Source organism: Malus domestica, chromosome 17 (genome assembly GCF_042453785.1).
Source record: "Malus domestica chromosome 17, GDT2T_hap1".
Classification (NCBI taxonomy): domain Eukaryota; kingdom Viridiplantae; phylum Streptophyta; class Magnoliopsida; order Rosales; family Rosaceae; genus Malus; species Malus domestica.
In genome coordinates, this window is record NC_091677.1 from 23,960,238 (window position 1) to 24,104,416 (window position 144,179).

Genomic DNA, 144,179 nt, shown 5'->3' on the forward strand with positions numbered 1-144,179 from the left:
ATTCGTCACGCTCTCTTGCCATATCAGGCAACATAATCCACTCGTCTTTTGCCACGTCATACGCCATTGATGATCTCAACGCATTCTTGTCGTCATCATGTCCGCCGGCAACATACACCATCCGCTCCGAATCCGCCGCGCACCCAAAGAATATCCTGCCACCACCCGGCATATCAGTCCCGCGCCGCCACGCTCCGGACACAAAGTTGTAGATAAACACAGATTTGGAGATCGTCCACGTAAGCGGGTCCCAGCCACCCATCACCACCAAATCGGACCCAACTGCTGCCAATTGGCAAAACATGGGTAGCCCATTGGCAAAACAGGCAAGGAGAGGCAACTCGGACCAATTACCCAAATCCGGTTCACAAATAGTGAGCCGGTAAACCAGACTATCCGGATACTTGAAGACACCATGGTTTGAGAACACATGTGCTTGAACCATCACAATGATTCTTTGGCTGCGGCCAGCAACCTTCCTAAGCTGAAGAAACTCCGGCAGCTCAACCTCCGCCTTCCACCCTTTACACACTGATGCCACTGTCGGAAACTGGTCGTATTCAACACGACTTAGACAGTCATATGCTATATCATCCGGCAGGCCAGAAATCAGCGCCATGGTACAAGATTTGGTACCAACAAAAAGCAGAAACTTGGTATGCAAAAACAACAGAGAATTTGACGTACAAATTCTGAGAGACGGGTTTTTTGAACCTGAAATATTGGGACTGCTTGGAAGGGAATTTTTATAGTGTGTGATTGTTGTGAAGAAGGGATGGTCCTGGTTTAGTGTTCAATGTTTCCTCCTACTGGTTTTATTGTATTTATATATATAAACATAAAGTTCTAGAGAGAAGGGTTTGGTCGATTTGGACAATTTAATAAGGCCTTTGATATTGTCAATTTTCACATTCCCATTAACGGACTCTATGTGCCAGCATTAATTTTCTCCTTTATTTTAATTCAATTAATGTATCATCATCTAACTATTGTCACCACGCAACATTTAATTAGATTATAAAAATGGAAAAACACTGGATTAGGAAATTGGGGTGCCGCAGTCGGTATCTTCTTCAACGTAACTTGCAGGGTTTTCTTGTATTCATTGACAAATTTTGGAAGTACATGCATGTGATACCTTGTGGAAGGGAAAATTTCCAACCAATATCAAAATTGAGAAAATTCAAGTCCATTTTGCATGTTATTGAAAAATATATTAAGACATTTTTTTTTCTTTACAAAGGGGATCAGCTAGTGACTTTGTTACGGCAGTCCATTCTTTCGGGGACCAGGAAGACTTATAGAAGTATTTCAGCCACGTGTCATGTGGAATACGAGTCTAAAGTTCATCCCCGACTATTGGGCCACCCTATGATGATTATATGGAATACATGAATGTGTGTGAAGGTGACAAACAACTTGGTGTCATTTGATAGTTTTTTCGTTTTTATTTTGGGAATTGTTATTGGCACTCCAAAATTCTCATTCTACACTCTAAACTTTCTATATTTAGGAAGATAAATACACTTGTGAGGAGTGTAGAATGAAATTTTTAGAGTGTCAATAACACTTCCCTGTATTTTAAGTTTTATTTTCTAAAAAATTAAATACCATTTTTAGTTATTTTATTTTCATTCCTTTATTTCCGCTCCTTCTACCACCCTTCTCTAACCCTCATTTCTTTTATATGTTTTTAGTATTCCAAACATTAAAAGTAAAATAAAAATAAAAAATGAAAACGAAATTACTAAACAACAGCTTAACACATTTTTGAGCATTGACATTTCACAAGGTACATTTGTAAGATCCCACATCGCTTGGGGCAGATGGGGTGATGTGTCTTATATGTACATGCCCACCTCCCTATAGTGAGACGCATTTTGGGTGGAAGCCCAAGAGCAAATACGTGAGGGCATGGCCCAAAGCGGACAATATTTTACTATGCGAACTGGGATGTGACAATTTGGTATCAGAGTCATTCCCAGGCCGGAAGTGTGCCGACGAGGACATCGGGCCCCTAAAGGGGGTGGATTGTAAGATCCCACATCGCCCGGGTGAGAGGGGGTGATGTGCCTTATATGTACATGCTCACCTCCCTATAGTGAGACGCGTTTGGGTGGAAACCCAAGAACAAATCTGTGAGGGCTTGGCCCAAAGCGAACAATATCTTACTATGCAGATTGGAATATGACAATTGATTGTAAGATCCCACATCGCTCGGGGGAGATGGGGTGATGTACCTTATATGTACATGTCCACCTCCTTATAGTAAGACGCATTTTGGGTGGAAGCCCAAGAACAAAACCATGAGGGCGTGGCCCAAAGCGGACAATATCTTACTATGTGGACTGGGATGTGACAGTTTGGTATCAGAGTCATTCCCCAGCCAAAAGTGTGCCGACGAGGATGTCGGGCCCCTAAGGGGGGTAAGATCCCACATCGCCCGGGGAAGAGGGGGTATGTACATGCCCACCTCCCTATAGTGAGACGTGTTTTGGGTGGAAGCCCAAAAACAAATCTGTGAGGGCATGGCCCAAAGCAAACAATATCTTACTATGCAGATTGGGATGTGACAACATTCCAACTTAAGAATAAATACACATGGTGAGGATCTGACTAGGAAAATATTATCGGTTATAGTTTATTTAGAACCAATATAACTTACTCAAAACGACGGCCATTATTGGCAAAATAGATGCTAGATTGTTTTGATTGGCCAGCAAAAGTATGCTTGTGCATGCAATCATATTAATTCTTGTAATAAGTTCACAAAAGTGTCAATGAAATCAAACAAAAGCATTGCAACAAGTTGCGCCTTCAAAATTTATTTAAGGTCAACTTGTTTGTTCATCTATCAATCTCGCTTATGTGCAACAAAATCATCAGAATATTCAAGCCACCATTAGATTAGGATTAACCAGGGTAATTTTTCAAGCAATTTTCGTACGTTGAGGCCCATGTTTATATATTAGTGTTGTTAGCATCGAAGTGTTGTTTCACATTAGAAAGTTGAGAGACTTTGTGTGCGTTTATAACCTCAACATTTAGTGACGTGGCGAGAAAATAAGATAAAAGGATTGACAAGCGGCAAATCCAATAGTATAAATTGAAATTCATCAGTATTCCTGATTCCAACGGAAAATAGAGAAAAAAAAACTCTAAAGTTGAATTTGTAATAATATGAACGTGTGAATACAACCCAAACGGAATTCGGAGTTACAACAAAGATTCTACAAAATTTTAAAGTTCAAGAGCGCAAACTTTGTGGTCATCGAAAGGTGTATGAAATCCTTGGGGATGTCTAGCGGGACTACCCCTCAAACCGAAGTTTTCATCTTCAGTTATGGGAACTTAACTACATAACCCCAAAAAGACAACTAATCGTATTGACCACCGTTGTAACCCTAGCAAAGATTGTTGATCTGAACACGAGTGCATAACAATGCGATGGACCTCTACATGGGAGATCAGAGTTCGAAATAACTTTGATCCCTTAGGTACTGCACGAGCCCCTTGCATGGAGGCTCGACATCTCACCTTTGATTTCCCAAAGTCATTTAAAGAGCAAGAGCGGCGCAGACTGCTAAGCAGCGACAACCGTGGACGCTTCGAGAAACATTCGAAATTGACTCCCCAACAAGGTTGTCGCTAAGATCAAACACCCTCTTTCTTCAATAATTGAATCTACACCTTCTCTAGAGAAGTTCTCTCTAGGTTCAAATACTTTCGTGCATATTCTGACTAGGACTACCACACCATGCACTACATGAATGTTATGGCTCTATATGGCAATACGTGGATGTGCAAGTGTTGAAGTTGGTATAGAATCCGAGAGGGGTTCCTAGCTGAGATAGGAGTTCTAATTGTAATAGGTATGGGAAACTTGGACGCAAGTTTCAGATAGGTTTAGGATTCCAACTCAGTTTAGGATTAGGTTTGTAACTAGTATAAAAGAACCTTAACGTTAGGGTGTGTGTAGATGAGAGTATAGTGTGAGAGATTTATGTGGCAAGGAAACTATTGTGTGAGTGTGAGTTTTCTTGTAATACTTTATTAAATCAATAAAGTGAGCTTCCATTGTTCATGTTTGGGTGATTGTTTTGGTTTGATCGAAAAGTAAGTTACAACAAGTGGTATCAAGAGTCATAGGTTGCGTGGTCAGATCAAAACAATGTCAAAAACTGAAAGTGGAGATGATAGGGGTACTGAGGTAACCAAAACTTCGATGCAAAGTGCTAGATTTGAGATCAAGAAATTTATTGGGACCAATAACTTCGCTATGTGGCAGTGCGAAGTTAAGGACGTACTGATTCAACAAGGTTTACTGGCTGTGCTTGGAGATATGCCTATGATGATGATGAAGGAGGAATGGCAGCGGCTGAATGCACATGCATGTTCCACGATTAGGCTATGTCTTGGTAAAGCACAAAAATATGGTGTGATGAACATCTCATCAGCCAAAAAACTATGGGATACATTGGAGTCGAAGTACTTGAAGAAGAGTGCAGAAAATAGACTTTATCTTAAGAGTAAACTGTATCGCTTCCAGTACAAGGAAGGAACCAAGATGATTGATCATCTTGAAGAGTTTAACAAGATGGTTGCTGAACTACTGAACCTGGAGGAGAAGATCAATGATGAAGATAAAACGTTGATTCTGATGAATTCCTTACCTGAATCCTACGAGTCGTTTGTTACGACATGGATTTATGGTAGAGAAACTATTAAGTTTGATGAGATCTCAAGCGCAGTGATAAATCATGAAGTTCGAAATCTAGATAGACAAGAGAGGAACAATTCCGAAGCACTAATGGTAAGGGGAAGATCAAATGATAGAAAATCTGCAACGAAGAAGAAAGGCAAGTCACACTCGAGAGGTGCCTCAAGCAACAGGAGGTTTTTGGATAAAGATGAGTGCGCCTTCTGCCATGAGAAAGGGCACTGGAAAAAGGATTGTCCAAAAATCAAAGCCAAAAACAAGGAGAAAAAATATAAAGATTCAAAAGCAAATGTTGTTGAAGCTAACGATGAAGATTTCGTATGTGCCCTAACAGCATCATAAGGTATCGACTATATGAATCAATGGGTGCTTGATACTGGATGCACGCATCATATGACCTCTCAACGTCATTCGCTTTCTTCTTTCAAAACCCTCACTGGAACGGTGTATATGGGGGATGATAACCCATGTGCAACGAAAGGAATTGGCAATGTTAGGATCAAACACCATGATGGTGTAGTCCGAGAGCTACAAGGGGTAAGATATGTCCCAGATCTTAAGAAGAATTTAATCTCGTTAGGCACTCTTGAATCTCAAGGTTGCAAATTCTATTCGGAAAAACAGACATTGAAAGTAGCCAGATGAGCATTAGTGATAATGAAAGCACCTAGAAAGGGTTTGCTCTATTTGTTAGAAGGCATCACTATTGAATCTCAGATAGCTATGGTGGCTGCGAGTGATCAATCAAATACATCTTCTCTATGGCATATGAGGCTAGGGCATGTGGGAAACAAGGCATTGCAAGGATTGATTAAACAAGGGGTCCTAGATGGAGCCAAAAGTGGGAAGATCGATTTTTGTGAACACTGCATTCTTGGCAAACAAACAAAGGTAAGATTTGGCACTGCAATACATCAAACTGAGGGTATCCTGGATTATGTACACTCGGATGTCTGGGGACCTGCGAATAATGAATCTCTAGGAGGAAAGAGATGGTTTGTGTCATTCATTGATGATTATTCACGTAGAGCATGGATTTATATGATGAAGCACAAACATGAGGTGCTGGATATTTTCTTAGAATGGAAAAACACAGTCGAAAGGAAGACCGGCAAAAATTTGAAAGTCTTAAGAAGTGATAATGGGGGAGAATATACGTCTGATCCCTTCTTTGAAATCTGCAAGCAGGAAGGTATAACACGACATTTCAGTGTTAGGGAAACTCCCCAACAGAACGGAGTTGCAGAACGGTTAAATCGAACACTATTAGAAAAGGTCAGATGTATGCTGTCACAAGCAAAACTGCAAAAACGTTTTTGGGCAGAAGCATTGAGTTATGCATGTCACATTTTAAATCGTCTTCCTTCTTCAGCCTTAAACGGAAAGACTCCAATGGAAGTATGGTCAGGCAAAATAGCTCAAGACTATGAAAGACTAAGGGTATTCGGATGTGATGCTTATTACCAAGTGAAAGAGAATAAACTGGACCCGAGAGCAAGGAAAGCTATCTTTCTAAGGTTTAATAGTGGCGTCAAGGGATTCAGATTGTGGAGTACAGAACTCAAGAAGGTTGTAATAAGCAGAAATGTGACGTTTAATGAAACCCATATGAAACTGAGAGAAGATAGAAAGGTTGTTCATGAGGTGGAGTTATCAAATGAACAAACTGAACAATCAAGTATCGAAGATAAAATCGATAATGAAGAACAAAACTGTGTCGATCAAGAAGAAGACAGTATGGTTGATGATGTCCAAGATCAAGAAGAATGTATTGCCAAGAGAAAAGGAAAAAGAGAGGTTGTGCTTCCTGCTAAATTCAAAGATTGTGTTTCATGTATGGCATACGCATTACCAGTAATCGAAACAGATATTCCTACAAATTTTACAGAAGCAGCAAGTAGTGAAGAAGCAAAGAATTGGCATGAAGCTATGGACGATGAAATGTTGTCACTGAAGAAGAACAAAACTTGGGATCTGGTGGAGCTACCTAAGGGAAGGAAGGCCATTGGATGCAAATGGGTATATGCAAAGAAAGATGGAATAAATAATGCAAGTCCAGTAAGATTTAAAGCCAGATTAGTAGCTAAAGGCTACGCTCAGAAGGAAGGAATAGATTATAATGAAATCTTCTCTCCTGTGGTAAAACATTCATCCATTCAAATTCTACTTGCACTAGTGGCGCAGTTTGATCTCGAGTTAGTACAAATGGACGTAAAAACTGCTTTTCTGCATGGAAATCTGTCTGAAGAAATTTACATAAGTCAACCTGAAGGATACGAAGAGAAAGGAAAGGAGAATCTAGTCTGCAAGCTCAACAAATCCCTATATGGTTTAAAGCAATCACCGAGGCAATGGTACTTGAGATTCGATAAGGTTATGAAGGATTTTGGCTACACGAGGAGCCAATACGATCACTGCGTGTATCACAAGAAAGCAATGGGAGGTACATATGTCTATTTACTGATTTATGTGGATGATATGCTTATTGCCTCCAGTGATAGGACAGAGATCTCAAAGCTCAAAACTCAGATGCAAAATGAGTTTGAGATGAAAGATCTCGGTGAAGCAAAGAAGATTTTGGGGATGGAAATCACACAGGACAGAAAGAAAGGGCTGGTATGTTTAGTGCAGAAACAATATTTGGAAAAGTTGCTACACAAGTTTGGCATTCTTGATGAAACCAAACCTGTAAGTACACCTCTAGCCCCTCATTTTAAGTTGAGCACCCAGCTATGCCCTAAGTGTGATAAAGAAAGAACTAAGATGAAGGATGTTCCTTATTCCAGTTTGGTTGGAGGGTTGATGTATGCCATGGTGTGTACTCGGCCTGATATTGCTCATGCAGTTGGATTAGTGAGTAGGTTTATGCATAATCCTGGTAAAATGCATTGGGAAGCTGCTAAATGGATACTAAGATATTTGCATGGAACAAGGAACACCAGAATTTGTTTTGAGCGAAATGATAGAGGAATCGGGAAGTTCTGTACTGGATATGTGGATTCTGATTTTGCTAGTGACTTAGACAAACGAAGATCTACCACAGGGTATGTGTTTACCATGGTGAATGGTCCTATATGTTGGAGGTCAATACTACAACCAACCGTTGCTCTATCAACCACAGAAGCTGAATATATGGCAATGGCTAAAGCTATTAAGGAGGCTATTTGGACACTTGGTTTAATAACATATTTGGGAGTAGAGCAGCGCAAGATGGACGTGCATTGTGATAGTCAAAGTTCCATTTACTTGGCGAAATATCAAGTGCATCATGCAAGGACCAAGCATATAAATGTGAGATATCATTTCGTTTAGGAGATTATAGCTAAAGGTGAAATTCTTGTAAAGAAGATTGCTTCGGCTGATAATCCTGCAGATATGTTAACAAAGGTAGTTGGTGCATCAAAATTCAACCATTGTCTGGATTTGGTGCATGTGAGAAAAGTTTAATACTTGGAAGTGGTGGAGCAGTGGAAGCAGATGAAGTCTTTAGATGGATTTCTTACCAAGGTGGAGTTTGTTGAAGTTGGTATAGAATCCGAGAGGGGTTCCTAGCTGAGATAGGAGTTCTAATTGTAATAAGTATGGGAAACTTGGATGCAAGTTTCAGATAGGTTTAGGATTCCAACTCAGTTTAGGATTAGGTTTGTAACTAGTATAAAAGAACCTTAACGTTAGGGTGTGTGTAGATGAGAGTATAGTGTGAGAGATTTATGTGGCAAGGAAACTATTGTGTGAGTGTGAGTTTTCTTGTAATACTTTATTAAATCAATAAAGTGAGCTTCCATTATTCATGTTTGGGTGATTGTTTTGGTTTGATCGAAGAGTAAGTTACAACAGCAAGATGTTCCCGTCTACCTTAGAGGGACTTTCCATGCTATGGTTTTCAGAATTGCATGCTCGCTCCATTCAAAGTTTCGAAAGCCTAGCCGACATCTTCACTAACACCTACTATGTGTATCGTAATGTACGCAAGTGCCATGAGGCCATTTCAGCATGACCGCCCAAGCTAAGAATGAGAGTATCAAAGCCTACTTCCATGTAGAATTGGTAAAGATCAAGAAGCCGGACGACAAGCTCGCTACAATGGTCTTCAAATAGGGACTATATCCACTCGCCTCTATCCCAAAGGCTGAAAAAGAATAAATATGACTACACCATCATGGCAAAGTGCTTTGATATCGCTGATGACCTCATCGATTGAGAGATGAACCCGGAAAGAGAGCTCGACCCGGATCACGATAAGAGGTCCAATTGAAGAAGAAATGATCAAGCTACCCCTCCCTCTCCTCGTCGGAATGATAGGAGAGGATGTAAGGATAAGCAAGCTCTACCCAAGCAAAAGCAGTACATGACCTTCCTCTCGTCAAAAGGCCCAAACCTCTTCTTGACCATTTGGCCAAGAAAAAGCCAAATGAATACTACTCCTTCCACCAGTGCACTGGTCACACCACCTAAGTTGTCGCAAGCTCAAGATCAAATCGATGAGCTACTCGATTAGGGTCATTGCTAGAAGTTTGTCAAAAGTCAAGCCATGAAAAAGGAGTCTGCTAAGAAGAAGAATCAAGACAAGTCCGATCGGTATGACCTTACTGCCGGTTGGTGATTGTTTGCTTTTATTTTAAGTTTTTTTTCAATTCGAAGATAAGTAGAATGAAATGTAAGAAAATTATAAAAACTAAAAACCAAAATTTATTTTAATTATTTTCATTTATTTATTTCCGCTTATTCTACCACCCTTCTTTAGCCCTCCTTATATATATATATATATATATATATTTCAGGCACAAAAGGTAAAATTAAAAACAAAAAACGAAATGATTACTGAACAACCGCTTAACACATCTTTACCATTAGTATTTCACAATGTCCATTCCAACCATAATAACAATAAGGTATGCAAGTAGCGGATTGCCTTGGTGATTAAAGCTTTTCTACTCAACCCACTGCATCCCGGATTCAAACTCTCCTCCCTCCTCTTGGTGTAGATTGATGCAAAAACGTAGTAATAATAATAATAATAATAATAATAATAATAATAATAATAATAATAATAATAAGCCACGAAAATGTTATTAGATGATTAAAGAACATGTGAATTTCATAGTCGTTCTCATGATTCCCATGTGTACTAACTTAAGAACATAAATACATGGTGAGGATATGACCAGGAAAGCAATGTCGGTTATATTTTAATTAGAACCAGTATAACTTACTCAAAAGACGGTCATTACTGGCAGAGTAGATGCTAGATTGTTTATGATCGGCCAGCAAAGTATGCTTGTGCATGCAATCATATTAATACTTGTAATTTCACCAAAATGAAGTCAAACGAAAGCATTGCAACATGTTACGGCTTAAAAAAAAAAAAAAAAAAAAAAGGAAATGTTTGTTAAGAGTCAACTTGTTAGTTCATCATTCAGTCTCGCTTCTGTGCATAAATGTCATCAGAATATTAAGGACACCTTTGGTTTAGGTTCAAACCAGGGGAATTTTACAAGCCATTTCCGTACGTCGGGGCCGGCGTTTACAAATTAGTGTTGTTATAGCATCGGAGTGTTGTTTTACGCTGGAAAGTTAAGAGACTCTGTGTGTTTATGACCTCAAATTTTAGTGACGCGTCAATAAAATGAGATGGAAGGATTGAGACGATGGACAAGCGCCAAATCGGATAGAATACACTGAAATGCATTAGTATTCCGGAATTAAACAAATAGAGAAAATCTTTAAAGTTGAATTGATAATAATGTGAATAATTAACAACTCCAAAGCAACTCTGACACCACTTAATAGTATGGTCTAGTGGTATTCCTCTTCACGTATAAGTGAGAAGTCTTAGGTTCGATTCTCGCCAAAAGCGAATTTGAACCACATTATTGTCAGCCTATTGTCAGGCTAAGCCTAGCCCCTTCCCCTTAATGTAGATAAATATCGTTTGTTGTTTGTTAAAAAAAATAAATAAATAAAAATAAAAATAAAAAACAACAACTCCAAGATAAGGCCTTGTATAGATATCAAACCCTAATTCTAGTAGTAGTTGGAAATCAAATGAATAAAGAAAACATAAAAGAAAATCCTATTCTGGATATATGGTTTTGTAAATTTAATTTAAGTCCCTATTATTAAAACTTATCATGTTTAAGTATTTATAGCACATTTATTATTAACTTACTATCTGAAATTGTCTATTCATTCATAATTAACATATTTTCTTGTGCTTCAATCATCTAATAAATCACATATGAATGAAACTCTCTTTGTCAACCAAAAGAGGGAGAAAAGACATTACTGTCTTCTGTAACAACAAAAATGTTAAGGATAGTAATGTAATTTCATAAAACAAAATTTTATTGTTTTTTGTTTAAGACTCATCTACAAGTGATTTTATCATCTCTAATATAAAATATAAAATAAACAATAAAAATAAGAAATATGACTACACCACCCTGACAAAGTGCTTTGATATCGTTGATGACCTCATTGATTGGGAGATAAACGCAGAAAAAGAGCTTGACCCGGATCACGATAGCAAGTTCGATCGAAGAAGAAATGATCAAGATACCCCGCCCTTTCCTCGTCAGAATGACAGGAGAGGATGCAAGGATAAGCAAACTCCACCCAAGCAAAAGCAGTACATGACCTTCCTCTCGTCAAAAGGCCCAACCCTCTTCCTAACCATTTGGCCAAGAAAAAACCATATGAATACTACTCCTTCCACCAGTGCACTGGTCACACCACCTAAAGTTGTTGCACGCTCAGGATCAAATCAATGAGCTACTAGATTAGGGGCATTGCTGGGAGTTTGTCAAGAGCAAAGTCATGAAAGAGGAGTTTGGTGAGAAGAAGAATCAAGGCAAGTCTGATCGGTATGAGCTTAGTGACGGTTGGTAATTATTTCTTTTTTATTTTAAGTTTTTTCAATTCGAAGATAAGTAGAATGAAATGTAAGACAATTATGAAAACTAAAAACCAAATATTATTTTAATTATTTTATTTCATTCATTCTTCTTTCGTGTATTTCCGCTTATTCTACCACCCTTCTTTAGCCCTCCTTTTTTCTTTATATTTCCACTATTTCAAGCACCAAAGGGTAAAATTAAAAACAAAAAACGAAATGATTACTAACAACCGCTTAACACATTTTTACCATTAGTATTTCACAAGGTACATTCCAACCATTATAACAATAAGTTATGCAAGTGGTGGATTATCTTGGTGGTTAAAGCTTTTCTACTCAACTCACATCCTGAATACAAACTCTCCTACCTCCCCTAGGTATAGATTGATGCAAAAATGTATTAAAATAATAATAATAATAATCAGCCACGAAAATGTAATTAGATGATTAAAGAACATGTGAATTTCATAGTCGTTCTCATGATTCCCATATGTGTACTAACTTAAGAATATAAACACATGGTGAGGATATGACTAGGAAAGTAATATCGGTTATATTTTAATTAGAACCACTGTAACTTACTCAAAAGACGGTCATTATGTCACTCAGTACTATGGTCTGGTGGTATTCTTCTTTACTTGAAAGTGAGAGGTCTTAGGTTCGAATCTTATGGATGGCGAATTCAATACCAAATTAGGTTGCCCATTGTGTAGCTTAGCCGAACTCCCTCTCCTCTTAATGTAAAATATATCGTTGTACTATAAAAAACTAAAATAAAAGACGGTCATTAGTGGCAGAGTAGACGGTAGATCGTTCATGATCGGCCAGCAAGGTATGCTTGTGCATGCAACATATTAATACTTGTAATTTCACCAAATTGAAGTCAAACGAAAGCATTGCAACATGTTGCGGCTTAAAATAAAATTAAAAAAAAAAAAAAAAGGAAAGTTTGTTAAGAGTCAACTTGTTAGTTCATCATTCAGTCTCGCTTCTGCGTAAAAATAGCATCAGAATATTCAGGACACCTTTGGATCAGGTTCAAACCTGGACAATTTTTCAAGCCATTCCCATACGTCAGGGCGGCGTTTACAAATTAGTGCTGTTAGCATCGAAGTGTTGTTTTACGCTAGAATGTTAAGAGATTTTGTGTGTTTATAACATCAAATTTTAGTGACGCGTCAACAAAATAAGATGGAAGGATTGAGTCAATAGACAAGTATCTCGGAATTAAAAAAAATAGAGAAAACCTTTAAAGTTGAATTGATAATAATGTGAAGATTCTGAATAACAACTCCAAGGTAAGCCTTATATAGGTATCAAAACCTAATCTAGCAGTAATTGGAAATCAAGTGAATAAAGGAATTAAAAAAATTAAAAAAAAATGGAGAAATGGAAGCCTAATCTGTATGGGAGAAGGAAAAATAAAATTACCCAAAACTCAAACTTCGCAAAACTATTCAAGCAACTTGAATTTTCCAACAATAAGCCTTTCCATATTTTATCACAAAATACTTTATGCTTGAACGTGAATTTCCTTTCTTGCGTCATCACTTGCGAATGCTCGACCATTTCATTTTCTTTAACTTTATCCACTTTAATCGACCCCCATCTTGTCCTACATCATTTAGGTAGGATGCCATTATTTGATTACAAGACCGTGTGTACAAGGAATCATATATATGGAAGTTTTGGAAACAATGAGCTTCCGTTCCATACAGATGCCGTTATTTGGTCGCAAAACAATGTGCATTTTTGGTTTATAAAGTTTTTTTTATAGGAGAAATGGTAGTGCCATGGATTTATAAAGCATTTTGTTTTGCAATTGGATATGTGGTTTTCATATAGCATTTTGTTTTGAAATTAAATACGTGTAGATTTTCTCTTAGTGTAGATAATATCGTTTGTTCGAAAGAAAAAAAGTGTGAAGGCTAACAATATGTCAATATAACTAGATGTGAGACTGTCTTGAAAATAAAATACTATCATTTCGGTCTTGCTTATACATACAAGAGAGACTATCATGTTACAAGTTTAGTGAAGGAGTGACGTCTTTTGCAGTTATCAGAAAATGCTGCAAGGTTTTGTCCTAGTGAGCATTATCTTTCCGATTGGTTGGATGTGGTTATGTGGGTAGATTTTGTATTGTCTTTCTGTTGCATTTTTTTTGTTTGTTTAAGAAAATTGTAGTAATATTCAAACAACAACAACAACAACAAAGCCTTTTCCCACTAAGTGGGGTCGGCTATATGAATCCTAGAACGCCATTGCGCTCGGTTTTGTGTCATGTCCTCCGTTAGATCCAAGTACTCTAAGTCTTTTCTTAGAGTCTCTTCCAAAGTTTTCCTAGGTCTTCCTCTACCCCTTCAGCTCTGAACCTCAGTCCCGTAGTCACATCTTCGAACCGGAGCGTCAGTCGGCCTTCTTTGCACATGTCCAAATCACCGGAGCCGATTTTCTCTCATCTTTCCTACAATTTCGGCTACTCCTACTTTACCTCGGATATCCTCATTCCCAATCTTATCATTTCTCGTGTGCCCACACATCCCACGAAGCATCCTCATCTCCGCTACACCCATTTTGTGTACGTGTTGATGCTTCACCGCCCAACATTCTGTGCCATACAACATCGCTGGCCTTATTGCCGTCCTATAAAATTTTCCCTTGAGCTTCAGTGGCCTACGACGGTCACACAACACGCCGGATGCACTCTTACACTTCATCCATCCAGCTCGTATTCTATGGTTGAGATCTCCATCTAATTCTCCGTTCTCTTGCAAGATAGATCCTAGGTAGCGAAAACGGTCGCTTTTTGAGATCTTCGCTAGATTGCTCCGGTCATTAGTGTGGATAAGTATATAAATGGATAGAGATAGGAAAGCAAACACAAGATGTACGTGGTTCACCCAGATTGGCTACGTCCACGGAATAGAAGAGTTCTCATTAATTGTGAAGGGTTTACACAAGTACATAGGTTCAAGCTCTCCTTTAGTGAGTACAAGTGAATGATTTATTACAAATGACATTAGGAAATATTATGGGAGAATGATCTCGTAATCACGAAACTTCTAAGTATCGGAGTGTGGTGTCGTCTTGACTTGCCTTATCTGTCTCATAGGTAGATGTGGCATCTTCTCTGGAAGTACTCTTCCTCCATCCAGGGGTGGTATCTTTAACTGGTGGAGATGCACAAGGTAATGTATCAATTTCACTTGAAGCTTACTTGTAGTTTCAGGCTTGGTCAAGCGCGATACAAACCATGTAGTAGGAGTCCCCCAAGTCGCCGAGCTAGGGGGTCTGCTGAAAGAGGTGACAGACAAGGTAAGCAATCAGAGCTCCGACTGATTGTTCACCTTCTCCCCATCTTGCAGCAGCATGAAGGATAAAGAGAAGAAAAATGAGAAGAGATGATATGAGATACTTTTGCTTTTGAAGAAGTAACTTTCCACAGGCTTATTCTTGAACTGAGCTGAAGGGTTTTCTGGTTTCCTCCAGAGTATAAGGCCGACTGGAGAATTTGAGGGTCAAAACAAGTCCATCAAATCTAGAGTACGTTCCACCCTGCTGATATGGGATACTTTTGCTTTTGACAGAGTAATGGATGTATCGGCACGTGTGCTGTTACGCTTGTCTCCACATGCTTCCTTGTATCCTTCGCACTTGCCCTATCTGTTCCTCAAGCAGATGCGGAATCTTCCCTGGAAACATAAGATGTTGAAGATGAGTACTCGAGAGCAATGCCAGGTAAGTAATCAGGTAAGGGGTTCCAGGCAGTCAGTTCCTGGCTGGAAGCTTGATTCCAAGTGCTGACTGATTGCTCTCTTTCTCCTTGTCTTGCAGGTAAAAACAAGGCCAAAGGAAAAGACAGGGAAAAAGCATGATATGGGATACTCTTGCTTTTAACCCTGATGATATGAGATATTCTTGCTCTAGTATAGCTTGTTTGCAAAGGTATTATCGGGGGGAAAGAAAGCTGAATATTTCGAAAGGCTTCGTTGGGAGTGCCCTCTCAGATATGATGAAGGGTTGAGCATTTTTGCAGGTCTGCCTGTCCGTTGGGGATGGAGGTCGACATATATAGGAGTCTCCCTAACAACAAGTAGTAATGCTATTCCTTTACCCTGCTTGGTCATAGCACAGTAGTGGGAGCTGCCAGTTTCACATGTTTTAACTCTGTCAGAGCACTTTGAAAAAAGTGGTCTGTGGTATCTGGCTCTCGAGATTCGGAGAACGATGCCTCTTCGATTTTTGAGAAAGCAATCATGCTGGGGGTCTGGCTCTCGAGATTCGGAGAGCAGTGTCTCTTCGATTTTTGAGGAAGTAATCATGTTGGGAGTCTGGCTCTCGAGATTCGGAGGGCGGTGCCTCTTCGATTTTGGAGCAAGCAATCTTGTTGGGAGTGTTGTCTCGAATGTGAGTAAAGGTTGGGCATGTTTGCTAGTCTACCTTGCCACGAAGCACAAAGGTTGACACACAGGGACTTTCCAATTATCCAGCAATGGTACTGTTCCTTTACCCTCTCTTCGATTTTGAGAAAGTAGTCATGTTGGGAGTCTGGCTCTCGAGATTCGGAGGACGGTGCCTCTTCGATTTTGGAGCAAGCAATCTTGTTGGGAGTGTTTTCTCGAATGTGAGTAAAGGTTGGGCATGTTTGCTAGTCTACCTTGCCACGAAGCACAGAGGTTGACACACAGGGACTTTCCAATTATCCAGCAGTGGTACTGTTCCTTTACCCTTGTGGGTAATAATATGGTAGCTAGACCTTCAAAATTTATGTGTCTAAACTTTGTTAGTGCTGTTTCTTTGCTATTCTTTTACCTTTCTTGGTCAGAGCGATGTAGTGGGAGCTGTAAGCTTCACGTGCTCAACTTTGGCAGAGAACTTTGGCAAAGTTATCTGTGGTACCCATGAGCTATTGTTGCGTGTGGGAAGTGGGTGATTGAACAGTAAGATTCATGTGCTTTCTACTTCACCAGAAGTCTTCGACAGAATGCCCATAATTTCTGCAAAGCTGAGTGTGCGTGTGACAGGTGCTGACAAGGCTAGAAAAGTAGGTGCCTCTTCGATTTCTGAGATCGGCCCTCGTGGTCTCTGAGCAGCCCAGCTTTTGAGAAAGCGAGCGCCTCTTCGATTGATTCGGAGAACGATGCCTCATCGATTTTTGAGAAAGTAATCATGCTGGGGGTCTGGCTCTCGAAGATTCGGGGAGCAGTCTCTTCGATTTTTGAGAAAGTAATCATGTTGGGAGTCTGGCTCTCGAGATTCGGAGGGCGGTGCCTCTTCGATTTTGGAGCAAGCAATCTTGTTGGGAGTGTTTTCTCGAATGTGAGTAAAGGTTGGGCATGTTTGCTAGTCTACCTTGCCACGAAGCACAGAGGTTGACACACAGGGACTTTCCAATTATCCAGCAATGGTACTGTTCCTTTACCCTCTCTTCGATTTTTAAGAAAGTAGTCATGTTGGGAGTCTGGCTCTCGAGATTCGGAGGACGGTGCCTCTTCGATTTTGGAGCAAGCAATCCTATTGGGAGTGTTTTCTCGAATGTGAGTAAAGGTTGGGCATGTTTGCTAGTCTACCTTGCCACGAAGCACAGAGGTTGACACACAGGGACTTTCCAATTATCCAGCAGTGGTACTGTTCCTTTACCCTTGTGGGTAATAATATGGTAGCTAGACCTTCAAAATTTATGGGTCTAAACTTTGTTAGTGCTGTTTCTTTGCTATTCTTTTACCCTTCTTGGTCAGAACGATGTAGTGGGAGCTGCAAGCTTCACGTGCTCAACTTTGGCAAAGTTATCTGTGGTACCCATGAGCTATTGTTGCGTGTGGGAAGTGGGTGATTGAACAGTAAGATTCATGTGTTTTCTACTTCCCCAGAAGTCTTCGACAGAATGCCCATAATTTCCGCAAAGCTGAGTGTGCGTGTGACAGGTGCTGACAAGGCTGGAAAAGTAGGTGCCTCTTCGATTTCTGAGATCGGCCCTCGTGGTCTCTGGGTAGCCCAGCTTTTGAGAAAGCGAGCGCCTCTTCGATTTCTGAGATCGGCCTTCGTGGTCTTTGAGCAGCCCAACTTTTGAGAAAGCAAACACCTCTTCGATTTCTGAGATCAACCCTCGTGATCTCTAAGCAGCCCAGCTTTTGAGAAAGCAAACGCCTCTTCGATTTCTGAGCAGGTGCCTCTTCGATTTCTGAAGCTCCGTCGAGTGCAGATTTTTATAGGGGCTGGCATTAAGTTCCAAAGCACACTTGAATCTCCACCAGTAGAAGCTTCATTCTTGCACTTCTAAGATCTTGATTTGTCCGACCTCTTCTCTCTTCAACAACTTTGAAAATGTCTGGCCCCTCCGACCGTCGTTTTGACTTGAACCTTGTTGAAGAGGCAGCCCCGCCTTCTCCAGACAACATATGGCGCCCATCCTTCGTCTCCCCTACTGGTCCTCTTACCGTTGGGGATTCCGTGATGAAGAATGATATGACCGCTGCGGTGGTGTCCAGGAACCTTCTCACTCCCAAAGATAACAGACTACTTTCCAAACGGTCTGATGAGTTAGCTGTTAAGGATTCGTTGGCTCTCAGTGTTCAGTGTGCAGGTTCTGTGTCTAATATGGCCCAACGCCTATTTGCTCGAACCCGCCAAGTTGAATCATTGGCGGCTGAAGTGATGAGTCTCAAACAGGAGATTAGAGGGCTCAAGCATGAGAATAAACAGTTGCACCGGCTCGCACATGACTATGCTACAAACATGAAGAGGAAGCTTGACCAGATGAAGGAAACTGATGGTCAGGTTTTACTTGATCATCAGAGATTTGTGGGTTTGTTCCAAAGGCATTTATTGCCTTCGTCTTCTGGGGCTGTACCGCGTAATGAAGCTCCAAATGATCAACCTCAGATGCCTCCTCCTTCTAGGGTTCTGTCCAGTACTGAGGCTCCAAATGATCCCCCTCCGGTGCCTTCTCTTTCTGGGGCTCTACCGACTGCTGAGACTTCTCCTAAGCAACCTTTATGAAGGCTCCCTCTTGTGTGTTTATTTTGACTCATGTATATGTACATATTTGTAGCTTATTGGGGATATCAATAAATAAGCTTTCCTTCATTTCAACGTACTGTGTTAAAAACACCAAAGCCTTCTTCGCTAAGTTCTTTGAATTTTCTTTTGTTGAAGCTTGTATGTTGAAGCTTTCTGAGTGGAGCATGTAGGTTGGGGTAGTGTTCCCTTAATTTTCCGAGTGAGGAAAACTTCTCGGTTGGAGACTTGGAAAATCCAAGTCACTGAGTGGGATCGGCTATATGAATCTTAGAACGCCATTGTGCTCGATCCTGTGTCATGTCCTTCGTTAGATCCAAGTACTCTAAGTCTTTTCTTAGAGTCTCTTCCAAAGTTTTCCTAGGTCTTCCTCTACCCCTTCGGCCCTGAACCTCTGTCCCATAGTCGCATCTTCTAATCGGAGCGTCAGTAGGCCTTCTTTGCACATGTCCAAACCACCGTAACCGATTTTCTCTCATCTTTCCTTCAATTTCGGCTACTCCTACTTTACCCCGGATATCCTCATTCCTAATCTTATCCTTTCTCGTGTGCCCACACATCCAACGAAGCATCCTCATCTCCGCTACACCCATTTTGTGTACGTGTTGATGTTTCACCGCCCAACATTCTGTGCCATACAGCATCGCCGGTCTTATTGCCGTCCTATAAAATTTTCCCTTGAGCTTCAGTGGCATACGGCGGTCACATAACACGCCGGATGCACTCTTCCACTTCATCCATCCAGCTTGTATTCTATGGTTGAGATCTCCATCTAATTCTCCGTTCTTTTGCAAGATAGATCCTAGGTAACGAAAACGGTCGCTCTTTGGTATTTCTTGATCTCCGATCCTCACCCCTAACTCGTTTTGGCCTCCATTTGCACTGAACTTGCACTCCATATATTCTGTCTTTGATCGGCTTAGGCGAAGACCTTTAGATTCCAACACTTCTCTCCAAAGGTTAAGCTTTGCATTTACCCCTTCCTGAGTTTCATCTATCAACACTATATCGTCTGCGAAAAGCATACACCAAGGAATATCATCTTGAATATGTCCTGTTAACTCATCCATTACCAACGCAAAAAGGTAAGGACTTAAGGATGAGCCTTGATGTAATCCTACAGTTATGGGAAAGCTTTCGGTTTGTCCTTCATGAGTTCTTACGGCAGTCTTTGCTCCTTCATACATATCCTTTATAGCTTGGATATATGCTACTCGTACTCCTTTCTTCTCTAAAATCCTCCAAAGAATGTCTCTTGGGACCCTATCATACGCTTTTTCCAAATCTATAAAGACCATGTGTAAATCCTTTTTCCCATCTCTATATCTTTCCATCAATCTTCGTAAGAGATAGATTGCCTCCATGGTTGAGCGCCCTGGCATGAACCCGAATTGGTTGTCCGAAACCCGTGTCTCTTGCCTCAATCTATGCTCAATGACTCTCTCCCAGAGCTTCATTGTATGACTCATTAGCTTAATACCCCTATAGTTCATGCAATTTTGTACGTCGCCCTTATTCTTGTAGATAGGCACCAAAGTGCTCGTTCGCCACTCATTTGGCATCTTCTTCGTTTTCAAAATCCTATTGAAAAGGTCAGTGAGCCATGTTATACCTGTCTCTCCCAAAAGTTTCCACACTTCGATTGGTATATCGTCTGGGCCTATTGTTTTTTTATGCTTCATCTTCTTCAAAGCTACAACCACTTCTTCCTTCCGGATTCGACGATAAAAAGAGTAGTTTCTACACTCTTCTGAGTTACTCAACTCCCCTAAAGAAGCACTCATTTCATGTCCTTCATTGAAAAGATTATGAAAATAACCTCTCCATCTGTCTTTAACCGCGTTCTCTGTAGCAAGAACCTTTCCATCCTCATCCTTGATGCACCTCACTTGGTTTAGGTCCCTTGTCTTCTTTTCCCTTGCTCTAGATAGTTTATAGATATCCAACTCTCCTTCTTTGGTATCTAGTCGTTTATACATATCGTCGTAAGCCGCTAACTTAGCTTCTCTGACAGCTTTCTTCGCCTCTTGCTTCGCTTTTCTATACCTTTCACCATTTTCATCGGTCCTCTCCTTGTATAAGGCTTTACAACATTCCTTCTTAGCCTTCACCTTTGTTTGTACCTCCTCATTCCACCACCAAGATTCCTTTTGGTGTGGGGCAAAGCCCTTGGACTCTCCTAATACCTCTTTTGCTACTTTTCGGATACAACTAGCCATGGAATCCCACATTTGGCTAGCTTCCCCCTCTCTATCCCACACACATTGGGTGATTACCTTCTCTTTGAAAATGGCTTGTTTTTCTTCTTTTAGATTCCACCATCTAGTCCTTGGGCACTTCCAATTCTTGTTCTTTTGTCTTACTCTTTTGATATGTACATCCATCACCAATAAGCGATGTTGATTAGCCACGCTCTCTCCTGGTATAACTTTGCAATCCTTACAAGTTATACGATCCCCTTTCCTCATTAGAAGAAAATCTATTTGTGTTTTTGACGACCCACTCTTGTAGGTGATCACATGTTCTTCTCTCTTCTTAAAGAAGGTGTTGGCTAAGAAGAGATCATATGCCATTGCAAAATCCAAGATGGCTTCCCCATCCTCGTTTCTCTCCCCAAAACCATGGCCACCATGAAAACCTCCATAGTTGCCTGTCTCCCTGCCCACGTGTCCATTTAAATCTCCTCCTATAAATAACTTCTCCGTCTGAGCAATTCCTTGCACCAAGTCTCCAAGGTCTTCCCAAAATTTCTCCTTCGAACTCGTATCCAACCCTACTTGAGGTGCGTACGCACTAATCACATTGATAAGTTCTTGTCCTATTACAATCTTGGTTGCCATGATTCTATCTCCTACTCTCTTGACATCTACAACATCTTGTACCAAGGTCTTGTCCACGATGATGCCAACACCGTTTCTCGTTCTATTTGTGCCCGAATACCAAAGTTTAAACCCTGAGTTTTCTAGATCCTTTGCCTTACTACCAACCCACTTAGTTTCTTGTAGGCACATAATATTTATCCTTCTCCTCACCATAACTTCCACTACTTCCATAGATTTTCCCGTTAAGGTTCCTATATTCCATGTTCCTAAACGCATTTTGCTCTCTTGAACTCTACCCTTCTGTCCTAGCTTCTTCACCCTCCCCCGTCTAATAGGATCAAAGTACTTCTTTTGTGTGTCCCGGGTAAAGTTGATAGGAGCATATGCTCCCAAACAACTTTGAGTGGAGTCGTTCGAAAAGAAGTTTCTATGGCCCCCTTGCTCATTTAACACTGCATCCGGGTGCCGATGGAGATACAGCGACCCTTGCTCACTTATCACTGTGCTCGGGCCACACAGCGCGCCACTTACGGGTGACGCCCTAGCTTTAGCGCGATTTTGTTCTGGATTCATTTTCATAAGGATTCGACGTGATCATGGAGTGCCGGCTGTCGACTACCTGACGCCCTCCCCCTCCTCCTTTATCCGGGCTTGGGACCGGCCATGTAAGACATAGGCGGAGTTTTGTAGTAATATTCATTTCAAAAAAAAAAGGATGTCTTTTTGTTGCATTTGAAAGTACTAGAACAGTTTACATGTTCGTTTATATCAGAGCATAGGATTGAAACAGACTTGCAATCCTATTAGCAGCAACAGAATATAAAATCAACTGGCAACACATAGTACACACCCTTGTAGGATACGAGGCAAAACCCACCACTGTGAAAATCTTCCAGCACTTTGCTAGGCAGAAAACAATCCACTATAAGTCAAACAAATACAAAATGGACATGACATAAACTAGATCTTACTAGACACGTACTAGAAGGCAGTTTCATCCTCCGCAGCCTTGCTACTTGAGTACAAAACTTGCTTTCCGCGTATGAAAGTCGCACGATAGTGGTCACACTTGTTGATCACTCCAACACAAACTTTGCACAATACTTCTCCAACGCATGAGAGATCCGCGATCACGCAACATGAATGATATAAATGATTTAACCCAATAAATCAATTACGAGAATCACTAGAAGCATTCTCATATTGATATTAAAATTAAAGCACAACGTAGACCATGAATGATTTCTCAATTTTTCTCTAAAAAAACCTCTTTGCAATGTTATGCTCTCAGTCTCCACGCAAATTTGCGGCGGCCTTAATGCGCGCGCGAACACTCGTATATTTATGTTGCCTCTTATTTTAACCTAGCATGCGGCTACAATACCAATGGGTTGAACTAACCTAATCAATAAAGCTTTATCAAATAAACACATTACAATTCACCAATTTAAAAGCTACAGCCCATTGTATTTAGCAACATTAGTTAATCAACATTTAACCTTCAACTAATAATCGACCTAGTCTATATGCATGCACATGACAAACTTACCTGAAGCAATGTCTCTGGTTTTGCTTGACGCTTTTGAGATCAAAATCCGGAGATATTTAGACTCAACAATTACATATAAAAATCAATACTAGTCTAAGAAAAATACAAACACGTGCATTTTGTTAAAAATTACCAATTTTTCACACTAGCTAACATTGTAATCATGAAATTATATTCCTCGTGAATGATGTTCTTCGTTTTATTTGATTAATGAAATATTATTGCCTTAAAAAAAAAGTTTACAAGTTTACTATCGTCTATCCAGGATCATTAATATAAGGGCTATAAATTCCCTTCACATGGCTATGTATTTGTGGCCTAAACGCCGTAGTGCGACAAACTCGTTTCGATAAAGTCCTCAGATTACACAATGTGTGTCTCCACATCTTTGTGTGTCTGTATAAATATTAGATAATCTGCTTTATGTGTAGTGTTCATCTCAGTAGGTAACACGTAATGTTTGTCTCTACATCGTTCACCTCATTGATTGCATGGTCCATTCATCATGATCCATATAGTATATATTAGTATCCAAGTATTAACTGATTAATAATTAAGTTAATATTACACTAGCTATCGGTTTGGACTTAATTCATAATTTTATGTTTTATATTTTCATCCAAATAAAATCCTTACTAGCTCACCCAAACTGAAATTGTTTAGTCATTTAATATGATGGCCATCAACATGTCCTTGTTTATGGACAACGTTGTATTTGTCCATTTGTTTGGTTACAGGCTGATTATTTGACGGGAATTTTTATAAGATTAATATTTTAATGATGACCTAAAATGTCATTGATTTAGATCATTAAATATTGTGAAATCGGCCAGTTTAATGTCGTATTAACTTATTAACTTATTAGCGCCATATTACCTTATTATTTGATCAGCAATGAGCACTACAACAATTCATGTGCCACTTAGTACTACAGTCTAATGGTATTCTTTGCATTTGTAAATGAGAAGTCTTAGGTTCGATTCTCATCAAAGGTTAATTCGAACTACATTATTGCTAGCCCATTATAAGGCTTAGTCTACACCCCCACCTACACTCAAATTTAATTCACTTAGTTGTCTAATGGTTACCTCTCACGATTCAATCATGCATGTTGGTTTTACGATCACATCAAACAATTGAAGGCTTGATGCCGACAATTACATATATTTATACAATATGTTAATCACTGATGCAATTTCAACACTATATTTCGAACAATAATTACATAACGACAACAAAATCAATAGCAAGAGTTCATTAGTTTTGATTGATCCACCAAATTATACAAGTAATATTGGCATGGAGAAATTAAACTGGACTGGCACTTGAGATGAATACTGTCTAGACATTTTGTCAATAGTGATAATACACAAAGTAATCTTCCATAAACATGTACTTATTAGGAGAAAAAAAATATATGGAATTAGGATCACACAAAAAATGGATGAGTACGTTTGTGAGACCATTATAATCTCTCCGGACTTATGTATTCACACTATTTAGTTGTTAATTTATGTTGTTTAACTAAACTTTTAGCGTGAATAATTGTTAATTGTTAATTAATTGTTGTATTTTTTGTGCGGATTGACAAATATTTAAAGTGTATATGAGAGGAGAGGAGATCAATTTCATGTCCAGGTTTAACTGTCCCTTGTTTATTAACTTTTGGTGGGCAAAGCTGCTGCAATTCAAAGAACACATTGTTTTTACTCAATATAATAATAACAATTTTTTTTTTTGAAATAAGTACGATATTCATTGCAAATCAAATTGAACACGTACAAACTGAGGATAGTGTGCATAATGGGTCTCAATAAAAACTTTGTCGGGGCTTTCAACCTGGTCTAAGGAAAAGAGTGTCCAACATTACAGAAGAAACCTATCCTCATAAGACAATGCATTAAATCATAAACTTTCTTCAAACAAAATATCCCTAATCAAATCAGGAGGTTCCTCAAACCATAAGAAAGATTGGCTATTACCCACCCCCATACGAGCAAGGTGGTGTGCAGCAAAATTGCCCTCCCTCGGCACATGGGTGACCATTCACTAAGGAAACAACTGAAGAAGAAATCAAAGTTCATTTATTAAAGGTCCCATCAGCGAGCAATCATCATCATGGCAGCCAGAGCCAAACTAGAATCACCCTCGAAAATGATATTGGACCCACTTGGACAACACTCTTGGACCAACAGCACCGCTTGACGAGCAACAAACAGCTCAGCCTCGAACGCAGAATTTATTCGCCCACTAAATCCGGCTGCAACTGTTGTGAGACCTCCCTCATGATCTCGCAGAACAACCCCAAAGCCACCTTGCATTTCGTTTTGAGCCCAAGCGCCGTCAAAATTGCATTTGACCCAGCCAACACCGAGGCTTACTCCACTGTATAACAAGGCAAGTGGATTTCTTCGAAACCAGCTTGTGCCATTTTTGAAACTCCTACAACCAACATTCTGACCAAACTACCACTACCTGCGGCAACAACCCAGTTCTGATCCACACCACATCATTCCTGTTTTTCCACAGCATCCAAATGATCATTAAACATAGCTCGAAGACTGAGGAGGAAGAACGGCTAACAGTGGTCAACAACCACTACAGAAACTCTTGCCTCTCTCCATTGACAGCTCACAACCCCAGACCACCAAACGACGTAGCCTTTGCCAAGCTACAATCCCTCAACACGTGTTCTGTCGACTCATCAGATGATCCACAAAACACACAGTGATTCTCCACATTCACTTTTCTTTTAACAAATTGGACTTTGTAGGGAGAGCATCTAAGCATGCCCTCCGGGCACAAATTTTAACTTTCCCTGGTACACAAGCATTCCATATCTTCCTCCATAGCCTATCACGTTTGTCATCCGGTGAAAAGGCAGAAGCACTCACACCATCCCCGCCCGCAAAGACAATTTCCCTAACAACAAGATAAGCACTCCGCACCGAGAACTTTCCATGACGCTCATAGTGCCAAACTCGTCGATCTTCAACTGTCCGGAAGCTTAACGGAATATTTAAAATTCGGTTCACCTCCTCCTGAGAGAATAACTGTTGTAGCAACTCAACATCCCAAACCCATGACTGTGACACTATAAGCTTGTCCACCGTAGCCTCTGTATCCCAATTCACCAGCGGAGGACTTAATACTTTAAAATAAGACTCTCTCGGCAACCAGTTGTTATGCCAAATCTTGATATTCACCCCATCCCCCACTTGCCAACGATGCCCATTGAGTATCACCTGCCTTGCAGCCACAATACTTCTCCATACATATGACCCATTGACATTAATCGGAGTAGTAAGAAACTCAGAAGTAAGGAAATATCGTGCCTTAAACACATGGTATGCGAGGGACTCAGGCTTATGAGTAAATCTCCAAGCTTGTTTTTCCAACAATGCTTGGTTGAATGCATAAAAATCCCTAAATGCCAACCCCCCCTTCGAACTTAGGCTTACACAAGTGCCTCCAATTGAGCCAGTGGATTTTCCTCTTTCTTGGATCACCACTCCACCAAAACCGTGCAATCATAACATTCAATTCTTCACATAACGATTTGGGAAGGAGAAAACATTGCATGGAATACATAAGGAGCGCCTGGGCCACTATCTTTACAAGCATCTCCCTACCCGCACAACTCAACAGGCCCCCCATGCCAACTTTGAAGTTTCTTCCAAAGCCTATCCTTGACATAGGCAAAAGTTTCCTTCTTCGACTTTCGAACAATTATAATAATGATGATGACATTAATTATAATAATAATAAATATACCAACGGTATGTCTAGACTCACATAATAAAATAAATATATGGCTTTTTAGCTAAAATAGTTCTTGAGATTGGCATAACTCATCACTTTGGTTCCGAAGCTTTTCCTTTTTTTTTCAGGAAACGATAGCGTAGTATTTCATTAATCAACACAAACCATTCCAAGGGTGTCATTGGGTACATAACTCCAGTGACCAATAAGTAGATCTGGAGTGATTTAAGCAAATAGACAAATAAGAATAAACCCCAAGTAGACAACCACAAGAGCAAACATACAATCACCAAGAGCACAAATGCTACCAGTACAGATATGTCACAATAAACAATAGCCACAACAGAAAAATACAAACAGCCACAATGGACAATGTTGACATACAAGGCCACACAAAAGTCTACGCGGAAGAGTGAGACCACGTTAAGTCATCGTTGGCAGGCGAGACTCACAAAACACATCACACAATAACGAAGACCAATTTAACCAAAACAAACAGCGCCACCATGGTGCACAAAGGATAGTGAGCAACAAGACCATCCTGGAAAAGGGTTTGTTGTTCAAACTCATTACTAAACAAACTACTCTGAGAAAGAAGCCACAAGGAAGCACTTTCCGATGAAGGTATGAGCCAATCCTAATAGGGTCACTGCACAAAATTGGATAGACCCATCAATAGGTAGCCGAGCTGCAGTGCAATTCCGGGGATAGCACAACTCAGCAAACGACCCACCAAACGAAGTGGAAGTGGCAACGACGCACCAAACTACTCCAAAGATCCGAAATTGACCCAAATCAAGATAAATCCTTGAGAAGGGCATCACCCGGATCTAGGAGGGAGAATCGAAATCACGGGACAGCCGTGCACAAAAAGGTGGGGGAGAAAAAAAATGGGATGGAGGAAGCTAATAGCGGCTGGGGGGTTGGCATAGGGAAGGGGGAGGTGAAGCGGAAAGAAAACCCTCATGTAGACTTCTTCTTTTCATTCTCCACGGTTTTTAACATCTAACTGGGGCAGCACGGAGAGGGGGGAAGGAGTGAAAACACGAGGGGAAGGGGGCGATATAGGGAAGGGCAGCGTGAGGTGGTGGGAAGGGATATTGAGGCACAGGATCGAAATGGCAAGGGGTGGAGGATGGCTGGGATGGGGAAAAGGGGGAAGGGAAAAGGAGGAAGAGCTAGGAAAAGGAAAAAAAAGGCTGCCACCGGCCCCCAGCCATAGCCAGAGGCCGGCAGCGATGGGGGTACACGGCTAGGGTTTGGCTGAAGGAGAGAGAGAGAGCTAGAGATGGCTAGGGTTTCAAAAGGTCTTAAAAAGCCATTAGTTCCTAAGCTTTAAAAAACGATAAAAGTGGTCATTGAGTTTATGGTCAATCATTTTGGTTATTTCGTGAAAATATCTCTATTAAATTTAGAGTATTTTGTGAAATTAACCCATGCACTTGTTTTTCGTCATTTTTTTATTTTATTTCTTTTAGAGTGATGATTTACTTGAATTTGGTGCCAAATTGTTTTAATGGCTGAAGATTTGATTCTAGCACCAAAATCAACAGCATAGCAGTTTTTGTTGGAGGGAAATGAGAGAGAAGGGTGAAAAAGTAAGTTGTGGGGTTAATTTGACAAAAATACATTCAATTTAACATAAATTTTTCACGGAATGATAAAAATAATTGACATTGAACAAACTCAATGATCACTTCTATTAATTTTAAATCTCAGAAATCAAAATAAAGAATTATAACATAATCACAAAACATTTTGACTAAAAAGCCCAAAAAATAGCAAAGTTTTCCAGATTGTGTGAATCTGCTACATAAGATTGGTTTTTGTGTAAGCAAGACAAGTCACCTCTTATTTATATCTTATTTTAGCAATTCAAGACCCCAAATTTAATTTCAAATGTCAAAGGAGATAAGATCATTTGGTCAAAATGCACGAGGGAAGGCCTTTTTTTTTTCTTTTTCTTTTTATATTTTTGATCAAAGGTGGGGGAGGAATTTCAACTGATTAGGACCTCTTCATAATACAAGCGATGTTATGCTTCAAATAAATTCAAAATACAAAAAAGGTGATACGAACTAAGATAAACTAGGGAATAAATCTGCTCCAAACAATGTTGCTGCATCCACATCTTCAAATTTTACTCAACTTTGAGATGAAAAATTGATAAGAATTACAGCCACTTCAAACATGTATGTAAGTTTGCCCTTCAATCAAAAGAACAAATATTAGTTCATAGAACATATCAATAAGAGCATCTTTATTGGAGATATACAAATTTGATATGTAAAAACCATATTTATATTTCGTTTTACATTTTCGAGAGACGAAATGTGAATTCTACTACAATAGAGATAATATAGATTTGCGATCATATTTACTTAACCTTGAAATTTGTCAATTAATGAACTTTCCGTCCAATAAAAAGTATAAAATGTGTATTTCAAAACAAGGTAATGCTAGGGAGATCAGATTTTGTAAATTAAATTTGCAAACCAAATGATGTGATTGTAAATGATTTGATTATTAATTAAATGTCAGTAATCTGCTTGTTTCTTATTGGTGATAGAACATTTGGTTTGCCATCTAGTTAAAAATTTAATCTCCCTAACATTACCCTTCAAAACATATTACTAATGTCAACAACAGTAATCGCTTGTTGGAGTTTGATTAATATAATATGAAGAGTGGCGTAAGCACATATAGCTAATGCAGCATTAAACCCCAACAGAGAAAAGTTGCAAAAAGCTGACTTTTGACTTCTGAAATGGAAGCTTAATCTTCCAATATGACCTTTTGTTTCCGAAATTGAGAGCTCTAGAGCCAAATTCAACCCCAACAAAGCGGAAAACTGACTCTTGACTTCTGAAATGGAAGCTTGATCTTCCATATGACATTCTTTTTCCGGAATTCAGACCTTTCTAGAACAAAATTCGCAACATTAGAACAAATTTAGGTAAATAGTTCTTCTAGAGAACCGTATTTTTGGGCCTTTAGATGAACAATACAAAATGTCTTCGAGTTAGAATGGCTAAAAGTGCTATTACATCACAAAAACGCATTTGGTAGTGCTTGATAGAAGTAGTTAAAAGCGTTTTTTAAAATTTATGGATTGAGCTACAATACTTACAAGTACTTAGTATTAGAGGTTTTTATTTAAACTCTATAGCCTCTTTCTACACCAACCTTAAATTTTAAATATAAATTATCTTTTTTACCCTCATTGCAATGATTACCATCAAATACAAGATGAAATTAATAATAAAACTAAAATTTATCAATAAACCCACACCCAATAATTAAACCATAATATCATGCAGTATTTAATTTTATCCTGCTTCATTTCGGCTAAAACTCTAATAGCTCTCATAGAGAAAACAAACTTTTCTTTTTACCGATAGATGGTGATTTAGAAGTTTTGAATCCTCCAATGAAGGTATCAATTGATTTATGCAAAAATAAAAAATAAAAAAATTCAGTTGATTTCAATTTTTTTAGAGTTGAAAAGATGAATTTTTGGGTTTCGTAGTGTATATGGTGGCAAAGCCTCCCCTCCCAAACATTATGAAGGAAATCTTATTATTTCTTCTTCCTATTTTTTTTTTTTTAATTAGATGTGGAGAAGTATACAGAGGAGTAGCAATGGCATTGAGTAAATGAGGATGGAGCTGGAGAATTTTCCCTTTTCAACCTAATATTCTTTTATTTCCAACCAAAAAAAAACCCTAATATTTTTTCTGGATATATTTTTAATTGATTTGAAGTTTGTTTTAACCTTTTTGCCATTACTACACATCTAGTCTTCTCAACAATAGAAGTGTTCGTCAAGTTCAAGCTATAAAATCCGAAGGGGGAAACCAAAAAGAAAAACTATTATTAGTATATGGAAGATTCATAAATAAGTAGAAATTTCACCAAATTATTCAACTTGTCCACAGAACTCGAACTCCATAAAGCTTTCATTCCCATAAACAAGCAGAAACTTCACCAAATTATTCAATTTGGGTTTTTATTTTCTAAATGGGTGTAAAGATAAATTTACATTTTGAATTGGCTTTGTGAGTGTAATTTAAATAAAAAAATTGGGTTGAAAGAGATTAATTCTTGAATTAAAAATAATATGGGTGTAGAGAGTAAATTGGATATACAAAAAGGTTATATAAATTCAAATAAAATTTGTCTTAATATTATCATCATTTGACAGTCATAGAGGCATCTAATGACATATTTAATTGTCAAATGGTACTAAGTGCTAGGTAGTCATTCTACTAATTTAGAGTGTTTTGTAGGAAGTACTTATGATTTAGTAACGGTATATTTTAGAAAATCATATTGTACTTATAAATAGTCATTATCCTATTTTAGAGTGCTTTTAGGAACTACTTATGATTTAGCAATGTTATTACTTCCTATAAAAGCACTCTAACATAGGAGAATGACTGCACGGCCGGGACTTAGTGATTCTAGTGATTGAACTCAACTATACAACTCATATAATTTAGCAAGTGCGTGAAGATAATAGTGATTCTAGTGAATGATTTTTCCTTTTGATGGGGATTAAATCGGAGTAGGCATAAAAGAAACTTATCCCGTCCAGTCATACGATTTTGTGATGAAAAAATATTTTTCCATCTTGATAGTGTATAAATTCTCTTTATTTACTCTTTTAGCGTCTCCTAAATATGACAAGTTATCCAATTTAAGACCAAACGAGACTTCTTTTTTGTGACGCCATTAAAATTAAGCATTGGAACCACAGTCCACAGACTGAATGTCCAATGTTCATTAAACATGCATTAAGCTCTACAAGTTAGATCACCTTTCCTTACTTTCCTAAACTGCGTGGTTGATCATATCATGTCCCATCACAAAATATCAAAACCTTTGCTGCCATTTTTGTTAGCAGCTCCAAGTTAGAGGGGCAAGACGAAATGTAAACAACTTCGTGGGCACCGACAAAATTACCAAATTACCCTTCCATACGCGTTACGAAAACCCCATAAAAGTATGAAACAAATGGCATTTGAAGATAAAAAGGGTAACGAGTATGACTCTTCATATGTTGATCGTCATGGAGTAAGGTTGTACCAAAAGGCAGCCATGGTTACTCCTACAATAATAATCTTTCCAGTTTACTCATAAGACAGGGCATCCGCTTCGACAAATACTTCTTTAAACGAAAAAAAGTTTGCAGGGATGGAGCGAACAAGAATCGCCATTACATATCTCAAATCTTGTATTCTTAAGTGATCGGCCATGTCAATGCAAAGCTGCCAGCTCAACAAGCTCTTTGTATTCGTCAGAGACGAATGACTTCACCTTCAGAGGACCTCTTCCATTATCCTTTTCTGGAGAGGCGTACTTAATCCCAATTACTGTAACCAAACCTGCAACATCCAGTATGAGTATGATTAACTTGTTTTGCTCGTGGATTTCTTATGTGTAATAGAAAGTGAAACGGCAATCAGATACACGTGAGAGGGCTAGTAATTATAAAAATGAAAGCAAAGAGCATTTTGACTGTCAAAACAAAATACTCACTGTCGTGTATACGTCCATATAACAGCCGCTCCCCTTTCCAATACTCCAAGGGTCTAGTCTTGATCCTCGTGCTTCGCCTTACACCAGATTGCCACGTTGTACCAGCCCCTAAGAAGTTGATATTCAAACGGAAAATGAATATTAACAATAGCAGTAAAGAAGCAGCAGCAGAAGTGGATATTTGTATGTTGGCACATATGCACGAGTACACACCTGCTAGACTTTTCCTTCTAGAAACTTCTCTGCTCTTCCATTTTATCCGTGGGCGTGAGTTTTCTTTGATCTGTATATTTTCATTCAGAGCGCTGCTTGTATTCTCCAAAGTTGAGTCTGCCACGTTAAGTTCAGGCTCCTCACTAGCCACTGCTTCCTCATGTTTGTCTTCCACCTGGGTCTTGTCATAATACATCGGAAAATCAGCAAATGTTTACAACTCCAAAAATAAATATAAACAAGCCAAAAGGGCAAACAGACCTCGTCCCCATCATTAGCCACATTGTCCCTATTATCAGTATCAGCATCAGGGTGCATATTGTCATTCAGAGTGTTGCCTGCCTTTCCTAAAGTTGAATCTGCCACATTCAGTACAGGCTCCGCACTAGCCACTGCTTCCTCATGTTCATTTTCGACCTGTATCTTGTCACAAAACATCACAAAATCAGAAAAAATGTACAATTCCATAAACAAAAAATGTAAAAAAAAAAGAAGCCAAAAGGTAAACAGACCTCATCCCCGTCATTGTCTCCCTTGTCCCCATTGTCCCAAGCATCCGTATTGGCACCAGGGCTATGTGATGTATCATTTATAACCCTTTTATGCATGTTACTCCCTCCAATGTTATCCTCAAGCCCAACATGAGATCCACTTGAGCCAAAATCAATTCTCGCATCATGTTTACTTGAATCTTCACTCACAGATCTTTTCGATGCATAACTGAATTCTTTAATATCCACATCAGATGAACCACCTATCACTGCAACTTCAATACTGTCTGGTTCAATGAAAGGGGACTTCAACGCATTAGAAACGGTAATCTGCTCTCTCATGTCAACCAGCTCAGATTGTTTGTTTCGGTTCTCAACTGATGAAGGATTTGGCACTGGCAACTGATCGATACCATGAGCTGAAAATGGATCGCTTGATGGACTTGAATGTAAAATTCTCTTATGCAAATCCAGAATTGAAGTAAAAGGGCTTTTTGGTGGTTTTGGAGATGCAAAATGAATAGACCCTTCTGCCCGCTTTCTATGCTTCACACCTGTTGAACTGATTAACCCTTTTAACAAATTATCTATGTCTGTCAAACAGTCACCCTTAGGGATACCTTGCAATTCTGGGACGTCAGATTTCTCTGGTTCAATTGGTTTCATCCTCAAACACTTCTGTACATGAGTGACCGCCCCATCACCTTCTAGACATTCAGTACTTAGAGACAGCAGTTCATCAAAATCTCCAACATTCACTTCCTCAGCTAATGAACCTGTAACGGTCACAGTTATCATGCCCCTAGGAATGAATAATAAGGGGATGGGAAGTGAAAAATGTATGTATATGCATACTACGCAAAGATCTGTCTTGATCTACGGTAGATACTAAAAGACCTGTTTAACAGGATTTTCTTACCGGCTAAATCCATCTCCTCCCATGCAACATTTTCGTTAGGTTTTATTCGTGTGCTATGATTCAGTGGACTACCATTCTCACCACTTTCAAAATCCATCAGCGGATAGGAATGCTTGTGCTTAGCCCGCTTTCTGCATCATAAAAAACAATGCTATCTTAATCCCAAAACAAAAAAAGAAAAAAGCATGCTATATACTAATGCAGGCATAATGAACAAATAGATGAAAAAATTTACCTTATGGCCATTAAATAAAATTTATTATTACCTCAGAATCGATGGCCGACGGGTCCGTTTAATTGGGGATGGATTGTGCTTGTATGCATCCAATATAGCACCACCCTTCAATTTCTCTAATTCTTTTTTAGCATCTGTGTAAGAATCAGAAAGCAATAAATTTTACAGTTCGACTAGGATTTGCAAAGATTACGAAATACAACCGGGGTGCAACTTACTCTCATATTTTTCAAGTTCCTTGAACAATTCTTCTGGGTCTGTATATTTTTGGGCATCAAAAGGTGGTAGCAAGCTCGTTTCATGTTGACTGCACGTAACAAACATCAACCTCTATCCGTAAAAGAGGTAAAAGTACTTCTTAATAAAATGAAGCATCAACCATATGCTTTACCTGGAATCAGGCATCATAGAAAACCGAGCACGTTTAAGACCCAAGGCTGGTCTTCTCTGTCGGGGACTTTCCGCAGCCTTTCCGGGAACAACTTTATTTTTCTGTTTCAATGCCTGTCGATTACCAGGCTCCAGAATTTCTGAAGTACCACTTACAATGTTTTCCACTTGATCTTTAGGTTTACTTGGACTATGTTGTGAGGCCTGAAAAAAGCACCGTAAGAATTAACTTTTATTGCTTCTGTGATTGAAATGCAGTGTACAAGTGATTGCATTACATGTATAACAGCAATTACATATAAATAGGTTTTATTGAAGACAAAAATTAACCCTATAATGAGAACATGCTTATAGAGTCTGTTCCCCACTGTATGCGAGATGTTAAGGTATAAATTCACCTTTTTAAATTTAGCAAACCTAATCATAAATAAAAAGAATAATAAAAAAAAATAGTATGCTGTGGGCTTTCCCAAGATTAAAATTGCCAAAGCTATGAAACAATTTTCAGACTACCCAATTACAAGGTTCAAACAAATTGTCAAAAAACCCACATTAATATGCTTTTATCTACTTGTCATTCGTTTTCCCAGTTATAAATTTAAGGAATAAATATACTGGAAAAGGTAGCATGTTAAGAAGAACAATATTAACCTAAGATAAACTGAGGCTAAGCAGAAATAAAAGTAAACCAAAAATTTTTATTTGATATAGTAGAATAAGTAAGTGGGTCAAAAATGAGAAGGAGATTGTGTGAGTAAGTACCATCGGCTTGAGTCGGATATGGATAGCTTGCTGATCTGCAACCAATGCAGCATCACCCCTGAAATTCTCTTTTCCATTTCTAGCATCTGTGCACCAATCAGAAAGCATTAAAATTTACAGTTGCACAAGGGTTTGTATTAAAAATTCAGGAACACAGAGGGAGTGCAACTTACACTCAAGCCCATTGATGTCAAAAGGCAGTAGCAAACTCATATTAGGTTGACTGCAAAATGAATATAATAAAATATCAACCTATATCTGTAAAAAGTACTTAAGGAAATGAAAGCACCAGCCATACACTTTACCTAGCCTTTTCAGGAACACCTTCACTTTTCTGTTTTGTTGCTTGTGGATTACCAGACTTCAGAGTTTTTGAAGTATCACTTAAAATGTTTTTTACCTGATCTACAAGTTTAACTTGTGAGGCCTGAAAAAGCACCAGAAAGAATTAACTATGAATGCTTTCCACCCACTGATAGAATTCCATTGTGCAAGAGATCAGATACAGAAAGACTTCATTTGAGACGAAACTTGAACCCAAAAAATTACATTGAGAACATACTTATAGAACCAGTTTTGCATTATACAAAGCTATAAGTTCAGTAATAAAAAATTAATTGGTTCTCAGTATGCTTCTTGAATTTTAACAAAACAACAACAACAACAACAACAACAAAGCCTTTTCCCACTAAGTGGGGTCGGCTATATGAATCCTAGAACGCCATTACGCTCGGTTTTGTGTCATGTCCTCCGTTAGATCCAAGTACTCTAAGTCTTTTCTTAGAGTCTCTTCCAAAGTTTTCCTAGGTCTTCCTCTACCCCTTCGGCCCTGAACCTCTGTCCCGTAGTCACATCTTCGAACCGGAGCGTCATTCGGCCTTCTTTGCACATGTCCAAATCACCGGAGCCGATTTTCTCTCATCTTTCCTACAATTTCGGCTACTCCTACTTTACCTCGGATATCCTCATTCCCAATCTTATCCTTTCTCGTGTGCCCACACATCCCACGAAGCATCCTCATCTCCGCTACACCCATTTTGTGTACGTGTTGATGCTTCACCGCCCAACATTCTCTGCCATACAACATCGCTGGCCTTATTGCCGTCCTATAAAATTTTCCCTTGAGCTTCAGTGGCCTACGACGGTCACACAACATGCCGAATGCATTCTTACACTTCATCCATCCAGCTCGTATTCTATGGTTGAGATCTCCATCTAATTCTCCGTTCTCTTGCAAGATAGATTCTAGGTAGCGAAAACGGTCGCTTTTTGTGATCTTCGCTAGATTGCTCCGGTCATTAATGTGGATAAGTATATAAATGGATAGAGATAGGAAAGCAAACACAAGATGTACGTGGTTCACCCATATTGGCTACGTCCACGGAATAGAAGAGTTCTCATTAATTGTGAAGGGTTTACACAAGTACATAGGTTCAAGCTCTCCTTTAGTGAGTACAAGTGAATGATTTAGTACAAATGACATTAGGAAATATTGTGGGAGAATGATCTCGTAATCACGAAACTTCTAAGTATCGGAGTGTGGAGTCGTCTTGACTTGCCTTATCTGTCTCATAGGTAGATGTGGCATCTTCTCTGGAAGTACTCTTCCTCCATCCAGGGGTGGTATCTTTAACTGGTGGAGATGCACAAGGTAATGTATCAATTTCACTTGAAGCTTACTTGTAGTTTCAGGCTTGGTCAAGCGCGATACAAACCATGTAGTAGGAGTCCCCCAAGTCGCCGAGCTAGGGGGTCTGCTGAAAAAGGTGACAGACAAGGCAAGCAATCAGAGCTCCGACTGATTGTTCACCTTCTCCCCATCTTGCAGCAGCATGAAGGATAAAGAGAAGAAAAATGAGAAGAGATGATATGAGATACTTTTGCTTTTGAAGAAGTAACTTTCCACAGGCTTATTCTTGAACTGAGCTGGAGGGTTTTCTGGTTTCCTCCAGAGTATAAGGCCGACTGAAGAATTTGAGGGTCAAAACAAGTCCATCAAATCTAGAGTACGTTCCACCCTGCTGATATGGGATACTTTTGCTTTTGACAGAGTAATGGATGTATCGGCACGTGTGCTGTTACGCTTGTCTCCACATGCTTCCTTGTATCCTTCGCACTTGCCCTATCTGTTCCTCAAGCAAATGCGGAATCTTCCCTGGAAACATAAGATGTTAAAGATGAGTACTCGAGAGCAATGCCAGGTAAGTAATCAGGTAAGGGGTTCCAGGCAGTCAGTTCCTGGCTGGAAGCTTGATTCCAAGTGCTGACTGATTGCTCTCTTTCTCCTTGTCTTGCAGGTAAAAACAAGGCCAAAGGAAAAGACAGGGAAAAAGCATGATATGGGATACTCTTGCTTTTAACCCTGATGATATGAGATATTCTTGCTCTAGTATAGCTTGTTTGCAGAGGTATTATCGGGGGGAAAGAAAGCTGAATATTTCGAAAGGCTTCGTTGGGAGTGCCCTCTCAGATATGATGAAGGGTTGAGCATTTTTGCAGGTCTGCCTGTCCGTTGGGGATGGAGGTCGACAGATATAGGAGTCTCCCTAACAAGTAGTAATGTTATTCCTTTACCCTGCTTGGCCATAGCACGGTAGTGGGAGCTGCCAGTTTCACATGTTTTAACTCTGTCAGAGCACTTTGAAAAAGTGGTATGTGGTATCTGGCTCTCGAGATTCGGAGAACGATGCCTCTTCGATTTTTGAGAAAGCAATCATGCTGGGGGTCTGGCTCTCGAGATTCGGAGAGCAGTGTCTCTTCGATTTTGAGGAAGTAATCATGTTGGGAGTCTGGCTCTCGAGATTCGGAGGGCGGTGCCTCTTCGATTTTGGAGCAAGCAATCTTGTTGGGAGTGTTGTCTCGAATGTGAGTAAAGGTTGGGCATGTTTGCTAGTCTACCTTGCCACGAAGCACAAAGGTTGACACACAGGGACTTTCCAATTATCCAGCAATGGTACTGTTCCTTTACCCTCTCTTCGATTTTGAGAAAGTAATCATGTTGGGAGTCTGGCTCTCGAGATTCGGAGGACGGTGCCTCTTCGATTTTGGAGCAAGCAATCTTGTTGGGAGTGTTTTCTCGAATGTGAGTAAAGGTTGGGCATGTTTGCTAGTCTACCTTGCCACGAAGCACAGAGGTTTTCACACAGGGACTTTTCAATTATCCAGCAGTGGTACTGTTCCTTTACCCTTGTGGGTAATAATATGGTAGCAATACCTTCAAAATTTATGTGTCTAAACTTTGTTAGTGCTGTTTGTTTGCTATTCTTTTACCTTTCTTGGTCAGAGCGATGTAGTGGGAGCTGCAAGCTTCACGTGCTCAACTTTGGCAGAGAACTTTGGCAAAGTTATCTGTGGTACCCATGAGCTATTGTTGCGTGTGGGAAGTGGGTGATTGAACAGTAAGATTCATGTGCTTTCTACTTCACCAGAAGTCTTCGACAGAATGTCCATAATTTCTGCAAAGCTGAGTGTGCGTGTGACAGGTGCTGACAAGGCTAGAAAAGTAGGTGCCTCTTCGATATCTGAGATCGGCCCTCGTGGTCTCTGAGCAGCCCAGCTTTTGAGAAAGCGAGCGCCTCTTCGATTGATTCGGAGAACGATGCCTCATCGATTTTTGAGAAAGCAATCATGCTGGGGGTCTGGCTCTCGAAGATTCGGGGAGCAGTGTCTCTTCGATTTTTGAGAAAGTAATCATATTGGGAGTTTGGCTCTCGAGATTCGGAGGGCGGTGCCTCTTCGATTTTGGAGCAAGCAATCTTGTTGGGAGTGTTTTCTCGAGTGTGAGTAAAGGTTGGGCATGTTTGCTAGTCTACCTTGCCACGAAGCACAGAGGTTGACACACAGGGACTTTCCAATTATCCAGCAATGGTACTGTTCCTTTACCCTCTCTTCGATTTTTAAGAAAGTAGTCATGTTGGGAGTCTGGCTCTCGAGATTCGAAGGACGGTGCCTCTTCGATTTTGGAGCAAGCAATCTTATTGGGAGTGTTTTCTCGAATGTGAGTAAAGGTTGGGCATGTTTGCTAGTCTACCTTGCCACGAAGCACAGAGGTTGACACACAGGGACTTTCCAATTATCCAGCAGTGGTACTGTTCCTTTACCCTTGTGGGTAATAATATGGTAGCTAGACCTTCAAAATTTATGGGTCTAAACTTTGTTAATGCTGTTTCTTTGCTATTCTTTTACCCTTCTTGGTCAGAGCGATGTAATGGGAGCTGCAAGCTTCACGTGCTCAACTTTGGCAGAGAACTTTGGCAAAGTTTTCTGTGGTACCCATGAGCTATTGTTGCGTGTGGGAAGTGGGTGATTGAACAGTAAGATTCATGTGTTTTCTACTTCCCCAGAAGTCTTCGACAAAATGCCCATAATTTCCGCAAAGCTGAGTGTGCGTGTGACAGGTGCTGACAAGGCTGGAAAAGTAGGTGCCTCTTCGATTTCTGAGATCGGCCCTCGTGGTCTCTGGGGAGCCCAGCTTTTGAGAAAGCGAGCGCCTCTTCGATTTCTGAGATCAGCCTTCGTGGTCTTTGAGCAGCCCAACTTTTGAGAAAGCAAACGCCTCTTCGATTTCTGAGATCAACCCTCGTGATCTCTAAGCAGCCCAACTTTTGAGAAAGCAAACGCCTCTTCGATTTCTGAGCAGGCGCCTCTTCGATTTCTGAGGCTCCGTCGAGTGCAGATTTTTATAAGGGCTGGCATTAAGTTCCAAAGCACACTTGAATCTCCACCAGTAGAAGCTTCATTCTTGCACTTCTAAGATCTTGATTTGTCCGACCTCTTCTCTCTTCAACACCTTTGAAAATGTCTGGCCCCTCCGACCGTCGTTTTGACTTGAACCTTGTTGAAGAGGCAGCCCCGCCTTATCCAGACAACATATGGCGCCCATCCTTCGTCTCCCCTATTGGTCCTCTTACCGTTGGGGATTCCGTGATGAAGAATGATATGACCGCTGCGGTGGTGGCCAGGAACCTTCTCACTCCCAAAGATAACAGACTACTTTCCAAACGGTCTGATGAGTTAGCTGTTAAGGATTCGCTGGCTCTCAGTGTTCAGTGTGCAGGTTCTGTGTCTAATATGGCCCAACGCCTATTTGCTCGAACCCGCCAAGTTGAATCATTGGCGGCTGAAGTGATGAGTCTCAAACAGGAGATTAGAGGGCTCAAGCATGAGAATAAACAGTTGCACCGGCTCGCACATGACTATGCTACAAACATGAAGAGGAAGCTTGACCAGATGAAGGAAACTGATGGTCAAGTTTTACTTGATCATCAGAGATTTGTGGGTTTGTTCCAAAGGCATTTATTGCCTTCGTCTTCTGGGGCTGTACCGCGTAATGAAGCTCCAAATGATCAACCTCTGATGCCTCCTCCTTCTAGGGTTCTGTCCAGTACTGAGGCTCCAAATGATCCCCCTCCGGTGCCTTCTCTTTCTGGGGCTCTACCGACTGCTGAGACTTCTCCTAAGCAACCTTTGTGAAGGCTCCCTCTTGTGTGTTTATTTTGACTCATGTATATGTACATATTTGTAGCTTATCGGGGATATCAATAAATAAGCTTTCCTTCATTTCAACGTATTGTGTTAAATACACCAAAGCCTTCTTCGCTAAGTTCTTTGAATTTTCTTTTGTTGAAGCTTGTATGTTGAAGCTTTCTGAGTGGAGCATGTAGGTTGGGGTAGTATTCCCTTAATTTTCCGAGTGAGGAAAACTTCTCGGTTGGAGACTTGGAAAATCCAAGTCACTGAGTGGGATCGGCTATATGGATCTTAGAACGCCATTGTGCTCGATCCTGTGTCATGTCCTTCGTTAGATCCAAGTACTCTAAGTCTTTTCTTAGAGTCTCTTCCAAAGTTTTCCTAAGTCTTCCTCTACCCCTTCGGCCCTGAACCTCTGTCCCATAGTCGCATCTTCTAATCGGAGCGTCAGTAGGCCTTCTTTGCACATGTCCAAACCACCGTAACCGATTTTCTCTCATCTTTCCTTCAATTTCGGCTACTCCTACTTTACCCCGGATATCCTCATTCCTAATCTTATCCTTTCTCGTGTGCCCACACATCCAACGAAGCATCCTCATCTCCGCTACACCCATTTTGTGTACGTGCTGATGTTTCACCCCCCAACATTCTGTGCCATACAGCATCGCCGGCCTTATTGCCGTCCTATAAAATTTTCCCTTGAGCTTCAGTGGCATACGGCGGTCACATAACACGCCGGATGCACTCTTCCACTTCATCCATCCAGCTTGTATTCTATGGTTGAGATCTCCATCTAATTCTCCGTTCTTTTGCAAGATAGATCCTAGGTAACGAAAATGGTCGCTCTTTGGTATTTCTTGATCTCCAATCCTCACCCCTAACTCGTTTTGGCCTCCATTTGCACTGAACTTGCACTCCATATATTCTGTCTTTGATCGGCTTAGGCGAAGACCTTTAGATTCCAACACTTCTCTCCAAAGGTTAAGCTTTGCATTTACCCCTTCCTGAGTTTCATCTATCAACACTATATCGTCTGCTAAAATCATACAACAAGGAATATCATCTTGAATATGTCCTGTTAACTCATCCATTACCAACGCAAAAAGGTAAGGACTTAAGGATGAGCCTTGATGTAATCCTACAGTTATGGGAAAGCTTTCGGTTTGTCCTTCATGAGTTCTTACGGCAGTCTTTGCTCCTTCATACATATCCTTTATAGCTTGGATATATGCTACTCGTACTCCTTTCTTCTCTAAAATCCTCCAAAGAATGTCTCTTGGGACCCTATCATACGCTTTTTCCAAATCTATAAAGACCATGTGTAAATCCTTTTTCCCATCTCTATATCTTTCCATCAATCTTCGTAAGAGATAGATTGCCTCCATGGTTGAGCGCCCTGGCATGAACCCGAATTGGTTGTCCGAAACCCGTGTCTCTTGCCTCAATCTATGCTCAATGACTCTCTCCCAGAGCTTCATTGTATGACTCATTAGCTTAATACCCCTATAGTTCATGCAATTTTGTACGTCGCCCTTATTCTTGTAGATAGGCACCAAAGTGCTCGTTCGCCACTCATTTGGCATCTTCTTCGTTTTCAAAATCCTATTGAAAAGGTCAGTGAGCCATGTTATACCTGTCTCTCCCAAAAGTTTCCACACTTCGATTGGTATATCGTCTGGGCCTATTGCTTTTTTATGCTTCATCTTCTTCAAAGCTACAACCACTTCTTCCTTCCGGATTCGACGATAAAAAGAGTAGTTTCTACACTCTTCTGAGTTACTCAACTCCCCTAAAGAAGCACTCATTTCATGTCCTTCATTGAAAAGATTATGAAAATAACCTCTCCATCTGTCTTTAACCGCGTTCTCTGTAGCAAGAACCTTTCCATCCTCATCCTTGATGCACCTCACTTGGTTTAGGTCCCTTGTCTTCTTTTCCCTTGCTCTAGATAGTTTATAGATATCCAACTATCCTTCTTTGGTATCTAGTCGTTTATACATATCGTCGTAAGCCGCTAACTTAGCTTCTCTGACAGCTTTCTTCGCCTCTTGCTTCGCTTTTCTATACCTTTCACCATTTTCATCGGTCCTCTCCTTGTATAAGGCTTTACAACATTCCTTCTTAGTCTTCACCTTTGTTTGTACCTCCTCATTCCACCACCAAGATTCCTTTTGGTGTGGGGCAAAGCCCTTGGACTCTCCTAATACCTCTTTTGCTACTTTTCGGATACAACTAGCCATGGAATCCCACATTTGGCTAGCATCCCCCTCTCTATCCCACACACATTGGGTGATTACCTTCTCTTTGAAAATGGCTTGTTTTTCTTCTTTTAGATTCCACCATCTAGTCCTTGGGCACTTCCAAGTCTTGTTCTTTTGTCTTACTCTTTTGATATGTACATCCATCACCAACAAGCGATGTTGATTAGCCACGCTCTCTCCTGGTATAACTTTGCAATCCTTACAAGTTATACGATCCCCTTTCCTCATTAGAAGAAAATCTATTTGTGTTTTTGACGACCCACTCTTGTAGGTGATCACATGTTCTTCTCTCTTCTTAAAGAAGGTGTTGGCTAAGAAAAGATCATATGCCATTGCAAAATCCAAGATAGCTTCCCCATCCTCGTTTCTCTCCCCAAAACCATGGCCACCATGAAAACCTCCATAGTTGCCTGTCTCCCTGCCCACGTGTCCATTTAAATCTCCTCCTATAAATAACTTCTCCATCTGAGCAATTCCTTGCACCAAGTCTCCAAGATCTTCCCAAAATTTCTCCTTCGAACTCGTATCCAACCCTACTTGAGGTGCGTACGCACTAATCACATTGATAAGTTCTTGTCCTATTACAATCTTGATTGCCATGATTCTATCTCCTACCCTCTTGACATCTACAACATCTTGTACCAAGGTCTTGTCCACGATGATGCCAACACCGTTTCTCGTTCTATTTGTGCCCGAATACCAAAGTTTAAACCCTGAGTTTTCTAGATCCTTTGCCTTACTACCAACCCACTTAGTTTCTTGTAGGCACATAATATTTATCCTTCTCCTCACCATAACTTCCACTACTTCCATAGATTTTCCCGTTAAAGTTCCTATATTCCACGTTCCTAAACGCATTTTGCTCTCTTGAACTCTACCATTCTGTCCTAGCTTCTTCATCCTCCCCCGTCTAATAGGATCAAAGTACTTCTTTTGTGTGTCCCGGGTAAAGTTGATAGGAGCATATGCTCCCAAACAACTTTGAGTGGAGTCGTTCGAAAAGAAGTTTCTATAGCCCCCTTGCTCATTTAACACTGCATCCGGGTGCCGATGGAGATACAGCGACCCTTGCTCACTTATCACTGTGCTCGGGCCACACAGCGCGCCACTTACGGGTGACGCCCTAGCTTTAGCGCGATTTTGTTCTGGATTCATTTTCATAAGGATTCGACGTGATCATGGAGTGCCGGCTGTCGACTACCTGACGCCCTTCCCCTCCTCCTTTATCCGGGCTTGGGACCGGCCATGTAAGACATAGGCGGAGTTTTGAATTTTAACAAAAGCAATCATAAAATAAAATAAATAATATTATGAGCTTTCCAAGGTATCCCAAAAACTGAAAAGAAAATCAAACTCGGGTAAGATTTTCAGCTTCTCAAATTCCAATTCAAAACAAAGTGCCAAAAATATATTTATACATTTTCCATTAGTTTTCTCAGCAACCAACAGAAATATAGGCTTCAATTAAGCACCCACACCAAAATAGTCAAACTGAGCTCAATCAACTAGATAATAAAAACAAAATACAAGATTCCAAACAAAAATGAAATTACTAATCCTACACTTTCTGGGTCATAAATTTAAAAAAATAAAAAAACCTTGCAACAATATTTACCCGATATAAAGTAACAAACTTACAGTAAGCAGAAATTTAATTAAACTGGAAACATTTCACCCAAAATAAAAATTGAATTAAAATTTATATTTTGGAGGGTAGAGTAGTGTTAGCAAGTACCGCGGAGTTGAACTGGGAATGGATGGCTTGGAGGTCGCGGTGGAAATCAAATGGAATGGAAGTTGAACTGTCTGGAATAGCCTTGCAGCTCTGGTGGAAGAGGGCGAGGCCTGTGAAACCCAGCAGCGGATCCACTGGATCGGAGTTCCAAGCGTCATTCATCTTTTCCCTCTCACATTTCAATTTTCCGAAAGGAGAGCCCTATGAGAAATAAAGAGACAAAATACAGGGGTTTAGGGCTTGTTTTGGGTAATTTAATTAAATGGCATTTTGCTACACCAGCAATAATCAAAGCCATAACACTCCACCACAAATTAACTTTAAACAAACTAAGCAGCTAAATGCTACAAAGTTCTTAATTAAAATTTACCAAATCCTTAAACCCGATCTCTCAGAAACCCTAAACCCTTGTAATTGTGGTCGAAATTAACAATTTATTTCGCTTCTAATACTAAGTGAACACAAATTACAGCGAATACCCAGAATAAATAGCAAGAATTGATTTCAGAAATGGGAGAAAAAAAACTTGGTAAAAAAATAGAAAACAAAAGTGCAAACAAGCTGCGTACCTAAACACCATTTCAGATCTGTTTATCCTCTTCGAAAAGATCGATCGATTCCAGAGAGAAGGAGAGAGGAGGAGGGAGACGACGGAGGCCAGAGGAGGGCGACGACGGAGGCGAGAGGAGGAAAACGACGGAGGAGATTTACCGTCTGTGTCGTTCTCGAGGGGTCTGCGAGACGGAAGAGGCGAGGAGGATTTGAGTTTTGAAATTTTGAGAGATTGACATCGTTTTGGATCTTGAGCGGGAGTTGCATCGGAGGTATGAATCTCGTGTCCCGCTTTCATCTGTCTCCTCCATATCACTTGCTTCCGTTGATGACACCTGTCCCAACGTAACAGAAACCTTTAGACTGTTGAACGTGTCACCACACGAGCATGGTACAGGGAGGGGACAGCGAAAAAGAGGACAGTGAAGTTTTAACCCTTGTACTTTATTATTTTGCAGATGTGCCCTTCAAGTTATGCGTTTTGACCGTGCGCTCCTCACTAGAGGCCACCACTCGGCCACGCCACCCCTCTTTGGCAGGAGAAAGCAGCTGAGGAAAATCGAAGCAAAACCCAATTTCTGTACGGAATTGGAAGCAATTCCAGGGCCCCCAAGTGAAAGAGAAGTCAACGGTTTTCCAATTACTCTCTTCCTGCAACTAGGGTTTTTACTTTCTCCCAATTTCATCTCTCTCTCTCTCTGTATTTTGATTTGATTTGGGAATTCTGATTGATTTGTTGCTGTCTCTTACTGCATGAACTGTCATGATTGTAACTTTTATACTTAATTGTTATTTTAATTTTTTGAATTATATTTGTTGGCCTGTGATGGTATAAATATCACTTGAACATGTTACCAATTGTAGGTATATATATATATATATATATATATATATATATATATTATCACGGTGGAGCTTGTGGAAACTGTGATGTTTTTCCATTATCCTAACTGGGTTGCTGTCAATTTTGTATAGCTGTTGATTGGAAGCAATTTGGGGGTTTAAATTGCTTGTAAAAATGTCTCATTCGAAAGGGAGCCAGGGTAATGGTTCTGATAAGGCCGGGAAGCGAAGCCTTCCTTCGTGGATTAGTTCAAGAGACAATGAGAGTGAGTCTCCTGAAAAGAAATTAACTGGGGCTGCTGAAGGTGAAGAAAGCAATGAGGAAGGAAAGCCAGGGGTAGCCAGGGGACGCGGGGGTACGCCTTCTAAGGACATCAAGAAATCTTCTGCATCCAGTTCCGGAACTGCAAACTTTTCCAAACTCATGGTACTAGATAGTGTGGAATAATGAGATTTATCAAGCTGCATTGTTCTGTTTGTCTTTTGACTTGACAATGTGAGGGTAATATCATAACTCTTATGTGACCAGGAAGGAGTAGTGTTTGTGCTGTCTGGGTTTGTTAATCCTGAGCGCAGCAATTTGCGGTCACAGGCTTTGGAAATGGGAGCGGAATATCAGCCTGACTGGAGTTCAGATTGCACTCTCTTAGTTTGTGCATTTCCAAACACCCCAAAGTTTCGACAAGTTGAGGCAGATTGTGGAACTATAGTTTCAAAGGTTTCTAATTTTTCTTTCAAAAATAGACTATTGACTTGTGTGTCGTATGCATTTTTTATTCTGTATAAATGCATTCTTTTTAGTCAATTGAGATGGTTTGTTATTTAAGGCAGGCTACAATAAATTAAGAGATTATTTCGTATTTCATAAAGCCAAACTAAAGTAAAACTTCTATGGTATATGAGATGCACTGATTATTTATTTCTGTAGTATTAATATCTTGTCCAAAATGATAATTTGTCTTCAGCCATTGACTGGTTTTGTTGGTTCTTCTTTGTTTCCGCAAGCTGCACTAAAGTCACTACTTGCTCAGTTCTGTTGTTATAGATTCATTAGCTTGTCATATGCGCTCTTATACTAAATACAAGTCCATTTCACGAGAATAGAGCAAATTAATTTTCTATAATCACACTCAATGCTGATGCTTCAGCAATTGTTATCTGAATGATAATTTATACTTTGTGGTTATTTAAAGGTGTCTATTTTGTTCATATTAGGATTGGATATCAGAATGTTACGCCCAGAAGAAGCTTGTCGATATTGAAAGTTACCTTATGAATGCTGGAAAACCCTGGCGTAAAAGCAGTGTTTCCCATCAAAACAGCCAAGGTGTAAGAATGTTTAGTGGAATTCTAACTTTTCGAGCAAGAATATCTGCTAGGTTGTTTAGTGGAATTCTAACTTTTCGAGCAAGAATATCTGCTAGGTTTGATAATTCTGTACAACAAAAAGTATTCTTGTCTTAATATTTAATTTATTTTTAATTTAATTTTAATTTGTTACTACAGTTTTAATACCTCATGTTGAGTTTAATTGTTCAAAATCTCAGTTAGGATAATTTAGTTGGTCACTATTTGGTCTTAGATTCATATTGTTGTTGCATTTATAGCTAATCAATGCTCTAGTGACTGTCTGCAGACAAAAAAGTATCCCGACCTAGTAAATCTAAGAAGCAAGATGGAGAAACACCATTGAAACCAACTGCCCCAGCAACTTCAAAGGTATGTCTTGACTAGTTTAATGATAAAAATGTGTCTGATTTTACTTTTTCAATTTTTTGTAGTTTTGATGCCAGTGGAAATTTAATATACCAATGTCGGTTTCTTGTGTATATATGTGGCAGATAAAAGCTTCTAATACTGTTAAAGAGTGCTTTTCTCCTTCTAAAGTGAAGAAGTGGGCCGTTGATGATTTGAATAAGACAATATCGTGGCTGGAGAGTCAAGAAGAAAAGGTTATTGGCATTCTACTATTTGTGTGTGTGTTAGCACATGTTTGTTTTTACAGCCGCTGAATTTTGCGGACTCACAATTGTCATTTATAGATGTCCATCTTAGAAATAATGTCTTCTCTCGACCCACTGATAGAGTAGTGGTTGAGAGGTGTAGGATATTTATTAATTTATTTTCCTCTTTCAATTGTATACGAGACTTTCCTGATGTTCTGGATGAATCTGATCTTTATTCTGTTCTTCTACCTCTTACAGCCAGAGCCAGATGAGATAAAGCAAATAGCAGCTGAAGGGATTTTAACTTGTTTACAAGATGCAATAGAATTTCTTGAACAAAAACAGGTATCCCTACAGAAACTCACTTTGTCCTTTTGAACTAGTGCTAAACTTTTTTCTTGTATACTTCAGTCCCTTCCCCCTCCACCCACTCGTGTGGAAATAGAAAGGGAATAGGAAATTAATTTAGAACCAGTGTCGGAGGTACATGGAAAGTGAACATGTAATTTGGGGGTTTGGATCCTGCCAGAAACACGTATCAAATTGTTTCCCTTCACCATTTGTAGGCAGTGACATCTTTGTTGAATCACATTATCTGATATTGAAACAATCAATGAGGTATTCATTTTACGAATTTTGATCTCCGTATGCACAACAATCGTTTTTAATTTCACAAGAGTGACCAATACTTCATATATTTTCTCTCTAATATATATGACTTTTACAATGGTGATCACTATCCTATATTTTCTTGATTAAAACCAATCACAAGTTCCTTATACCTTTCTTTTTTTAGCCCACTATGTCTGCATTTATTTTGTAAAGACAGCTTGTGCTCATGTATACATAATTTGGGCCATGCTCGATTCAGTCCACTGAAAATGGGAAACCCATTAAACAGGGACATTTTTTTTCTATAAATATGGGATCCATAGGAATTGACTTGATCATTAGATCATTCAAAGCTGGGCACGCTCACATTCGGCATCTCTGCATTTCCTGTAACTGACTCTTGTTAGCCTTGTTAGAGCTTGAACTTGACAACATCCTAGTTGAAATAGGATTTGCGGTCATCCTGTTACATGATGATTGATCTTATTAAGAAGTGACAATACTATATCGTTTAATTTCTTCAACAGATACCCATTGATTCTTTCCACTATTCCGTTGCAAGTTCAATGATGGCATTTGTGACTAGATAAAACAATGTTGCTTCATCCTCGAATCCAATTTCTGTTTGATGAATTTGTTTGTGCTTCGCAGGATGTCCGGAAAATAACTGAGCAGTGGAATTTCATCCCTCGTGTAGTCGAAGAGTTGGCAAAGCTCGAGGGCATCGGAAATAACTCTGCGGCAGTATCCAAGGAAGATCTCTGCAAACAGGCTGTGGACTGTAAACAAATTTACGAGGCGGAACTTAATGGTTTTGGTGATGAGTCCTCAAAGAAAAAACCAAAGGTGGAAAGACAAGAGAGGGACACTGGGAAAACTGAAGGTATATGCAGTGGTGCAGCAGGATACGACAGTGATGATACAATTGAGATGACAGAGGAGGAAATAGACCATGCATATAATAATGTAGCTTCTAAGATCGCTAATGCTGTTTAAACCATCTCTGATGTAGATGAATAACTGTAAAGTTTTCGCAAATTTTTCTTAAGGGATGGATCTTTGCTTACGCGTGCATAAAATGCGTTGAAGAAATTTGTATTATATTGTGTGGTTGAAGCACAAAACCGTTAACTTAGGTTGTGTTTGGAAATGCTTTTAAAATGATTGAAATCGTTTTTAATGAAAGTGTTTTTGGAACCAATCTTAGTAAAAATGCAAGTAAATCTTGAAAAAGCACTTGAAGTTTCCTATAAGAAGCGTATAATTGGTGCTTCTTTCAAAATGCACTTCAAGAGCCTTCGGAACTCAAAACTCAAAAGCACTTGTACCAAAAAAAATTTTAATCATGTTAAAAGCACTTCGAAACAAGCCATTAATCACCAAAATGCATATTTAGAAGCTTATAATACTGAATGTTGCTAATCTTAGATGAAAATTCAGATAGGTACCCACCATCCTGTGTATAGATTTTCCACATTATCATTTCCAACTTGGTTAGGAGCTTTCTCTTCAACCCACTGCGTTCTAAGTTCAAACCCTTTTATGTCCCTTTAATAAAACATCACTTGTAATTAAAAATAAAATAAAAGAGAGAGAACCAAGGAAGGTAAATGTGCTTAAAAAAATAGATGAGGTCAACTAAGCAATAAGCTTATTGATTAATTTTAAAACAACAAACATTTATGATTTTCTCTATAGACAACAAAATACAAGCCTAATTAAATAATTAAACCATACCAAATAGGTAAAAATAATACTTTGAGAACAAGGAAACCTACATCTTGTTTTAAATACATCTCACTTTTTGTTGACTACACTTCATATGCTTAATACACACCACATTTACTTTTGAAATTAAAGTTTATCTTAATACATTCCACTTACTTCCCAATATTATCCCTACACCTCACACTCTACATACACAACCCCCCCCCCCCACCTTCTCTACTTAAACCCCACATCAAAATCTTTGCGATTTCTGTCAATTAGGGATATTGAGGGTTTGCTCATACTCTCTACTCAATTTTGTTAATCATTTTTTAAAAGCGTAATGCTAAGGAGACCAAATTTCTAAACCAAATTTTGTAAACCAAATAATATGAACATTGATGATTGGATTATTATTTAAGTGTTAATTAGTGTGGTTATTTTCTATTGATGACATATCATTTAGTTTGCAAATTTGATCTCCTTGGCATTACCCTTTTTTATAATATTGTATTTAAAGTGAGCATCCTAAACAAAAAGCAAGTTTTAGCTTGGTGACTGTAGTTGTTAATTTTAACTTGGTTCACTGATAAAAAGGTTAGAATCTCCTATATATTGTATTAGTAATTCAATCAATGAACCTCGAGAAGTAATATATCACAAGGCATCAGCCATATTTCTCTTACATCTGCCTCACAATCCTCTACCTGTTTTTATGACCTCCACTGCTGCTATGCGTTCGTCCCTCCCCGTTCCAACACCACCAGTTTGCTCAAACTCACTCTAACCTACTACCCTTGTTGGCTCTGCCAAATTAAACCTTTTCTTATAGGCCAGGATTGTGCAAGGCAGCTGCAAGGGTAAAATTTGGCCACATAGTGGAATTCGATCCTAAGGGGTAAAATTCAGCCAAATGTGTCATGTCTAAGAATCTAATCTTCCATTAGGACAACTTCCTTCTGAAAGTCAGAAACCTCTATCTTTGTATTGTCCGGTTCATCCACTTGAGCAAAGTTTGATTCAAACTTCTTTACAACGAGAATGATACTCACCTACGACCTTGGGAGGAGCTCAGCAAACACAGGACCAATGGTCATTCGAACCACAGCAGTAGCACATGTCTGCATCCATGGTATAGGTGCTTTGCCCTTATTCTTGAAGTTCAAGGCCTTGAGAGCGAGGTTAGAATGCTTTTGGGCTTGGTTTCCTCCCTTAGATGAGCCTTGGCTCTATTGACCTTGGTTGGACGGCTTCTAGCCGTGCCTACCACGCCTAGAATGATAGTTCCAGCGTCGATTCTCGCTATTGTATGGTTGAGGCACAGTGGTCACTCCAATAGGTCAAGCTTGATGATTCATCATCAAGATCTAATTTTGTTTTTCAGCAAGAAGTAAAATAAAGATCAAATCCGAAAACTTAGTGAACTTCTGAGTGATATATTGTTACTGCCTGACGATATTGGTCACAGAGAATGTCGAATAGGTCTTCTCTAGGAGATCATCTTCGTTCAAGTCCTCGTTACAAAACTTGAGAAGTGATCGAATTTGGAAAACTTCATAATTGTATTCATACAAACTTAAAGTCTTGGAAGCACAAGTGCTGCCAGTTGTGTCTTGCTTCAAGCAAGAAAATGTCTCTTTGGTGATAAAAACGATCCGCCAAAGCAACCAATAAAGCTCGTGGATCTTCCTCAGCGAGGTACTCGGTTTGCAGTGTGTCATAAATGTGTCTTCGAATGAAGATCACGACAATGACTTTCTCAGCTTCACTAACCGGGTTATCCATCTTAGCTTTTATTTATTTTTTAAGATTCTTAGCGGTGAGGGGGAGCTTTGGACCCACTTGAGATAGGTTTCTTCCGCAAACCTCTAAAGCAGTAAAGTCAAGTTTATTCAAATTCAACATATCCTTGTCACAAAATAAATGGACAAGATTGTGGTTAGTGCAATGGAGACAAAATCAATCCATTCACATAGGAGTAGAACATTTGGATTCTATTAGACATGTATTGGTTTAAATTTCATGAAAAAACTTAAGGTTTTCATGGGTGTATGTTTTAAGAAACTTCGGGTTTTCAAGGCATGCTTTTCGAAAACTTTGGGGTTTTAAAAAGTTTATGAACTTCATGTTCATAGGTTCCTACAAGCAAACACAGATATATATAGAAAAATATGCAAAAAATATATGTGTGTAGGTTTTCAGGGCCTACGATATATAAACCCACAAAGTTTATAATTATTGGAGGGCCAATTGGGAAATTTCAGAAAAAATATAAACCCAATATTGCCTAAAAAAATTAAGGCAAAAAATTCTATGGCCAAGAATGGATCAAAGCCCACAGAAGGCTTAAAAAAATTCTCGTGAGGCCCATGACCAAATATGGGTTAGGTTAGTACACGGGCTAAGCTGCATGGAGGAAGTCAGTAGGCCTTCTGGGCTGCATGAAGCATGCCCAACAAAGTGGGCAGGAATTAGCAACCCAATAAGAGCAATGATCATGTGCTTCATGGTGCACTAGTGTCGCAGCCATATAGGCTGAGACTTGGTGCGATGCAGCGCAGGGGAGACATGGTAACCACGCAGGGTAGTGTCAATACGAACCAAGCAAGGTAGCTACAGCGGGCTGCTGCAAGCAAGCCCAAGAGAGATTTTTTTTTTCTTTCTAGTTATTGCAGCCCAAAGTGCCAGGGCCAAATTAAGGCACAATGGACCATGAAAACATCCCAAGTGCTGCTGAGTGTGCTTGCTGGAGAAGAAAACCTGCGCCACCGTTTTAGGCGGTTTTTTTGTCGAAAAAACTCAGGGCGAGTTTGTGATACAACTTTGATCATGAATATGAATGGAGAAAAGTGAATCTCGACATTTAAGAACCAAAACCCTAGAAAATTCAAATCGGAATTTCGAAAAATTCCATGAGATTCAAACGAATCTTGGTCAGAGAATCGTCAGAGACGCCTTCTGGTCATCGGTGACAGTGACCAAAGGTGGTTGGGCATTGGTTGCAGGCCATGCCCACAATGGTCAGTGACGATGATGCCATGGATGACGTTAGGTTTCTGGGTGTTGCAAAACCTGGAGCCTATGGCTGTATGGTTTGGTCTCGTGGCTCGGCTCGAGAAGTCGTGTTGCTACTAGTTGGGTTTCCACTGAAATGCTAATTTTTGTTTTTTTTTCAATTTCCAGATTGTATAATTTAACAATTATGAATGTAATGCATCAACAATATGTGCATAATCTAAAATTTGTAAACGTAAAGTTGAGTGATGCATTATGGTGAATGTTCATGCTATCAGGACTGCAAAAATATCGAGATAAAAACCGTTGTTTTGATACAAAAAATTCCACATCAGATTCCTTAGCGCAGCGGAGGAGAGTGCCAATAACATGTGGTCAATTTATCCGACAAGGAGAGCGATGGGGTGCTGCAAGATGTCAATGGGGCATCCAAACATCTTGCACCACTTGGATGACTAGCTTGGAACCTTTTCCACCATTAGTCTTTGTGCTTGGTGAACAAAAACATTTCCTTTAAAGCAACGGCCTCCACAACCGAAGTGGTGGCGCCATCAAAGTTCAATGCCCCAACACCAACAGCAGCTGCATGACGATCCAAACTAACAGATCCATCAAAGTTTAATTTCACATAATCATGAGGAGGAGGACTAGCAAATGGGGTGTTGGTGGCAAGGATCACCCTTAAAGATCTTCTTACAATTAACCTTAAAAAAAGATAAGTCTACACTTGCGGCAATGGAGATACTCCTAGCCGGACTAGGAATCATACTTCTAGAAACTTTATTATTTCTATCATTTCACATTTGCCAACAATTCATAATAGCTTTACTAAGATCACTCAAACCATTGCATTCAACATTGTCACTTAGCTTCATCCAATCTAGCACATTATTAAACTGAGTCAAATTATTCTTCCAAGGATTTACCGAAGAAGGGTTCCATGTTTCTTTAGCATGCTCGCAATTAAGAAAAAGGTGATTTTGAGTCTTGTTTGTACCATACTTGACCAATCCCGAAACTACTGAGCACCGATCAACGTTATACCGTCAAAGACCCAGAAGAGTTTCTCTCCAATCAGGAGGCCAATCATAGCACGACACGTGTCGACATCAGAAGCTAATCATAGCGCAACACGTGTGAACATTAGAAACCAATCACAACACGACACGTGTCAATGTCAGAATGAAATTAGAAACCCTATTCTATAAATAGATATCATTCTCTCACAATATTTCATAATATCATTTGTACTAAATCATTCACTAGTACTCAGAGCTTGAACCTATGTACTTGTGTAAACCCTTCACAATTAATGAGAACTCCTTTACTTCGTGGACGTAGCCAATCTGGGTGAACCACGTACATCTTATGTTTGCTTCCTTGTCTCTATCCATTTACATATTTATCCACACTAGTGACCGGAGCAATCTAGCAAAGGTCACAAACTTAATACTTTCTGTTGTACCAAAGTCCTCGCTGATTTTGTGCATCAACAAGTCTCATCCTCATTGCCACGCATAGGGCACAATTTGTCAATATTCTGAATAAATTTACTCAATCTCATCCTAGTATGAAGTTTTTCATGAGTAAGAAGCCATGCAAAATTTTTACCTTGGGAGGTATCATTAACTTCCATATCTCCTTAAGGAGCTTCTGCCTTTTAACTTCTTGGTTATTATTACTTTGAATCCAAGTCACCAACTTAATTGAGAACGCACCAGTAGAGGAATGTTTCCACACCAAACTATCACTTTTATTTTGAAGGGAAATAGGCACCATACAATTTTTCCCACAACATCTAGGTTCGACACTCGAGAGAGACGAATGCTATCCCAACTCTTATTATCAATAAACTCACTCCTTTTAGTGTTCTAATTTATGCTTTGTTGTTGATTTTCAGGGATTAGTTGAAATAGTCGATAAGTAAAAACCCTATGATGAGTTAAAAAGAAGATATCCTTACCATTAACCGCAACCCACCTAATTTCCAAGTGAAAAACATGTGAGAAATTTTATTTGAACGCATATAATCTCTTTCTACACCCAACTTAAATTTTAAATGTGAATTGTCTTTTACCTAATTACAATAAAGTACAAGATGAAATTAACTATAAAATTACAATTTATCACTAAACCCACTCAATAATGAAACCCTATCATCACATCAAACCCTACTGTCACACAATCTTTATCTTCATTCTAGCTAAAATTCTAAGACGCTTTCATAGAGAAAAACATACTCTTCCTGAACAAAGGATATTGATTTTGAAGTTTTGAATTTTCCAATTAAGGTATGAATTGATTTATGCAATTTTTTTTATATTTTAATTTCAATTTTTTGGTATTTAGGAACAAAATTAGCACCTTCACTGTGACACACACTTAGAATTGTGACACACACTTAGAAGATAAATCTAAGTTAAAGTCGGAAATAAAATAAATGTTCAATTTATAGCCTAGGCTAGAGATGTAATTTTATTGGCCTTTTGGCTGACAACTATAGCATCCCCATAGATTAGTATGTACTTGTTTATGAGAAAGTAGTGACTTTCTGATAAAAATACAATCTTATGTGGAGAGCACACAACAAACTATTTTTATTCTTTCTAAACTGCACGTTGCCTATTTTGTATAACTTAGTATTGAGATGATACAATTTTTTAAACTTGACTCAATTGTATATCAAAGTGGCCAGTATTGCACCATATCCAATATCCACCAGGTCTTTGTCTTTGTATATCAGAGTGACAAATATGAAGCCAAAAAAGGATTACGCTCGAGACAAATGTGAGAGATATTGCTCTTCAAGCCTTGAATGAGTTGAATAACATTGTTTTTGGGTTTTTATTTTTTGAATGGGAGCAATGCAAAGATAAATTTTATAAATTGAATTGAGTTTAAAGAGATATTAATAGTTTATTTAAAAGTAATATGAGTGTAGAGAATAAATTAAATGTAAAAAGAGGTTATATGGGTTCAAATAAAATTTCTCATAACATGTGTACTATTCACACTCTACACCCTGGTTTGGTACTAAGATGATTTTGAAAAAAGCTGGGAGTTTTTTAGTGTTTGGTAAACATTCAGCTTCAACTTTTTTTTTCACAGTTTTGGGTGAAAAAAAGCCAAAAACAAGAAGCTACAAAACACAGCTTTGAAAAACCGGCTTTTTTTCACATCTGTTTTACATAAAAGTTTACCAAACACTATAATACCGTTTTTTTTTTTTCAAAAGAATTTTTACAAAAAAGTTTACCCAACACTCTGTTGCTTTATTTCACAGTTGCTTATTCTCACAGCACATCAGAAACAATTTTTTTTCAAAGCACAACAATACCAAATTAGTCGTACAACAAATAGAAATAAAATGCATAAGCTTCTTTCGTAGAAACTCCCAAACCTCTCCTACCAAAAATTATAAAAAAAAAAAGGAAAAAGAAAAGGAAAAACAGAAGTAAAATCCCAAAAACTTCGAGGTCTTATTATATCATTCTCTCTCTGCTTCTCCTTCACCGTAGGGTTGCAGCAGATAAACGCCACCATTTTCTTCCTCTTTCTCTGAACGCAGCTCATCACCGCCGAACGCCACACTCGGAACCTCTCCGGGCACTCTAGGACGTGAGGCCCTTTCTCTTTAACCGCAACAATGGGTGCCTCACTCCCCCCCAAAGAGGCCAACCTCTTCAAGCTCATAGTCGTAAGCTCCGATTCCGCTCTCTCTCTTACTGATAATCGCTAGGATTCAAGTTTTATCACTTGTTCTCACTAACGCAATCGCAGAAGATGAAAAGAAGCAAAACCCTAGATTTTGTGTGCGATTCTGTGCTTTGCTTGTATACTGTATTCTATCTTGCTCAAGAATTAAAGAGCATCAGTAAAGTGTAGTAATTGGGTTTATTTCTGATTTATTTTTGGGGTTTTGAACTAAATGAATGGTTAAGTCTACTGGGTATTCTGTAATTCCGGCAGTGGCTGATTTGTTTGGTTTTCATTGGTAGGGAGGGATACCCGGTTAAGTTTTGTTAGTTTTCTTTGGTTTTAGTGAGTGTAAAGATTATTACTTTTGGTACTGCATCGGTTAAAAGATTGAGTTTTCGAGTAGAAGAAAGCAATTGAGAAGTGAAATTTTGAACTGGGTAGTGATTATTATGAACAAATCAATAAGTAAAAATTTATATGAAATAACTTACCGTCTCTGGTAATTTGTTGCACCACGGTGTTACATTCTTAAGCTTAATTGAGAAAATGTGCACTCCAAAGCTCTGTGGTGAACGTAAAGTTGGTTAAATATTGTCTATCCATGTGGTGCTGATTCTAATCCCGGATGATTAATATGGAATGCTAGCCTTTTACAGAGACTTTAACTCAGGTTGACCTTATCACGAGTCACGACTGCACTTACATTTAACCTCTGGATTTGTTTTGTGGACAGTAACAAAAAATCCTCATATAGTTTTACCTTTTCGTTTCCATTATATGAGCTGTCTTGGTAGAAGAAAGAGATACATCCAGAAAGTTTTACGTAAATTTTGTTTTGGTCGAAATTAGTATCCAAGTTATTAGCGCAGATTATTTTTATTTACCTGCTGACTTTTCCACTTTAGCTATGATTATGATGCTGGGTCTTGTTATTTTAGCCTGTTGTTAGATTACTATGGTGATAATAATTGGCAATGCGTCCTATATCTCTTATAATTTACGTATCACACATCATTAGTGTCTGAAGTCTTTTCTGCTACTACTAATTTAAACCTGTTTTTGCTTGTTTGCATTATTGTAGAAATCATATGAAACTAAACAATATAAGAAGGGACTGAAGGCAGCAGACGCCATATTGAAAAAGTTTCCAGACCATGGAGGTATGCTTACAGCCTTTACTAAATGAGATGTTTAATTTAAAATTGCTTATTTTTTGGCCCAAGTAAATGATCTGTTTTTTTTTTTTTTTTTTTTACTGAGACGGTTCCTTTGATTTATTGTTTTAATTCAAATATACTCAATTTTACATAAAATGTATATGTAACTTTGATATTCTAGCAAAAATGCTTTATGTGAATATTATGCAATGTTTTAAAAGACGCGCCCCAAGGCGCGCCTAGACGGCTTTGGAGGCGGGGCGGGAGTGATAACGCCTCTGCCCAGTGGGAGTGGGCGAAAACTCGCCGAGGCGTGGTCGAGGCGAGACTAGGCGGCTGAGGCGCGCCTAAAGGCGGTTGGAGGGCGTTCCCAGATCCATCCCCGACCCAAAATCGAAGTCGAATGCTCTGTTTTCAAGCTCTGCCATCTGGGTTTAGGGTTGCAGGTGTGCGGCGTCTTCACGAGGAAGACGACCGCGGAGAAGAAGGAGGGTTTTTTTTTTGTTTTTTAAAGACTTGGTCCAAAACGACGTCGTTTTGGCCAAGTCTTTAATTTTTTTTAAATGACTTGGCCCAAAACGACGTCGTTTTGGCCAAGTCTGTTACTCTTATATCTAAAACCCTGCTGTTTCCTCTGTTTTTCTCACCTCTTTCCTCTGTTTTTCTGAGCAATTCCCTATTATTTAAGGTCCCGTAAGGCTTCGCCTTACGCCTCACGCCTCACGCCTAGGCTGGGCTATCCCTCGGACGCCTCGCCCACGCCTCACGCTTTTAATACATTGATATTATGTCTTAGTTTCATCGGCACTAGATGAGATTTTTATTTAGACATTCTCATTGACCTCTCCCAGACCCTGCGTAAAGCGGGAGCCTTGTGCACTGGGTACGACCTTTTTATTCTCATTGACTTGTTTAATGCGCTCTGTGGGAATTAGCGAACTCTGAAAAGAAAAGCCATGGGTGCCACAAATCTAGTAGGACAGGTGATATGGAAGATTACTGTTCTCAAAAGAAAAAGACCCAGTACAATTTAAATGCAAGAAATATATGAAACTGTGGGATGATTGAAGTTCTTGAGCTCAAAGATGATTGCTTAACATCAAAATACTTTGTTATCTATCCCTTATTGTCCAAATGGTTAAATTTAGACTGATGAATAGCACTTCTCAGAAAATTAGACTGATAATTAATGAAAGCACAATGCTGGTGATATTAAAGTCATTAGTTAGGTTGTGATTTTACTCGCTGTTTTTGTCTATGGTAGACTGATTTGACCTTGAATGTAAATATACTAAAATTTTTGTTAGAAAAATACTCTGTTTCCGATTCCTGATAAAATAAAAGATCAAACTTATGAACTCATGCTACCCTTTCAGAAACATTATCAATGAAGGGGCTAACATTAAATTGCATGGACCGCAAATCTGAAGCATATGAACTTGTCCGGATAGGACTGAAGGTCAGGATGTTGTTTCAACTCTTTTTATATTTTAGGATTGTTTCCCAGATAATTCCTAATTACTCTGTAATTTATGTGACTTACCTTTATGTCTTTCTTTACCCAGAATGACCTGAAAAGTCATGTTTGCTGGCATGTTTATGGTCTTCTTTATCGGTCAGACAGAGAATACAGGGAGGCAATAAAATGCTACAGAAATGCTCTGAGGATAGATCCAGACAATATTGAAATACTCCGTGATCTGTCACTCCTACAGGTATACATTAGATGTCACTTAAAGCTTAGAACCAAGTAAATGCCTCTGTTGAATTTTTCTTATCAACTTGCATGCAACAAGACGATAGTGTTGCCTAAAAAACATAAAACAGAGCCATTGTAACTTATCAGTGTCTGACATTGGCGCATGACTTTACATTTCCCAACCTACCGATGGCTACATATGTCTTGTTATTTGAAATTGAAATGTTATGAGTCGAGTGTTTTTGCATAATTGATGATATTTCCTGTTTTCTCTCATTATACCAATATTGGAAGTTAATGCATGTCTGGAAAAGTAACAGGATGCATTATGGGTACCAAATGATGATTGTTTAGATTCATTGAGATTTTATTTGCCAAAATATCGGCAGGAACTGCTGACTATTATAAAGTCAGACTTGTGTAGAATTAACAAAAGGTTTTATAAAAAGAGTGACTGAGTTTGGGATAGCGGAGAGGAGAGAAAGCTTCCAAATCTTGTGACCTCATTGCTCTAATAGGCATGTAAATAAAGCTTTGAATTAAACTTGGAATAACATGGATAAGTTTTTCATATGTGAGGAGAAAGCGTAATGCATAAAGTGTTGACCATTTTTGACGCAAATTCAAGGGTGGTGCAAAATGAAGTCAATGTCAGAAGTGGCTAAACAGCACACATAGGTTTGGCTGCTATTGGAGAGTTGGTCCATAGTTGATGAATTATTTGGCTGTCTGTCATACCTAAATTAATATTCTTTATGGATCTCTGGACTTTACCACCAAAAGGGATTGTGCTACATTTCATTAAGGACGATGAGGACATTTTTTAATGTATGGAGATAATAATTTCAATATATATGTATATGTAAATCTATGTATTATAAATAGGTTTATACTTGTTGCCTGGGATCTATTAGACTTGTAGAAAAGAGAATTTATATAAGAAAATATTTTGATCGCTTGCATTAGGATTTTGGTAATGTATCAGGCTTCCACTCAACACCTTAATAAGATGAGTCTACCTTACAGGTTCACAGCAGCTTCAAACATTTTTCAGTACAGGGGTGTAGAAGTTCTGTATATTCGTGTTAATTCTCAAGTCCATCAGGGTTTTTTCTGCTTCACATACACATTTTACTGGTGTCACTAGTTTTGTTGCTACTGATGTGATGCTTTTGTTACATTTTTATTCTTTCTATTGTGCTTTCTACTACAAACTTTGGCTTTTTTTTGTTTGATTTATTTATACAAATTTCAATTAGCTACTGATGCATTTTCCCATCATGTTACAGGCTCAAATGCGGGATTTGAGCGGTTTTGTTGAGACAAGGCAGCAACTTCTGACTTTGAAACCAAATCATCGCATGAATTGGATTGGCTTTGCTGTTTCCCATCATTTAAATTCAAAGTATGGATCATAACCTTTGATGTTTTGAATTTCACAGTGAGTAGTACACTCAACAAACTTATTTGTTATCTGTTAGTGCTTTAAAAGCTGTTGAAATTCTGGAAGCATATGAAGGGACTCTAGAAGATGATTATCCTCCAGATAATGAGCGTTGTGAGCATGGGGAGATGCTTTTATATAAGGTATTTTTCATTGATGCTTTTCCTATAGGTTCAACTGCTCTCCGTTTGCAGTACGAAATGAAGAAGGCCTGTATGATCTGGAATTGTAAGTCCATGTGTGAATTGTCTGGGTCCTGTAGAGGGGTATGCTTCCAGTATTGGGGATCTGTTCACTAAACTGTCCGTATCAATTAACTGTACCTCTTCATTTCCTATACAAATGGAGAGGAGGCGTGCCCTTTAATATAAATCTATTGATACTGTTAACATGTCAGAAGTAATGAGTTACTATGATTAGATCAATTTGGTTTGAAATAAGTTAACTATTTTAAACATAATTTATAAGTAATTCTTATAAGTATTTTATATTAAGTGTATTTGATGAATATGTTTTGGAGTTTGTATAAGCCATGGAAAGATTCAAAAGAACTTAAATGGCTGAAATTGGAAGATAAAGTTGGTGTTTGTCAGGTCAAGTTTTGATCACTACTGAGCTGTTATATCACAAGGAAAAAAAAGACTTTTTTATTTTATTTTATTTTTGAGAAGAGGAAAAGAAAAGACTTCTACTTTGTAATGACTGACGTTCTATTCACGGGTAGCGGTATCACCAAAAGAACATATTTCATAATAGTTGTAACCTTTCAATCATCATTCTTTTTCATAATAGCCATAACAATTTAATTATCCTTCTTGAAGTAAAGCTTTCTATATATCTTTCTTAAAAATCATATGAAGTGATTTGGGAAACTGTTTTTCTTTTTTTTTTGTTCTTGTCATAAATGGTGCCAGTGTTCAAGCTAGGAATAACTCAAAATTTGGAAAATTTCATTATGCATAATCATGCCTAGTTCTTCATAATTCTGCCAGCATGACTCCATTAGCTTTTTATGGTACCAGATATTTCTACTTTCATGCAAATTAATGTATTTTTGGTGGCTACCTCATAAGTTTTGGATGTTTGTCTGTGAATGTTTCTAGATTTCGTTGTTAGAGGAATGTAGCTTAATTGAGAGAGCTCTTGAGGAATTGCACAAGAAAGAGTCAAGAATTGTAAGTGTGTATTTCAATTTTTCTGGTCAATACGGGCTGTTTGATTTCATGCTCTGAATATTAGTGGCTTCTGGTTGTAACCATTCTTTGTTGATTGTTTTCTAGGTTGATAGGTTGGATTATAAAGAACAAGAGGTTTCTCTTTTGGTGAAGCTTGGTTACCTAGAAGAAGGTGCTGAATTGTATAGGGTGTTGCTTAAAATGAATCCTGACAACTATCGGTAATGTCCATTTTTCACTTTCCATGTTTGCATTTAATAAACCATTTACAAGTCCTAAATTTCTTTTTAGGTATTTAGATGAGGTGCAAGAATTTTGTGGGAGGAACGACATGTGCTTAGTTTGAGTTGAGATTCTTGAGAACAGTAGTCGGATTTTATTTTACTTTTGAACCTTAGTATTGCTGATGCTATGCTATCATAGAACAACAACTTTATTGATTAAGCAAGTTAAAGAGAAGAATGTTACTTGGGGTTGGTATTACATTAACGTTGACTCCTGGTGGAATGATTCCCAATCCCAAGTACCCCAACAGGAGTGGAAACAACGAGAATGAGATCTCTAATTTATGTGGGTTCTTGTGGATCCCACATGCCTTTTGATTCTTTTATTGAAAGTAAACACTGAACAGGTTTCTTTCTCCTTCCCAATAAACACGCCCTCAATCAATGGTGTGTGACCCTGGTCATCTCATGATAGTGTTCATCTTTTCTGCTTTAGGTTTTTTAATATTGTTGACTTGGATTTTGGTTGAAAGTATTACTATGTACCATGTAATCTTTCTCTTACACAGTCCCTATTGTTTAAGGTGAGTTTAATTAGTTGCTTTTTCAATGGTCAGATATTATCAAGGCCTGCAAAAATGTCTTGGGCTGTATGCAGAGAATGCCCAGTATTCACTTGATGAAATTGAACACTTGGATGCCTTGTACAAATCCCTTGCACAGAAATACAGTTGGTCGTCGGCTGTTAAGGTAACACATTCTCTTTATTGATGTTTTTAATGCTAATTCTTTTTTCCTCATTTAGAATTTTTATTTTATCTTATACTATCTTAGCGTTCCCACATTATTCAAATTTTGGGGTGTGGTGTTTGTTTAATTTCATGTTTACTTTATCTCTACCATCTTAACGTTCCTGTTTTCTTCAAACAGAGAATACCACTTGATTTCTTACAAGGTGACAAGTTTCGAGAAGCTGCAGATAATTATATCAGGCCTCTCCTTACTAAGGTAGCTACAGTCATTTGCAGTTCTTATCCAACTGCCCAACTTTTGGAGTTAAATTTTGACAGATCTTTTTGATGTTTCTAGGGAGTTCCTTCATTATTCTCTGATCTTTCTCCTCTGTATGATCACCCTGGAAAGGTTAGTCTAATCAATTGGTATTATGGTTTGAATTTTGAGGAGGTTGTGGGGAAGTAAATTGTATTTTTGGGGTTATTTACTCATTGGGTTCAAATTTTTATTTTGGAAACTCTTATCCAGGCAGACATTCTGGAACAACTTATTCTTGAGTTGGAACAGTCAGTTAGGATGACTGGTCGATACCCTGGGAGGTAATATGTGGCTGTAATTATTACATGTGAAATTATGAATTAGGTATAAACCATGTCATCTGGATAAGCATTACATCATTATTGTCGTATCCCTCCTTGCTGACTGAAAAGCTATAACTGATGTAATGGGTTTTAGACTCCTTGAATATTATTCTCTCTTATGGGTCCTATTCGTTTTTATTAATGTGTACACTTTTTTGTATATTGTGCCTTGGGGTTCTCTTAGTATTTGTTTATGCTCATGTGCTGTTTCTTTTCATCTTGGATGCAGGGTAGAGAAGGAGCCCCCATCGACCCTTTTGTGGGCCTTGTTTTTATTGGCTCAGGTTGACTGTCAGTCTTCGAATATATGGCCTTTTTTTCTCCTTGGTGCTTCTACACCTTCGATTCTTAATGCTTTGAATTCACATGTACTTATAGATTTTGTGCTGATGCAGCATTATGATAGACGAGGTCAATATGACATGGCTCTATCGAAAATTGATGAGGCCATAGAGCACACTCCAACTGTGATTGATTTATATTCTGCAAAGGTTGATTTGAACCATCTGTCTGTGTTCTTTTGCTGTTTATTGCTGTCTTTTGATTTTACCTGCCATGGCTTTAAATAATTGTTTTTTGAGGTGTTCCTATTCTCTATTTCTCTGTGCTATTTGCGAGCTAAACATAACAGTTGGTTAAAACTATGGAGTTGTCAAGATAGATAGTTTATTTGAGTAATATATTAACGCATATTTATGTTTCTTTCGGAGTTTTCATTTGAGTTGTGAATGTGGGGTGAAAATGAGATCCAGTGTAACATAGAAAAATTTAGTACAGAGATAAAAAGCCTTGATAACTTCTGAGTTCTGACACATGCCATATTGAAAGGTCAACTGTAGGTGCTGTATCTGGTCGGTTCCTATATGTTATGTTGGAAGGCTTTGAATAAAATTTTTACCCCCTCTGTATTGGGGTCCCACAAGTTTCAAGACTACAAGCTAGGCCTTATGCAGACTGTTTAAGTTTTATTCTTGGGCTGCTGGTGTATTTTTTTTTATTTATGTTTTGTATTAACATAACTCCGCCTATGTCTTACATGGCCGGTCCCAAGCCCGGATAAAGGAGGAGGGGGAGGGCGTCAGGTAGTCGACAGCCGGCACTCCATGATCACGTCGAATCCTTATGAAAATGAATCTAGAACAAAATCGCGCTAAAGCTAGGGCGTCACCCGTAAGTGGCGCGCTGTGTGGCCCGAGCACAGTGATAAGTGAGCAAGGGTCGCTGTATCTCCATCGGCACCCGGATGCAGTGTTAAATGAGCAAGGGGGCCATAGAAACTTCTTTTCGAACGACTCCACTCAAAGTTGTTTGGGAGCATATGCTCCTATCAACTTTACCCGGGACACACAAAAGAAGTACTTTGATCCTATTAGACGGGGGAGGGTGAAGAAGCTAGGACAGAAGGGTAGAGTTCAAGAGAGCAAAATGCGTTTAGGAACGTGGAATATAGGAACCTTAACGGGAAAATCTATGGAAGTAGTGGAAGTTATGGTGAGGAGAAGGATAAATATTATGTGCCTACAAGAAACTAAGTGGGTTGGTAGTAAGGCAAAGGATCTAGAAAACTCAGGGTTTAAACTTTGGTATTCGGGCACAAATAGAACGAGAAACGGTGTTGGCATCATCGTGGACAAGACCTTGGTACAAGATGTTGTAGATGTCAAGAGGGTAGGAGATAGAATCATGGCAATCAAGATTGTAATAGGACAAGAACTTATCAATGTGATTAGTGCGTACGCACCTCAAGTAGGGTTGGATACGAGTTCGAAGGAGAAATTTTGGGAAGATCTTGGAGACTTGGTGCAAGGAATTGCTCAGACGGAGAAGTTATTTATAGGAGGAGATTTAAATGGACACGTGGGCAGGGAGACAGGCAACTATGGAGGTTTTCATGGTGGCCATGGTTTTGGGGAGAGAAACGAGGATGGGGAAGCTATCTTGGATTTTGCAATGGCATATGATCTCTTCTTAGCCAATACCTTCTTTAAGAAGAGAGAAGAACATGTGATCACCTACAAGAGTGGGTCGTCAAAAATACAAATAGATTTTCTTCTAATGAGGAAAGGGGATCGTATAACTTGTAAGGATTGCAAAGTTATACCAGGAGAGAGCGTGGCTAATCAACATCGCTTGTTGGTGATGGATGTACATATCAAAAGAGTAAGACAAAAGAACAAGACTTGGAAGTGCCCAAGGACTAGATGGTGGAATCTAAAAGAAGAAAAACAAGCCATTTTCAAAGAGAAGGTAATCACCCAATGTGTGTGGGATAGAGAGGGGGAAGCTAGCCAAATGTGGGATTCCATGGCTAGTTGTATCCGAAAAGTAGCAAAAGAGGTATTAGGAGAGTCCAAGGGCTTTGCCCCACACCAAAAGGAATCTTGGTGGTGGAATGAGGAGGTACAAACAAAGGTGAAGGCTAAGAAGGAATGTTGTAAAGCCTTATACAAGGAGAGGACCGATGAAAATGGTGAAAGGTATAGAAAAGCGAAGCAAGAGGCGAAGAAAGCTGTCAGAGAAGCTAAGTTAGCGGCTTACGACGATATGTATAAACGACTAGATACCAAAGAAGGAGAGTTGGATATCTATAAACTATCTAGAGCAAGGGAAAAGAAGACAAGGGACCTAAACCAAGTGAGGTGCATCAAGGATGATGATGGAAAGGTTCTTGCTACAGAGAACGCGGTTAAAGACAGATGGAGAGGTTATTTTCATAATCTTTTCAATGAAGGACATGAAATGAGTGCTTCTTTAGGGGAGTTGAGTAACTCAGAAGAGTGTAGAAACTACTCTTTTTATCGTCGAATCCGGAAGGAAGAAGTGGTTGTAGCTTTGAAGAAGATGAAGCATAAAAAAGCAATAGGCCCAGACGATATACCAATCGAAGTGTGGAAACTTTTGGGAGAGACAGGTATAACATGGCTCACTGACCTTTTCAATAGGATTTTGAAAACGAAGAAGATGCCAAATGAGTGGCGAACGAGCACTTTGGTGCCTATCTACAAGAATAAGGGCGACGTACAAAATTGCATGAACTATAGGGGTATTAAGCTAATGAGTCATACAATGAAGCTCTGGGAGAGAGTCATTGAGCATAGATTGAGGCAAGAGACACAGGTTTCGGACAACCAATTCGGGTTCATGCCAGGGCGCTCAACCATGGAGGCAATCTATCTCTTACGAAGATTGATGGAAAGATATAGAGATGGGAAAAAGGATTTACACATGGTCTTTATAGATTTGGAAAAAGCGTATGATAGGGTCCCAAGAGACATTCTTTGGAGGATTTTAGAGAAGAAAGGAGTACGAGTAGCATATATCCAAGCTATAAAGGATATGTATGAAGGAGCAAAGACTGCCGTAAGAACTCATGAAGGACAAACCGAAAGCTTTCCCATAACTGTAGGATTACATCAAGGCTCATCCTTAAGTCCTTACCTTTTTGCGTTGGTAATGGATGAGTTAACAGGACATATTCAAGATGATATTCCTTGGTGTATGCTTTTCGCAGACGATATAGTGTTGATAGATGAAACTCAGGAAGGGGTAAATGCAAAGCTTAACCTTTGGAGAGAAGTGTTGGAATCTAAAGGTCTTCGCCTAAGCCGATCAAAGACAGAATATATGGAGTGCAAGTTCAGTGCAAACGGAGGCCAAAACGAGTTAGGGGTGAGGATCGGAGATCAAGAAATACCAAAGAGCGACCGTTTTCGTTACCTAGGATCTATCTTGCAAAAGAACGGAGAATTAGATGGAGATCTCAACCATAGAATACAAGCTGGATGGATGAAGTGGAAGAGTGCATCCGGCGTGTTGTGTGACCGCCGTATGCCACTGAAGCTCAAGGGAAAATTTTATAGGACGGCAATAAGGCCGACGATGCTGTATGGCACAGAATGTTGGGCGGTGAAACATCAACACGTACACAAAATGGGTGTAGCGGAGATGAGGATGCTTCGTTGGATGTGTGGGCACACGAGAAAGGATAAGATTAGGAATGAGGATATCCGGGGTAAAGTAGGAGTAGCCGAAATTGAAGGAAAGATGAGAGAAAATCGGTTACGGTGGTTTGGACATGTGCAAAGAAGGCCTACTGACGCTCCGATTAGAAGATGCGACTATGGGACAGAGGTTCAGGGCCGAAGGGGTAGAGGAAGACCTAGGAAAACTTTGGAAGAGACTCTAAGAAAAGACTTAGAGTACTTGGATCTAACGAAGGACATGACACAGGATCGAGCACAATGGCGTTCTAAGATTCATATAGCCGATCCCACTCAGTGACTTGGATTTTCCAAGTCTCCAACCGAGAAGTTTTCCTCACTCGGGAAATTAAGGGAACACTACCCCAACCTACATGCTCCACTCAGAAAGCTTCAACATACAAGCTTCAACAAAAGAAAATTCAAAGAACTTAGCGAAGAAGGCTTTGGTGTATTTAACACAATACGTTGAAATGAAGGAAAGCTTATTTATTGATATCCCCGATAAGCTACAAATATGTACATATACATGAGTCAAAATAAACACACAAGAGGGAGCCTTCACAAAGGTTGCTTAGGAGAAGTCTCAGCAGTCGGTAGAGCCCCAGAAAGAGAAGGCACCGGAGGGGGATCATTTGGAGCCTCAGTACTGGACAGAACCCTAGAAGGAGGAGGCATCAGAGGTTGATCATTTGGAGCTTCATTACGCGGTACAGCCCCAGAAGACGAAGGCAATAAATGCCTTTGGAACAAACCCACAAATCTCTGATGATCAAGTAAAACCTGACCATCAGTTTCCTTCATCTGGTCAAGCTTCCTCTTCATGTTTGTAGCATAGTCATGTGCGAGCCGGTGCAACTGTTTATTCTCATGCTTGAGCCCTCTAATCTCCTGTTTGAGACTCATCACTTCGGCCGCCAATGATTCAACTTGGCGGGTTCGAGCAAATAGGCGTTGGGCCATATTAGACACAGAACCTGCACACTGAACACTGAGAGCCAGCGAATCCTTAACAGCTAACTCATCAGACCGTTTGGAAAGTAGTCTGTTATCTTTGGGAGTGAGAAGGTTCCTGGCCACCACCGCAGCGGTCATATCATTCTTCATCACGGAATCCCCAACGGTAAGAGGACCAGTAGGGGAGATGAAGGATGGGCGCCATATGTTGTCTGGAGAAGGCGGGGCTGCCTCTTCAACAAGGTTCAAGTCAAAACGACGGTCGGAGGGGCCATACATTTTCAAAGGTGTTGAAGAGAGAAGAGGTCGGACAAATAAAGATCTTAGAAGTGCAAGAATGAAGCTTCTACTGGTGGAGATTCAAGGGTGCTTCGGAACTTAATGCCAGCCCCTATAAAAATCTGCACTCGACGGAGCTTCAGAAATCGAAGAGGCGCCTGCTCAGAAATCGAAGAGGCGTTTGCTTTCTCAAAAGCTGGGCTGCTTAGAGATCACGAGGGGTGATCTCAGAAATCGAAGAGGCGTTTGCTTTCTCAAAAGTTGGGCTGCTCAAAGACCACGAAGGCCGATCTCAGAAATCGAAGAGGCGCTCGCTTTCTCAAAAGCTGGGCTCCCCAGAGACCACGAGGGCCGATCTCAGAAATCGAAGAGGCACCTACTTTTCCAGCCTTGTCAGCACCTGTCACACGCACACTCAGCTTTGCGGAAATTATGGGCATTCTGTCAAAGACTTCTGGGGAGGTAGAAAACACATGAATCTTACTGTTCAATCACCCACTTCCCACACGCAACAATAGCTCATGGGTACCACAGATAACTTTGCCAAAGTTCTCTGCCAAAGTTGAGCACGTGAAGCTTGCAGCTCCCACTACATCGCTCTGACCAAGAAGGGTAAAAGAATAGCAATGAAACAGCACTAACAAAGTTTAGACCCATAAATTTTGAAGGTCTAGCTACCATATTATTACCCACAAGGGTAAAGGAACAGTACCACTATTGGATAATTGGAAAGTCCCTGTGTGTCAACCTCTGTGCTTCGTGGCAAGGTAGACTAGCAAACATGCCCAACCTTTACTCACATTCGAGAAAACACTCCCAATAAGATTGCTTGCTCCAAAATCGAAGAGGCACCGTCCTCCGAATCTCGAGAGCCAGACTCCTAACATGACTACTTTCCTAAAAATCGAAGAGAGGGTAAAGGAACAGTACCATTGCTGGATAATTGGAAAGTCCCTGTGTGTCAACCTCTGTGCTTCGTGGCAAGGTAGACTAGCAAACATGCCCAACCTTTACTCACATTCGAGAAAACACTCCCAACAAGATTGCTTGCTCCAAAATCGAAGAGGCACCGCCCTCCGAATCTCGAGAGCCAGACTCCCAACATGATTACTTTCTCAAAAATCGAAGAGACACTGCTCCCCGAATCTCGAGAGTCAGACCCCCAGCATGATTGCTTTCTCAAAAATCGATGAGGCATCGTTCTCCGAATCAATCGAAGAGGCGCTCGCTTTCTCAAAAGCTGGGCTGCTCAGAGACCACGAGGGCCGATCTCAGAAACCGAAGAGGCACCTACTTTTCTAGCCTTGTCAGCACCTGTCACACGCACACTCAGCTTTGCAGAAATTATGGGCATTCTGTCGAAGACTTCTGGTGAAGTAGAAAGCTCATGAATCTTACTGTTCAATCACCCACTTCCCACACGCAACAATAGCTCATGGGTACCACAGATAACTTTGCCAAAGTTCTCTGCCAAAGTTGAGCACGTGAAGCTTGCAGCTCCCACTACATCGCTCTGACCAAGAAAGGTAAAAGAATAGCAAAGAAACAGCACTAATAAAGTTTAGACACATAAATTTTGAAGGTCTAGCTACCATATTATTACCCACAAGGGTAAAGGAACAGTACCACTGCTGGATAATTGGAAAGCCCCTGTGTGTCAACCTCTGTGCTTCGTGGCAAGGTAGACTAGCAAACATGCCCAACCTTTACTCACATTCGAGAAAACACTCCCAACAAGATTGCTTGCTCCAAAATCGAAGAGGCACCGTCCTCCGAATCTCGAGAGCCAGACTCCCAACATGACTACTTTCTCAAAATCGAAGAGAGGGTAAAGGAACAGTACCATTGCTGGATAATTGGAAAGTCCCTGTGTGTCAACCTTTGTGCTTCGTGGCAAGGTAGACTAACAAACATGCCCAACCTTTACTCACATTCGAGACAACACTCCCAACAAGATTGCTTGCTCCAAAACCGAAGAGGCACCGCCCTCCGAATCTCGAGAGCCAGACTCCCAACATGATTACTTCCTTAAAAATCGGAGAGACACTGCTCTTCGAATCTCGAGAGTCAGACTCCCAGCATGATTGCTTTCTCAAAAATCGAGGAGGCATCGTTCTCCGAATCTCGAGAGCCAGATACCACAGACCACTTTTTCAAAGTGCTCTGACAGAGTTAAAACATGTGAAACTGGCAGCTCCCACTACCGTGCTATGACCAAGCAGGGTAAAGGAATAGCATTACTACTTGTTGTTAGGGAGACTCCTATATATGTCGACCTCCACCCCAACGGACAGGCAGACCTGCAAAAATGCTCAACCCTTCATCATATCTGAGAGGGCACTCCCAACGAAGCCTTTCGAAATATTCAGCTTTCTTTCCCCCCGATAATACCTCTGCAAACAAGCTATACTAGAGCAAGAATATCTCATATCATCAGGGTTAAAAGCAAGAGTATCCCATATCATGCTTTTTCCCTGTCTTTTCTTTTGGCCTTGTTTTTACCTGCAAGACAAGGAGAAGGAGAGCAATCAGTCAGCACTTGGAATCAAGCTTCCAGCCAGGAACTGACTGCCTGGAACCCCTTACCTGATTACTTACCTGGCATTGCTCTCGAGTACTCATCTTCAACATCTTATGTTCCCAGGGAAGATTCCGCATCTGCTTGAAGAACAGATAGGGCAAGTGCGAAGGATACAAGGAAGCATGTGGAGACAAGCGTAACAGCACACGTGCCGATACATCCATTACTCTGTCAAAAGCAAAAATATCCCATATCAGCAGGGTGGAACGTACTCTAGATTTGATGGACTTGTTTTGACCCTCAAATTCTTCAGTCGGCCTTGTACTCTGGAGGAAACCAGAAAACCCTCCAGCTCAGTTCAAGAATAAGCCTGTGGAAAGTTACTTCTTCAAAAGCAAAAGTATCTCATATCATCTCTTCTCATTTTTCTTCTCTTTATCCTTCATGCTGCTGCAAGATGGGGAGAAGGTGAACAATCAGTCGGAGCTCTGATTGCTTACCTTGTCTGTCACCTCTTTCAGCAGACCCCCTAGCTCGGCGACTTGGGGGACTCCTACTACATGGTTTGTATCGCGCTTGACCAAGCCTGAAACTACAAGTAAGGTTCAAGTGAAATTGATACATTACCTTGTGCATCTCCACCAGTTAAAGATACCACCCCTGGATGGCGAAAGAGTACTTCCAGAGAAGATGCCACATCTACCTATGAGACAGATAAGGCAAGTCAAGACGACACCACACTCCGATACTTAGAAGTTTCGTGATTACGAGATCATTCTCCCACAATATTTCCTAATGTCATTTGTACTAAATCATTCACTTGTACTCACTAAAGGAGAGCTTGAACCTATGTACTTGTGTAAACCCTTCACAATTAATGAGAACTCTTCTATTCCGTGGACGTAGCCAATCTGGGTGAACCACGTACATCTTGTGCTTGCTTTCCTATCTCTATCCATTTATATACTTATCCACACTAATGACCGGAGCAATCTAGCGAAGATCACAAAAAGCGACCGTTTTCGCTACCTAGGATCTATCTTGCAAGAGAACGGAGAATTAGATGGAGATTTCAACCATAGAATACGAGCTGGATGGAAAGAGTGCATCCGGCGTGTTGTGTGACCGTCGTAGGCCATTGAAGCTCAAGGGAAAATTTTATAGGACGGCAATAAGGCCAGCGATGTTGTATGGCACAGAATGTTGGGTGGTGAAGCATCAACACGTACACAAAATGGGTGTAGCGGAGATGAGGATGCTTCGTGGGATGTGTGGGCACACGAGAAAGGATAAGATTGGGAATGAGGATATCCGAGGTAAAGTAGGAGTAGCCGAAATTGTAGGAAAGATGAGAGAAAATCGGCTCCGGTGATTTGGACATGTGCAAAGAAGGCCGACTGACGCTCCGGTTCGAAGATGTGACTACGGGACAGAGGTTCAGGGCCGAAGGGGTAGAGGAAGACCTAGGAAAACTTTGGAAGAAACCCTAAGAAAAGACTTAGAGTACTTGGATCTAACGAAGGACATGACACAAAACCGAGCGCAATGGCGTTCTAGGATTCATATAGCCGACCCCACTTAGTGGGAAAAGGCTTTGTTGTTGTTGTTGTTGTTGTTGTATGTTTTGTATTAACATCCGTTCACTGTTAAGGATTGCCTTCATTTAAACTATCCAAATTAGCATCCTTGGGTAATACTGTTTTTCTTGTCATATTCTGTCTTTGATGTGCACAAAAAAGTGATGGATTATTTTAATTGAACAATGTTTTACATGTACTGTTGGAAAGCATTTGTTTGTATCAATAACTGGTTATCTTGTCTCCTGTTCACAGAGTCGGGTTTTGAAGCATGCTGGTGATTTGCCTGCTGCTGCTGCATTAGCAGATGAAGCTAGATGTATGGATCTTGCGGATCGCTATATAAATAGTGACTGTGTTAAGCGTATGCTGCAGGCTGATCAGGTTTTAAATCTCACTTTTTGTGACTAATCTCTTTGTTCTGTTCATCGGAAAATCTTTTGTAGAAAAAACGGAACATAATTGCCAAAGGGGGGGATGGACATAGGGTCCATTAACCAAGTCACCTAAAACAAAGCAAGTAATGCCAGACTTATACCAAAACAAATGATATATGGGAGCCATACTTTGTATGCATTTTTATCGTAGAAATTGTTGTTGTATTGTGTTGCCTTTTCTATATAGTTTCTCTTATTACTGAGCTTGTTTTCATGTTTGTTTCCCTCCTTTTCAAGGTTCCTTTGGCAGACAAAACTGCTGTACTGTTCACAAAAGATGGTGATCAGCACAACAACCTTCATGATATGCAGTGCATGTGGTTTGTGTCAATTTTGTCTGGGACCATTTACTGCTTGCATGAAATAACACTTTTGGTTGGGAATTCTTAATATTCCATACTTTGTCCTTTTGAAGGTATGAACTTGCTTCCGGTGAGAGTTATTTCCGCCAAGGTGATCTTGGACGAGCCTTAAAAAAATTTTTAGGTGTGGAGAAGCATTATGCTGATATTACAGAAGATCAGTTTGACTTCCATTCTTATTGCTTAAGGAAAATGACGCTGCGTGCCTATGTTGAAATGCTTAAATTTCAAGATCGGTTGCATTCACATGCTTATTTTCACAAAGCAGCAGTTGGTGCAATCAGGTGAAGTAGAATTATTGGTTTGTAGTTTTTCATATACAATTTAAGCAAATGAGGTTATTTCCATGTCACAGCTTCATCCAAGATTTATTGTTATTTACACCATATAAACTTTGTTGGTTTGTAGTTTGTCATTCACTTTGAAATAGAATAACATGCAGTACTTTAATTCTTGGCCCATGTTAATATTTGTGGTTATTGAATCTGACATGCAGATGCTATTTGAAGTTGTATGATTCGCCTTTGAAATCTACATCCGAAGAAGATGATGAGATGTCTAAGTTGCCCGCTTCTCAAAAAAAGAAGCTGAGGCAAAAACAGAGAAAGGCAGAAGCACGAGCTAAGAAGGTATTGTATTTTCTTTGTATAGCGTGTGGTTGTCCTTGTTATTTTGACCATCCTAATGCTCAGCATTCTTCTAGGAGGCAGAGGGAAAAAATGAAGAATCCAGTGCAGGTGGTGTTTCTAAGTCTGGGAAACGAAATGTAAAGCCTGTTGATCCTGATCCGCATGGGGAGAAGTTGTTGCAGGTTATTTTTTAATTCGCAATTACTTCTTGCCCCTTAGCTTCATGTTTCCAACTGCTATACAGGCATCTTTAGATTTCGCTATATACTGCTGTTTCATAGTAATTGGTGTTTTAGTTCTCTCTTACACTCTTACATATTTGCTCAGGTTGAGGATCCGATGTTAGAAGCTACGAAGTACTTGAAGCTGCTTCAGAAGAACTCGCCTGAGTCCTTGGAGACGCACTTGCTTTCTTTTGAAGTAAATATGAGGAAGCAGAAGATTTTGCTTGCCTTTCAGGTAATTTTGAGCAAGATGTTCCTCATTGATTTTTGTTTACTTGAAGAACTCCCTGTTTGTTTCATGGTTGGAAGAGGTTGGATTTTAATATCCAAGATATCTGTCACAAACAACTGGAGTATAGGAGTACCTGGAATTTGTACTTGTTACTTTACTATCTATAACAAAGTGCATTCTGCCAGGAATGAAATTTCATTATTGCTAGTTCAATCACTTTGGATTTTGGAAGATAATTGACCTGTTTTAGGTAAATCATTCTTTTGATTTGGAGAACAATTTTATATTCATTTTCGTAAGTTTTCTTTTGGCTGTAGGCTTTGAAGCAGCTTCTGAGGTTAAATGCTGAACACCCAGACTCGCATCGGTCCTTGGTATGTCATACTTCGTGTCTTGCTTGTTTGTGTGTGTACATATATGTTGCGATTGTTTTAGAGGCCCTTATTGCAAGACTTTATGTTACAGATTAAATTCTTCCATAAAGTGGGTTCAATGCCTGCTCCTGTGACGGATGGTGAGAAACTCATTTGGAGTGTCTTGGAAGCTGAGCGCCCAATGATCAGGTTTTCTTTGAATGTGCACTTTGCTCTCTCTCTCTCTCTCTCTCTCTCTCTCTCTCTCGTGTGACAAATTTCAATTCACTTACGGAAGATCTGTTTTTATTCTTTCTATAGTCAATTGCAAAATAAGTCTTTGGTGGAGGCAAACAAGAATTTCTTGGAGAAACATCAAGGTGACTATTAATTTTGAACTTTAAACGATAAATGCTTAAGCTCATTATTGTTTGAATTGTTTCCTTATGTCATTCTTTGTTTGTCTTTTCAGATTCTTTAATGCATAGAGCTGCAGTTGCAGAAATGCTATATGCTCTGGAATCTGACAAGAAATCTGAGGCTATTAAATTAATAGAAGAGTCAACCAACAATATGGTGCCCAAGTAATGCCATGTTCCATTTCTTTTATTTTTTTTCTTTGAGAATTGTTTACCTGTTTACATATCTTTAAAAGTAATTGTCATAAATCTTTGCATGTATTATCATATTAGAAATGGAGCGCTTGGACCTGTCAGAGAGTGGACACTCAAAGATTGTATTACAGTCAACAAACTCCTTGAAACTATTCTTGGTGACCCTGCTGCTGCTTTGAGTAAGAGTATTTTGTTCCTTTCGTACTAAAAATATTAAAAGGAGTTTTACATAGTTGGGTTACTTCTCACGAAATGGGAGATATTGGTAATTTGGTATCAGATGGCTCATTGGTTTGCTCCAGTCTGTCTCGCTTAAGTAAAAGTGTTTGTTTCAAAAATTTGTAACCTGTACTCTTGACCTTATGTTTTTCTGTGTTTGAATCTCTCCCTGGTAGTAATCCATGTTACAAAGACACTTTTTGGTTTGGAAATAGTCTCGGGTATTGTATTGCGTGTATATTAGAGCACTTCGTACATGGGCTCCTCTAATACTTTGTTTCTTTTGTAGGATGGAAAAAACGGTGTGCTGAGTACTTCCCTTACTCAACATACTTTGAAGGTAAATGCAGCTCTGCCGTACCCAACTCACCATACAACCAAAATGGAATAGCGAACCATACGGAAGGGGAGCAAAGTGCAGATTCCATTGCAGTAAATGGAAATTTAGAGGCATTCAAAGGCCTTACTGTCCAATCATGAAGCTGAAGAGAAACATTAACTAAAGAAACATGCAAATTCACGGTTTTTTGATTGACAAATCACAAAACCAAGCTGCAGGTCAGAAGCGTATGTGGAGGGTAGATCGGATTGCAGCTTTTTTGAGATAACTATACCGCGGTTTTGTGCAAAGTAATGGTTTGCATGAAGATGAGGTTTGCTTGGAAATGTGTATAATCAACTTTCTATTGTGCCTCTAGGGTTGGTTTTTCCTTCTTAATTTTGAGTTTTTGTGAGGGTCTGGAGTCTGCTTGTTGGTACGTGCTTGTACGCTTGAGCTTTTACCAATAGGTCGGAGGAGATGCAGAATATCATTTTTTTTAGCGATGGTTTTAGATCCGGTCGGAATAGATCCAGGAGCAATGTTGTACTTTTACCATTTCATTTCCATTTCCTTTCATTATGTATAAACACTAGATTATTTGAAATTTTTTGCCATGGATATTACTTCAACATCAACGCGTTTGGTAGCGTTTGACATGAACCAATTTTGTCTATTTTTCCTATCGAACTTATGGTGTTGGGTGTTTTCTGAGTTTTAAGGCATTGGTTGTTTGTGTTCGGCATCCGCCGGCGTTCATTTGTTTTGCAACAAGATTTAAGATCAAACGACAATTTTCTTGTGTTGCATATATTCAAATATAAAACCGAAAACTATGGGTACCTATATTCAGCTGTCAGGACATCTTGACATGTTCAAATCCCGACAGCCGAATATAGGTACCTGCACGCAATGGAATTTCGATCTAGTAAGGACGCTTCTGAGGTGGCATGCCTACTCGAAGGTAGAATACGTCTTAATTTTTTTTTTCTCTATAGCAATGGACGCCAACCACAAAAAGAAGAGGGCAAAGTAGGAAACTCACCGTATATTTTGAATAGTATACATGAAATTTACAGATATACTGAACTGCAAGTCCACGCAATAGAACCGAGACAAATAGTATGCATCTATCTCTGTAAAATGATATGGAAATTTTCGCACTTGGATGAACCACCCGAATTGGGTTTTAACCGTTCGAGAATTTTGAATTCTGGAGTCCCTGGCCATCACAGATCTCATCATTGCTTACCCTACTGTTGGCTGGAGTCCCTGGCCAATGGCGAGCCACCGCTCCTCTCTCCGACCTCACTTTTGCATAGGGGACATGATGCATTGATTTTCAACCATTTGTCAACACACTCCACGTGAAAGACATGTAAACATGGTAGCTCCCGTAGCTCATCGTTATCTGCATACTTCGCCAAGCAAATACAACAAACCTGCACCGTATGGAAGGAGAAAAGAAATCAATCAAATGACAATTGCATAGAAGGAAACGGTCTCGTTGTTACTTGCACTTTCCAAAAATTTAGGAATGTATAAAGCCTTGTTTCCTATAACAAACGAAAAGCTATATATAGCCAATACGCGACCATATAACTCTACTTCACGCAAACCAAGAAAGTGATTATAGCCAATTAACCATTATCATGATTGTAATATTTTGGTTTACAGTAAATATTATAATAAGATTAAATAAAATTTCAAGACCATGAACTCGGCAGGGACAGAACTTACTCACCGCATCATCTCCAGATATCTCACGCTCCTTTTCTGTCCCTGCAGCCAAGAGCCCACCTTGACTACCTGGGCTTCCCTCCTGATCATCATTGGTCACATTTTCCTTTAACTTGAATTTGTATGTCGGGAGAGCATTAATTGATTCCACGGTGGCTCCTCTAGCCTGAGAAAGATCCTCTCGAAATCCGAGGACAGAAATGATGCAAGGCAGGCAGCAGCAAATTGTTGCACATAGTATGAATGGCATGGCATATCCAATACAGCTAAAGGTAAGGAACACTATACATAACCTATAAGAAACACCGGATACGTTAGATGACTCGAAAACCTAGAAGAAACCAAGGAAATGTTAGATGACTCAAACGCAGTATATATCAACATGATGTACCTGTACAGTTTAGGAGCATCAGAAGGGGCAGAGTGACCTCCAAAAATCCACACATTGCCTACAACAAACCAGACTGCAAAGAAGCAATCTAAGGCCATCTTGAAATGATCCACTAACCCATTTATTCTGCAAAATTGAATGAGCTTCCTCACTTCATGACACCATCTATAAATTGCATAAAACACATGGAGAGATATAAAGAGAAGATAAGATAGATACAAGAAAGTAGTATTTAAACTGTTTGATGTAAAGTGGCCTTAAAATCTTAGCGCTGTCATCGTGCTTCAGTTTATTGTCTAATTCGTATGTACAATTGATCAATATAAACCTTTTGATTTCACCCTCCAAAGTAACTAATTTTCTAATACGGCCTATCATAAAGTTTGATTTATGTCAGCATGGATGACAACCGGTATATTGTAGAAACCCAAGTAGGAAAACCATTAGAGAAAAATTACAACAATTGCAGCGCACAAGAAACCCAAAACTGAAATTTAACATGTAATATTTTATGCAAGCCACTTCTTGGTGATCTAACATGCACTACGACACATTTTTCCCTATCAAAATTATTGAGTTGTGAATAAATGAGAGGTAGTTCATCCTTCAAGTACTGTAGATCACTTGATTAATCGATAAACTATATATATACCCTTTCAGTCCATCTTCAATGTCTGGAAGGCATAAGGTTCCTAGGAAGGTATAATACTTGCTTGCATTATTGCTCAAGGAGGCTCAATACTTAAGATTACCATTCGACAGAAGAGGCCCTGTATGTTGTCTTTCACCTTCTTGGTCTGTTAACAACACGAATGGAAGAGGTTCTTCAAACGTTAATCATTTATTTCTTCATTATCCAATTAGACAGTGGCCAATATTTTTGAGGAAAAGATTGAGTTGGGTGATTCAGCCGTCTTGTGTATCTTTATTAGCTGCCCGTGCATTTTTAGAGAAGACTTGCCTTGTTTGGGATATATTGTTGAGAAATGTGTGTGTAATTATCAGAACAAAAACAACTTAATGAACTAAACTAAATTCATTCACCTAAAAGCATGCTCACTAGGAAACCTGACAGGTGAGGTGACAATATCAGTAAGTAAAATGCAAGACATCACCCACCAATTAAACATAAAATGAGAAGATCAAAGAAATGGAAAACCTTGCACTTAAGGGTCCTCCAATTTGAGGGTTAGTTGTAACCGTTTCGGAGGCGCGACTGTTCTCTTCATCTGAAGCTTGTGTAATTGAAATAGCTGTATAAGACGTTGGTTCAGGAGGACTGCTTTCAGAAGACCCTTGATGCGATTGAATGGATTCTTGCTCAGAACCCCTGTTGCGGTTACGGAACCTCCAGTAAAGAACAGGAAGTGTTGCAACACAACCAGATGCATAACCCACAACCCATGCAAACAAAGGCGCTTGTGGATTTTCATTTGTTGACAGTGACAAAACAACAATAGATGCTATAATCTGACTCACAGTGACAACAAGCTCAACAGAAATCCATAACCCTGAATTTAAAGGGCTTCTTCGGCGACGACTATACCCATCACCTCTCCTCATAAATGAGGAATTCCTAGAATTCAATCTGTTTGAGGAAGATGAAGCAGCTTGATAAGAGGGGGCATGTGTACTTGCTGATGATCTGTCTTCATGATGGGGCATGTCCACTCTAGGAGGTTGGTCATCACTGGATGTACTTGATGAAGCATCATCATTCCTTGTTACATCAATTATGTGCACACGATTGTTATGACTTTCCATCTGCTCTAGTAGCAAAGGAAATTGGTCACCTTGGGTGTCACTATTTGGTTCTGCAGAGGGAACATCCATCTAACTCCACCAACCAAATTGGAAGGTGAGAATGCATAGATTTTGCTCAACTTTTTAGATTTTTCACTTTATAAAAAAGTCGTCCTCTTTCTTACTCGCAGTACATGGCACAGTCTGGAACTGATAGATTCAAAGAATTTATTTCTATCTCATATCCAAGGCTGTAAGCTGCAACAAAATCAGAACTATGATTAGTTCTCTTAATCATTTCTATTAAACATAAATCAAACAATGCTAACTAAATGCAGCAGAACAGGATTGCAATATCACATAATTGGTAAAATGAGCAATGCCAGCCTACCAAAATGATCAAGATCACACAACCAATCAGATGGGGGGTTACATGGTTCACATGACTAGTTGACGTTCATACATTAAATTACTCCCAAATTTGTCAGGGATATCACCACGACAAACAAACAAGAACGAGACATTAAAAACAAAACCAAGATTTAACAACAAGGTACAACCGGACAAGCGGGAAATGAAGAAAGCTCTTATACCCCATCCGATTAAAACTACAGAATTGTTCTCAAACATAATAAAAGCCTCAAATTTTCTTCCTAAGTGGGTGAGCATTCACAATTATGAGTTCATCCAATATGCATTACATTTTCGACTAATTCTTCGGTCTCAAACCAGTAGTACAACACAAGTCAATGCACAAAACAGCATCAAAAGACAGTTACCCACTTAGAGAAAACTCAAAATAAATCAAATCCCAGAAAATCAGAGCCTTATTTCAATCTGAGAAGAAGAACCCATGTCTGAAAAACTTCATCTATTCTCTAAATTCACTAAATTACACTTAATAAAAAATAAAATCTTCCAAAAATTCACCGTCCCAAATAGATCGAACCAAAGCAATTGTACTAAGCTATTAACTCGAATTAAAACTTAAAAACCCACTAATGATCAAACAAAAATAATCAAATTTCACAGAAATCAAAAGCCTATAACCCAAAAATGATGATATAAAAAGGAAGAAATTGCAGGGGTTCAATCAAATATATACCTGATATAAAAGATACAATGAGTACCACAGTCAGAAGAGAAGCTTCAGAGCTCACCTTTTCTTCCCATTTCTTTCAATTTTCTCGCAGATTCTCAGTTTAATAAAATACAACGTCAGCTATTTTTCTCCATTGCTCACGCAAACTCATCAGATACAGAGAGAGAGAGTAAACGTTGAGGTCAGAGATGGGATTTGGATCCTCTCCTGAGCTAACGGAGAGGATCCTCCTGACCAAGTGTTATGGACCGTTGGATTTTCATCCAACGGATACAAACAGGTGGGTCCTTTTAAAGTTATAATAATTATAACCGTTGGATAAAAATCCAACGGTTCATAACACTTGGTCAGGAGGATCCTCTCCATTAGCTCAGGAGAGGATCCAAATCCGTCAGAGATGAGCTGGGGGCAGTGACTGCGAGGGGTTTTGCGCCGTTGGATTGCGGACGGTGATATCATCATGTGGTTGGTGATGGACGGTTGATATTTACTTGATTTGGTTGGAGGCATCGCACCAACTCGGGCTTGTCGCGACTCGGCGACTCTCGAGTCAAAAGCCCAAGCTTCAGTCCAGCCTGCTCGAACCAGCTCAAGACCCGACTCAACTCGCTTACTTGATGTGTTTAGTTTACATTAGGCCTAATCGGATAAATGGTTCCCGTGGTCATAAAGTATTCGGATGATAATTCTGTGGTAAAAAAATTCAAATTTAAACCCCTGTGGTCACAGTTTGTTAGGATTTAAACTCCTGTGGTCTAAGTCGGTTATGATTTATGCCCTTTTGTCATTCCTCTATTAGGTTTAGGTTGGCCAAATCAGATAAATGGTCCCCTTGGTCATAAGGAATTTGGAAGATAGCCCCTGTGGTAGAAAAAATTTGAATTTAAATAATTTTTAATTCATTTCTTCTTTTTTTTTTTAAAAATAATTTTTTAAAAAATATGTAAATTAATTATTTAAATAAAAGATATATATCTATATATATAAAGTGAGCACCCTAAAATGGTAAAACATTCAAAATACCATAAATTGTCCTTTAAGAATTTCATAAATTACAATTGAACCAAAAGAAGCTAAAATATTTAACCATATTTTTATTTTGAATGAATTTAATATTTAAAATTATAGAAAAAAAAAACAAAACCTCCCACATTAGTGGGTGGTTTCATGTTTTTAATTCATTTCTTTTTTTTTAAATATTTTTTAAAAAAATATGTAAATTAATTATTTAAATAAAAGATATATAAAAATGTCAATTGCCACACGCGTATGTGTGTGGCAAGAGGTTAGTAAAGAATTAATTAATCGGTTGGATATTCGGGAGTCAAAAACTCATTAATTTTATAAAGGCATTTTGAATTATTTGATTTATTAGATCTTGAATTTTAATGAATTATGTGATTTATTAGTTTCACCTCATTCTGTCGCGTCTCTGTGAACACGAAAATTCCCGAAACGAAAGAGACAAGAACAACGTGCACAAAATAATATTTGTGTTTGATGATTTTGGGTTACAATCTCTCTTAAATTTGATCCTCTGATTCGATCTCCGTAAGGTGTTGATTTGTGGATGTTTCGTTGATCCAAGGACCGTCGATGCTTAATCTTGGATGAACTGTTAGAAGTTTCTTCAAGGGGCCGTGGGCTTGATCTTTGAAGGTGGATTTGAGCGAATCTTCAAGGAGCCGTTAGGGCTTGATCTTGAGGATGAATGTTTCTTCAAGGGCCGTTAAGGTTTGATCTTGAATAACGGTGATGAACGGATCTTCAAGGGCTTTTGGGCTTGATCTTGAAGAACGGTTGGATGTGTGGATTTGTTGATGTTGTTGATCCAAGGGCCGTCGGGGCTTGATCTTGGATGAACGGATGATGAACGATGGTGCTTTCTTCAAGGGCCGTCGGGGCTTGATCTTGAATAACGGTGATGAACGGATCTTCAAGGGCTTTTGGGCTTGATCTTGAAGAACGGTTGGATGTGTGGATTTGTTGATGTTGTTGATCCAAGGGTCGTCAGGGCTTGATCTTGGATGAACGGATGATGAACGATGGTGCTTTCTTCAAGGGCCGTCGGGGCTTGATCTTGAATAACGGTGATGAACGGATTTTCAAGGGCTTTTGGGCTTGATCTTGAAGAACGGTTGGATGTGTGGATTTGTTGATGTTGTTGATCCAAGGGCCGTCGGGGCTTGATCTTGGATGAACGGATGATGAACGATGATGCTTTCTTCAAGGGCCGTCGGGGCTTGATCTTGAATTGGTGGAAGTTCTTCAAGGGCCTTTGGGGCTTGATCTTGAATTGGTGGATGATTGTTGATCCAAGGGCCGTTGGGGCTTGATCTTGGGATGAACAGTTGTGTGGATTTGTTGAACACTTTCTTCAAGGGCCGTCGATGCTTGATCTTGAATTGGTGGAAGTTCTTCAAGGGCCGTTGGGGCTTGATCTTGAAAGAGGATTTGACGAAGAACGAAGAGGGCTTTCTTAATCCTTCGGGATTTGCTTGAATTTGGGAGGTTGGATGCTTGAAAGCTTTAGAGTTTCAAAGCTTCAAGGATTTTGGATGTGTGGGGAGTATTCTCTTCCATTTTGGGAGTAGAGAAATGTATTTGTGAATTGGTTTTTTCTTTGATGGAGAAGCCTATTTATAGGCTTTGGGAACGAATCACCACCATCCATTTGTTTTGGTGGATGTTGTAGGTGAATTTTGGTGGATGTTTGTAGGTGAAACTTGGTGGATGTTGTAGGTGAACTTAGTGTATGATGTAGGTGAAGTGAATGAAGGTTGTAATTTTAATACAATGGTCAACATTTATTTCACCAAAATTTCAATGTTTACAAATGTAATCTTAATGCAATGGCTAACATTTATGCCACCGAAATTTCAATGTCTACAAATGCCCCCACTTCAAGGCGCGTTGTATACATGTGCTTGTTACATGTAGGAGATGCGTTTTGAAGTCCCTTAATGTAGTTGTCAATCCAAGGGCCATCGAGGCTTGATCTTGAATTGGGCTGAAGATTTCTTCAAGGGCCGTTGAGGCTTGTTCTTGGACTTTGTTTGAAATTTCTTCAAGGGCCGTCGAGGCTTGATCTTGAAGGTTGAAATTGGACCACAAGGAGCTTTATGTGGTAGATGATCTTTGGCTTTGGTAGTGGATGAATCGGCACATATTTGTTTTTGCGCTTTGTTGACTTTCCACAGCTTTGATCTTGAACTGGGTTGGAGGATTTTTTGGATTCCTCCAATTGTTGACTTTCCACAGCTTATTCTTGAACTGGATTTGATTCAAATATGGTGGACGCTTGATCTTGAATCGGACTTGTGATCAAGGGCCGTCGAGGCTTGATCTTGAATTTGGCCGGAAACTTCTTCAAGGGCCGTTGATGCTTGATTCTTGAAGGTTGACTCGAACACATGGAAAACAGGCACGAGGTGAAGGTGACGACTTGTTGCTTTGTTCAATCTTTCTAATTCACACCTGAGCAGTTTGGTCAACGGTATGATCTTCAAGATTGATGGGCTCTTCTTCTAGTTGGTGACTTGATCTTTAAGGACTTGATTCAAGGGTGGTGAAAAGGCACATGCAGCCTACAACGCCTAGCAAGTCGACCCAAGAATTTGAGGGTCAAAACGAGTCCTCCACCCAGAGTGATCGCAAACCTGATGATATGAGATACTTTTGATTTTGAAGAAGTAGCGGATGAATCGACACGTGCTTCGTTGTGCTTGTCTCCACATGCTTCAATGTATCATTTTCCCTTGTCTTATCTATTCTTCTGGTAGAATGTAGCATCTTCTCGAGTTCTTCAGCTCAGATTCCTTCTGCTGAGCTGACTGTGCAGACTGCATTCTTCTCTGCTTGTTTCTTCAGGCAGATGTGGCAGCTTCTTGAGTTCCTCAGCTCAGACTCCTTCTGCTGAGCTGACTGTGAAGACTGCATTCTTCTCTGCTTGTTTCTTCTGCACGTTGTCTCCACATGCTGCAAGGTATCATTTTCACTTGCCTTATCTGTTCTCCAGGCAAATGTGGCATTCGAGTTTGAGTGGAGTTTCCGGCATATTGTTTTCTTTATCCTTGTCTTTGTAGGTAAGAACAAGGAAAAAGGAAAGGACAGGGAGAATGCATGATATGAGATACTCTTGCTTTCTACCCTGGTGATATGAGATACTTTTGCTTTGGTGTCATTTGTTTGCAGAGGTACCCCAAGGAATAAGAAACACTGAGTGACTCGAGAGGCTTCGTTGGGAAGGCATTCTCGGAGATGAAGAAAGGTTCTCGGAGATGAAGAAAGGTTATGTATTAAATAAATAAATACAGAAATCCCACTATAAAAGAAACTGCCCCATCATTTTTCCAACTTGTTTAGACTATACATTTGTTCCTTTACAAAATTTGATGCTTTAATCCAACTTAGCATTTTTCTATTTATTTAATAGGGATCTATCGAGATGTCTTCACTTTCTAATAAAATTTCACTGAAATGTCTTCACAATTTCGGTAGATATCTATTGAAGAATTGTCTCGTAGTTTAGAGTTCAACCAACAGTATAACAACGTTCAAATTGGTGCAAATTAAAAAATAAAAATAAAAATATGAAATCACACATCATGTGGATCCTCCAACAAATCGAATCATTGTTTGATTCTTTAAATATAAGCACATGTCATCAAAGTGCGAGTACTTATAGATGGGAGAGTTGGTACGAGAGCTGAAAAAAAGAACTTGCTTTCTGTGAAGTTTTTCATTTTCAGACATTTTTTTAGGTGGTGCTATTTGCACATTCTTTTTTATTTTTCACACATATTTGGTTTATTTCAGTTTTTTGATCCGATTCAGTTCATTTGATTCGATTGCTGAAAATTAAGAGGAGTGTGTGGAGGGTAAAAAGATGTGTGTAAAAGTACTCTCTTCTAATTGGTAATTCACAATCATACTTGTTATTAGAGCATTCTTGTCTCAATCTTGGAGAGTCGAAAGCTTTCCACTATGACATTTGAGTGAAGAAAGTCGAGGTTCTACCATAAAACTAATTGGCAATATGGCAATGTTTCTCCTCTCATCAATGTGGATTCATTCTCAACACACTCTTTCACGTGTGACGAGTTTTCAAGCCTAACACGTGGACAACACAACTCGGGTGACGTGGAGCACATATGGTCGTTGGGCTTCACACGTGACACAACCTGCTCTAATACTATGAAAAAGTTGAGGTTCCACCATAAATCCAATTGACAATATGAGAATAACCCAACTTACTTGTAAACCCATGCAATGTCCTTCATCCCATCAATGTATGATTCATTTTCAAGCTTAACACGTGAACAACACAACTCAGGTGACGTGGAGTACGTGTGGCCATTGGGCTTCACATGTGAGACAACTTGTTCTGATACCATGAAAGAAGTTGGGTTTCCACCATAAAACCAATTGGTAATATGGATAGTAGCCCAACTATTTATAAATACATGCAAGATTCCTCAACTCATCAATATGTGATTCATTCTCAACATGAAGTTTTGACGAGAATGTAGGAGAGACAACATACTCCAGTCTTTGACTGAGGTTGCTAGAGACGGAATAGATCAGCCAGTCGACAGTACTCATAACGATGGAGTAGAGTTTGATCACTTGCTTCGTTTAGAGGGCAAAAAGACCATGTGGAGGTCCAGAACATAATATGCCCTCCTTTTTTGTTTTTATGTAATTTTTGATTTTTAAATAACAACCTGTGGCTTGAACGCTTGAATCATTTAAGGCCTGGGAGAAATAATATCATCAGTATGTAAACAAATGGGCCATCTATCCTTTATGATTATTTCATCTAATACCTAAACAAATGGACAGTCTTCACGATTTCAGCCACAATTCAAATATCTTTCATCCTCCAACAACGAAGAATTCAGATGTGATCCAAATGCATCGTATCTCAATGTTTTGTGGCGGAACATCAGTGTTCATTACTTAATAAGGGCTCCATAGGTCAAGTCGACCTCCATTTTCTCCACTTCAGTCCTGTTGCATCCAAAAGTATTTTAAGATTTTGGTTTTGGTTAAAGATCAAATGAAACTTCATTAACAACGATTAAGAGTTTATACGGGATAAAACCATCTTCAATCCATGGGATAAAGTTTAAAATATAAGCTTTAACACCCCCCTCCCCCCTCCCCCCAAAAAAAAAACCATTTCCAACCATTAGGCTAAAATAAGTTTTGGAGAGAAAATATATCTCTAGGCTAGATTGATTTTCCCCCAAGATTTAAGTTTGACTTAAATTATTCTGGACTCACCAAATTGTCATATTTCAAACCTTATTTTGTTTTTACTTATAATCTAACAGCTATGATTAAATGAGATCAGATCTAAGAGTAAAAAAAAGATTTAACGGTCCAAAATTAAATATAACGTCTAAAATAATTTAATTCAAATTTAACTTAAAACTTTATAAATACCTATGTATTTGTATGATTTTTAATTACTTATCGGAATTTAAATATTTTTAGGTTAAAATGTTCATAAAAATAAATTAGGATAATCTACATAAATTTTATTTTCAAAAAAGTTACCAAAACAAACAAATTAGGCTAAAATTATCATTTAATAATCTCGAGCTAAAATTTTGGAGGAGAAAAACAGTTTCCTAGTTATGACTTAAATTTTTAAGCAATTCTCACGTTGGAGCAAGAGGCCACACATGCCTGAAGAAACATGCAAATTCATAATTAAAAAGTCATAAATATACAAAATAATTCCTTGGTGATGGAGGACTCACAATCAACAAGGAAGATGGCACTTGCAAGGACTAAACCTTGGATGCCAAAGAATTATCTGATGAAATATCTCACATCGATCGTATTTTTGAGATAAGAATAGTTTAAATATCCAAACTTCATTTCAACTAATACCGATGCCTTTTGTGATAATACCTCACACCTAACAGACTGTGCAATTGGTAACTATCAAGTTGAGGACAATATTGGTGTTGTTGAAAGTGGGCTATTGGCCAATCTCTCTGATAATTCTACATGATATTAGAGCTAGAGAGCAGGTCCGTACTGCCACGTTATGAGTGGGTCCCTTGGCCAGGCGTGTAGGGTGAGTCCCCTTGGCTACATGTGGTTGTCGATGTGTGAATCTCCCACGTGTGACCCACTAATTAGGTCTCATGTGAAGGGGCCTGCTGAAATATCCCACATCGACTGTATCTATGAGAAAAGAAAAGTTTAAATATCTAACCTCACTCAAAGTAATACCGAAGCCTTCCCCACATCTGACGAATTATACAGATAATAATTATCAAGTTGGAGAATCAGCATCCGTGTGGTTGGAAGTAGACCTTCATTCCATGTCTCTGTTAATTCTGCACTTTCGAAAAGGCCAGTAAGCCAGCGAGCCCATCTCATGATCGTGAATTGATCTTTACTTGGGATTGATGTTCGTGTCTATAATTTTTTTTTTTTCTGAAAGAAAATAATTTATTTTTATCTAATACTAATTGATATGGTCTCATTAGTAAATAGTAATTTATTTATTTATTTTATCATTTTTAGATTGCTGCTCTAGGTCCGTATCAAGTTATGGCTGTCACTATCGTCAATATCATCACTATAACCAATAAGAAAAAGACTTGTCATCCAAGAACATGTTCATATATACTGCAATGAAAAGAAAAATAGGAGTTTTTAGCTAGGTACGTAGTTGACCAACTACACAAAGGATTGTTTTGTTTCTGTAAAAATTAGGGCACTTTAACGAAAAATTTCCGGTACTATTTATTTTAATGAAAAATCATATTTTTACATTGAAAAGTCAATCCTGATACTATTCACTTTACTCTTTATTTTGTCATTATCGTTAAAACTTAAAGTTTTCAAGTCATTTTCATTAGTTTTCCTTAAAAATTATAACTAAAGTACCAAAAAGTAAAACCATATATGCAACCAAAATAGAAGTTAAGAAAAAACTAAACAAATGTCGAAGTACAACGAACCCTACCTAAAACCAAAAGTAAGAAACACAAAGCACACCATGAGATGATGAGCACTGCGTTACCGATCTCCTGGAAGGCAAATCTTCAGTGTTTTGTTCTGTTATCAACCCCAAACTAATGTGACCCAGTTATGTCCCGGAGACAAGTCCATCACGTGTGCCTCTTTGTGAGGATATTGCTTTGTATAACACAGGGGAAACATATGCTCGGTTGGAATCAAACATTTCACTTTTTAAATTAAGGGCTATGAACAGGTCAACTATATATAATATGAGGCAGGGGCATCTGAAACTGCTGATCTAAAACCGACCAGCCGATAACCTTGTATAGACAACACTGATTCGAACCACAGGAACAATGGTGTCGATGAGGACATACTAGAACTTGTGTTCTACTACCTCTGCCTGGTCCTCAGAGATTAGGATTATATTTATAGTTTCTCAATTCACCAAAAAAATAAATATGATGAATTGTTTGCATAATGCAATTCCCGCGCACTGATAAGGGTACTAAAATTTAGAAAGTTCCGAAATCTAGTAAAATACTAGTAAAAGTGCCCGTGAGTTGCTGTGGGTGTTTAAAATGTTTTGACAATATGTACATACAGAAAACAGAATTTATTGAAGTTAGATTTATATACCTAAGATAGAGATTGGTAGTATGCAATTCCTCACTGTTATAAGATAGAGATGCTATGAAAGCTATATTCATGTACAGAAGTTCATAGTATCAAAATCGTTCAAATACGAAAAATATACATGTCCATATCAGAAGCTTGGCACTGCACATCTGCTTAGTGTTTATGATTTTTCCTGGTCAATCTTTTGGTCTTGCTTGTTTTGGAATGACCATCTTTTTCTTGGTCATCATGTTATTTTTTTGCTTTGTCCATACTTTTTCTCTTACTATATATTAAGAATTGGAATCAGTAAGAATTCAATATAAAAAGCTAAAATTTTTCAATCTATTTAACCAATGAATTGATGGAGGAGCGAAAAAAAAAAAAAACGGCCATTATTCAATTATATGGAGAATTACTTGATACGTACAAAAGGTTTGAAAATTAAACTAACATTAAAAAAAAAAGAGAGATGAGATGGAGTGGAAATCACATACCAACATCAAGCTTAAAATTGTAGTGCTCATTAGTAGTGCTATCTGCAATTAGTCTTATCAGGAGCTTCTGCACCGGTTGATGTCTCAGTTTTTTCCTTAGCTGTATGTACATTGTAGACTTGGGTAGATGAGAAGCAGAAGAAAATAAAAAGGAGTAATTAGGTTTTCATCCTTATTTTTACTACTCTATTGATTAAAACCTTATTACTTTTCAATTTTTGATTAAGGTCCTTTGTATTAATAATATCATTAATTATTTCAATAATAAAATATTTTTTATTTCTAAATATATTCATTTAATATTAAAAATGTTACAATTAGTATATTTATATTTATGGCTAAATTTTTTATCATATATTTTTATTTTTAGTTTGTACCCATTTTTAATTTGCAACCCTTTTTTAATTTGTACCAATTTTCCTTTCAGTTTTAATTTGTACCCATATATTAATTTCTTTTTGTGCCCATATTTTTTAAAGTTTTATTTGTATTGTACCCATATTTTTTTATTTATTTGTACCCATTTTTATTTTTGCTAAATGTACCTATTTTGAAGAATGTACCCATGTTTTGATACAATAATTTTTTGGTTATTTTTTATGAATGTACCCATGTTTACACACACACACACACACAATAGTATATTTATATTTTAATATTTTTAATCCCACAAATTATGGTTTTTTATTTAAAATCTCATTGCTATAAACAACTATAAATTTTAATTTTTAATTTAAAAAATATAGTAACGTACATAGAAATAAATTATCAATTAATTTCAGGGACTTGGATCAAAAATTGAAAACCAACAAGATTTCAGTCAAAGACTGTTCATAACTAGGGACCGCATCCAAAGTCTCCCAAATAAAAATATAGGTTAAAGTTACAACTTAACTATCTATGTTGATTTATGTCCAACACATAATAAGAATAGCGAATCATTTTTCATCTCGTGCACTGGTTTGTTATTGTCACTCGAATTCACAAATTCTTTTACTCCGAATTTCTTAGTTATGGCCAGTGAAAGAATGTTTAACCAAAAATATGTTTCTATGTTTTCCCACTAAACTACCTGTTAAACCAAATCCAAATGTCAAAAATAAAAAATAAATACCTTCGTCAAACCTCTTGGGCTTCAAGTCTACCGACTCCACCCCAATACTCTATGGTGCCTAAGAAATTCTTCCACCTTAGTAGCCTAGATCATGCATGTATCTGTATAAATACGGAAAAGAAAATAAATGCAATTTATTAGAACAAAGAATTTGGGATCAACAAAGTTTGTCCAAACTTACAGCGAGGCCAATAAACAGCAACTGAGGATAATTTTTCATTTTGCTACATTGAGAGGGGAACCTAAACTTGATATTAAAAAACAAAATATTCAGTATAATGCAAACGATTCAATATGTAGTATCAGTTGAGGATGCATAATTCAAGGCTCTAAAGCATTGAGTATGACACCAAACCTGTTGGTATGGCACATCTAAGGTGCAAACTTGTCCAACTGAGCAATGGGCTTGATTTTGGAAAGACGGCCAGAAAGAACAACAATGTATTCACTTGAAGTAAATGTGCCTGGAAAACTCTACTCATAGTTTACAAATCTTCAATTCTCAAAGCTTAATCATATAAAATCATATATATATATATTATGTATATTATACGTATGTAGTAGATATTATTGCTGACCTTCGGCAGAAGTAGAGTTCAGTGTGATAAACTGAGGTATATTTGACCTTTACCCTCATTTCCATGGCCTTAGGTGGAGCAACCTTCACCCTCTCCATCACCAATAGCTTCCTTGCTTCCCATGCAATCGCTGTTGCAAAATCTACAACACAGAAATCCCAAATTGACGAGTATTAAATCTCTATAAAGACATGCAAAATGAAGAACAATGGACCTAGCGGGCAAAAAAGGTGATTGGTGTTCATAAAAAAGATATTTTAGTTTTAATTACCTTGTATTTGAGAAGAGTCAAGCTCTTACCTATGACATGGAGCAAAGTCAAAGGTACAAATTTGTTAAGATTGAAGACGACAAATTTTTGCTGCCACAAATTGGTGCTTTCATTGAGAATTCAATTTAATTCTCAAAGAAGGCTTTTGCAATTTCTTTTACAAATTTGCCCCACATTGATTTTCTTATGCACTCATAGTCTCTGATTTTTTTTAATGCTCTATGTCCCTGGAGAAAGGGTACAATGGTTGGAAATTCTGAAACCACGACGAATGACACGTTATGTGCTTAGGCTTTCACCCATCGACAAAAGCCATGACCGCCACAACATCTGCAGCTTACATTGCAATCCAACCTTGCATGCCCAGCAACGACACATAGAGCACCAACCTTCCAAGCCACGAGGCTTTGCCATTACAGTAGCAGCAAGCACTGCAACATCAGCCCAAGCTCAGATCTGTGCACTCTAAACCCCAGTCGTGTAACAAGCACTAGCTTTAGCAAAGGTAGGAGCAATGGCAAGAGGCTTATGTGCTAGCCATGCAACCTTCGGCCCAACCCCCAATGGCTTAAGCCCAGGCACAGATGCCCCATTTGCACGCCCAATGCGCTACAGTAGCCCAAGGTATGCTGCCTTAAAAGCAGGCCCAACTACATAAGCTTATTCGCACAAGTATGCGCTTGCATCTCTTGTGGGTTGACCCGCTCCAGTGGTTCAACATATATTCCCTTGCAACTTGGTCCTGGCCAATCCATTTGCACCGCAGCTCTTAGTCACACCAGCCTTGCACTTCGGCACTGTATAATTGATTTACTCATATTTTGATGAACGTAGCAACTCAGCTTGATGGTGCTTTGAGGGCAAATGAGCACCAGAATGACGTACCAAGCCAACCTACAGGAGAGTTCCTCAAACCACCAGGGATTGAGAGCGGGTTTTGTCTTCATAACTCAGACGGTTCTATAATAGAGCAGCGCATTGCCAACATCCTAGCATTGCGAGCCAGTGGCCCAAATCTTCCTGCTGCGTACGACCTGGCTCAAGCTAACCCTAGCTCGGAAGCTCACAACTGTGCCGACCATACCTCTATGGTTCTTCACCATGCTAATCCTACACCACAGGTACCCATTGTATCGTCTTCTGCCCCGCATCTCTTAGCCTTATCAATCAGGCTAATGACCTTTTTAAGCTTTAAAGTGTCCAACAACGAAGTAATTTTTAGTAGCAAGCATTCAGTTAGCGAAAAACTTAGCAGTGAAGAAGCTTGTAATCCATTCAGATTCTCAACTGATCATTAACTAGGCCTTAAGGGAGTCCACGAAGAAACATCCAAGGATGGTGCAATGCTTGGATAAAGTTCGAGAGTATCTTACGTTGTTCCCCACTTACACTCTCACGTAGGTTTCACAATCAGAAAATACTTACGTAGATACATTGGTGAGTCTAGGTTCTGCCTTGGACCACTGACTCAGACGCTAAGTTTCAGATGAATACATAGAGGAGCAGAGCATAGACACAGAACAAGCAATAGAGGCGTCACAGATCAATACATCCCCGAGTTAGCAGGATCCTATCACTGACTATCTAGTCAATAGAGCACTCCCTAACAATAAGCTGAAGTCGAGAAAACTCCCAATGAAGGTAGCACATTTTACATATATGGAACATCATGCTTGTTCGAAGATCCTTCACATGACCATATCTCCGTTGCCTTGCGCCTCTTGAAGACTTGAAAGTCCTAAACCTGATCCATGAAAGCGCTTGTAGGAACCACTCTGGAAGCCGTTACTTAGCTTAGAAAGTTCTTAACGTAGGCTACTACTGGCCAACAATGCATCTACACGCTAAAAAATTGTACAAAGGTTCGACAATTGCCAGCGCTTCAAGTTTTCGTGTTTGCACTACCTGCTGGTGAATTCCATTTGTGAAAAAGCCCTTGTTCATTCATATAATGGGCGATCAACCTGGTGGGATCAATGTTGTCTGCTATTGAGGGCAGATGCATGATGATTGTAGTGACCGACTACTTCACTAAATGGGACGAAACTAAACCCATGGTGACAACTACCCAGACGGATAGAACATTATCTACTAATTCGGAAGCCCACATCCCATCATCACCACCAGAACCTCGTTTAGGCCTATCTAACTGCTCATGATGAACTCAGCACCTCAACACTCCAACAAGCCAAAATTGACGACCCAGACACGCCTGCTAGGATCGCCTACTTTTATCAAAGTCACGTGAATAGTTCGCAACTCTATGAATAAACGTTTTGCAAGACACTTTAAGCAAGCAAAGTTTCAAGAACATTGAAGCCAATTGATAAATTGGCACAAAGGCCACCAAAATCTGACATAAGCTAAACAACTTTTGGCTAGCCTACTCAACTTGAGATTTCTACACCTTTTACGCTTTCCTTTATACATCACAGTAGGTATTGGGACATTTGTGGAGCCACAAATAATCCCAAAAATCCTAGAGATTATACGAGGACTTTTACCAAAGGATGAATGGTGTAAACACCAATAAAGTAGTGATTGTCAAAGTATATATGGGTTGCCTCATTCCTACATATGGAATGATGTCAAAGAACACCATGGCTTGATGGATGATGATTTACCTAAAATAATCACTGACTTGATTCCTATTATTTCGTATAAAGAGAGAACCATTATTGCTATTCTGAGAACATAGGCACACCTGCTGAACCTCGTAAATATTGTGTCTTATTTATTTTATATTCCACTGCAAACATGTTAGCGAATGTTCAACTCTACTTTTTATAAAGGTATTACATGAATTAAAAAATATTCATTGAAGGTTCAACTCTACTTTTTATAAAAGCAGCTTGTAGAGCAGCTTTTAAAAGATATCTACAAGCTGCTTTTAAAAGCTGTTGTTTGGATGTCATTGCTTTAAAAATAAGCAAGATATTTTATTTTAATCAAACGCTTTTTTATTGCTTAACTTTAAAGTAAAGTAATTTTTGATAAAAAAAAAAAAAAATCAATGGGGCATTATTTCCTAAGATTTAGTTAGGTATTTTAGTAACTTTAACAGTGAGATACAATGATTGTTAAAATCAAAACATTTATGAATGTCCAAAGATTTAAAAAAAAAAAAAAGGGTGTACATAGAATTGCTCTATTACATTGTGTCCAAGCCCTAATCCTTAAGTCAGCCATTAGATAGTCTCAAAGCTAACATGGGCATTAGCAAAAAAAATTAAAAATAAATAAAATTGAACTTTCATCCGAAACTTTAACCTGAATCGGTAACAAAAATTATGCGTTTATTTCTAATGAAAAAAAATATAAACACACACCTTTTAATATCTTACACAATTTTGTTTAATCTTGATGATTATTTTCATTTAATTTATTGAATAGAAAAAAATAAAGAGGGGTGTGTTAAAAAAATAAAGAGGGGTGTGAAAAGCTAATGGATGTGCGCTACTACATTTGGGTTTTTAATTAGCAAATTATTTAGGGAAGTGTTATTGGCACTCCAAAAATCTTATTATACACTCCTCACAAGTGTATTTTTCTTTCCAAATATAGAAAGTTTGGAGTGTAGAATGAGATTTTTGGAGTGCCAATAACAATTCCCATTATCTATCTTAAGTATTCAACTCTAATTCACAATGCATAGCACTTAAACTCTAAAACAAAGTGTAGACTTGGGTTTAATCAAGTTGACTAGAACAATGTGTTCTTGTCTCTGCACTCAAGTTTGATTCTTTTTATTTGTAATTTAAATTAATTTAGTATAGACTATAAAAAAACTCCCAAAGGGAAGTTTTTTCATGATATATGCACAAGATCCAACACCAAATGAATCAAAGGAGAATCCTTATACATGCAAATATTTCTCTCAATCTACAAACAATGAGAACTTTTTTTGGAAACTTTAACGAAAAGCTCCCCAAATGAATCAAAGGAGAATCCTTATACATGCAAATATTTCTCTCAATCTACAAACAATGAGAACTTTTTTTGGGAACTTTAACGAAAAGCTCCCGTTACTGTTCACTTTAACGAAAAACCATATTTTTACACTAAAAAATCAATCATGGTACTATTCACTTTACCTTTTATTTTGTCCTTATCGTTAAAACTCAAAGTTTTTAAGCCATTTTCATTAGTTTTCCTTTATTTCAACTATTTATTGTACATCCATAATCTCAAAGATCTGAAGTTTCTCCCAGTAAGTTTTATGGTTTTTTGGCTATGACCATAGTATTAAATATCGATATTATCGGCGAAATATCGCTGATAATATCGTTATTTTTACATAGCGATATTTTCAACGTTTACACTTAATTATTGTAATAATATCGCGATAATATCGGTAATATCGATAATATCGCGATATTAGCGATATTATCGCGATATCGCCGAGGATCCTCCGTCGTCATCACAATGGCAGCCGAAGAAGAAATGGGGGGGGGGGGGAGAACCAAAGAAGAAACAAGGAGAGACTGAGGGAGAAGGTGAGTTGCAGATAAGAGATAGGGGGGAGAACCGAAGAAGAAACACGGAGAGACTGAGGGAGAAGGATGGAGAAGGATCGATCGAGAGACTGAGAGTGGAGAGACTGAGGGAGAAGGATAGGCTCTGGGAAGGTGAGTTGCAGAGAAGAGATGGGGGGGGGGGGAGAACCGAAGAAGAAACAAGGAGAGACTGAGGGAAGAAGGATGGAGAAGGATCGATCGAGAGACTGAGGGTGGAGAGACTGAGGGAGAATGATAGACTGAGGGTCTGCGTGTGTGTGTGTGTGTTGCGTGTGTGAGAAAAAAGGTGTGTGTGTGTGTGTGAAAAAGACATTGACAAGACAAAAAGGTGGAGTGGTTTCATACTGCCAAAGTTCAAAACCGTGTGGAGTGGTTTCATACTGCCAATTTTACTATTTCTGAATCAAAATCTTCTACTTCCAAAAAAAAATGTTATTTATTATTTTATTATCAAATTGGATTATTATTTATTAATATTAGGTAATACTTATAACCAACAATTTCCCTACCCTTTATATCCCATTCCTGTTGGGATGGAATCGAGTGACTCATGGAAACAATTCGAGACTCAATCTTCAAATGATTTTGCTTATGGACAACGTCAACCAATCTCGGATCCATATAGGTGGCATGTTAACAATTACATGCAAAACTATTTTGGGGATTTATCATTTGATAACTACTCTTCACAATACACTCACTCTACACATAGAGATGATGAAGATAGTGAAAAATTTGAACCTCATAGGAACTCTATGTGGTACTAAGTCACTCATGTATCTTACCATTCAATGTATAAAGTGTAAAATATTGTACTAATTCATTATATATAAATGATTATGGTGTGTTTAGACTTCTTTCATTAATTACTACATATTTTCTACACTCACAATGTTTGTCAGCTCGCTATATAATCAACTTGATAATGTTAAATCCATCATGCAATGCATTTCCTTCCAATTTTTTATGATAAACTAATAGATAATTGACTAAATAAACATCCTGCAAAGTTTCAATAAAAATTTCCAAGTTTTTCTTACAATTTCCGTGGTTTCCATGTAATTTTTATCGATATCGATATTATCCCGATATTTCCATCGATATTTCCGTGTTTTCGGACTATCGATATTTCCGATATTACCGATATTTAATACCTTGGCTATGACCATGGCATGACATATGCTCAGATTAGCTGCAGCACAAAAACTTGTTCAGGTGACCTCATAAAGTACTTTACTCAAGGGTATTATCTATATAAAATAAGTTAGTCGTTACTGTGGTATGGGAAGTAATTTTTACAGTGTATTTAGCTCTCGTGGTGTTTAAATAATTACCTAAATATTGAACAAAATATGATTAATAAAGATGAGCATGTGGTAGAATGTCTTTCTGTTGTTAAGTTATTGTAACTCTAACGATCGGGCAATGCTTTATTTTAATAGTGTTGGTTAAAGTCTGTGTCTCTTCCCATAATCTCAATTATTAATTACTCACATGCGTCATATGCACTATTAAGTTGTTTAGGTAATCTTTGATTTGGTCCAACATCAACCATACAACCATTCCATAATTAGACTTCAAACTCAACTATATACTTGATCATTCTGTTACCAAAATCTTTCAAAGGATATATAGGCATGAATTATGTGCAGTACTTTAAACATTTAGATTTTCTAATGATCATATGATGTTAGGATAATAGAGCTTCTACTAACTAAGCACTAAATTATTTATCGTGAATTATTTGGGGGCGTCATCGCAAGGTCTTGCTGATTGAACGAATTAGAATCCTGTTGATTGTGCATGTTTTCTGCTCATTTCAATTTCTTAATTGATATTCTGGAGATTTATTGTTGTCTGCAGTTTGCAGGGATAATTTGATGATTTAAATTTGCTATTTTGACTCAATATACGCAGAAATATTGGTTACTCGCAACATGTGCGATACTTCTTGAAGTTTACACTTCTTTTCTCTCTTCATGTTCCAATATAATCATCAATAATGCTTGATAACATATTTAATATTATCAATAAGTCTCCAGTCACCTAATTTATTTTTATTTTTATTTTTTAAATCATTTCTTAGCATATATGCCATTATTGTTGTAGGCCTATTTGACTGAATTGTATAAAGGATAGAGAGGGAGAGGGGGCCGGCGGCAACAAGAGAAAAAAGAGAGATTTAATTCTGAGGTGTGTGTTGTATCACCCCCTTATGCCTTTATTTATAGTAGTAGGATAGGTTGAATCCTTACCCTTTTAGGATTACATCTCTTAATAGGTAATCAACTCCTAATAGGAATATATATACAAGATACTCCTAGATACACTACGATTTACACAATCATATTCCTAATCCGATAAGACTACAACACTCCCCCTTGAGTGTGTAAATACTCAAACAAAAAGTCACATTAGATCTTCAGCAGATGCGGTAGAATAGTTGATGAAGTCGTCGACATAATGGGTGAATGCGAGTCTCAAATATAAGAAACGTAAGTATGCATTGGTAGTAAAACTTACAAAACCTTGTTATGATAAAACCCAAGGCATAAGGAAAACCCATAGATTAAGGAGAAAAGTGAGAAGTATGCATAATGTCTAAAACAAATGTCAAACATGACGAAAGTAGTGAACTCAACGGAATATGATCATCCCAGGATGGGTGCCTCGTTAAAACCTCGTTAGGTAGAAAAAACCCAGTGGGTAAAATACTTCTAATCGTAGGAAAAAGAGTACATTAAGATCAAGTGAGTATGTTTCAACATACTCCCCCTGAGTTAGACATAACTTACAAATAAGACTACAAGGGATTCAATTCAGATAATTTACGCATACCGATTCCTTGGACGAGCTTCTGAAAAATAGATTTGGGCAATGACTTCGTGAAGAGATCGGCTAGGTTATCCTGGTAATAGATTTACTTGACTTTGATGTTCTAATGTTGTTGTTGCTGGTGAGAATAAAAGAACACTCTGTGCTATGTGCTTGGTGTTGTCTCCCTTGATGTCTCCATTCTTTAACTGCTCGATACATGCTGTATTGTCTTCAAAAATTGTCGTAGGAAGGTCAATGATGGAAGAAAGACCACCAATGCTTCGAATATGTTCCATAGCTGCTCTAAACCAAAAGCACTATTGCGAGGCTTCATGTAGGGCGAGAATCTCATCATGGTTCAAAGAAGTCGCAACTAGCGTTTGCTTGGTAGACCTTCAAGATATAGCGGTGTCTCCAACAGTAAAGACATAACCCGTTTGAGAACGTGCCTTATGTGGGTTAGACAGATAACCAGCATCTGCGTAATCAATGATGTGAAAATCAACCCGAGGACCGAGAATGCGGCAGTTCCTCACGTGGATTCGTGGGTGTAGAACAAGCCCAAATCCGTCATACCATTGAGGTAGCAGAAAATGTCTTTAACACCATTCCAGTCTCTGCATGTAGGCGCATTGCTGTATCTAGCCAAAAGATTAATAGCGAAGGAGATGTCGGGTCTAGTGCATTGAGCCAAGTACAATAAAGCACCAATTACACTTAGGTATGGAACTTCAGGTTCCAAAATCTCTTCCTCATCCTCCTTCAGACGGATGGGATATTGTTTAACATCTAGAGTCCGAATGACCATAAGAGTACTCGAAGGCTTAACTTTATCTTTATTAAAATGTCGCAATACCTTTTGAGTGTAGTTCGATTGATGTACTAGGATTCCATCTGAACAATGCTCGATCTCCAGGCCGAGACAATATCGAGTTTTCCTAAGATTTTTCATCTCAAATTCCGATTTCAAGTACGCTGTAATTTCCTCAAGCTCTGCGGGAGTTCTTGTCACGTCCCGATCCCAACATACGTCCAGGTTTGACACGCGACGTCACCAAATACTTGTATATCTAACATACTTTGCCTCATAGATATGAATAAAGCACCACTCAAGGTCCAAATTGCGTAGTAATTTCCATATATTTTATGGCTGCATCTAACCTTCTCGTTAGACTGCCTACGTACCCTCAACATGGATCAAGCCATTCGTAGTTCGTCACTCACTACCCATCTTCATTTACCATAGTACATTCAAGTCGAAAGATATAACATTCCTCAATCAATCATTAGAACTTGACAAGTATGGAAGTACTGGATTCAAGGCTACATAACAATCCAATATGACAATTAAGGTTTCCATTCCTCCCATCATATAAGTCACTATGTTTTCAACATAATATTGCAATCCAGTCATGTAACATATCAAGGATCAACCAAGCATAATATTTTTCTCTAGTCACATTCATTAACTAATCTAATCGTATTAATAGCAACTATATCCAACGTCATTCGACAATCCCATCAATTAATCAATTCATGAATCAAAGATGCACAATTTTAACTTTTAACTATATTAATCAACCAATGAGATAACATACCATTTCACCAATTCAATTAGAGAACTCTGTATAATTCTCTACTTAGGTTATGAGTAATAACATGGTAATTCTAATTTGTATTCACAAGATCCATCGTGGGTAATTCCCATTCACACGAATCTAGGATTCTAAGATAACCTTATGGAAAAGAGTAAGAGCAAGGATTATGGACTACTTAACGAAATCAAAATATCAAACGGTTTCTCATAATTTACCCAGACCTGTCGCATGTGAAATAAGTGCCTACATCATGGAAATGGTGCATCGAGCAACCAACAACCCGGATAAGCTACGAAACTTGTGTGAGCAACGATAATACAAAGTATGTAATAATAATGATGAAGCTAACCATCAATCACAGTTTATACACTTTGAATATAAATCATTCATAAGAAATTAATACCAAACCTTTGCAAACTCCGAATGAGTCACATAGACATCCAACGACTTTTCTAAATCAAACTCAAAGTTCTCGAAGCTAAAATTCACGGATACACTCAAAACTAGAGCTAGATAGACGTCGTTCGGTCAAAGCCTATGCAAGTAACCAAATAGGAAGTGGCCCCCAACACGGATTAGCCAAGCAGGGTCAAGATAACTAACCAAGCAGGGTCAAGATAACTAACCAAGCAGGGTCATCGATGTACCAATGCTACATGGTGCTATCAAACCAACACACAACTCACCTCCTACCTCCACACTTATGATTTACAACATGAGCACATACACCATCCATTTCTGTATTTCCCATCTAGGTTCCAAAGCATTGTTTCGAATTATTACTACAAGCATCCATCACCTCGATCAACTCCTATTCTCAAGTATATGCAATTACTAAATGCATCACTTCCGACTCTAGTCTTAATTAGATTACTTGGAACTACTAATTCACACTATGAGATCCAAGTACTATTTTGGTTAACTTGAATTAACATGATCAAAATAAATGTAACATTTGAATGAAAACAATTAAGAGGAAATAAGTGAAGATGCTACTTACAAATATAGATGTACCTGTATATAAAAGCCTTGGCAGTTGGTGCATATATATATTCAGGGATATAAGTAAGTTCCTTTGAATATGCATACATAGATATATGTATACGGTAAATAAGGAAACAAATTCATCCCTTCATTAATTTATACATACATATAAGGATTCGTTCAACTTCAGACATAAGAGAAAGGTCTGATAATGCTAAACCAATGAGAAGGAATCAATATGCTCATCAACAATGGTTATTCACTGTCATCACAAGGATAAAATCTGGACCACGTATGACTAAATGTATACTAACAACTCTAGCAAAATTGTACCAAATATGAAGAGAAACAATTTCACATTATGGGACAATATAATTGTCGATTCCCCATCATCACCATTACATTAATGCATTCACTAACTTTAAAGTAACAAAGGCAACATGATAAATGGGTAATTTTCAAATAAGACTATACAGACATAATGTTAATCATCAGCGTTGCATAAATCGGATGTCAAACACTAGGAATTTCGATTTTTTCCAAAAATTCTCAAATTTTACAGGAATAAAGATCTCAACAAGTAGAGTAAACTTTATACCTGTGGCCAAGTCCAATTTGGCCGGGAAGGCCCTCAGATTGGCTGGTACCCAAACCCTAAGGTGGGTGTTCTTCAATTCGGCTTCCTTGGTGTTGCAACGCCCCTACAACTGATTGGGTCTTGTTCTTGGGTCTAAGAGAAGTTGATTAAGGTTGGTGGTGGGTGGTGAGACTTGCTGGAACGGTGGAATCGCCGTCAAAACTCCATGGTTAACCCGCACGGTTTTACACGGTTTTTGGACCTAAAAACCCTCAATTTTGGGTGGAAATGGAAGATGGGAGATGGTAGAAGAGGTTGTAGGTGAGAGATAGTTAAACTTCTCCTGAAAAATGGTGGAAGTGGCCGGAAACCACTCCAGGTTGGCGCGGGTAAAGGTCGACGGTTGGACCTTCTTTTCTTCATTTTCTCTCGCCACTCCGTGGCTTTCTTTCTTTTCCTCTTTCTTTTTATATTCAGCCACTCCTGTGGCTTTCTTTCTCTCTCTTTTTTTTCTTTTTTTCTTTTTGCAACAACTTCAAACGTTTGTAACTATACCGTTATAACTCGGATTCGCAAACGGCTTTCGCCTATGCGTTCGTGGCTTAAAGACCTATTCGAAAACGTTACTTGTGACCTCAAAAGGTCAACAAATTTTAAATAATTATTTTCCAAACTTCACTCTTCGTAACTAGTTTAATTAAAATCTAAATCCAAACAATTTAAAATAAATTCTCGAGAAATAATATAAAATCTCAATAGTACAAATATGTAGCTTATAACAGTGACATCCGGGAACGGGATTTCACAGTTCCGATGAGGTTCATGTTGTCGACATAAACTGCAACAATCACAAATCCAAAATGTGACTTCTTGAACATGCATGGGCATAGTTTGTTGTTCACATAACCCTGACTTGTTAAATATTAACTCAGACGGTTATACCACATCCGCCCAGATTGCTTCAATCTGTAGAGTGACTTCTTCAATCTAATCGAGAGAGTGTTCCGTGGTCTAGAACTATTTGAACCAGCCAATGGAAGTCCTTCTGGAACTTTCATGTACATTTTCGTATCTAAAACCCCATAAAGATACGCAGTTACCACGTCCATAAGCTGCATATTCAGTTTTTCAGAAACTACCAAACTGATAAGGTAACGGAACGTTATGACGTCCATTACGGGAGAATACGTCTCCTCGTAATCAATCCCAGGGCATTGAGAGAAGCCTTGCGCTACGAGGTGTGCTTTGTATCGCATTATTTCATTCTTCTTATTACGCTTCCTCACAAAAACCCACTTGTAGCCCACAGGCTTCACATGTGGTGGAGTATGAGCTACAGGTGCAAACACCTTTTGTTTCACGAGCGAATCGAGTTTGACCAGGATTGCTTGTTTCCAGTTTGACTAATCCATTCTATGTCGACATTCATCAATGGAGCATGGTTCAATGTCATCTCTAAGCATGATGTCGGAAGCAACGGTATACGCGAATGCATCATCGACAATCATCTTATTCCGATTCCCAACCTCATCCAATACTACGTTTAGTTCCACCCCACATTTTTTCTCATAATTGGAACCCATCATTTGTAGGTTATACTATGCAAAAGTGCACTAAATGTGATGCTTTTGAGTAATTTGAATGTGCCCTGCTAAATAGCTGTATACAATGTTTTTGTAAATAATAAAATATTATATAGTTAAAGGGTTAAATTATTTCTCATTTGAGTGAGGTCTTACAAAGATTATTTATGAATAAGAATAAAAAAATGAATGGTTTGTATCAAGAGATTACTTTGTGGAGCAAACCGAAAAAAGTGGTTAGCATCATATTAAGTTATTAAATGATAATGCTTGAGTGCTCATATATATAGTAATTTCTCGTGAGAAATCCTAGCTTCTAGAAAGAGCCAAGAGAAAAAGTTGACATAGGGGAGGAGAAGCACCTTTACTTTTCCTCCTACCCTCCCTATCTCCCCTCCACTCCATCTTTTCCTCTTTCTAGTCTATTATGGTGAATTGTGTTGACTTAGTCTTTACCTAAGCCATGCTTAAATATGAGTTATCACTTCTTTTTTGTATTCCTTGTCAATTTAATCATTCTCCCAAGATTTACCCTCTAAATCTAATACCTCTCCCACTTATGAAGTTGAATCATTAGAGACTGAACCTTCCCAAATCCACCTGATTTTACAGTTGTTTCTTGACTAGATGCGGGTGTTTCTATGATGGCTTTCATTCAAGTGGCAATGATGGTACTCATGATTTTGTGTGAGGATTTAGATTGTTTGGGTAGTGTGGGATTGTCAAGTGATTGAGATTCACTTTGTGATATGAGTTTTCTATATATTAGTGTGGCTTTTCATCATGTGTAAATTTTTTCTTTTGGGTTGAGTCTTTTGTCTTTGTCTCATGATGTAGTCTATCCAGATGCAAGTAGCTTTGTTGGTGTTTTTTTGTGGAACCTCTATTTTAGCGGTAACTATTTATTTCTTTTTAAGTTTCTCTTTTTAAGTCAATACTACTTATATTTAAAGAGTGTTTCCTTACTGTAGTTTTGTGTGCAAAATCTCTCATGTTTTTGAAGTGACTGAATTAATTTCTAATTGCCATAATTGAAATTCTTTTGTGTTTTTGTTATTTGATGTTTCTCATGCTTATCACACCTACAAATCCATCAATCTCATTGTGAACACGAAAAATTCCTGAAACGAAAGAGACAAGAACAACGTGCACAAAATAATATTTGTATTTGATGATTTTGGGTTACAATCTCTCTCAAATTTGATCCTCTAATTCGATCTCCGTAAGGTGTTGATTTGTGGATGTACGATTGATCCAAAGGGCTGTTGGGCTTGATCTAAGGATGAACGTTCTTCAAGGGCCGTGGGCTTGATCTTTGAAGGTGGATTTGAGTGGATCTTCAAGGAGCCGTTGGGGCTTGATCTTGAGGATGAGTGTTTCTTCAAGGGCCATTGAGGCTTGATCTTGAATAACGGTGATGAACGGATCTTCAAGGGCTTTTGGGCTTGATCTTGAAGAATGGTTGGATGTATGGATTTGTCGACGTTGTTGATCCAAAGGGCCGTTGGGGCTTGATCTTAGGATGAACGGATGATGAACGATGAACACTTTCTTCAAGGGTCGTCGGGGCTTGATCTTGAATTGGTGGAAGTTCTTCAAAGGGCCGTCGGGGCTTGATCTTGAAGGTGGATGATTGTTGATCCAAGGGCAGTCGGGGCTTGATCTTGGAAGAACGATGAACGAAAAACGAAGAAGGCTTTCTTGATTCTTCGGGAACCTAGATGCTTGAGAGCTTTGGAGTTTCAGAGTTTCAGAGCTTCAAGGTTTTGATGTAATATGAATTGGTGAAATGAAATGAATGAAATTGGCTTCTATTTATAGAATTTTCCAAGGCCTAATTTTGAATATAATATCCTACATGAAATAAGTTGTTTCTGCCAGGTGTTGACACGTGTCCTGTTTGATGACTTTTCCAACTTATTTTGATTTTTTGTTTAGACACACGCTACGTGTAAAATTTATGTAATACATGAGCGTTGAAACTTTGATTTATCGATCAACATTTATTTATTGAAATTTTGATGTCTACAAATGCCCCCACTTCAAAGCGCGTCGTATACATTTGCTTGTCATGTGTAGGAGATGCGTTTTGAAGTCCCTTACTGTAGATGTCGATCCAAGGGCCATCGAGGCTTGATCTTGAATTGGGCTAGAGATTTCTTTAAGGGCCGTTGAGGCTTGATCTTGATTGGGCTTGAGATTTCTTCAAGGGCCGTCGAGGCTTGATCTTGAAGGTTGAAATTGGACCACAAAGAGCTTCATGTGGTAGATGATCCTTGGCTTTGGTAGTGGATGAATCGGTACGTATTTTGTTGCACTTGTGGACTTTCCACAGCTTTGATCTTGAACTGGGTTGGAGGATTTTCTGGATTCCTCTAGTTGTTGATTTTCCACAGCTTATTCTTGAACTGGGTTTGATTCAAGGGTGGCGGACGCTTGATCTTGAATCAGACTTGTGATTTCCTCAAGGGCCGTCGAGGCTTGATTCTTGAAGGTTGACTTGAATACATGGTAAGCAAGCACGAGGTGAAGGTGACGACTTGTTGCTTTGTTCAATCCTTCTAATTCACACCTGAGCAGTTTGGTCAACGGTATGATCTTCAAGATTGATGGGCTCTTCTTCCAGTTGGTGACTTGATCTTTAAGGATTTGATTCAAGGGTGGTGAATCGGCACGTGCAACCCACAACGCCTAGCGAGTCAACCCAAGAATTTGAGGGTCAAAACGAGTCCTCTACCCATAGTGATTGCAACCCTGATGATATGAGATACTTTTGATTTTGAAGAAGTAGTGGATGAATCGGCACGTGCTTTGTTGTGCTTGTCTCCACATGCTTCAATGTATCATTTTCCCTTGCCTTATCTATTCTTTTGGCAGAATGTGGCATCTTTTCGAGTTCCCCAACTTAGACTCCTTCTGCTGAGTTGACTGTGCAGGCTGCATTCTTCTCTGCTTGTTTCTTCTGCACGGCAGGTAGGCACAAGGTAGAGGTGATGGTCTGTTTCTTTGTTCAATCTGTCCATGTGCCGACCGATTGCTTTCTTTTTCCTTGTCTCGTAAGCAAAAGCAAGGGTAAAGGAAAAGCATGCCATGAGATATCTTTGCCTTTGACTCTGATGATATGAGATACTTTTGCTTTTGAAGAAGTATCTTTCCACAGGTTTATTCTTGAACTGGGCTGGGGAACTTCTTAGCAAGAAAAAAAGAGACTTGATCTTGAAGATGAATTAGCACGTTGTCTCCACATGCTTCAAGGTATCATTTTCACTTGCCTTATTTGTTCTCCAGGCAGATGTGGCATCTTCTTCGGAAGTACATAAGCAGTTGAAGATGAGCACTTGAGAGTGATGCTAGGTAAGCAATCAGGAAGGAGTTCCAGGCAGTCGGTTATTAGATCGGAAGATTGACACCAAGTGCTGGCTGATTGCTCGCTTTCTCCTTGTCACAAAGAGAAGGAAAATGACATGGAGAAAGCATGATATGAGATACTCTTGCTTTCAACCTTCATGATATGAAATACTTTTGCTCTTGATGACTTGTTTACAAAGGTACCCCAAGGGATGAGGAACACTGAATGACTCGAGCGGCTTCTTTGGGAATGCATTTTTGGAGATGAAAAGAGGTTGAGTCTGTCTGCATTGCTGTGAAGGTTGACATTTATAGGGATTTCTTCATAACTGGTAGCGGCACTATTCTTTTACTCGTGTCGGCAACCGTTGGATGATTAAACAGTATGGCTTCACGTGTTTTCTTCTTCATCGGAAATCTTCGACAAATTGCCCGTAATTTCCGCAAAGCTGAGTGTGCATGTGACAGGTGCTGACGAGGCTGAAAAAGACTGGCACCTCTTCGATATCTGAGATCTGCGCTTCGACAAATTATCCGTGATTTTCGCAAAGCTGAGTGTGCATGTGACAGGTGATGACACGTCTGAAAAAAAAAAGCAAGTGCCTCTTCGATTTCTGAGATCCGCCCATGGTTTCTGAGCAGCCTAGCTTTTGGGAAAGCAGACGTCTCTTCAATCTCTGAGCTTGCCTCTTGGATTTCTGAATTCGCCTCTTGGATTTCTGAATTCGCCTCTTCAATTTCTGAAGCTCCGTCGAGTGCTGATTTTTAAAGAAAGGCACGATCACATTCCAAAGCACACTTGAATTTTCCACCTGTAGAAGCTCCCTACTTGCACTTCTAAGAACTTGATTTGTCCGACCTCTTTTTTTTCTTCACACCTTCGAATATGTCTTGCCTTTCTGACCGTCGTCTTAACTTGAATGTCGGGGAAGATAGTGACATATCTTCTCCAAACAACATTTGGCAGCCGTCCTTCGTATCTCCCAATGGTCCTCTTACAGTTGGGGATTCTATGATGATGAACGATACAACCGCTTCGGTGGTGACCAGAAATCTTTTCACTTCTAGAGACACCAGGATACTTTCCAAGCGGTCCGACGAGCTGGCTGTTCATGACTTTCTAGCCTATAGCGTCCGATGTGCAGGCTCAGTTTCAAACATGGGCCAACGCCTTCTTGCTCGATCTCGTAAGGTTGAGTCGTTGATGGCTGAGGTGGCCAGTCTTCGGCAAGAGGTCAGAGTGCTTAGGTACGAGAATAAAGAGTTGCACATGCTCACAACTAATTACTCAACAAGCATGAAGAGGAAGCTTGACCAGCTGCAGGAGTCCGAAGTTCGGATTCAGAGTGATCATCAGAGGTTTGTGGCGTTACTCCAGAGGCAACTTCTGTCTTCGTCTTCTGGTGCTTCACCGAGTGTTGAGGCTTCGGATAATCAATCTCTGGTGCTTCGTCTTTCTGGAGCTCCATCGAGTGATGAGGCGCCTCGCGAGCAATGAAGGCTCATTCCCTTTTTTTTTTATTTTTTTTTTATTTTTTTTAAACTCACGTAAAAATGTACATTTATGTAAATTTTTAGAGAAATCAATAAACGAGCTTTATTTCATTCAGATGTACGTATATACATATATAAATATATATATATATATATATACACACACATATATATATATATATATATTTTTTTTTACACAGTGCTTTTGGTGCCACGTACATATATATAATACATACCCACACATATGTGCATTCACACACACCCACCTTTTTCTTTTGCTTTTCGGTGGTGTTCACATCCACCATCATGACCTAAATGATGGCCATCATATATGTTGCTTGCAATGTCCGACACCATGTGAGTTTTATACTCCACAAAATCACAATTTGTATATAACAAATATATGCACACATGGCACCACACCCTCTTTGCCATCCACTATCCCCAAATTTTCCTTTATATTATTATATATATATATATATATATTTTTTTTTTTTCTTTTTCAGAATGGTGCCTGATGCACCATTCCAATTGCCAACAAAGAACCCAGGAACATGAGTGTTTGCCAGAGGAGCGAAGTGGAGAGCATGGGACTTCCACTTGTTTGCTTTTTGTGGCTTTATAAGATGATTGTTGCCTTCTCCCACTTCATCACATAGCAGAGGAGCCATAACTTTCAACCAAATTGACAGTAGAGAGGAAGGAGAAGGTGCGTCGAACTAGGTTGCTTCGGTTCTGCTGTCTTTGTTGCGAATCTTTTTGAGGTAAGGTGCTCCCTCTGTGCTTACTTTCACATAAATCCCAACAGCAGTTTCATCCTCAATGTACATGTACATGTGTGTGTGTCGTGTACATATATGTTTGTGTTATATATTATATATGTGGGTGGGTGCTGTGTACATATATTAATGCTATATATATATAATGTGTTTATTTGTGTTTATTTGTATATGTGTACCTCTTTAATGGGTTTTTTTTTTTTTGTAGTGCTAGAGGATTGCACTGTCACTGCTCAGCCATTGCATAACCACTGGATTCTTGCTGCCCGGGGCTTATTGCAGTGCGTCATTTTTCATCGTATGGTGTTGTGCAAAAAGACTGCAACGAGGTTTTGCTATGTAGTGCCTTTTGATCACAATTTTTCCTCAGTGGTGTGCTGCTGTGTGGTGCTGGGCAAGAGACTGCAACGGGGCTTTGTTGTGTGATTACGTAGCATTTTGGTTTCCTTTGCCACTGTAGCGTGCTTTGAAGGACCGTCTTGTAGCTGTCATCTCTGCCGTGCTGCTCAAGCTTTGTGGCTGACTTTTCCGTTGCAGTCATGGTGTTTCTCAAGTGCTTTAAAAACAACACCATCACCATTCTTGCGAAGGAAGGCGATCCTCAACATAGTGGAACGACATTGAAGCTTTATGCGCCACTGACTAGCCCCAAGGCGCTTGTTCTTCCCATAAAAGACAACTCCATACATATTAAGTCGTGGTCTTCTGAGGTATCTTGGGAGGTGGTAGACTCTGTTCGACCAACTACAAAGACGAAGGTGTGCAAATCGAGGATTCTTATTTTGAACTCTTCGCACCATGATCGTGCCAACCCTTTGGTTAAGTCTAAGCTTCTTGGTGATCGTATCCGTAGTGGAGCTATAGCTTGGAATAGCACCCTGTCGACTATTGGAGGAGCCGCCTTCATTGAGTTTTATTGGGAATGGCTTGAAGATGTCTTGAGCCGCTCTAAAGATGTACTTACCAATACAGGCCTTTATCATTCTGTATACGCATCTTTGTTCAGTTATGATCGTCATCCTTCCGTCATCCGTGCATTCTTTGAGCATTGGTGTTCAACGACCAACACGCTTCACACGGCTCGAGGGGAGATGTCGATTTCACTTAGGGATCTCCATAAGCTAGGGGGTTTGCCTATCCAGGGAAAATTTTATGACGAGGTTGTTCCTAGTGTGGAGGAGTTTTCTTGTCGCAACAGTCAATGATTGCCTGCGAGCTGCCGCTATTTGTTCTGGGCGTACCATAAGCTTTTCCAAGAAGCCCCCGGTAAGTCAGGCGTGAAGATTTCTTCGTGGATCCGGTTTTGGTATTGGGATGTCGTGAAGTATAAGAGGCCTTAAAAAAAAACTGTTGTAACAAGACAACCAGGCCTAAGGGAGACTCTGATCCGTCAGGCGTCATTGGTCTAGCTGGGCACCGTACCCCTAACGAGTTGAGGGCATTTGAGGATCTCGGCGTGGTGTTAGAGCACTTGGAAGAATCTTACTTAGCTGCATTCTTAGCTTGTTGGCTTTGTAAGTTTGTCTTCCCTAAAGACGACGTCAACTTGATTCGTCATGGAGTCTTCAAAGTTTCTAGCAAGATGGCTGCAGGCGAATCTTTTAGCCTTGCTATTCCGGTCTTAGCCAACATTTACGATGGCTTAAGAGTTGTTTCGGACTTGGCAAGCACTGAAGATCGTGATGCGGTACTTCCTTACCACTACGTGTACGGTTGGTTGGGTGAGTACTTTGGTACTCATTTTTCTTCGTCAACTTTAGACAAGTCTGGGCCCTCCGTAGTCAAGCTGGGACCTTTGATGGCGAAGTATTCTGGCGTTCTTTCTGCGAAGAGTCTTGACGATCAGCAGACGCAAACATTATTTAGAAGTTGTGAAGGATTGAGGATGGATCGCCTGGTGAGGGTTGGCTCGGTGCGGCGAGACATCATGGATGATTCACATCTCCACTTTTCAGACTTGTCTTACCTTATAAGTCTCCACTCGGGGTATGTGTCTTTGCGGCAAGAAGACCGATGTATCATTTAGCCGTACAGTCCTCACCGCTTTAGCAAGCAATTCGGTTTTGTCCAAAATGTGCCAGGCACGTTGAGGGAGAAAGCTCGATCAGAATCCTTGCAAGCCCTGTATATGCATTGGGAGTCGTGTACCCGTGCATGTACAAATGCTTCTATCTCCTTGCCATCCAAGGATGAGTTCAAGAGTAATCCAGTAACCCGTGTTTACATACGTTAGTGGTCAAAGGTATATTATGAGAATTTAGGGACGACAAGTGGTACCAATTCTTCCCATTCACGTCATGATGTGTTAAAAGAGGGTTGTTCTGTGGTTCCTACGCAGTTGGTACCTTTTGATTGTGCGAGTGTCACTCATTTGCAAGATAGACCTATGGTTTTAGCCCATCAACACTTGCGTCCGTCCTCTCCTCACCTGGATGCTTCTGGAGAGGTGGGTGACGAAGTTGATTCGCACGGAGATGGACCTGTTTTGTGGCTACGCCAACAAGTTTTAAACAAGCGGTCACTCGAAGTCGCTTAGGTTGACAGCGATGTTAATTTTCGTTATAAGAAGAAAGGAATGTTTTAGGCCTCCTCAATCCGATGGTCGTGTGTCAGATGTACGTATTTCTTTCTCTTTCCTGATTTATTTATTTATTTATTTATTTTCATTATTTTAGCTTTCATTTCTAACATCTTTCTTTGTTTTGTTTAGGTTGGGCCTTCTTGTTCTTTTAATCTGGTGACTGCGGGCGTTTACTCCTGTACGGACATGCTACTTGGAGGCAATCTACCTACAGATGGGGAGATTGGGGATCCGCTTGGTGCAGAGCTCATTCAAAATCTACCCAATTTCCCAAGCTTGCCGTGTGTAAGTGGAGGCGTACAAGAGTCCATCATGCGTCCAACACATTTGCCAGCTAGTTCGGGGATCTCTTTGAGAGGGCCGAACCTTAGAGGTACTGAGCAAGTCATCCATCGCATCCGTCTTGGTGCGGTAATGGATATCAAGAGCCATATAGAGAAGAGGATTTCTAAATGCCCGTTGAAAGACCTTACGTTGCTCAATGAGGACTTGTCGAAGCTTGTTTCTATGATTGACAGCCTTAACGTTGATTCTTCATCGTTGAAGATCAAGATTGCCGAACTTATGGCCGTTTCGACTGAGTATTCTTCCTTGCGTGCTATTTTCTTGGAGAAGTTGAGTCCGGATGTTAGAGCTCATCGGCTAGCAACGATAAACTTGTCACTGGCTCAAGTTCGGTCTTTTCAGCAAGCTGTTTCAGGAGATTATCAATTCACAAAGACTTCTTTAACTTCTGTCCAGGTGCGTCTAGATGCGTTGGTGCGAAAGCGAGAGCAGTTGGTAATTGAAGTATCGCAACTTGAAAGTGTTCTCTCGGAGCATGGAACTACACTTTCTCAGTACCAGGATGAGATTTTACGCCTAGAACGAGAGAAAGGCATGACTATGGAGTTGCCCATCTTGTCTCCCACCGAGGTAGAGACTTTAAAAACTTTGGAAGGCTTGCTTGAAGATCGCCTTTGTAGTTTTAGGGACATAGTTTTCAAGTAGTATCTTCTGTTTTCTTTTTCTTGTAATAAGGCTTTGGAGCCGACTTCTTCTTTTAAAGAAATAAAGTATTTACATTTTTGAAGTTTTGATGGTGTGACTATACTTGAAGTTTGGAAGTTTCAAGTTGCTTACGTACCCTCAGTTGAGGAGGGATCAAGTCACAACGTAGTTCAAATGAGCGATGAATTTAACAATGATTTTGATGATGATTTTGCCGTACACAGTTTATGCTCTTGCGGGCCAGGAGCTTTGGTTCATGCAGTTTAGGCTCGTGCGAACAAAGAGCAGGAGTTGTTGCCTTTTTAGGGGTAGTAGCGCTTCAAGAATCTGCCATTGATAGGGCCGATCTTCAAGCCGTCTTCCGCTATGATTAAGTAGGCGCTATTGGTGTAGACTTCTTATATTACGTATGGTCCATTTCACTTTGACGTGAACTTGCTCTGTCTTATGAGTTGTGATGATAGGCCTACGCAATGAAATGACGAGATCTCCCATTTGAAAAGAACGAGGGAGAACTTTCTTGTTGAAGGCCTTGGAGAGTCGTGCTTGATAACACTCCAAGTGTTGCTGGGCTTCGAGTCTTTTCTCATCCAGTGCTTCCAGCTCTTGAAGGCGCAACTTTGCATTTTTTTCATCAGTCAAGCCTTCTTGTATAACCATCCTTAGCGAGGGGATTTGACTTTCGAGCGGTAGAACAGCTTCCACGCCATATACGAGAGAATAAGGTGTAGCTTGGGTAGGCGTTCTATATGTCGTCCTGTATACCCAAATTGATTTGCCTATTCTTTCATGCCAGTCTTTCTTTGTTCTGCCGATTACCTTTTTCAGGAGGTTGCACAATGTCTTGTTGAATGCTTCTGCAAGACTGTTGGCCGGAGCATGATACATGGAAGATTTATGCTGCTTGAACTTGTATTTCTCGCAGAGCTCGTCCACGAGTTGGTTGGAGAACTGTTTTCCGTTGTCAGTGACAATGTAGCGAGGCACACCATATCGGTGGATGATATGTTCCTTGATGAAACGAACGACAGTTTCCTTCTTGACTTCCTTCAGGGGTATAACTTCAGCCCATTTGGAGAAGTAATCTGTTGCAGCCAGGATGTAAACTTCTCCTACAGATGACTTTGGCGCAATTGGTCATACGACGTCCAATCCCCATGCATCGAATGGCCATGAAGCAGCTGTGGGGTGTAATGGTTTAGGCGGTTGATGTATAAAGTTGGCATGAAATTGGCAAGCTTGGCACCTTTTGGCGTGTTCTAGGCAGTCCTTCATCATGCTTCGCCAGTAGTCACCCATTCTTTTGAGCTGGAAATGAAGCTTCGGTCCGGACTGATGCGCCCCACATATTCCTAAATGTGCTTCTTTCATGGCTTGATTGGCTTCTTCCTCGCCTAGGCATCTCAGAAGTACTCATTCAAAAGATCGCCGGTAAAATGTCCCTTTGTAATAGAGGAAGCGATGTGCTCGTCGACGTACTTCAGAGCGGTGTTTTGGATCATCTGGTAGTATTCCATGCTCCAAGTAGTTGATCAGAGGCTGTCTCTATTCTTCAACGTTGACCGGAAGTATTGAAATAACGTTTGTATCACTTAGTACCATTTCAGTGACAAGCGGGATTACCCATCTTTGGCAGACTGGCACGTTTGCAGCTTCGTCTTCTCCTAATGTCATGCTCGAGGCTAGGTTGGCGAGAGCGTCTGCCATTTGATTCTCTTTTCTTGGCACGTGTTCTAGTGTTACGGCCTCAAACCTTTGTAGCAATTATGTTGCCAACTAGAAATATTAAACGAGATCATCTTTCCTCACCTCATATTCAGTTAGGAGTTGATTGATTATGAGCTTGGAGTCGCCATATATCTCAAAGGCTGTGATTTCCATGTTGATTGCCATTTGGAGCCCGATGATTAGTGCTTGGTACTTAGCGACATTGTTGGAGCATAATTCGCTTAGTTGGAATGAATAAGGTAGTATTTGCCTTTGTGGCGACATGAATACTACTTCTGCCCCCGTTCCGTCTGCTCGTGCAGATCCGTCGAAGAACATCGTCCATGTCGGGAATATGTCGATGTAGAACACCTCTTTGTTAGGCAAGTCGTCTGAGATTTTCCAATCGGCTGGGATTGGATGGTCGGCAAGGAAGTCTGCTAGCGCTTGTCCCTTGACGGCTTTAGCTGGGACGTAGATGATCTTGTATTGATTGAGAAGCAATGCCCATTTAGCTAGTCGCCCTGTCAAAACTAGCTTGGACATGAATTATTTGACCGGGTTAGCTTTAGCAACCAAGTGGATGGTGTAAGCATGCATGTAATGTCTGAGCTTCTGGATGGCAAACATTAAGGCAAGGCATATTTTTTTCTATTGAGGAGTAGTTCAACTCAGCGCCGGTGAGCGTTCGACTGAGGTAGTAGAACGCTCATTCTTTCTGGGATTCGTTTTCCTATGCCAAGAGTGCTCAAACTGAACTTTCCTGAGCAGCAATGTACAATATGAGTGGTTTCCCTGGTACTGGTGCCCCCAGGACAGGTGGACTTGATAAATACTTCTTTATGCTTTCAAAAGCATTGTTGCATGCTTTGTCCCATACGAAAGGAACATCTTTCTTCATGAGTCGACTGAACGGTTGACAACGCCCTGCAAGGTTGGAGATGAAGTGTCTGATGAAGGCTAGCCGTCCTTGTAGACTTTTCAACTCGTGCAGGTTTCTTGGCTCGGGCATGCTTTGAATGGCCTTGATCTTTGATTGATCCACTTTAATGCCACGATGCTTGATAATGAAGCCAAGGAACTTTCCAGATGTGACGCCAAATACACAATTTAACGGGTTCATCTTGAGGTTGTATTTTCGCAACCTTTCGAACACTACTCGCAAATCCTTCAAGTGATCTGATCTTTTCTTTGTCTTGACCACCACATCATCTACATAGCATTTTACGTTCTTGTGTAGCATGTCATTGAAGATCTTCTGCATTGCGCATTGATATGTAGCTCCAGCATTCTTCAGACCAAAGGGTATCACCTTGTAGCAGTAGATACCTTTTGGAATGCGAAAGGCTGTTAGTTCCTCATATTCAAGAGCTATACAAATTTGATTGTATCCAGAAGAGCCGTCCATGAATGATAGTGCCTCATGGCCAATGGTCGCGTCCACCATGATTTCAATGATTGGCAAGGGGAAGTCATCATTTGGGCAAGCATCATTGAGGTCTTGAAAGTCTACGCAAACACGTATTTGTCCAGATTTCTTAAGGACTATGACGATGTTGGAGATCCACTTAGGGTATTGCACCTCTCGAATGAAGCCTGCTTCGATCAACTTGTCAATCTCGGCCTTGATTTGTGGGATGAGCTCGGATCGATAGCGTCTTTGAGTTTGCTTTATTGGTCGCGTTCCAGGCTTGACTGCAAGATGATGCACATCAATGATAGGGTCGAGGCCGGGCATTTCCTTGTAGGTCCAAGTAAAGACGTCCTTGTACTCTAACAACAGCTGGTAATACTTCTCTATATCGTCTGCCCTTAGTAATGCATTCATGAAGATAGGCTTCGGTTCCTCACTTGTGCCTAAGTTGAGTTATTTAAGATCGTCAACTGTGGCTTGCCCCCCATCTTCGAGTTGTGACGGTGCTGTAATGACATATTCCTCGAGGATTTCATCTTCTTCACCTTCTTGGATTGTGATGTGGAAGACGTCTTGGGCCTCTTCTTCGGTGTTGACCTCTCGAGCTTGTTGGCATGAAGATTGTCCAGTGTAGATGGTAGTGCGCCTTTTCATTTTCAATGATCCAACTTTGTTAACCTCCAAAATTGCTTGGCGCTTCATTCTTGAAGGAATGGAACTTCGAACGTCATCATTTTCTGCCAGACGATCGATCTTTTCTACTTCTGGTGTCGTCTTTCTCCTTCTGGAAGGCTCTTTGGCTTCTTCAAGTCTTTCCATAACTGACTGTCGTGGAGGAAAGCTAGTCGTATTGCTTTGCTTCTTAGGTTTCGACAACCTTTTGAAAACAGAGCTTCGAGATGCTGATGTGTTAAACCTTTTGAAGACAGAAGTTCTGTTTTGACCGCCAATGAGTTTAGGTGCCAAAACTTTGGGCCTTGAACGATTCATTCTATAGAATATTGATGTTTGTGGGGCAGGTTGAGGCTCCTCTTTATCTTGTATAATGCTCATACTGATGTGTTGAGCGCTAGCATTTTTTGCCTTGCTGGAGATCTTCACCGGTGCATTTGGTGTGAAGCCAAGTCCAGCTTTGTTATTGTTGACCTCGTAACCATGCTCCTCCAACTTCTTCTGAGTTTTAGTGAGATCATGTTCGTTGTCTTTGACAGTGTTTAAATCCTTCTTTCCTAGATTTGCAGAGGAGGTGAAGTTGTACCCAGCTTTCAACATGAGTTTGTAGGTGTTTGGATCAAAACCTTCTTCGATCCTCTTGGTTGGGAGAAAGCTTGGTTCTACCCCCTTTGGCATGCCTTTTATGAAGCCTTGTGATGGTCTTGCAAACTTAGTGTCGCCTAGCTATGTCAGAGGCAAAACTGCATTCGTTTTGAGCAACTTTACATTATACATGTGCCGCTGTGCATCAGCTTTACTTGCTGCAGTTTCAAACGAGGATTTACCATTCTTTCTTTTCGACGTCGGGATGTATCGAAAAACAGGTACTTTTGGTCCATTTGAGGGCGTCCTACTCCCTCTGGTTGTTACAGGTTTAGGAAGCTCATCGTCGTTTTTGCTTGAAGATGGCTTAGCTTCTTCTTCTTGCTTCTTGGGCACAGCTTGCGACTCCTGCTTTTTAGGTGTTGCTTTGCCCTTGGATTTGATCTCTTTTGGAAGAGTTTCGGGAACCATGTCTTCATCCATGTAGAACTTGGCATCTGTGAAATGTGATTCGGCTTCGGTGAATGGCTTGGTGTCGCCATAGATCACCTTCACTCCTTCTCGGTAAAATTTTAAGCATTGGTGAAGGGTGGACGGTACTACTCAATTCGCATGGATTCAAGGCCTTCCTAAGAGCAAACCATAAGAAGTTCTTGCATCAATCACGTGGAATATTGTGCTTGACTTGAGTTCACCAATGGTCATCTCCACTCGGATCATGCCCATCGCTCTTTGTCCTCCTTCGTTAAAACCTTGGATTAGTAGACGGCTTAGGGATAGTTCATCCACCTTGATGTCGATTGTGGTCATTGTTGACTTTGGCATGATATTTATGGCTGATCCGCCATCCACAAGCATGCGGTTGACTTTGTGCTCCTTTACGTACCCAGAGACGAAGAGAGGACGGTTGTGAGGCTTGGATCCTAGCAGCAAGTCTTCGTCGGTGAAGTGGATTGTGTCCTCGGCGGCACAGCATGTGGCACACTTGTGTGGCCGAAGCCTCAAGCCTTCGTTCTTGCTTTCTTTCACTTCGTGGTCGTTTGGACTTGTTAAAACCGCTGCCAGTGCCCTTCGTATCTTCTTTGGCAATTGTAGTGCTTCCTCGATGCTAAAGTGTGTTGGCAGACCTTCTTCAGGTGTAAGAGTATTTTCTCCCTCAGTGGCGACTACTTTGCCTTTTGAGGGTTCTTCCATTTCTACTTCGACCATGTGACATGCAGCGATAATGCAATGTTGGAAGAAGTCCTCCGGGAAGTACTCGTGCAAGGAGCCGAGAATGCGTGGCTTTTGCTCCGCAAGTTCCTCAACATATATTGGCTTAGTAGCTCTTATGTTTCTTTTAGGCTTCCTATTGCTGCGGCGGCGGTGCTTTCTCCCTTGTTCCCCCTTTGGCTTTATAGCTTGCGGTCTCGGTTTCCTCGTCCTCTTATAGGTCACCAATGTCCATCCTTTATCATCGTCAGTAGGTGCATCTTGGTTGCTTGCCCCCAGTGACGGTGGTGTAGAAGGTGCAGTGTGGTTTGAGTATTGCCGAGCATGGTCAGGCATTTCTTGAAGAGGCACGGGATCAAAGGATCTGAACACGACCGTAGTGGTGTGCATTACAGCTGTGTCTTATAGGTCGAGTTCAATCCGCCCTTGTTGTGCCAACTTCATGATGAGTTCTTTTAGGATGAAACACTTGCCCACATGATGACCCACGATACAATGGTACTTACAGTACTTGGGATCATTGATGCGATTCATCTCTTCAGGGCGTTTGCATTCGGGCAACTCAATCACCTTCTTCTCCAGCAGGTCGTCCAGCATTGCGTCCATGTCGGAGTCCGAAAAAGGGTATACCTTCCGCTCCAGTTCCCTCAAGGTGTTTTTGTACCTATCTTGGGTGTGGGAAGGCTCACTTCTTTTTATCTCCTTTGCTTTATTATTGAAGGAGATTTTGACGGGTACGGACGAGGTCTTGATAGGGGTGGTATTGGTTGTAAAAGCTTCATTGGCGGGCTTTTTCCCATGATTGTCTGCTCTTGAAGTAAACACCTTATCCCTTTTGAAATCGTTGATTGGTTCATTCTTTCCATGGTGGGCGATGCTCAGCTCCATGTCGTGGGCACGGGTGGCTAATTCTTCAAAAGTTCGTGGTTTGATACCTTGAAGGATGTATTGTAAACCCCATTGCATGCCCTGGATGCACATCTCGATTGAAGAAATCTCGGAGAGCCTATCCTTACAGTCGAGGCTTAGATTACGCCATCGGTTGATGTAGTCCATGACTGGTTCTTCCTTCCATTGCTTCGTGCTCATCAGCTCTAGCATGCTTACAGTGCGGCGGGTACTGTAGAAGCGGTTGAGGAATTTCCTTTCCAACTGTTCCCAGCTGTTGATGGACTCGGGCTCCAGGTCCGTGTACCACTCAAAGGCGTTTCCTTTTAACGAGCGTACAAACTGCTTGGCGAGGTAATCTCCCTCCGTCTTTGCATTGTTGTAGGTTTCGATGAAATGTACGACATGTTGCTTCGGGTTTCCCTTTCTGTCAAATTGCATAAACTTCTCGGCGGTTGATAGCCCATCGGCATCCTTAAGACGTCGATCTTTCTGGAGTAAGGCTTCGAGTACAACGTGGAGGCATGAGAGCTCCCTACGTACTGTGCCTTGATGGTGTTGGTGATCATCTTTTGTAGCTGCTGGATAGAAAGAGATCCCATGAGTGCCGCTGCTTGGTCTGGCTCCGGCTTCACATTGATTTTCTTCACCGAAGGCTCATCTTCTCCGCCAGCTTCTCCCTTTAGTGGATCATCCTCTGGGTCGGGTTTCTCGCTGTCCTGCGCCTCCAGTCGGTTGACTACTACTGCAATTTGCAAGTCTTTTTCTTCCACAGTTCGGGTTAGCCTTGCGATTGCTTCATTCATTTGAGCCAGCTGCTCATCAATTGAAGTTGATCCAGTGGTCATGACTTGCATGGCTGAACTGTCGCTTGAATCGGCATCGGAGAGCATGGATTCAGAGTATTTCCTTGGGCTTTCCCCCTTTGGTGTCCTTAGTGAGGCTAATGTGATCACAGGCTCGTGCCTTGGGTGCTCTTGTTCCCTTGGCAGAGTTGATGTAGAGGTGAAAGAGGCGGCAGAAGTAGCTCTTGCCTTGCTTCGAGTCGTGATGCCCAAAGTGACACCACTTACGATGAGGACGCTCTTGTTCTTTACGCCAATTACGGGAACAGTTTGAGCCTTCCTTGATGCCATTAATTTTGGAAGTGTGCTTTGAATTTCTTGAACTGAGAAAGAGATGAGAGGTAGAGATAGTCCCACTGGGCGTGCCAAATTTGTAAACACGAAATTTTCCTGAAACGAAAGAGACAAGAACCACGTGCACAAAATAATATTTGTATTTGATGATTTTGGGTTACAATCTCTCATAAATTTGATCATCTGATTCGATCTCCGTAAGGTGTTGATTTGTGGATGTGTGATTGATCCAAATGGTCGTTGGGCTTGATCTAAGGATGAACGTTCTTCAAGGGCTGTGGGCTTGATCTTTGAAGGTGGATTTGAGCGGATCTTCAAGGAGCCGTTGGGGCTTGATCTTGAGGATGAGTGTTTCTTCAAAGGCCGTTGAGGCTTGATCTTGAATAACGGTGATGAACGGATCTTCAAGGGCTTTTGGGCTTGATCTTGAAGAACAATGATGAACGGATCTTCAAGAGCTTTTGGGCTTGATCTTGAAGAACGGTTGGATGTATGGATTTGTCAACGTTGTTGATCCAAAGGGCCGTTGGGGCTTAATCTTAGGATGAACGGATGATGAACGATGAATACTTTCTTCAAGAGCCGTCGGGGATTGATCTTGAATTGGTGGAAGTTCTTCAAATGGCCGTCGGGGCTTGATCTTGAAGGTGGATGATTGTTGATCCAAGGACCGTCGGGGCTTGATCTTGGAAGAACGATGAACGAAGAACGAAAATGGCTTTCTTGATTCTTCGGGAACCTAGATGCTTGAGAGCTTCGGAGTTTTAGAGTTTCAGAGCTTCAAGGTTTTGGTGTAATATGAATTGGTGAAATGAAATGAATGAAATTGGCTTCTATTTATAGAATTTTCCAAGGCCTAATTTTGAATATAATATCCCAGATGAAATAAGTTGTTTCTGCCAGGTGTTGACACGTGTCCTGTTTGATGACTTTTCCAACTTATTTCGAATTTTTGTTTAGACACACGCTACGTGTAAAATTTATGTAATACATGAGCGTTGAAACTTTGATTTATCGGTCAACATTTATTTACCGAAATTTCGATGTCTACACTCATGTTGTTGAAGTGACTAAATTAATTTCTAGTTGCCATAATTGAAATTGTTTTGTGTTTGTGTTAATTTGATGTTTCTCATGCTTATCACACCTACAAATCCGTCAATATGGTTGAATTATTGGTCATGCTGACCTTGCTTTTTCTTTTGAGTTTTCAGAGCATCTCCACCAGTTGGTGGAAGGCAAGAGCAACAATGTTGCTCTCAAACCCAAAAAACACCTCCAACAATCCAAATAAGCAAGGGCAAGTGGTGTGCCAACCACTACCAGCCCAAGTGCCCTTAAGCACAACCTACTATCTTTGAGCAAGCTGACGTCAACGCCTTTTTTATTTTATTTTTGTTAGGCATGTATAACACACACATTACTGAGGGAGAGTGGCCGATATGGCTGCAGCGGTGGGCTCTGCTGTAGTAGTGCAGTCAGATATTTCCAACTGTAGGTACATGTGGCTCCATTTAAAGCCGTTGGTTTTCCAACGGTAAAAAAATTATAAATATTAGTTTTGCGCCACGTGGCGCTATTTGATGCGTCTGGTTTCAAATCAATTTGAAAATCAACAGTCATGATTAATCCAACATTAATTTTTTTTAAAGAAAATCATTAAAAGATAGAAAAAAAATTAAAAAAAAAATCAGAAAAAATTAGTAAAAATTAGGATTTTTTTTATATTGTTGTCCTATAGATACTCAATTATCTTCTTCATTTTCCTTCACAACTCAATATTCATTTTCACTACAATCTTCTATTTTTGTTTTCCACTTTCCAAATTATTATTTTTTTTGTAAATTAATTATGTTTGTTGTAATGCTATGCTTTTGTCTTGTATTTGAAAGCATACAAAAAATAATAAACAAGCGTTTTATTTTCAAGGCATAAAAATATAAGCAATCTTCTATATTTTAAACAATCTTTTTATTTTCAAAGCATAAAAAAGAATTAAAAAAAATATTTTTGAATAGTACTTGCCTTTGCCCTTGCCGTTGCCCTTTTCAAACTAGTGGAGTTACACAAAGGCAAGTATTATTCATAATGAATATCAATGGCAACTTACATGCCCTTGGGTTTGAGGACCCTTCAATTTCAGTCTAAAATGCCCTCTACAAAATTTTTACCTTCTCATAATTATATATAGGGTAATGCTAGAGAGACTAAATTTGTAAACAAAATATGCAAACTAAATGACTTGTTGCCAATAGGAATGATAATCAAATCATCAACTTCCATGTTATTTTGTTTACAAATTTAGTCTTCCTATAACATTACCCTTATATATGTATTATACATCAGTATAATAATTATTGGTACAATATTTTGACTATACTACATATGGATAAAATTATAGCTAGGTACATTGGTACTCTTATTATTGGCATATTAACATGTGCATTAAAAAAAAAGGGAGTTTTAACGAAAAGCCCGCGGCACTGTTTACTTTAACGAAAAACCACATTTTTACATTAAAAAGTCAAACCTGGTACTATTTACTTTACCCTTTATTTTGTTCTTATCGTTAAAACTCAAAGTTTTCAAGCCTTTTTCATTAGTTTTCCTTAAAAAAAAAAAACATGCAAATCAATTTACCTACAACGATACAAATATAATGACCTCCATATATTCACACTAATATAGTTACTAGGAATTAAGGACAGAAATCAAAATCCAATCTAACTAGTGTGGAGCCAAAAATAATCACAAGGCGACACATGGATTTTTTAGTAAAAGAGGACCAAACTACCCTTGAGGCACATCGGGATTCCTACACGCGAGCAGCAAAACAATGCTCCAAAGAGGTAACAATTCAATATTCATCTCATCAAATTCCCTTTTTTGCAAAGTAACCTCCAAAATAATACTAATTGGTAAATTAATAGATTAATTACCCAATTAATCCATTAATTACCTATTAAATTATACAATTTAACCTAAAAATTGTTAAGGGGCCGGCCACTTACTTTTCATCCTCACCTTTCTCACTTTTCTCCATTTTATTACCCCATTTATACAAATAAATAATTTTGTAACCTCCCATTTAGAAATTTAGAAAATTCCACAAGTGAAAATTCCAATATTCAAGAAATGGGATCGCGGCGATCCACGAGACTAAACGTGATCTTAGGGGGAGTGGCACCACCACCACAAGGCTCCACCATGGCAACCACCGAGGTGGCCACCATGGCAATCACCCGCAACGAGGTCCATGGCTCCACCACTACGGCCCAAGCCATGCTATCCAAGGCCCATGCCATCAAAGCCATGACCCGAACCATGTCACTCCATGCCCAACGTGAGCCCAATGCGTTTCCAATTCGAGCCCAAGCCTCGCATTCGCATACACCATGCATTGAGCAGGCCGTTCCCGTAACCCAGCCTGCTTCCGTAATCCAACCTGCTTTTGCAGCCCTGCCTGCTCCCGCGACCCAGCCTGCTCCCGTAATCCAGCTTGCTTTTGCAGCCTTGCCTCCTATGGTTTCCTAAGTAGCTCAAGTTGGCCCGAGAATATCTCAACGGAGCAACCATCAAGCCGGGGGCATTTTCACCATATTTCTCCGCGGATTTGACATTTCCCAATTCAAATCTTGCACCCGGAGTCTACCATACTTCCATTGCTCAATGAGGCACATTCTTTCCAAGCTCTTCCAATCCAAATGGCGAACAACACTTGTCTCGACAAGTCATAAAGTTGATGAGCGCCCTTGCACAACAGACAACCTTGGTGAATCAACTCTTGCAACGCACCGAGATCCAACGTGCCTTAGACGAGGTGTCCCTAAGGAGGACAAGGGTAGATGAACCTTTCCACCAACGTCTCGGCAAGCAGCCTATCAACCAGCCACGATCCGAACATTCTGGTAGTTTACGCTCCCGCTTAGGTCTTTGGGATAACGTATACTCTCGTCTTAGCGCGCAGAGGAGCGTGCATTCCCAATCAAGCCTACGGGCGAGCATACGTTCACAGTTGAGGTCACACTCCGATTATCAACATGGACAACCTTCCAGGCGAAATGTTCATTCACAACTAGGCTCGCAATGAGCATTCTCCACCTCACATCGGAGTAGGCAGCACGGCAGACGGAGAGAATCAGTCACTTAATCTGACTCAAGTTCAATCGGCAGCCTGCGAACGGCCCGTTCGCTTGCCAGATACATGCCACATGCACCGCAACTATGACATGGAGAAGTCGAGCATAGGGAAGAGCGGCCCAAACCCATAGGTCACGACCGGGGGCAGTCGAAAATTACATTGCCTCAGTAGAGGCAAATTTAAGAAGAAGTTTATAGGCTTCTAACTGAACGAGGCTACTGACGATGCGCTTCGACTGACGATGCGCAATTTCCAACGAAATGAGGCTACTGACGATGCGCTTCGACGAGACATGACCAAAATAAGCATGTCACCATTCACGAATGAGATCGATTCACTTCATTTCGTATAAGGGAGACGAAGATCCGGATCGACATCTCAAGTATTACCGTAGTACCATGATCCTCTACAGGAACAACAATGCGCTTATGTGCAAAATTTTTGCCATAACTCTACAAGGCGAGGCGCAAGACTAGTTTCATACTCTACCGCCGTAGTCGATCCAGAGTTTTAACAAACTTTCCTTTGTTTTCACTAAGGAGTATTCGTCTAACCGCTCAATCAAAAGGACATCCGACCATCTCTTCAGCATCATAAAAGACCATCGGGAGACAATTTGCGACTATGTCAAGAGGTTCAAAGTGGAGAAGGCCAAGATTGTTGGCTGCAACGAAGACATAGCAACAGCAGCATTCAAAAATGGGCTTCCCACGGAACATCTTTATTCGAAAAATTGATCATGGGAGAAGAATTGACCTTAGCAGCTTCGTATACTTTGGCAGAAAAGCATGCATTATGGGACAAGGCCAAGCAGTCTAACAAAAACGAGTCGAAAAAGAAGCACATGGAATGTTCCCTGACCAGAGAAGACTCAGCGCTTGAAACATTCACTAAGTTCACAATTCCAATCGGCCAAATTCTCCGCAAGCTCAAGAATGAACCTTGGTTCAAATTGCCGCCACCCATGAAAGGCGATCTTACCAGGCTGGATCATACAAAATATTGCGCATTCTATCAAGGACCAGGCCACACTACTAGCGGCTGCCTGAAGTGGAAGCAGTACCTTGAGAAGCTGACAAATGAGGGCCGATGCGACGAGTATCTTGATAGGTCAACAAAACGGCCTACACAAGGAGGGGAAGTTCCTATCACCCCCTGAACCATGTTTGGATTTTTTTTTTCCAAATAAGTTTGAAGATTCAAATAGCTCGACGAACAAGGCTTCACAAGCCGAAGAATATCCAGTTTGTTATGCAGTTTCTACCTTCCAGCATAGTTGATTTATTTCTTTATTCTCAATGAAGATTCAAGAAGTTATTCATAAGTCTGGCTCAACTGCTGTCCACAACAACTGCTCAAAACCCTTTATGGGTCTGCTCTCCAGTGTGAGAGGTTAAACTAATTGCTCTCCAGTGCGAGAGGTTAAACTAATTGCTCTCCTGTGCGAGAGGGTAAACCAATTCCCCGACACCCAAAAGGGTCTGTTCTCAAGTACGAGAGGTTAAACTAATTGCTCTCCTGTGCGAGAGGCTAAACCAATTCCCCGACACCCATATGGGTTTGCTCTCCAGCGCGAGAGGTTAAACTAATTGCTCTTCAGAGCGAAAGGGTAAACCAATTGCTCTCTAGTGCGAGAGGGTAAACTAATTGCTCTCCAGTACGAGAGGGTAAACTAAATCCCTGACACCCATCTGGGTAAGCTCTCTAATGCGAGAAGGCCACATAGTTCAAAAGATCGAATGCTTAAATATCAATTAAGTAACAAATGGTTAGAGAGCAGTAGCCACTTTTACACTTAAGAGTTCGCTCATCCGACACTTCATCTTCAGCAACTCCGATCTTGGAAGCTTCATCCTTGACTGCTCTATCTACGGCAGCTGAGAAATCAAACTCAAGCAGTTTCCTCATTTTTAGCAAGCAACCCAGACGTGGCAGCCCAAACTGTTGTCCATGCCACGCCACTTCCTCGGCCTATGCCGAGCCAGTCATTGGCTTCAATCAAGTCGAGCAACACAAACAATGGCCCTTGCCACACCACCTTCTTGGCCCATGCCAAGCCGACTTTTGGCCCCTGCCAGCCGACGTGCCGGACCGCCCCAACGGCTGCCCTATGGCAGCACCTCCCAAGAAGAAGATAAGGAGAATTAAGTTTTCCTTACATCGGTGCGGCGCGGAGAAGACAAAGAAAGCAACGAAAGACGGTCCTTTGCACAGACAAGATGTAGAAGATTGCTAGAGGAAGGGGAACAAATATCCTCTAAGCTTTCTCTCTCTTGTAGGGTAGAATAAATCGCTCTCCAAAGTTGATTTAACAACCCACTTAAGGTGAACTTAAATAGGCTTTGAGAGAAATTTATTTCTCTTTCCTAGAAGGATCTAATTTCACATTAAAGAGGGAATCTACATCAAAATAGGAAGCAGTCCTAAGTTTCCTAGAGAAAGAAGATCTCTACACCTGTTGCCCTTTCCTACGAGCAGCCTAGTAGGTGTGGGGGCATTTGTGGAGCCAAAAATAATCATGACACGTGGATTTTTTAGTAAAAGAGGACCAAACTACCCTTGAGGTACACCGGGATTCCTACACGCAAGCAGCTCAAAAATGCTCCAAAGAGGTAACAATTCAATATTCATCTAAAAATAGTAACCTCCAAAATAATATTAATTGGTAAATTAATAGATTAATTACCCAATTAATCCATTAATTACCTATTAAATTATACAATTTAACCTAAAAATTGTTAAAGGGCCAGCCACTTCCTTTTCATCCTCACCTTTCTCACTTTTCTCCATTTTATTACCCCATTTATACAAATAAATAATTTTGTAACCTTCCATTTACTTCTTTCATACTTAATTAGCCAATAAATTGGCTAATTAAGCCAAAATCATAACCACAAAATCTCTTGATAAACCGGCCACTCCTAGCCCTATAAATAGGCTCCTATTTTCACCAAACACTCATTCCAACACTTTGGCAAAAATCCCAAAAAAACTCTTCAAATACTTTTCTCTCTAAATTCTAACTTTGGCATCGGAGGTTCTTCGGCCAAAGCCCCCCCATTCATCGTGGGCACGTGAGACTCTTGGCCTTGACCTAAGGTGTTAATTGTTTTGTAGGTGCAATTTTGTCCAAGAAGAAGAAGGCGGAAATTTGCATCCACAACTAGCACCCAATGTTTTAATGAGAATAAGAAGCAAAAACATCTTATGTAAGGAGACATAATCAAAATTTATTAAATTAATATATAATTAAAAATCAACTTAAAGTTCATGCTTGCATCTTTGCAGGATAGTAGAACCAATGTACAGGAGGAAATTCAGGGACCCAATGAGCGCATTAGGGACATAATAAATGAGTGCCCACTTAATTAATTAGACAAATTGATGTGCATTAGCAACTGCATGTTAGCCAGATAGTTAGTTCAATACTTTAGTTAGCTAGCTAGGGCATTTTTTTAAAAGTTGGTTTTGTTCAGCACAGAACAAACTCCCATTCAACTACTGGATTCTTTGGTTTCCAATTCCTACCATATATATGTACGATATATCTTTCGTTCCCAACACATAACATGCATAAAATTTATGGCAACAACTGCTGGAATGTACACACAATACAAGTGCTAAGCAAGTCACTACAGTATATCATTTTAATTAGTTCTCTTGTATGTCCTTAACTTGCATAAACCATCAACATGGGAGGTGTGACTTGTATCACATGCATGTAATCAGTATAAATGGTACTCCAAACAAATTTTCTTTCGCTTTTGGGTTTTGTATATATAACATCACTGTTCAAAAAAGCAGCCTAGCTAGCGCTAGACAGAGGTTGGACTCCCCGACAAATTAGGGCCTGGGTGTTTAGGAAATCGGTGAAGCCTCTAGGCGGCCCTAAGCAGTCTTACTGGCAATTCTGTTATGTTTTATTTGACATATATCATTTTATATAACTCTTAAGTTAATTATGGACTTTTTTTTCATATGAAATAACTCTAAATACATATTTCATTTTATATATCCTTCCATTTTGCATTTATGTTTCCAAATACAACTATATATATGTGTGTGTGTGTATAGTCACACACACACACATATAATAGGAACCGAAGACACATTTTGACCCAGATTTTGTGAGGCTCACTTCGTAATAATGTATTTCAATGATCCAACCATCTATCTTTATGTCTTCCCTCAAATATTATTTCTAACAAAGCCCACCCAATTTCGAAGCCATATGACCAACAACAACAACAACAACAAAGCCTTTTCCCACTAAGTGGGGTCGGCTATATGAATCCTAGAACGCCATTGCGCTCGGTTTTGTGTCATGTCCTCCGTTAGATCCAAGTACTCTAAGTCTTTTCTTAGAGTCTCTTCCAAAGTTTTCCTAGGTCTTCCTCTACCCCTTCGGCCCTAAACCTCTGTCCCGTAGTCACATCTTCGAACCGGAGCGTCAGTAGGCCTTCTTTGCACATGTCCAAATCACCGGAACCGATTTTCTCTCATCTTTCCTTCAATTTTGGCTACTCCTACTTTTACTCGGATATCCTCATTCCCAATCTTATCCTTTCTCGTGTGCCCACACATCTAACGAAGCATCCTCATCTCCGCCACACCTATTTTGTGTACGTGTTGATGCTTCACCGCCCAACATTCTGTGCCATACAACATCGCTGGCCTTATTGCCGTCCTATAAAATTTTCCCTTGAGCTTCAGTGGCCTACGACGGTCACACAACACGCCGGATGCACTCTTACACTTCATCCATCCAGCTTGTATTCTATGGTTGAGATATCCATCTAATTCTCCGTTCTCTTGCACGATAGATCCTAGGTAGCGAAAACGGTCGCTTTTTGTGATCTTCGCTAGATTGCTCCGGTCATTAGTATGGATAAGTATATAAATGGATAGAGACAGGAAAGCAAACCCAAGATGTACGTGGTTCACCCAGATTGGCTACGTCCACGGAATAGAGGAGTTCTCATTAATTGTGAAAGGTTTACACAAGTACATAGGTTCAAGCTCTCCTTTAGTGAGTACAAGTGAATGATTTAGTACAAATGACATTAGGAAATATTGTGGGAGAATGATCTCGTAATCACGAAACTTCTAAGTATCGGAGTGCGGTATCGTCTTGACTTGCCTTATCTGTCTCATAGGTAGATGTGGCATCTTCTTTGGAAGTACTCTTCCTCCATCCAGGGGTGGTATCTTTAACTGGTGGAGATGCACAAGGTAATGTATCAATTTCACCTGAAGCTTACTTGTAGTTTCAGGCTTGGTCAAGCGCGATACAAACCATGTAGTAGGAGTCCCCCAAGTCGCCGAGCTAGAGGATCTGCTGAAAGAGGTGACAGACAAGGTAAGCAATCAGAGCTCCGGCTGATTGTTCACATTCTCCCTATCTTGCAGGCAGCATGAAGGATAAAGAGAAGAACATGAGAAGAGATGATATGGGATACTTTTGCTTTTGAAGAAGTAACTTTCCACAGGCTTATTCTTGAACTGAGTATAAGGCCGACTGAAGAATTTGAGGGTCAAAACAAGTCCATCAAATCTAGAGTACGTTCGACCCTGCTGATATGGGATACTTTTGCTTTGACAGAGTAATGGATGTATCGGCACGTGTGCTGTTTCGCTTGTCTCCACATGCTTCCTTGTATCCTTCTCCCTTGCCCTATCTGTTCCTCAGGCAGATGCGGTATCTTCCCTGGAAGCATAAGATGTTGAAGATGAGTACTCGAGAGCAATGGCAGGTAAGTAATCAGGTAAGGGGTTCCAGGCAGTCAGTTCCTGGCTGGAAGCTTGATTCCAAGTGCTGACTGATTGCTCTCTTTCTCCTTGTCTTGCAGATAAGAACAAGGCCAAAGGAAAAGACAGGGAAAAAGCATGATATGGGATACTCTTGCTTTTAACCCTGATGATATGAGATATTCTTGCTCTAGTATAGCTTGTTTGCAGAGATATTATCGGGGGGAAAGAAAGCTGAATATTTCGAAAGGCTTCGTTGGGAGTGCCCTCTCAGATATGAGGAAGGGTTGAGCATTTTTGCAGGTCTGCCTGTCCGTTGGGGATGGAGGTCGACATATATAGGAGTCTCCTTAACAACAAATAGTAATGCTATTCCTTTACCCTACTTGGTCATAGCACGGTAGTGGGAGCTGCCAGCTTCACATGTTTTAACTCTGTCAGAGCACTTTGAAAAAGTGGTCTGTGGTATATGGAAAAGTGATGTTGCGTGTGAAGATTACAGACAGCTTTATCCAAGGAGATCCGGCTCTTGAAGTTGGGAAAGTGTTGCCTCTTCGGTTTTCGAACAAGCAATCCTATCGGGGATCTGGCTCTCGAGATTCGGAGAACGATGCCTCTTCGATTTTTGAGAAAGCAATCATGCTGGGGGTCTGGCTCTCGAGATTCGGAGAGCGGTGTCTCTTCGATTTTTGAGAAAGTAATCATGTTGGGAGTCTGGCTCTCGAGATTCAGAGGGCGGTGCCTCTTCGATTTTGGAGCAAGCAAACTTGTTGGGAGTGTTTTCTCGAATGTGAGTAAAGGTTGGGCATGTTTGCTAGTATACCTTGCCACGAAGCACAGAGGTTGACACATATGGACTTTCCAATTATCTAGCAATGGTACTGTTCCTTTACCCTCTCTTCGATTTTTGAGAAAGTAGTCATGTTGGGAGTCTGGCTCTCGAGATTCGGAGGACGATGCCTCTTCGATTTTGGAGCAAGCAATCTTGTTGGGAGTGTTTTCTCGAATGTGAGTAAAGGTTGGGCATGTTTGCTAGTCTACCTTGCCACAAAGCACAGAGGTTGACACACAGGGACTTTCCAATTATCCAGCAGTGGTACTGTTCCTTTACCCTTGTGGGTAATAATATGGTAGCTAGATCTTCAAAATTTATGTGTCTAAACTTTGTTAGTGCTGTTTCTTTGCTATTCTTTTACCCTTCTTGGTCAGAGCGATGTAGTGGGAGCTGCAAGCTTCACGTGCTCAACTTTGGCAGAGAACTTTGGCAAAGCTATCTGTGGTACCCATGAGCTACTGTTGCGTGTGGGAAGTGGGTGATTGAACAGTAAGACTCATGTGCTTTCTACTTCACCAGAAGTCTTCGACAGAATGCCCATAATTTTCGCAAAGCTGAGTGTGCGTGTGACAGGTACTGACAAGGCTGGAAAAGTAGGTGCCTCTTCGATTTCTGAGATCGGCCCTCGTGGTCTCTGAGCAGCCCAGCTTTTGAGAAAGCAAGCGCCTCTTCGATTTCTGAGATCGGCCCTCGTGGTCTCTGAGCAGCCCAGCTTTTGAGAAAGCAAGCGCCTCTTCGATTTCTGAGATCGGCCTTCGTGGTCTTTGAGCAACCCAGCTTTTGAGAAAGCAAACGCCTCTTCGATTTCTGAGATCGACCCTCGTGGTCTCTGAGCAGCCCAACTTTTGAGAAAGCAAACGCCTCTTCGATTTCTGAGTAGGCGCCTCTTCGATTTCTGAAGCTCTGTCGAGTGCAGATTTTTATAGGGGCTGGCATTAAGTTCCAAAGCACACTTGAATCTCCACCAGTAGAAGCTCCATTCTTGCACTTCTAAGATCTTGATTTGTCCGACCTCTTCTCTCTTCAACACATTTGAAAATGTCTGGCCCCTCCGACTGTCGTTTTGACTTGAACATTGTTGAAGAGGCAGCTCCGCCTTCTCCAGACAACATATGGCGCCCATCCTTCGTCTCCCCTACTGGTCCTCTTACCGTTGGGGATTCCGTGATGAAGAATGATATGACCGCTGCGGTGGTGGCCAGGAACCTTCTCACTCCCAAAGATAACAGACTACTTTCCAAACGGTCTGATGAGTTAGCTGTTAAGGATTCTCTGGCTCTCAGTGTTCAGTGTGCAGGTTCTGTGTCTAATATGGCCCAACGCCTATTTGCTCGAACCCGCCAAGTTGAATCATTGGCGGCTGAAGTGATGAATCTCAAACAGGAGATTAGAAGGCTCAAGCATGAGAATAAACAGTTGCACCGGCTCGCACATGACTATGCTACAAACATGAAGAGGAAGCTTGACCAGATGAAGGAATCTGATGGTCAGGTTTTACTTGATCATCAGAGATTTGTGGGTTTATTCCAAAGGCATTTATTGCCTTCGTCTTCTGGGGCTGTACCGCGTAATGAAGCTCCAAATGATCAACCTCTGATGCCTCCTCCTTCTAGGGTTCTGTCCAGTACTGAGGCTCCGAATGATCCCCCTCCGGTGCCTTCTCTTTCTGGGGCTCTACCGACTGCTGAGACTTCTCCTAAGCAACCTTTGTGAAGGCTCCCTCTTGTTTGTTTATTTTGATGACCATTGGACTAAATTTAATTTTTTTTGCAAAACTATATTCATCAATTTTCTTCACTACAAATGAATGTCTTAATGGTTTGGATTTGTCTAATTTTTTGTAAAGATGATCTATGAATGATGAATCATCGATCATCGAATGGTTTAGATCCTTGAAAAAGTTATTGAATGGGAACCACAAAAACATGTGTCAAAATGTGTGTTCCCGGATCATAACTTATATATATATAGAAGTATAACTGTAAGGTGGTCGCTTATTTTTATGTGTTTTTTGTTATAATAAATGTGAAAGGAATCATTGAAAAAAAAAAAGAAAACTAATGAAAAAAAGCTTGAAAATTTTGAGTTTTAATGATAAAGATAAAAAAAGAGTAAAGTGAACAGTACCAGGATTGACTTTTTAGTGTAAAAATGTAATTTTTCGTTAAAGTGAAAGTACCGAGAGTTTTTCGTCAAAGTTCTTTTAAAAAAAAACCTTTGTTTAGTATCTTTATCTATTATCTCTCTCTATTGATCAATTTAACCTAAATTCCTTTCTAGTGATGAAAATTCCTCGACCAAGCCAGGGCCGTCTCTGAGATTTCGGGGGCCCTGTGCGAAATTCATAAAAGGGGCCCTTCTTATAAGACATCTTAAAAAAAATTGAACAATGTATTGATGTTAAAAAGCAATATCGAAATAAACTTTAAAACTCACTAACCATCTATTTCTAAATATTATTAAATGTATAAAAAGCTACAAAGTAACCATAGTACTAATAACTAACAATAAGTTCAATCTAAGGAAACCAAATAAACAAAACTTAAAAAAGTCTAGCACCGAAGTTTCACTTAAAGATGGCTCTTCGTGCATTCTTTGCTGCAAAATCATCAATTAAAACTTCATAGTCAATTTTGTCTAAAAAATCACTTTCAATTGATATCAAAGCAAGTCCATTTAACCTTTCCTGCAACATAGTTGACCGCAAGTATGATTTTAATAACTTTAACTTTGAGAAACTTCTTTCTGCAGATGCAACAGTAATAGGTATAGTCAACAAAATTCTGTATGCAACGCTTGCAGTCGGGAAACAACGCATCCTCTTCAAGTAGTTCAATATGTCAATGGATGTCTTTATTTCTTTTGGCAAACGCTCTCGTAAAAGCTTCAACTCTACTAATAATGCATCCCCATCAACATCAAAGAGCTCATCTTTCTTGAGAAAGTTTTGAAGCCGATCACAAGAATCTTTCAATTTATTGTTGTCCATCGAATTCAACCGTTCTGAAGTGAACAAAAACCCAAATATATCATCATACGCTTGATATTCTTCAAACCTTCTCTTCAGTGAACCAATAGTTTGATCTATTATATACAAGAAGTAATGAACCCTAAAAGATTCCTCTGCTGATTGTTCCGTTGGTTGGGATGATTCACCTTCATTCTCATCAAAATGTCTTTTTCTACGAACTTGACGCTTTTCTGTTCTGGAAACACGGGATCAATTTCCATTTCAATAGCAAGTTTTTTAGCATTAATCATCGCCTCCGTAAACCCAGTTTCTCTGTACTTTTCAAAATAAGCGATCAACCCTTGTACTTGTTCTATAGCAACATCAATAAGCATGTCTTTAGATTGCAAATCTTTGCTAACCTCATTAACAGCAGCCAATATATCATACCAAATAGTCATGCCCAATAAAAACTCAAAATTCCCAATGTCATATGCTGCCAAAGATTTAGCTGCACTTCTTGTTACTAAGTCATTGTCACTTTCTGCTAATTGGAGTAGAGCTTTTTTTATTTGTAGAGGTTGAGATTGAATTGCTTTAACACTCGCAACACGGCTCTCCCATCGTGTGGTCGACAATGATTTGAGAGTCAGTCCTTTTATATTTTCTTTTAGAATCAGCCATCGTTTTGTAGAATTTGCGAACAAGCTGTAAATACGTTGTACTGTTCCAAAGAAGTCTTTCGCTTTGCCACAAGAGTTTGCCATATCACAAAGTGTTAAGTTAAGACTATGGCAACCACATGGAGTGTACATTGCCCTAGGATTTATATCCAAAAGCCTCTTTTGTACACCTTGGTGTCTCCCTTTCATATTTGATCCATTATCATAACCTTGCCCTCTCACATCATCAATATCAAGATTAAGAACTTTTAATACATTTTGCAACTATTCAAACAATCATTCTCCTGATGTGTTATTCACAATCAGATATTGCAAAAAGTATTCTTCAACTTTTACTGGAGTACTGTTCATATCCACACATCTTATGATCAAGGTTATCTGTTCTTGGTGGCTAAAATCAGGAGTACAATCAAGTATCACAACAAAATATTTAGCTTCTTTGACTTTTTGAATGATTGCAGCTTTGGTTTCACAAGATATCAACAATATCAACTCATTCTGGATGGTATGACTAAGATAATGATAACGAATCTCATTATTTTGGAAGCGTTGAAGATGATTCTTTATCAATGGATCAGATTCAACCATCATTTGAACTAGGCCCATAAAATTTCCGTTGTTTTCTTGATAAAGCTTATCGTTATTTCCACGAAAAGCTAGTGTGTATTTAGCTAGATATTTCACAATGGAGATCAACCTTCGTAGTAACTCCCTCCAATGCTCTTTTTCTTTCTTGATCTGATCTTGTACAACTTTGTCAATTGTTTCGTTTTTCTGCAATCTAAGACGCAAATCAATCCAAGTGGTCATGTTCGAGATGTGATCAAAATTGTTTTCATGCTCTTTAAGCCTCACATTGAGATGTGTCCAATCTCTGTAGCCATCATTTGCTAATTGACCTTTAAGAGGCCCTTTCTTGAACAATTTGCAACAAAAACAGAACACTTTATCAACATCATTTGAATAGACTAGCCAATCTCTATCATGTTTCTCTCCATTGGATAAGTATCGAGTATAAAAGGCTGCATTAAAACGCCTATTAAATTGATCTTTAGGACCTTTCTCAATTGATAGATCTCTTGCAGGACCTTTTTTTGCCAAGAAATCAATCCATTTGGGATCAAGACTATCCCAAATTTGAGGATCATAAATGTTTGAGGGAATGAACTCACTCGGTTGACCACTAACAATAGGAGCATCCTCATGATTATCTTTCTCATCAAGGTCATCATCAATTTCATCATTGCCCAAATCATTAGCTAATTGCTCATTGTCATCCTGTTGTTCCGTAATTAAACCATCCACTGAACTTTGTGGTTCTTTTTCTTTCAGAAAGAACCTATCAATAGCTCCTTTTTGAGACTGAGTCAATTGTTCAATTTTTCTTTTTCTTTGACGCTTCAAGTAGCCAGATGGATATTTTCTAGTAGGTGCCATCTTTTATATCTCAAACAATATCACAATAAAATTATAGTAAGTATAAACAATGAAACCTGATAGTTCGCAATACGTGTGCGTCTAGTGATTTTTTGTGACTGCTCTCCTCTTGATTTTGCCCTGAAAAGTACAAAAGAAAAAAAATTATTATAAATGAGAAATACCCAAATCTTCAAATTCCAAGTCAATATACTTGAATTAGTAAATATCTTACTTTAATCGAAGTCTACATCATTCTGATCAGTTGAATTGTCTTCATATTCGGAAATTTCTCTTCAATTTCATGAACTTATAAATTAGGGTTTACTAATTTGTGGGAAAAAAGAACAATAGGAAGAGAGAAGTAAAGTAGACTGCAGCGGCAGTGATGGGAATTTGACACTGGAGTCTGGAACTGTGGTGTGAATTCTGAAAGAAGAAAAGTGGGAGTAGCGATGGGATTTGGGCGTGAGAAAAGAAAACTAGGAAGCAGCAGTGATGGGACTCAACAGCACTGTTGGGAATCAGCCATCAGATTTTTATATACATATTTCTTGATTGGATTAGTATTTTTATATAATATTATTTTGTATATTATTATATTCAGTAAAAAATTATTATTGGGGGGCACGTATCTGATGGCTTTTGGCCCCATCAGATTTTTATATATATATTTTTTTATTTGATTAATATTTTTATGTATTATTTTTATATAATATTACTTTATATATTATTATATTCAATAAAAAATTATTTTTGGGGGCCCCTAAAATTTGGGGCCCTGTACAGTGGAACCGGTCACACCCCTTAAAAGCCGGCTCTGGACCAAGCACACTATCATAGTATAACTGATTTATGTGTTTAGCTCAGTCTAACCACGTACGTAGGTTAATTATATAAGAGTGTCTCTAGGATATAGGCTTCACCAACCCCCAACCCGCCCCACCTCCAAATAGTCTCTTACTGGCAAAGCTAAGCATTGGCATGCATCTACAAATGCAAAGTGATGGGGTTGCAGTCAGCTAAGTGGAAACTAACAAAAAGCAACCCAAACACACAAATAATTACGGACCAGGATCCTCTCCTGAGCAGATGGAGAGGATCCTCCTGACTAGGCCCATTGGGCCGTTCATTTTTTATCCAACGGCTATAATTATTATAACTTTTAGAGGGGCCCCCTATTTGTAGCCGTTGGATAAAAAATGAACGGCCCGATGGGCCTGGTCAGGAGGATCCTCTCAATCTGCTCAGGAGAGGATCCTGGTACAACACATATGAACAAGGCACCGTTTATAAGCTGTGTCTGCCGGCAATAGCGAGGCAATAAAAAAATTAGCTCGAATTTCACTTTTGTTGTGGATGTAAATTTCTGCCGTCTTTTTCTTTGACCAAAAAATCTTCAAGTAAGTTTTAATAATAACACCTAAGATTAAGGCCAAAAGCCTCTTGCGGCCACGATGAATGGGGAGGCTTTGGTCGAAGAATCTCCAATGCCAAAGTTAGAATTTTGAAAAGAATTTGTTTTGGAGTTTGTGGGTAGCAAATGACTTAGCTTTTTAATGGGAGTAATGCTATTCATACCATGTTTTTGTACCACATTTTCATATCACCTTAGGTGACATTTGATGTGGACAGCCACATGATTTGAATTAATCAGATTTTTAAATTTAGTTCATTATTTAATAAACTAATAATTACGAAAAACTAGTTAATAAAATGATGATTGTGGTATACGAGAAATCTTTTTTATTCCTTTGCTTGGGTTTTGCAAAATTTTCAAATAATGTGGCTGTTCACATCAGATGCCACCTAAGGTGGTATAGAAATGTGATATAAAAACATGGTATGAATAACATTACTCGGGATAACAAGGCTATTTATAGGGGAGTGGCCGGCCATATATGGTGACATTGTGTGAATAATTACAAGATATTATGTGAATAATATCTTGCAATTAACATGGCAATTAATCCTAAATTAAATAGGAAAATTGGGAGTTACCTTTTGAATAAGGATTTGATGAGAAGTGATGAGAGGGTTTTGAATAAATACCATTTTGATCACCTTTGACTCTTCCTTGATTAAGCCGTTATTTTTCGTTGTATGCGCATGAGAACCCGATGTGCCTCGAAGGTAATTTTGTCCTTTTCACCCAAAAGTCCATGTGTCACCTCCATAATTTTCTTGATTATTTTTTGCTTCACTCTTGTTACTAGTAAGGTTACTCCTTCCACAACTATAGACATATGCATGTACCATCATGCCATCCTAATGGCCAATGCATGGACAAACAAATTTTAGGGTGCTTTAGATTTAGCCCCTTAGAATTGTTGAACTCTAAATATAAACCCACCTATATTAAAACATCTAAATAAAACCCAAATTTTGAATTTAATGCCAGGTAAGATAAAAGATATCCATACATTTAATTTTATTTACAACACCATGCCACCAACATTAATATGGCTATTACGGTTATTTTTTTTTGTAGACTTTTAATTTATTGTCTTTTGTTTGTCAACAACATTCAATTAGTTTAAGTTTTTTTTGCTGTTAATTTAAAAAAAAAAAAAAGAAGAGAAGAAGTTCTTTTCTTCTTTTATGTGAAATCGCCTAATCCAAATCTAATTAGTTCAATATATATTCTATTGAAAAAGTAGATACATTAACTTGTGAAAATTAAAACAAAAATAGGTAAAAATAAACTAGTAGATGCATTGTTTCTTGTAAAAACTAAACAATAGTTACATTATTTTCATAATAAAAAACCAATATGTAATTTTTTTTTAAATTACACAATAGGTACACAATTTTCATAAAAATTAAATAATAGGTACTTTATTTTTGGAAGAAAAAAAAAACTAGTAGAAACATTGTTTCTTTTAAAACTTAAACAATGAATTTATAAGGTAAATTAGTTTGCATGTATTTTGTATATATGGGTTTGTTATTATGTAGGTAAATTATTTTTCATGTATTTTACATATACTGGGTCTATTATTTTTTTTTTTTTTCAGCAATCTAACATTTTAAAATTTTAATAGTAGGTGCACTATTTGAATCAAATGTTTTTTTTTGTAGGTAAATTATTTTGCATGAATTTTACATATATCAGGCATATATATATATGTGTGTGTGTGTGTGTGTGTGTGTGTGTGTGAAATAATTTACCTACATTAATATGTAAAATATAATTTTATTGACTTAATTAAGCATGTATAATAACATATATTAGACATGTTTTATGTTTTTATATATTAGGCAATGAATTTATAACATTAATGTTTTTTTTTTTTGGTAAAATCATTAATTCTCCCTTACCATCCATCCGCATGACATTAATTATGTACATCAAACATTTAAGTAGGGTTTAAAAAAAAATTCAAATAGGGGTATTTTAGGCATCCAATTTTTTTTTAATATGTGAAGTCAAACATAATTAATGAATTTGTTGATGTGGAATCTAGTCAATGAGTTTTATTCAAGAAAAAAACTTATGTCGGATTTTATGTAGAGAAAATTAAATTTTAAGGGCTAAAGTCATATTTTCAGCAAATTTTATTCATCGTTCATGCATACCAATCTACGAGTTCACAGATAGGTGCGTAATAACCCTAGTTCTGCATCATGATTCATACTTATGCATGCATGACGAATGGGATGACCATACATGTATGTTGCAAAAACATTATCCCATCTTCCATGATGCAACGTTACATCCCAACTCTTGTTATAATAAAACCCCAAAAAAAAAAAGAGATAGAATTAGGCAAAGCACGACCACACTTAAGAAAGTCACATGACCTGTTCCAAGCGAGCAGATCAGACGGTGAAGATCAGATCCCACCAAATCTCAAAGCACCAATAGCCTTAAGATCTGTCCCATATCCAACTTATGGTGCCGGCCTTTATTAGTGCATGTAGGGAAGCACATAGTCCCCACTTTTGCCTCTCATGTGACCGACCAACTAAGCCACAGTTGGCCTGTCATTGCTCCCACCATGTCCTGTATTTCTATAGTTCACACCATGTATAAGAACTCGCCTTTATTCATTTAAAACTGTATAAAAAAAAACCATTTCTCACCAGTCCAATTGATCCAGAAAAGCAAAATAACACATTCGAATTTCTCAAAACCCTCAAAACCCAAATGGCCAAAGAAGGTTTAGGGCTTGAAATTACAGAGCTGAGGTTGGGATTATGTAGTGGTCCAAGTTTAGTGGACAAAAACGAGAAGAAAAGGGCGTTTTCAAAGATTGACGGTGGAGATGGCAGGTATAGTACCACAGCTGGTGACTACCCGAAAAATGGTCAGACAAAGAATGAGGTTGTGGGGTGGCCTCCAGTGTGTTCATACAGAATGAAGATTAATAGCTTGAATGAGACGACAAAAATGTATGTCAAAGTTAGCATGGATGGAGCACCTTTTCTTCGTAAAATTGACTTGAGCATGCACAACGAGTATGCAGATCTTGCTCTGGCGTTGGAGAAGTTATTTGGTTATTATGGCATCGGTGAGTACGTTGTGGTTATATCTTTTCTTTATATATTTTTATGTAAGTACAACAACTAACACTTGGAAGGAAATGGTACTTTTTTAATCAAACCTTTATCTATGCATATTCCGAAATTACCACTTGAATTACAAACTGCAAATGTAAAGTAAAATTGAAAGAAATGTTCTTAAAAGTTTGTCCACATATATATAACAGGCGAGGTGTTGAAGAATGCAGACAACTGTGAATTTGCACCCATTTATGAAGACAAAGATGGAGACTGGATGCTAGTGGGAGATGTTCCTTGGGAGTAAGTTTTTTAAAACCAAAATCCCAACACATGACATGACATGAATTATAATTTCTATTTTTTATACTTATGAATTACAGTTTACAAGTGTGCGCTACAGTTATTGAGAACTTAATACAATAATTGCAGGATTATTAGGAATTCTTGTTTTTTTTTTAAATATTAAAAATGTAAAATCTTGCTTAATGAAATTGAACATGAAATTGTATCCAGTTCTCTCTTTAAGTACCATGCCTCATGCAGCACCAAGACCTGGGTTACTTAAGTTGACCTGTAATTAATTGAGGATTAGAACTGCAAAATTGTGTAATCTAAATTCAGACATATACAAAGATTAGAAGAGTTTTCTATATAATTTTTAATGGAGGGTATACAAATTTCCATGATCCAATTGAGCTTATAAGACGACTGAATTGAGCCAATGCTTACAAAGATAATAGCATCTTCAATCATGCTCTCTATATTTAGTTAAATTTTAACCAAAAAGACTACGAAGTTACTTTAGGAGCTCCCTACAAAAATTCTTCAGTGTGCCGGAAGCATGACTTGATACTTTAGGTTAGGAAAAGGTTTTCAGTGTGGCAGGAACACTCGGTACATTAAGCGTAATAATACAATTAATTGAATAGTGAGTGTGATTGGAGATGACTTTTTCCAAATTCTCTCTAAAATTAAGCTAGGAGCTCATTTGAAGAGCCCATTAGACTCTCTAAGTAAATCTATTACACTAACTATATTTTCATGTAAAATTTTGTTAAGTGTGAATTTCACATCAGAAAAATAAGTGTCATTAAGTAGTACATAAATAAAAGTTGATCTTGGAATACAACTGGACTTGTTCTTTGCTAAGTGCGTGATAAGTTTAGAATCAAATTGCAAAGGGTCAACATTGGTTGCCAAGTATTAGTCGTAAAGTGTATAGGGTTAACACTAATTGGTCCATAAAACCGGCACTAATTAGGCATGCATGCTATTAATTTTTCATCCTTGTAAAGATTAGGGACAGAATTATATGCGTCTTTCCATGATTTCTCACATTATTCGAATTTCTTATATTTTGAACCACATAGTCATACTACCGACATAAGCATTTCTTATGATGATGTTGGGAAGAATAATACCAAATTGTCCTTTGAGGTCGTACGGCCTAGTCATGGCAATACATTATTTTGGAGAGGACGTAGAAGTGAAATGTATTTCACAAGGCAAAATTTTGTACAACATATTCCCAAGTTGAAATCAAAACGTAAAAAAAATATCTTCTTCTTATTAGGACCCGCGTGCTTGATTTTAATTATTAATTTTTCTTTATGGTATATATGAAAGTGGCTTAAAAATTAACCGTTAGATATTGTATATATGAATCTAATATATCTTTAGGTAATTTTTTTTTAAATGTCCTTCACAATACCATCTTCCAATCATAAGAAACTAGGCAATTGTTAATGGGATGTGCTATCCACACACCCCATTTTACTTCTCACACATCCTTAATAATTTATGTCCGTTGATCTTCTTCAATTCATCCGATCCGACGGTCGAAAATTAAAAAAGTGTGTGAGAAGTAAAATGGAGTGTGTGGATATCACACCCCTTGTTAATTAAGTTTTTATTTATGAATTTTGGGAAAGGATCATCTCCGGATCATTTCCACCAAGTCCACCAAGGCACACAATCCAGAATTTTGAAATTTGATTCAATGACTATAATTATTATAACTTTTAAAGTGAGTCCTT

The 144,179-nt window shown here is 39.3% G+C and overlaps 8 protein-coding genes across 15 annotated transcripts in view; 3 read left to right on the forward strand and 5 right to left on the reverse strand.

Annotated features, from left to right (window-relative positions):
• The window catches only part of LOC103405497 (F-box/kelch-repeat protein At1g15670), a 1,460-nt gene extending 639 nt beyond the window's left edge, over positions 1–821 (reverse strand). Inside the window, exon 1 of the mRNA XM_008344506.4 lies at positions 1–821. This exon is cut by the window's left edge and continues 639 nt beyond it. Within this exon, the coding sequence (XP_008342728.3) occupies positions 1–619 (619 nt within the window). The 5' untranslated portion in view covers positions 620–821.
• Positions 822–31,790: 30,969 nt separating this feature from the next.
• Positions 31,791–45,683, reverse strand: LOC103405517 (centromere protein C). Of its 4 annotated transcripts, none has more exons than XM_017324322.3 (14): positions 45,354–45,683; positions 44,785–44,985; positions 35,625–35,746; positions 35,493–35,542; positions 35,320–35,405; positions 34,559–34,761; positions 34,386–34,474; positions 34,199–34,301; positions 33,933–34,063; positions 33,035–33,789; positions 32,784–32,939; positions 32,523–32,697; positions 32,310–32,417; positions 31,791–32,155 (listed from the first exon to the last, which is right to left on the reverse strand). In XM_017324322.3, the coding sequence occupies exons 2-14, from the start codon at positions 44,944–44,946 to the stop codon at positions 32,028–32,030; spliced, it is 2,268 nt and encodes a 755-aa protein (XP_017179811.2). In that variant the 5' UTR covers positions 44,947–44,985; positions 45,354–45,683; the 3' UTR covers positions 31,791–32,027. The 4 variants fall into 4 exon arrangements, with proteins under 4 accessions (XP_017179811.2, XP_017179809.2, XP_017179810.2 ...); XM_017324320.3 differs by having other exon boundaries at positions 32,523–32,703; XM_017324321.3 differs by having other exon boundaries at positions 32,784–32,945.
• A 127-nt stretch (positions 45,684–45,810) lies between these two features.
• Positions 45,811–49,922, forward strand: LOC103405499 (DNA-repair protein XRCC1). 2 transcript variants are annotated; one of them, XM_008344508.4, is made up of 8 exons: positions 45,811–45,998; positions 46,312–46,606; positions 46,709–46,897; positions 47,395–47,506; positions 47,816–47,898; positions 48,021–48,131; positions 48,384–48,470; positions 49,389–49,922. In XM_008344508.4, the coding sequence occupies exons 2-8, from the start codon at positions 46,355–46,357 to the stop codon at positions 49,731–49,733; spliced, it is 1,179 nt and encodes a 392-aa protein (XP_008342730.1). In that variant the 5' UTR covers positions 45,811–45,998; positions 46,312–46,354; the 3' UTR covers positions 49,734–49,922. The 2 variants fall into 2 exon arrangements, with proteins under 2 accessions (XP_008342730.1, XP_008342731.1); XM_008344509.4 differs by having other exon boundaries at positions 45,811–45,967.
• A 6,930-nt stretch (positions 49,923–56,852) lies between these two features.
• Positions 56,853–77,599, forward strand: LOC103405518 (N-terminal acetyltransferase A complex auxiliary subunit NAA15). The gene is made up of 26 exons (XM_029097297.2): positions 56,853–57,156; positions 58,240–58,318; positions 59,692–59,774; positions 59,881–60,030; positions 61,304–61,419; positions 61,496–61,601; positions 62,562–62,633; positions 62,739–62,854; positions 63,475–63,607; positions 63,788–63,865; positions 63,947–64,000; positions 64,121–64,191; positions 64,463–64,517; positions 64,629–64,724; positions 73,803–73,931; positions 74,222–74,304; positions 74,400–74,630; positions 74,843–74,975; positions 75,050–75,157; positions 75,303–75,434; positions 75,749–75,805; positions 75,897–75,994; positions 76,106–76,164; positions 76,257–76,368; positions 76,477–76,577; positions 76,907–77,599. The coding sequence occupies exons 1-26, from the start codon at positions 57,106–57,108 to the stop codon at positions 77,095–77,097; spliced, it is 2,694 nt and encodes an 897-aa protein (XP_028953130.1). The 5' UTR covers positions 56,853–57,105; the 3' UTR covers positions 77,098–77,599.
• A 370-nt stretch (positions 77,600–77,969) lies between these two features.
• LOC103405500 (E3 ubiquitin-protein ligase At1g63170) lies at positions 77,970–82,105 on the reverse strand. Of its 4 annotated transcripts, none has more exons than XM_070817499.1 (5): positions 81,971–82,105; positions 80,227–81,068; positions 79,068–79,193; positions 78,681–78,969; positions 77,970–78,378 (listed from the first exon to the last, which is right to left on the reverse strand). In XM_070817499.1, exons 2-5 carry the CDS (start codon positions 80,898–80,900, stop codon positions 78,190–78,192), a joined length of 1,278 nt encoding a protein of 425 aa, XP_070673600.1. In that variant the 5' UTR covers positions 80,901–81,068; positions 81,971–82,105; the 3' UTR covers positions 77,970–78,189. The 4 variants fall into 4 exon arrangements, with proteins under 4 accessions (XP_070673600.1, XP_008342733.1, XP_008342734.1 ...); XM_008344511.4 differs by having other exon boundaries at positions 79,068–79,232; XM_008344512.4 differs by having other exon boundaries at positions 81,916–82,096.
• Positions 82,106–135,154: 53,049 nt separating this feature from the next.
• On the reverse strand, positions 135,155–136,305 carry LOC103405521 (uncharacterized). The gene is made up of 2 exons (XM_070816434.1): positions 135,745–136,305; positions 135,155–135,649 (listed from the first exon to the last, which is right to left on the reverse strand). Exons 1-2 carry the CDS (start codon positions 136,303–136,305, stop codon positions 135,155–135,157), a joined length of 1,056 nt encoding a protein of 351 aa, XP_070672535.1.
• Positions 136,306–136,497: 192 nt separating this feature from the next.
• LOC114822463 (uncharacterized) lies at positions 136,498–137,658 on the reverse strand. The gene has a single exon (XM_029096833.1). The coding sequence runs from the start codon at positions 137,656–137,658 to the stop codon at positions 136,498–136,500; it is 1,161 nt and encodes a 386-aa protein (XP_028952666.1).
• Positions 137,659–141,657: 3,999 nt separating this feature from the next.
• LOC103440669 (auxin-induced protein IAA6) overlaps positions 141,658–144,179 on the forward strand; it is a 4,255-nt gene continuing 1,733 nt past the window's right edge. Inside the window, exons 1-2 of the mRNA XM_008379359.4 lie at positions 141,658–142,151; positions 142,350–142,443. Coding sequence (XP_008377581.1) covers positions 141,788–142,151; positions 142,350–142,443 — 458 coding nt within the window. The 5' untranslated portion in view covers positions 141,658–141,787. The remainder of the gene's footprint in view (positions 142,152–142,349; positions 142,444–144,179) is intronic.

Excerpts from the sequence above, each read along its gene's own strand:
- LOC103405517 (XM_017324319.3), bottom strand. The coding sequence starts at position 44,946 with ATGAATGACGCTTGGAACTCCGATCCAGTGGATCCGCTGCTGGGTTTC. Across the intron at positions 35,406-35,492 it reads TGACATCAATGGGCTTGAGT|ATGCTAGAAATGGAAAAGAG; the intron begins GTAAGTTGCACT and ends ATTGGTGCACAG. Across the intron at positions 34,064-34,198 it reads CGTCGGCCATCGATTCTGAG|AAAGCGGGCTAAGCACAAGC; the intron begins GTAATAATAAAT and ends TTTATGATGCAG.
- LOC103405499 (XM_008344508.4), top strand. The coding sequence starts at position 46,355 with ATGTCTCATTCGAAAGGGAGCCAGGGTAATGGTTCTGATAAGGCCGGG. Across the intron at positions 46,898-47,394 it reads GTGGAACTATAGTTTCAAAG|GATTGGATATCAGAATGTTA; the intron begins GTTTCTAATTTT and ends TGTTCATATTAG. Across the intron at positions 47,899-48,020 it reads CTGCCCCAGCAACTTCAAAG|ATAAAAGCTTCTAATACTGT; the intron begins GTATGTCTTGAC and ends TATATGTGGCAG.
- LOC103405518 (XM_029097297.2), top strand. The coding sequence starts at position 57,106 with ATGGGTGCCTCACTCCCCCCCAAAGAGGCCAACCTCTTCAAGCTCATA. Across the intron at positions 61,602-62,561 it reads GGGAGATGCTTTTATATAAG|ATTTCGTTGTTAGAGGAATG; the intron begins GTATTTTTCATT and ends GAATGTTTCTAG. Across the intron at positions 76,578-76,906 it reads TGACCCTGCTGCTGCTTTGA|GATGGAAAAAACGGTGTGCT; the intron begins GTAAGAGTATTT and ends TTTCTTTTGTAG.
- LOC103405500 (XM_008344511.4), bottom strand. The coding sequence starts at position 80,900 with ATGGATGTTCCCTCTGCAGAACCAAATAGTGACACCCAAGGTGACCAA. Across the intron at positions 79,233-80,226 it reads GGAGGACCCTTAAGTGCAAG|ATGGTGTCATGAAGTGAGGA; the intron begins GTTTTCCATTTC and ends TGCAATTTATAG. Across the intron at positions 78,970-79,067 it reads GATGCTCCTAAACTGTACAG|GTTATGTATAGTGTTCCTTA; the intron begins GTACATCATGTT and ends TGTTTCTTATAG.
- LOC103405521 (XM_070816434.1), bottom strand. The coding sequence starts at position 136,305 with ATGGCAAACTCTTGTGGCAAAGCGAAAGACTTCTTTGGAACAGTACAA. Across the intron at positions 135,650-135,744 it reads ACATTTTGATGAGAATGAAG|AGAAGGTTTGAAGAATATCA; the intron begins GTGAATCATCCC and ends GGTTCACTGAAG.
- LOC114822463 (XM_029096833.1), bottom strand. The coding sequence starts at position 137,658 with ATGGCACCTACTAGAAAATATCCATCTGGCTACTTGAAGCGTCAAAGA.